At 51.1% G+C, this 123,862-nt stretch overlaps 11 protein-coding genes, 1 long non-coding RNA gene and 5 other non-coding genes across 25 annotated transcripts in view; 12 read left to right on the plus strand and 5 right to left on the minus strand.

The window, feature by feature from the left end:
* Positions 1–18,196: 18,196 nt before the first annotated feature.
* On the minus strand, positions 18,197–28,986 carry RRAGC (Ras related GTP binding C). The gene is made up of 7 exons (XM_069875380.1): positions 28,720–28,986; positions 25,162–25,365; positions 24,259–24,458; positions 23,294–23,408; positions 22,476–22,618; positions 21,039–21,187; positions 18,197–20,166 (listed from the first exon to the last, which is right to left on the minus strand). Exons 1-7 carry the CDS (start codon positions 28,975–28,977, stop codon positions 20,015–20,017), a joined length of 1,221 nt encoding a protein of 406 aa, XP_069731481.1. The 5' UTR covers positions 28,978–28,986; the 3' UTR covers positions 18,197–20,014.
* Positions 28,987–31,215: 2,229 nt separating this feature from the next.
* MYCBP (MYC binding protein) lies at positions 31,216–35,362 on the minus strand. Of its 3 annotated transcripts, none has more exons than XM_069875405.1 (5): positions 35,274–35,362; positions 35,119–35,191; positions 33,350–33,398; positions 32,534–32,663; positions 31,216–31,314 (listed from the first exon to the last, which is right to left on the minus strand). In XM_069875405.1, the coding sequence occupies exons 1-5, from the start codon at positions 35,286–35,288 to the stop codon at positions 31,270–31,272; spliced, it is 312 nt and encodes a 103-aa protein (XP_069731506.1). In that variant the 5' UTR covers positions 35,289–35,362; the 3' UTR covers positions 31,216–31,269. The 3 variants fall into 3 exon arrangements, with proteins under 3 accessions (XP_069731506.1, XP_069731507.1, XP_069731508.1); XM_069875406.1 differs by lacking the exon at positions 35,274–35,362 and adding an exon at positions 33,846–33,977; XM_069875407.1 differs by lacking the exons at positions 35,119–35,191; positions 35,274–35,362 and adding exons at positions 33,846–33,977; positions 34,059–34,370.
* Positions 35,363–36,556: 1,194 nt separating this feature from the next.
* On the minus strand, positions 36,557–38,538 carry GJA9 (gap junction protein alpha 9). The gene is made up of 2 exons (XM_069875365.1): positions 38,295–38,538; positions 36,557–38,134 (listed from the first exon to the last, which is right to left on the minus strand). Exon 2 carries the CDS (start codon positions 38,111–38,113, stop codon positions 36,560–36,562), a length of 1,554 nt encoding a protein of 517 aa, XP_069731466.1. The 5' UTR covers positions 38,114–38,134; positions 38,295–38,538; the 3' UTR covers positions 36,557–36,559.
* Positions 38,539–40,992: 2,454 nt separating this feature from the next.
* Positions 40,993–54,745, plus strand: TRNAU1AP (tRNA selenocysteine 1 associated protein 1). 2 transcript variants are annotated; one of them, XM_069875393.1, is made up of 10 exons: positions 41,006–41,157; positions 44,591–44,667; positions 44,778–44,875; positions 45,595–45,694; positions 46,560–46,612; positions 47,853–47,984; positions 50,017–50,136; positions 51,580–51,742; positions 52,306–52,339; positions 53,302–54,745. In XM_069875393.1, exons 3-10 carry the CDS (start codon positions 44,790–44,792, stop codon positions 53,436–53,438), a joined length of 825 nt encoding a protein of 274 aa, XP_069731494.1. In that variant the 5' UTR covers positions 41,006–41,157; positions 44,591–44,667; positions 44,778–44,789; the 3' UTR covers positions 53,439–54,745. The 2 variants fall into 2 exon arrangements, with proteins under 2 accessions (XP_069731493.1, XP_069731494.1); XM_069875392.1 differs by lacking the exon at positions 44,591–44,667 and having other exon boundaries at positions 40,993–41,157.
* Positions 54,746–55,720: 975 nt separating this feature from the next.
* LOC138730325 (uncharacterized) lies at positions 55,721–61,593 on the plus strand. Of its 2 annotated transcripts, XR_011339006.1 has the most exons (6): positions 55,721–56,051; positions 57,123–58,065; positions 59,343–59,451; positions 60,062–60,120; positions 60,436–60,537; positions 60,916–61,593. It is a non-coding gene; the product is annotated as an uncharacterized lncRNA (long non-coding RNA). The 2 variants fall into 2 exon arrangements; XR_011339007.1 differs by lacking the exons at positions 55,721–56,051; positions 57,123–58,065 and adding an exon at positions 58,802–59,033 and having other exon boundaries at positions 60,916–61,363.
* Positions 59,089–59,233, plus strand: LOC138730429 (small nucleolar RNA SNORA16B/SNORA16A family). The gene has a single exon (XR_011339026.1). It is a non-coding gene; the product is annotated as a small nucleolar RNA SNORA16B/SNORA16A family (small nucleolar RNA).
* LOC138730430 (small nucleolar RNA SNORA44) lies at positions 59,836–59,966 on the plus strand. Its single transcript, XR_011339027.1, has one exon. It is a non-coding gene; the product is annotated as a small nucleolar RNA SNORA44 (small nucleolar RNA).
* LOC138730420 (small nucleolar RNA SNORA61) lies at positions 60,160–60,275 on the plus strand. The gene has a single exon (XR_011339017.1). It is a non-coding gene; the product is annotated as a small nucleolar RNA SNORA61 (small nucleolar RNA).
* LOC138730426 (small nucleolar RNA SNORD99) lies at positions 60,718–60,787 on the plus strand. The gene has a single exon (XR_011339023.1). It is a non-coding gene; the product is annotated as a small nucleolar RNA SNORD99 (small nucleolar RNA).
* Positions 61,594–61,947: 354 nt separating the features above from the next.
* Positions 61,948–64,417, plus strand: LOC138730312 (ras-related protein Rab-42-like). Its single transcript, XM_069875391.1, has 2 exons — positions 61,948–62,830; positions 63,787–64,417. Exons 1-2 carry the CDS (start codon positions 62,364–62,366, stop codon positions 64,193–64,195), a joined length of 876 nt encoding a protein of 291 aa, XP_069731492.1. The 5' UTR covers positions 61,948–62,363; the 3' UTR covers positions 64,196–64,417.
* A 481-nt stretch (positions 64,418–64,898) lies between these two features.
* Positions 64,899–66,268, plus strand: LOC138730316 (ras-related protein Rab-39B-like). The gene is made up of 2 exons (XM_069875397.1): positions 64,899–65,182; positions 65,751–66,268. The coding sequence occupies exons 1-2, from the start codon at positions 64,968–64,970 to the stop codon at positions 66,187–66,189; spliced, it is 654 nt and encodes a 217-aa protein (XP_069731498.1). The 5' UTR covers positions 64,899–64,967; the 3' UTR covers positions 66,190–66,268.
* A 464-nt stretch (positions 66,269–66,732) lies between these two features.
* Positions 66,733–73,188, minus strand: TAF12 (TATA-box binding protein associated factor 12). Its single transcript, XM_069875037.1, has 6 exons — positions 73,123–73,188; positions 69,768–70,019; positions 68,751–68,828; positions 68,203–68,317; positions 67,991–68,079; positions 66,733–67,193 (listed from the first exon to the last, which is right to left on the minus strand). Exons 2-6 carry the CDS (start codon positions 69,933–69,935, stop codon positions 67,158–67,160), a joined length of 486 nt encoding a protein of 161 aa, XP_069731138.1. The 5' UTR covers positions 69,936–70,019; positions 73,123–73,188; the 3' UTR covers positions 66,733–67,157.
* Positions 73,189–73,498: 310 nt separating this feature from the next.
* On the plus strand, positions 73,499–73,625 carry LOC138730424 (U11 spliceosomal RNA). The gene has a single exon (XR_011339021.1). It is a non-coding gene; the product is annotated as a U11 spliceosomal RNA (small nuclear RNA).
* Positions 73,626–73,804: 179 nt separating this feature from the next.
* Positions 73,805–85,041, minus strand: LOC138730297 (discoidin, CUB and LCCL domain-containing protein 1-like). 2 transcript variants are annotated; one of them, XM_069875360.1, is made up of 15 exons: positions 84,901–85,041; positions 82,084–82,305; positions 79,709–79,846; positions 79,216–79,267; positions 78,934–79,006; positions 78,604–78,737; positions 78,421–78,458; positions 78,112–78,306; positions 77,298–77,419; positions 77,055–77,223; positions 76,873–76,965; positions 76,639–76,729; positions 76,434–76,471; positions 76,114–76,236; positions 73,805–75,675 (listed from the first exon to the last, which is right to left on the minus strand). In XM_069875360.1, exons 1-15 carry the CDS (start codon positions 85,010–85,012, stop codon positions 75,341–75,343), a joined length of 1,935 nt encoding a protein of 644 aa, XP_069731461.1. In that variant the 5' UTR covers positions 85,013–85,041; the 3' UTR covers positions 73,805–75,340. The 2 variants fall into 2 exon arrangements, with proteins under 2 accessions (XP_069731461.1, XP_069731462.1); XM_069875361.1 differs by lacking the exon at positions 76,114–76,236.
* Positions 84,002–98,706, plus strand: GMEB1 (glucocorticoid modulatory element binding protein 1). 2 transcript variants are annotated; one of them, XM_069875364.1, is made up of 10 exons: positions 84,002–84,076; positions 87,534–87,682; positions 88,638–88,720; positions 90,638–90,762; positions 92,138–92,241; positions 92,806–92,960; positions 94,110–94,238; positions 94,936–95,073; positions 96,030–96,152; positions 97,264–98,706. In XM_069875364.1, the coding sequence occupies exons 2-10, from the start codon at positions 87,555–87,557 to the stop codon at positions 97,968–97,970; spliced, it is 1,692 nt and encodes a 563-aa protein (XP_069731465.1). In that variant the 5' UTR covers positions 84,002–84,076; positions 87,534–87,554; the 3' UTR covers positions 97,971–98,706. The 2 variants fall into 2 exon arrangements, with proteins under 2 accessions (XP_069731465.1, XP_069731464.1); XM_069875363.1 differs by lacking the exon at positions 84,002–84,076 and adding an exon at positions 85,414–85,438.
* Positions 98,707–100,266: 1,560 nt separating this feature from the next.
* YTHDF2 (YTH N6-methyladenosine RNA binding protein F2) lies at positions 100,267–121,432 on the plus strand. The gene is made up of 5 exons (XM_069875362.1): positions 100,267–100,529; positions 100,721–100,745; positions 101,945–102,024; positions 105,999–107,576; positions 120,487–121,432. Exons 1-5 carry the CDS (start codon positions 100,503–100,505, stop codon positions 120,508–120,510), a joined length of 1,734 nt encoding a protein of 577 aa, XP_069731463.1. The 5' UTR covers positions 100,267–100,502; the 3' UTR covers positions 120,511–121,432.
* A 2,039-nt stretch (positions 121,433–123,471) lies between these two features.
* The window catches only part of LOC138730221 (peptide methionine sulfoxide reductase MsrA 1-like), a 2,626-nt gene continuing 2,235 nt past the window's right edge, over positions 123,472–123,862 (plus strand). Inside the window, exons 1-2 of one of the 3 annotated variants that reach the window (XM_069875179.1) lie at positions 123,472–123,629; positions 123,805–123,862. The exon at positions 123,805–123,862 is cut by the window's right edge and continues 11 nt beyond it. In XM_069875179.1, the coding sequence (XP_069731280.1) occupies positions 123,557–123,629; positions 123,805–123,862 (131 nt within the window). In that variant the 5' untranslated portion in view covers positions 123,472–123,556. Of the gene's footprint in view, positions 123,636–123,804 lie in introns of all 3 variants that reach the window. The other 2 variants (XM_069875181.1, XM_069875182.1) reach the window with 2 other exon arrangements.

The following is a 123,862-nucleotide window of genomic DNA, read 5'->3' on the forward strand; positions in this document are numbered from 1 at the left end:
CCATACATTACCACAGGATCCCACTCTATGGAACACAAGTGAAGAATAGAAGCCGATTTCTGCGAGGGATGGATCTGGCTGCAGAGCTGCGTCCTCATCAGCAGAGCTTAATTCCTGAAATCCCACCTTGAGGAGTCAAGCATAGACACAATACTGTTTAGCATCTCAAGTTCGCAAAGAACGGAATTCCACTAAGCTACTTAAACAGCTTTAAAACTGGCACTTAGCGCCTTGAAGAAATAAGATCAGAAACAGCTGAACCACAGACATGTTTTAGAAACACAAACTATAGTAAAACTCCTCCACTTCTCCAGCTGTCTCAGTTTAAGCTGAGCCATTTCAGATGTTGTTACTGTGATCACCCTCACCACAGGCTTATTTCCACACTACACATGAAATAACTCCTTTGACTTGAGAAAACAAACCCAAGGCACAGACTTCAGAACAACATTAAATGTGCTTTAAAGGGATGAAACCAGAGAAAACACCTTGGAAGGGACGGACCAAACCATCACTCGGCGACTCCCACGCGCCCCAGAACACAGGAGCACTACAGGTCTATTTCTACAGTCATCCTCACCTAACTTGGGACTTTAAAAAAAAAAAAAAACTAGGTTTTAAATTATCTCTAGACATAGTGAGGCAATCTAACACTGCTCTGACTGTAGGAAAACAACCTGATCTGCTTAATTTCAGTTTATACTGGTGTGGGGCTCTTCCTTTTGGGAGGCAACTCAGTATCACAGTAGAAAAGCGACGTATTTCACATTCTGTTGACTGAATGGGTGAGAAATGCACTGGCAAGATAGACACGTCTCCTGAGTACAAAAACACCTGTAATCACAATCAAACAATAAAGTGCTGGTAGCATCTGTTTCCTCACATCCCTGCGAGGCTCACGTGCAGCACTTGAGGCAATCTCAGTATATTGGTCAGAAGGGTTAATGATTCTGCAATGGGAAGTAGAAGAAAGTAACACTCTGAGGGGAAAGGATTCAGCGAAGAAATGTGCATTACTGAGCAACCAAAGAGCAGATTCACAGCAGGCTGCTAACGATGAGACAAGAGATTACAGCTAGACATCTTGCTGGTAAGGACATCAACTCAGAGATAATAAAAGCTGAGGTAGCACAGGCTAGAATGGCCAGGGTAAACAAAAAAAGAAGGGAAAAAAATTATAAAGATGGAAAATGATGCTCTCAGCTGACATTTGTTCTATAAGATTAAATATTTTAAGTTCTGAGCTAAACATAACCAGGGTTGGGAAGGAAGGGGGAGCTTCTTACTAATCATACTGTAGTAGATAAGGGTTTTTCCCCCCCCCCCCCTTAAAACCCATCTCTACAGCAAAGCAGTCCATAAAACTTCAGGGTTTTTAAGGGGTCACGTTCACAGGGCCAGACACGTGTGCGCTGTTATGACTGCTGAACTTATAAAAATGTGTCATTTCGAATTGCGGAGACAAAGTACAACGCGGTGCGATATGTTCGGTTTCCTAATGCCTTAAGAATATTTTGTTCACTGTATAGTTATCACACACTTATTTCTGCAAGGCATGCTGCTTCTTGTACATGTCAGCTGAAACGACAGCAGCCCCGTTCAAAGACAGATGATGAACCTCCCGCTGTGCTGGCAAACAGACACTCAACACGACTTGACTTTCACTGCTAACAGGCACGGACGCTGAACTTGGCAAATGAAGCCTCAGACTCAAAGAACGTGTCCAAAAAGCCCAAAGCTTCAGACTCCCAAGTTGCAGGCTGCCTCTCAGCTCGAGCGAAGCAGCTCGCGGTTGTCCTTGTTCTTTCCAGATCTTTAATTCAAATCGTGAATCAAGGAGAAGATCTGAAACAGGAAAAGACACCACAATCTGACTCCTGACAGTCAAAAATGTAACTTTCTGGAAGGATGAGAGCAACCATTTTCCATACGCTTGCATCTATCCATAAACAAACCCAGCTTATAAATTATTCACCTGTTGAAGATGAGCTCACTTGGTGTTCTGAAGACTTTATATTGCTGCATTCCCCTAAAAACTAAAGCATTTGACTGTGTCAGACAGGTCCAATAAGTTAAGATTTAGATTGAAGCAGAGTAACAGCAAAGCATCAAACCCCTTTGGGATACAGAGAGTCAACGCTTGTGTCTCCTATAATTCCATATATTCCCATTAAGCACTAAGATGAATATTTTAGTTTTACTCCAAATGATAGCTAACTTCCCATTTTTAAGTATTGCTTCGCTATTGCAACAGGTTAGAAAATGAAAAAGCTACATCTCAAAGCTAGTGATAAAACTCAAGCAGTCACTGCAGTAAGAGACAAAGATCAACAGCATTGCTGAAAATAAATCCAAAAAACAGATAAGAAGAAAAACAGAAAATAGTAGGGAAAAAACCTAGAGAAGTTAGGCAAGTTATTTAGTTTGGCCTTTAATTCACTCATATTTTAACCACAAAAGTAGCTTTGTGTTGTTATAAACGTAGACTAGGTTAAGCATCACTGTATAACCAATCCTTCCACACCTGCAGAAATGTCCAAGTTTGATTCTATCAAACCCTTTGCACACACAGAACAACTCCAAAGTCATTTCAGCTTGGCTTCTTTGAAAAAAAATATACTTCAGAACCGTGTCAAGCTAAGCTGCAACTTGACTGACCAACATTTGAACCCTCAAAAGCCCAATGTGACTTTCCAAGTAACTGTGTGTGTCAATCACAAATTTCCTAAGCTTCAGCTTTAAAGAACCACAGAGTAAAACGTTCAGTCAAGAGGAATCAGAACCAGAGAAACCAGGTTACGATGAAAAGAAGCACAGAGGTGGCCTCTTTCAGTATTTGGTTTGTTCGACATTTGATAGTTTGGGGGTTTTTTTGATAGGAATGGTTGGACTCGATGATCCGGTGGGTCTCTTCCAACCTGGTTATTCTATGATTCTATGATTCTATCCAGCTAGACAATCCAAATGGATAGCTACCAAAAACCGTGGACACGGATGCAGAATGAGAATCAGGGACACAGATCTCCTCTAGTTAGTAAATAAAATTTAATTAACAAAGCAAGGCTTCACCTGATAGTTTCACAAACCAGTGCAAAAATAACGTCCTCAAAGTAAAAGAAACAAACCATGGAGAACTATCGAAGCATCCGTGGGTATGTGTCAAAGCAGCAGCTCTATTCTTTTGTGTGGTCTCATATGCCAGACAGAAAAAAGCAGGTGATTATTTATGGATCACAGAAAATCTTTTCATACTAGTGGTAGGGTAAGACCTATTTCCTCCTAAACGGAAATGACTTGGTTATTGAGTGTTCCACAAATATAATTTTATGCAGGGTTTGGCTGAACAGGCTTAAAAGGAAACAAAAACAACAACAAAAGTAGTATTATACTCCTAAATCCTCCCCAATATTGAAGGCTGCTAGTATTACGATATGAAACAATGCTCACAAAAGTTTAATTGCCTTATAGAATTCGGAATAAATTTGGTTTGACTTCATTGTTAAAGCAAGATTTTATATTACAGATCACAGTTACCAGTTTGCTGCGCATGTTATTAAAATCTAGGAACTATAGTTTACGATCTCTGTCAAAAAACACCTAATATTTCTACTACAATATCACAAATCTGAAGGGATCATAGATTAACACAATGGTTGGGTTGGAAGGGACCTCAAAGCCCATCCAGTTCCACCTCCTGCCACGGGCAGGGACACCTCCCTCTGGATCAGGGGCTCCAAGCCCCATCCAGCCTGGCCTTGACCATCTCCAGGGATGGGGCAGCCACCCCTGCTCTGGGCAACCTGGGTCAGGGCCTCCCCACCCTCACAGGAGAACATTTCTGCCTAAGATCTCACCTCAATCTTCAGTTAAAATGCCAAGTCCTTCCAAATATTTTTTTTTCTGCATTTGGAAATATTAATATGGTTAATATTATGGTTGGACTCGATGACCCAAGAGGTCTTCTCCAACCTGGTGATTCTATGAAATATATTTGTTATATGAACACTGAAAATATCAATACACAAACTAATACAGGATTGTGCCCATGGCAGGGGGCTTGGAACTAGATGATCCTTACGGTCCCTTCCAACCCAAACTATTCTACCATTTCTTCTTTGCCACCAGACAAAGACAGATTAATTAGACACCCCGACGCCACGGTGCTGATGCACAGTCAAAGCCCCGTGAACCCATCTCACTCGTACGGATCTCTCCACCACCACTGGAAAAATCCCGCGGTTAAAGAGAATGCCGGCTAGTAATATATTTAAAACCCCACCTGACACGATAAATGAAAGAGAATAAATGTATACAGCCCGCGAAACTTCCAGGGAACGGGGGGAGACTTCAGCACTTCTGCTGACAGTGACTTTGCTGTCAGTGGCTTGTCTCTCTCGGAGGCAGCTGTCAATCACCCACCATCCCTCTCTCCCAGAGGAGTTCATTGTGCCTGCAGACAGTTGTGGAATAACCGCTCCTAGGCGTCAGAGCGGCAGATGGAGTGTATCTGTCAATCATTGTCACTAATTATTAACTTCTGTCACTCACAGCGAGGCAACACATCTCCGCCTGATCCTCTGTGATTTGATCTGCTCCGCCACCTCAGAGACAGGCAGTTCAACCTTTCATTATGTGTCACACACGCGGCGCTCTGCCGGGTCAGCCCTCCCGACTCCCAGCTCCAGCAGGATTCTATTTTAGCCGCGGAACAGCGCAGGGAGAAGCTGGCACGGAGGACATGCTCTGCCTTCAAATGCAGCCGGCACTCGTGTTCGGCAAACAGGCCGCAGCTGGAGGAGCACGGAAACACCGGTCTCCGACGTTTTAAACACGGGAAAGGAGAGGAATCTAAATATAAGCAAAGTAATTCACATTTTCACATGGTAAGCGGCCCCTTGTTATTTACTGAAATGGTAAATATCTTGCCTCAAAGGACTCAGCTGAAAAGAGGCAACTTCTGGAAAGAAGCAACTTCTTTTAATCAAAGAATCACAGAATCACCAGGTTGGAAGAGACCCATCGGATCATCGAGTCCAACCATTCCCATCAAACACTAACCCATGTCCCTCAGCACCTCGTCCACCCGTCCCTTAAACCCCTCCAGGGAAGGGGACTCAACCCCCTCCCTGGGCAGCCTCTGCCAGTGCCCAATGACCCTTTCTGGGAAAAATGTTTTCCTAATGTTCAACCTGAACCTCCCCTGGTGGAGCTTGAGGCCATTCCCTCTCGTCCTGTCCCCTGTCCCTTGGGAGAAGAGCCCAGCTCCCTCCTCTCCACAACCTCCTTTCAGGGAGTTGGAGAGAGCAATGAGGTCTCCCCTCAGCCTCCTCTTCTCCAGGCTAAACCCCCCCAGCTCTCTCAGCCGCTCCTCTTCTTCTCCAGCCCCCTCACCAGCTTCGTTGCTCTTCTCTGGACTCGCTCCAGAGCCTCAACATCCTTCTTGTGGTGAGGGGCCCACAACTGAACTCACGATTCGAGGAGCGGCCTCACCAGTGCCGAGCACAATCATGATTATTGACAAGCTAGTGAGGTTGTGGGGTGATGATAATCCTTGATCAGGAAAGTATCATCCCCTCCTCTTCCAAGGCCTAGGAATCATCATTGGTGTCTTCTGATCGACCTCTTTCGCCTGCACTTTCTATCTTGGAATTATGGGTAATTTTATTAAAATTCTGTGCAACATCACTGGCCACGTTCGCTAAAGGAAAAGGATCAATAACTGAAACCATCGCTTCAGGGAAAGCACATTCTCTTTCTATTTTCAAGTATACACTTGACACCGCTCTAGAAATGCCACTTAGCCAAATCCAATGCAAGGATTGATTAAGAGCCTTAATTATACCATTTATGATCTAAAAGAAATCATAATGCCTTCAGCACTTAGAATTCTGTAAAGTCAAAAGGTATCAGGAGCAAATAATTCCTTAAACCCAAGAAGAAGAAAATTTTCATTATAGACCAGCCTCTGTATATTTACGTGTCTTTGTGTTCTGCGTGTAAATTCATTTAGGAAACCTCGTGAAAAAGGTTTTTGATTTAGGAAGCCTCACGTGAACCCCGGCGTTCTCAAATCTGTAATTAATTTGCTGGTTTGATTATAAAAAACTCTGTTGGATCACTTTGTTAAATTAGCTAATGATTAAGTGCTATTAAAACCACATATTTTCATCCTGTGATCTACCTCAACTTAATAAATCCTAAACTGCTACTAAATCTAAGCCATGTAATAATTACATCCGCAACACCCACATCACCAATTCCCAAGAGCTGAGGTGATCCACTTAAGCAGTGGATTGTCCACAGTCTCTTGGTATTTTCAAGCATTTTCCTCCCCAGAAACCCCAGTTTAGCTCAGTATCGTGCATTTTTGTGAAAGTTAAGGGGCTTAAGAAGGTATAAATGGCTGAAACACAGTATTAGCCTGCCCATTTCCACTGTTCCCTGTCTTCAAGTTTCCTTAAATGTTATTAAATTACAAGTTTTTAAAATTCAAGTTGTTCAGAATTGGTATTTTGCTCTCATCTCAAATTCTATTAACTCCTAGATCGAATATCACTTAGTCTGACCACAGCATCACAACATCCAGCTGCACCACTTCCATCTCCTTTGTTTCAATTCCACAAAAAAAAAACAAGTAACCAATAAAGTTCATATCTTAGAAAGACTCAGGGATAGACCTGAAAATTCTTAGAAGCACACGCATAAGTTTAAACAGTTGTTTCTTCATTCGTTATCTTCCCCATTGAATATTAAATGACTTTTCCACACCAAAGGATACAGATCCCAACCAGCTCCAGGTCAGTATGTCCCTCTCCCAAGGAAAAAAAAAAAAGCAGACAGCAAAAAATTAGATTTAACTGGTCATTTTCAGAAGCTTATGTCAATTTTGATCAATCTATTCAAAATCCTTACCCCTTTCTCTCTCAGAATACTTCTGACTCAACTACTATTTGAGTTCGAAATTGTTAAATAAACGGAATAAAAGGAAAACAGAGCCAAAAAGGGGAAATTGCATGGCAAACCAATATTCCAAAACCTGGGAAGTTTTCCTTTATTTCCTCACCCAGGCCCATCTAAGAGAAAATAAATTTCAGTGCCTTGAAAAATAAGGGCTTCTGCTCATGTACAATTTCCACAGGAAAATAGGAACAAAACCAGACCCCAAGACTTTCCATTTCCTCTTGACCATCCACTGTCATTACAACTCAAGGTACATTTAATTTCCTTTCATAACCTTTGACAACAAGAATCACTAATAATATTTTAGTTGAAGAAACTTTTCTAAAATATTACAATCAAATCAATTGCATTAACACATTTGAACCTCCAAGTTCAACACAGTGGAAAACACAATATTTCTTTATTATATCAGCTGTCTGGTCATATAGAAATCATCTATAGCTAAAACCAAAAGTATTGAGAGCGCTATTTATCCACAGTTAGCAAAAGGGATTATCTGACAGTTGAAAATGAAAACCCGCTAATAAGAATTACAGTGTATTGAAAAGTTTAAACAATGCGATTAAGGAAACTTTTGCAATCATAAGGAGTGTATGCGATTCTATTTCGCCTTGCTAACAAAACCCCTCTGGGATTTCTTATTGCGTTCTACAATAACTAAACTGGAATATTATGTTAAACAAGTCTCACATTCTACCTGTATTTGGAATATATTTAAAATTAAGAGGTAACGTTTTCTCAGCGTATTGCACTTTACTAAAGCATTCATATTTGCACTCAAAATTATTTGCCCAAAGCAATAAGCAGGACAGAAGGAAAGTCAAAAAGCCCTAACTAATGCCTTGGCCATTTAGAGCCTTAAGAGATGCACTGTAAAGACATTTAAGTCATCTTTTATAAAGTTATTTTTAAGAAATGAAACAAAGAATTCTTTAGAAGACCGAGGAGAAAACTCGGTGAGGGAATACAGTGACGAGATGGCAGAAAATAGCACATTTATCAGCCAGTGACAAAGGGAAATAGGCAGCGTAATCCTTCAGGAAACAAACCCTGAAAAGGAAAACTGCAACACAGATAATGATGATGTTGCCTATACCATTCACTTAGTGATTAGAGAATTAAAACCTAAACAAATGAAAAAAAAAAAATCAAATCAAGATGTGTCTGGGAAGAACATGCAAGATAGGAAAGAGTAAAATTTGTCAGTTAGGTTATTTGCTGGGCTCTGTGGTGGTTCGACCCTATCAAATAACACTTCTAGAGTTATAACACAATGGTGCGAATTCATAACAATCATCCAAATCTACGTCTTCATTTTGCTCATATTTTAAACTATATTTAAACCCAGCCATGAGGAGGTCAAACTCAGAGTTACGTGTAACTCCTGAGAGTGCAAGTTTACCCTACACTTTGAATTCATTTCAGCTAGAGGAGGCAAAGCAAAGTCTCAGACACTGCCCATTTATCCTTTCTCTGGTTTAATCACATCTCAACCTACAGTGCTTCACCCCAAAACCATCCCTGGATTCAATACATTTTAATATAATCAATGGAGGAAGCGAGATAAGAGCCATGTGTCGTGAAAACAATCTTCTGAACCCTGGTAATTCACATTTCCATGAAAAACAATTAAGAAGCCCAGAACTATTAACTGCTGTTCCTAGCATCACAAATAAGTTTTATTGGTTTGGTCATGTACCCAGGCATGAAGAACCCCATATTCTCCTCTTAATCTTCAAAAAAAACAGACTATAAAACTCAAAAGAACCATTGGACTCGATGATCCGGTGGGTCTCTTCCAACCTGGCTATTCTATGATTCACCAATAAATTTACAAGTGAGACCTATGAGCCCAGTCCTCAAATGCTTTGCTCAGTTGCCAGTGAGCTCTGAAGGCGACCTGAATTCCTCACGTATCCACGTTTCCATTGGACAAATCCCTGAAGAACTTGACTCCCTGCCTGTCGACACCAGGTATAAGCAAACCTTCCCCTTGCTGAATTCTGCCTGAAAAAAAACCACTGACCTGCCTTGGTTGTTTAACCAAGTCAGGCATCTCAATCCTTAAATCAGAATCTTAAGCCAGTCATTTTCCATTTTCTCCATTTTCAACACCGTGTGTTTTCTCTATATGGTACCACGAAAATCAGATGTTTGAGACTGAAACCCCTGTATCAAAATAAACACATGGGAGGCAACTGTTTCTTGCATCATCATGGAATAAAAGGACAAATTATGATGTGCCATAAAACATAAGAGACGGGAACTACGATGCTGGAGTAACTTTGCTCTTCTCTTCCTCCTAGGTCTCCCAAACTTCCATTTAACATCCAATTTCCATCTCCTTACCAACAGTTGCAGGCACAGATATTGAGCTGAGAACCCACAACACTTAAGAACACAAAGAAAAGTGACTATTATTCCAACTCCAACAAGCTTCTAGATATCCCAAAGTACAACGATATAGAATCACAGAATCAGAGAATAACCAGGTTGGAAGAGACCCACCGGATCATCGAGTCCAACCATTCCTATCAAACACTATATGAGGTGACTAAGGACAAAACCTTTATCGTGACAGAGAAGGAGCTGTGTGGCAGTCATGTTATGCAAAGACTTTGAACCCACTAGCAATAAAAAAGAGCAGAAGCCAGTTTTTAGAATTAGGCTAACAGGGTAATTCCCGTGCCATCGCTATAATGATGGAGAGGAGCACCAGAAGAATATTCGTTCTAGTAATGCCTTTCCCAGGCTAACGGGAAAACATTATTTTAATGTTGAAAATTAACACCCTGCCCTGTCCAAGACACAGAAATACTTTACAAACCAAAACATCAAGAGTTGCAGCCGCTCCAGGACGTTTTCTCATTCCCCAGAGAACGGGAGCTGGTAATAACGATAATAATTTTTATTATCCTAACGACAACAACATTTCATAGCAAATAAGCTTTGGGAAGCGTTGTGCCCTCACAGAAACGCACGGAACCCGATAGTTTTAATGTTTGATTCTGACTCTGTCTGTCAGGAAACAAGCGCGAGCCTTCAGCAGCCGGGGCTGCCTGATTAGTCTCACAGTCGCTCCGTCGCGCCATCAGCTTCGCAGCGGGATGTTCTCCTGCATCACTGCCCCAAGCCTCTAGGCAAAGGATTCTAATAATGAGTCACAGTGCCGTGACTGAGGCCACACTTCTGCTCTGGTGAGCTGCTTGCTGAGAGGGACTGCAGGCTCCCTCATTATCATTTTACAGCTTTTTTTTTTTTCCTCCTCCTCTTCTTTTTTTTTCCCCCATTTGTTCTTTTCTATTCCTTTTCCTTCCTCCAAATGCTTGGTGCATTTCAGCGAGAGCACTTAGTGCTACCACCAGGACAGAAGCCATATGCTCATGTTTAATAACCTTCTGGTGCGAGGTACTCATAAAACTTGAGATAAGCTAGAGTAGTCTAAGAAAGAATAATGTAATATACCATATTCTACCGCATCCCAATAAATAAGATGCAGCCATTCTCCTTCCAACCACCAGGTTTAACTTTTACAATCCATTCAAGACCTTAGAGCGACCTTCCAGCACCTGAAGGGGCTACAAGAAGCTGGGGAGGGACTGTTCACAAAGGTTTGGAGTGATAGGACGAGGTGCAATGGGGATGAACTGGAGAGGGGCAGATTTAGACTAGACATAAGGAAGAATTTCTTCACCATGAGGGTGGGGAGGCCCTAGAACAGGTTGCCCAGAGCAGGGGTGGCTGCCCCATCCCTGGAGGGGTTCAAGGCCAGGCTGGATGGGGCTTGGAGCCCCTGATCCAGTGGGAGGTGTCCCTGCCCATGGCAGGGGTGGGACTGGATGGGCTTTGAGGTCCCTTCCAACCCAAACTATTCTATGATTCTATGATTTTACACGTTTCTCTTCCATTAATGGCATCGCACAGAATTAAAAATAAAAAAGAAAATAAAAAGGTACCTCATTTAGCTCCACCACAGCAGCATAAAAAGATGGTTTTATTCATAGAACCATACAATGGATTGGGTGAGAAGGGACCTTTAAAGGTCATACTCCCCTACCACTATTCTTTTGCACTGTTGGGAAGGCAAATTTCTCTAGAATTTGATACATATTGTTTATGCAAAAATGTAATTATATCATAGTTACATCTTAGACACACACATAGTACTAACCTTCCATTTATTAATTGTCTGGCAACATCCAGCTCAACAAATGCTCTGGGCAACCCAGGTCAGGGCCTCCCCACCCTCACAGGGAAACATTTCTTCCTAAGATCTCATCTCAATCTTCTCCCTTTCAGCTGAAAACCATTCCTCCTCATCCTGTCCCTGCCCTCCCTGATCCAGAGCCCCTCCCCAGCTTTCCTGGAGCTCCTTTTAGCAGCAGAAGCTGCTCTAAGTTCTCTTCAGATGAGAAGAGAGCATTAAGAAAAGCTTAAGCTACCCATCACCTCAAATGAGTAGTGGTTTTGTCTATGAGACAACAGTGCTACGTGCACACTAAATATAACTACAGCACCTCAGACCTCCTCTAATTTTACACGATTGGCGTCCTGCTCTCCCAAGTTTTGGGGCAAAGCAACCTTTTAAATGCTTGCCCAGCAGCAAGGAGGTTGCTCATTGCTTAGTCAGAATTCCAACCTTTACCTTGAGCTCAGCTGAGGTCACAATTCACAAGGAGAACGCGGCAAAGGGCTGGTCCCTTCGAAAAGAGCTCAAAACCCCATGTAGACACCACAACTCTACCAAAGGCTGGTTTGAACAACACCCAGAAGTGATGGGGTTAGGGGAGAAGTCTACATTGTCATCCAAAAGTGCCCAGAAGTAAGGTCATTTAATAAAAGAAAAAGGGCACAGAGAGAAAAAGCAGATTAATATCTGAAAAAGGGGGTGACACAGCACAAAAAAGGGGCGTACAGCATCAAACGGGGCAATAAAGCACCAAAATGGGATAACACAGCAGAAAAATGGGGCAATACAGCATCAAAATGGGCAATGAAGCACCAAAATGGGATGACACAGCAGAAAAATGCAGCAATACAGCACCAAAAGGGGGCAATTCAGCATGAAAAGGGGATAACAGAGCAGAAAAAGGGCAATACAGCACCAAAATTGTACAACACAGCAAAAAAATGAGGCAATACAGCACCAAAAGGGGAACAAGAAAGCAGAAAAGGGGCAATAAAGCACCAAATTGGGATAACGCAGCAGAAAAATGGGGCAACAGAGCACCAAAATGGACAATAAAGAACCAAAATTGCATGACACAGCAGAAAAATGGGGCAATACAGCACCAAAAGGGGGCAATTCAGCACAAAAAGGGGATAACAGAGCAGAAAAATGGGGCAATATAGCACCAAAAGGGGTAATAAAACACAAAAAGGGGATAACAGAGCGGAAAAATGGGGCAATATAGCACCAAAAGGGGGCAATTCAGCACAAAAAGGGGATAACAGAGCAGAAAAGGGGGCAATATAGCACCAAAAGGGGTAATACAGCATGAAAAGGGGATAATGGAGCAGAAAAATGGGGCAATATAGCACCAAAAGGGGTAATACAGCATCAAAAGGGGATAATGGAGCAGAAAAATGAGGTAATACAGCACCAAAAAGGGTAATACAGCACGAAAAGGGGATAACGGAGCAGAAAAATGGGGCAATATAGCACCAAAAGGGGTAATACAGCACAAAAAGGGGATAATGGAGCAGAAAAATGAGGTAATACAGCACCAAAACCGGACAACACAGCAGAAAAACGGGGTAATACACGAAAAGGGACAAAACAGCACCAGGGGAGGGCAATTCGGCATGGAAAGGGGGCAGAAAGCTCAATTCCTACCCGGCCGGTCTCCCCCGCAGCCCGCTCCTGGCGGGAAACCCCCGCACGTGGCGCCCCGGCGCGCGCGCGCGCGCTGCCGAGGGCTCCGCCCCTCATTAGCATACGGCGCGCGCCGGGGCGGCTTTCCCGCCGCGCGCGCCGAAGGTTCTCGACGCGGCGCGTGCGCAGTCGCGGGGTTGGGGGGGGGGGTAGCTGCTGCGTCAGTGTGACTCAGCAGTTTGTGCCTGTCGCAGGTAGACCTGGCAGCCGCCCTGCAGGGTTTGAGGGGGCAGCGCCTCCTCCTGAACAGGGGGGTGAGACTCAAACACACCCTAACTCAGCTCTTACCTGAGGACACCTCAAATGTTTCACCTCATGTGTCGTTCCCTGGGACACAGTGGCCCCTCGGATGGGATCCATCTGGATTTCTGCTCCTCCCAAACATCTCTCTCTGTAAACTGAAGAGATGGATTTGATGGGTGGACGGTTTAGTGGATAAGAAACTGGTTGGATGGTTGTATTCAGAGAATCGTAGTCAACGGCTCGAAGTCATCGGAGGTCTGAGACGAGTGGTGTCCCTCAGGGGTCCGTACTGGGACCAGTGCTGTTTAATATCTTCATCAATGATATAGACGGCGAGATCACGGGCACCCTCAGCAAGTTTGCAGATGACACTGAGCGCAGTGGTGCAGTTGCCACAGTGGAAGGATGAGGTGTCATCCAGAGGGCCCTGGGCAGGCTGGAGAAGTGGGGCTGTGAGAACCTCTGAGGTTCAACAAGGCCAAGGGCAAGGTCCTACACCTGGGTCAGAGCAACCCCTGGGTTCAGTACAGGGATGATGTGGTTGAGAGCAGCCCTGAGGAGAAGGGCTTGGTGGTGCTGGTCAATGAAAAGCTCGATATGAGCCCTCAATGTGCGCTCACAGCCCAGAAACCAACCGTATCCCGGGCTGCATCCAAAGCAGCGTGGCCAGCAGGGCGAGGGAGATGATTCTGCCCCTCTGTTCCTCTCTTGTGAGACCTCACCTGGAGGATTGTGTCCAGTTCGGGAATCCTCAACATAAGAAGGAGATGGAGCTGTTGGAACGGGTCCAGAGGAGGCTACAAAGATGATCCAAGGGCTGGAGCAGCTCCCACGTGAGGACAGGCTGAGAAAGTTGGGGTTGTTCAGCCTGGAGAAGAGAAGGCTCCAAGGAGACCTTATAGAGACCTTCCAGTACCTGAAGGGGCTACAAGAGGAACTGTTCACAAAGGCTTGGAGTGATGGGATGAGGGGCAATGGGGATAAACTAGAGAGGGGCAGGTTTAGAATAAACATAAGGAGGAATTTCTTCACTATAAGAGTGGTGAGGCCCCAGCACAGGTTGTGGCTGCCCCATCCCTGGAGGGGTTCAAGGCCAGGTTGGATGGGGCTTGGAGCAACCAGATCCAGTGGGAGGTGTCCCTGCCCATGGAACTGGATGGGCTTTGACATCCCTTCTGACCCAAACCATTAAGAACCAACCAACCTTGGTTGGAAATATATCTAAATTAGGTAGCCCTGAACATTCTATAAAAACAAATAACTTGATAAAGTCAAATGTCAGCATCATTTTGAGTTTTTCTTAAACTCAGAAAACTCCTATTTGGCTTTTGATGTAAATCAACAGTTTATCCTCATCCTGCTGCTTGAGAAGCTGTGACCTAATTGCACTGGATTCCCTCTGTATTTAACTTTTTATCCCTAAGAGAGCTCTGTGGTGCAATGCTCTGTAAAATTACAGTTAACTTATTCACTAACGGATTCAAGTGTTCTTTAAGACTGATGTGCTGTGAGCCATTACAGGCTAAGCCGAGCTGACAGACTCTATTAAAGCACAGTGCTGTCATGGAAAATGTGATCTTAACACAAGTGCATGTGATGGATACCAATTACTTCGCTCGTTTTCATCAGAAGTCTGCGTGACATCGAAGTTATTATGAATGACTGACGAGATCACGGAACGCTCTACATCATGACTTTCAAACATGATTCATCCTCGATCACGGAGTAAAGATAACTACTTATCTATCACATTATGACCTGTTGGTATGCAGGGGAGGCAGATCAGCCTCGTCACCTCCTAAGCAAAGTTATATCCCACTGTGCTAATTGTCACTGACAGGCACTGGCATCTTTCTTCATGGCAGTAGAAGGATGCTTAATAATCTTAACATCTCCCCTTTAGAAGCATTAACTTATTAGAAAAGAGTCTTTTCCAGAAAGCAATTATTTTAATCAATGCTAAATCATATAAATTATTGCCCCCTAACAATTGTCTTTAAAAGCGATTAACCAGGCAGTTGTTTCTAAACGCCCTAAGATCGGTGCTGCAGTCAAAAGGAGGGCTCTGCTTCTTCAGCGTGTCACTTAGAATAGAATTATAGATTAGTTTGGGTTGGAGGGGACCTTAAACCCCATCCAGTTCCACCCCTACCACGGGCAGGGACACCTCCCACTGGATCAGGGGCTCCAAGCCCCATCCAACCTGCCCTTGGACACCTCCAGGAACGGGGCACCAACAAGTTTCCTGGGCAACATGTTCCAGGGCCAGAATTTCTTCATGCTGAGGGTGGGGAGGCCCTGGCCCAGGTTGCCCAGAGCAGGGGTGGCTGCCCCATCCCTGGAGGTGTTGAAGGCCAGGTTGGATGGGGCTTAAGTACCTCGCAGACATCTAAAAACTGTGACTATTGAAATAAACTTTCTCCCTTAAGCTCCACCAGACGCTCTTTGTGCTCCAGACTCTTTAAAAGAGAACAAGACAGCCATCTAGAGGGGAAGAAACATCAACTCTCTTTAGGTCACAAGGGAACACTGAGTGACCAGTTCACTCATTGCAAGCCAGGGCCACCCTTCCAACCCAAACTACTCTGTAATTCTATCCCCTCGATTTCTGCATGAACCTGAGACATTTCACACCTTCCTTTTGTTTCATATCCAACACGAAGTGCGGGTGACCCACTTACTGCCCCTAGCAAGAAATAATCTTTGAATTAAATCCAAAAGCATTCTTCAAAAGATTCTTTACACCGGTCTTCTAATAATGTCCTGTTCTCTAATTTTGCAACGGTTTCAATGAGCTTTTCGATCATTGGTATAGATATAATAAGCAAAACACCTCCTCCTAACCCCATTATGATGAAAGCTTTAAATTTTATTATTCATTTTTAATGGGAAGAAGTTAAACTCCCTCAGGAACCATAAAAAGTAGGGGTTTGATCTGTCAGCTAATGGAAGGTTGCTAGAGTCATGCCTTCAGCAGTCAGTCTGACAAAGAATAGACTTTGTACTCGCATGACAAGAGACAGAGAGATGTTGCCCATGATTACTTCTAAAAAAATCACTCTCACCGCTCTCGTGGTGAAGAAATTCTTCCTTATGTCTAGTCTAAATCTGTCCCCCTCCAGTTTATCCCCATTGCACCTCGTCCTATCACTCCAAGCCTTTGTGAACAGTCCCTCCCCAGCTTTCTCGTAGCCCCTTCAGGTACTGGAAGGTCTAATTAACCTTTAAATCATCCTAAATGCACTGAAGTGGCATTTCTGTTCATCACTCTTCAGTTCAAAATTGTAACATAACCCCTGCTCCACACAGGGTGATTTTCCAAAAACCGGTACATCGATCTTTGTATGAAATACAACCATGCCTATTGAAAAAAAAAAGGCTGGAGGAGGGGGGAAAACTGCAAATCAAATCCCCTTCCAGGTCAAAGTCTGTCTGGGTGAACTTCAAAGGAGATTTCAAGACCTGAAGAGTGACTGCGGCAGCTCAGAAGGTGGCTCTGAAGAAAAACTGCTATCAGCTTAGGAGCAGGGTTTATCTCGGTCCCAGCTTCTGGCACGTGACACGGGACAGACGCTGGCCTTGAGACACTGGGGATCAGAAGCGTGACACTTGGAGGCTCGCAGAGTTTTTGAAGAGCGAATGTGTTTATGGGGAAGTAAGATTTTTTTTCCTTGCTTTCAATGGGAATCAAAATTATCAGTCACTCAAAACAGGATTATAGGCTTAAATATAAATATTTCCTCTTTGCTTTGCTTCTACAGATTTCAAATGAAGAAGCAGCAGTTTAGCAGAAAGACATTGGAAGGGGGAAGAGGAGGGAAGAGGGCAGGGATGGACACAACATTAGCAATAAAAACTCTTGTTGTGAACACCAAAGTCAGAAGCAAGATGTGGACGGGGGGGGATAGCTTCTCCCGAGGTAAGGAAGAAAATGGAATATTTGAGAACCCATTGCTGCCTAATTTACACATTTGCTACTTTTTAATCGAAGAAACTCCTACCTTAGGATGCAACAGGCTTCAGAAGAAGAGCTCATTCACATCCAGACGATTCTGTTATGAAAGCAAAGGGTGGAGCTTTGGACGTTTGCAGCTACTATAAATAAATATGAAAGCTCTGTTAAAAAGGCTGCGTGAAGAAAAGTTTCTTTCCTGAAGCTGAGCTCTGTTCTTGCATTTGGAACATTATCCGTTTTGCTGTGAAAACAGTTTCCAAAACTCTGGATCTCACAGACACTCCACTCTCCAAGTGCCCCAGCTGCAGCCTCCTGCATTTTCCTAACCTCCTCTTTAAGCACAATTTATTTAATTGGTCCTTTTCCTTCTGAGCGGTCCCTGCCTGCTGCACTTCACTTTCCCCATCAGGTGTCTGAGGGGTAAATTAGGATAATTAGTTCTCAATTACCTAGCTGATTGCTGGGAAAAGTCTTTCATCCTCCACGAGTCCAGCAAACGTGGTCATCCTCCCTGCTACCAAAGACAAATCAGTTGCTCATAAACCTAATTAGCAAGCCTAATTAGTAAAAGTGAAATACCCAGTAGCATTCAATGACTTCAGGAATCCAAAGAACATCAGCAACCACCTCATTCTCACTATCAGTCCAAGAGAGAAAGCAGCAAACCAGTCTTCAGGAGGTTGCGCCAGCCCAGAACCTGTTTTCTCTATAACAGGCTACAAAAAGCCTTCATGGATTTGGTCTGGGTTGATTCACACTGGCCGTGAACGTACGTCTATAAGATTTTGTGCTATGTTGTAAAATCTCAGGTAAAATGGCAAACTGTAATGCGCTGTTGTTTCTGTTGAGGTCTATAAGCCCATGTAGGCTAGCAAATCTTAAAAGCTGTGTATCCTGGCACAGTATTTCTTTAACGTTATGAGCACTGCTGTAAGGGGCAGGGTTGGGTTGGCAGGGACCTAAACCCCATCAGAGGTTCCACACTCTGCCTCATAGCAGAGTGTGGAACTTGATGGGGTTTAAGGTCCCTGCCAACCCAAACCCTTCCCTTACAGCAGTGTATAACGTTTAAAAGAAATACTGTGAGGATAACACAGCTTTTTAAGATTTGCTGCACTACATGGGCCTTCATAGACCCTCCAACAGAAACAACAGCGTTACAGTTTGACCTTTTTTCATTTTATTAGCACAAAATCATGTAAAGTGAAGACAGAGAGGAACGTACACACGTACTCAGAACATGGAAAACTCGTTGCACGAATGGGAATGATTTCTTCCTTCCTATGATCTTGCCAATCGCTTCTCCTCTCACCGTGAGTACCAGAACACCACAACAGAGCTTGCAAGCTACAAACTCCATCTTACAAGCCCACAGCACCTTAAAAACACCCTGCAGTTCCATTACCAAAAAGGAGCTCAGAATTACAGCTGCTAGTGAGAGAAGTGAACTAGAGCACTTGAATTCCTAAGTCCCCTGCTGCCTGTGGTGACTTTTGGAGCAGATCCTTTATGTTTTTAGTATCATACATCTTTAAAACAAAAGGAAAAACATTTACACAGTATGTGCATACACCCTAATGTTAACGCATGTATATTCATTTGTACATAATTGAATGAAAATCCATTCTATAAGCCCAGAAGCAATCCCGTGGTTATTTCTGACCACATAAATAGAGCGGTTGTGGAGATCGCTTACAGTCACGGATCTTCCTGCAGAAAAAATTCGATAGTGGCACTTGTATCATCGGTTGGTCCAGTGGCTTCGCAAAACCTACACACACACAGGGACAGGTAGAAAGAGGCGAGATCTTTACCGGCCAGGAGCTGAGCTTACTGCATAGCAAGGCTGATGGACAGTGTGACATCTGCAGCAATAATACCAATAAATTAGATTAAAATAATTCAGATATACTTCCCCTAGGATGAAAGCCAGCATTCGCAAAATCAGAAATCGCCCCATTCTATTCAGATTGCATGGCAACAAACAAGGTGTTTGCCAGAATCAACGCACTTTCAACAGCCAGTATCATTAGCAGGTTGTGGCACACTGATATTTAATTGCCGTGCAAGGTTAATGCCCTCGGACATTCCCCTAGGAATTGTCTCAATTCTCAGTCAGGAGGGCAGAGTGAAATCCACCACCAAAGTCTTTCTTTCGGCTGGGAATAGCTGAAAGTGGTTGCTTTGTTCCAAGAGGTGGCAGACATTTCACTTTAGCGAGCCATGCGGTTGTTTTGCCAAAAAGAGCAGGGTTTTTTTTTTATTATTTCTGGTTTTACCACTTCCCTTCCATCCGAGGGGGCACACCAAGGAGCGTGGTCTGAAAGCAAAGTATCACGATCTCTTAAAACGAAGCTCCAGGTCAGCTCTCCAAACAAACACGGAATCTCTAGAACAGAGCTCTACCTCGCATCCACGCAACAAGGACAGAATTCATGGGAGTACTCTGAGCACACCGCAACAGCAGGAATTACGTAATGGAATGATTTGTGAGACCAGCCCCACCAAACAAAAAGCCTGAGGTTCACAAGCCAAAATAATAACACCACCTTTTTTTTGGTTTTGCATGACAAAAGAAAAAACGTAAGCAAACGTGGAGATTCTGATATTCTACAGATTGATGAAAAAAACACAGTTGAGCAAGTGACCATTCAGTGTTTCACGCAAAACTCAACTCAATCATTTGTAAGTTGTGACCGGGCAATCAGTCAGAGGCAGGCTGTTAAAATAGGACTCCAAACTGAAAAACCACTGCGTTTGCGATTAAAGCTGGCTTCAAACCGGCATGTCTAACCCCACTGGCCTCAAAGTGTCGTTACAGTAGTTTCGGTTTCCCGCCATGAGTTACGAGCTGCTGTTCCACCGTTAGCGCCACCCTTCTCCTGTGAAACGTATTCAGGCTTTCAGACCTACTCTCCTCTTGTTCCACAAAACTCCGGAGTGAAGAGCTGACAAGTCTATCCAACGTCCTTCGTTTCGCTTTAGACGGCGTTCCTAGGCGTGCCATTGTGAGTCACTGCTTTCATATTTGAGGTGCTGGATTGATGGTTGCAGATTCTGTGGGAGGCGACGCCTACTTCAAAGACTTCATGAATGGCTTTGCGGAAGCAATGAAAATTGTAGTCTATGAGACCTGCCGAGAAGGGGAGGAAGAGGAAAAACTGGACTCAGCTCGGCACGTGGATGTAATCAACAGAGCTTCACAATAAACACAACATGTTTCATTTAGCCAACAGCTTTTTCCTACTTATTTTAGTATTAATTTGGATTCAGAAGGTTTAACAAAGTTTTACTGATGTAAAGTTTTTCTTTTTAAAAAGAAGCCAAGGTAAGCTCTGTCACTGTGAAATACTTGGAAATTAGGACCTATGCTGTCATTTCTATCCAGGAACATGCGAGACCATTTGTACCATCATCTCCTACAGGTTCAGGCAACTACAGAGCTGGCTGGACCTGCAACATATTAAACCCTTTCTTCAAGTTTCTACCACATGCTGTACGAGCTGAGCACTGTTGCTTTCTTTAGTTGTACGTTAACAAAACATCAGTGCAACCCAGTACAGAGAATACAGCTATGCACAACGCAGCACCTGCTGAGGACAACATAACAAATATGACTCTGTTCTACTGATTCCACCATAGCAGATGTAGCAACAGAGGCCACGTGGGCTACACGAGTCAATTTAGCAGGAGGACAGCGATTACAGCAGGTTGGATGGGGCTTGGAGCAACCTGATCCACTGGGAGGTGTCCCTGACCATGGCAGGGGTGGAACTGGATGGGCTTTGAGGTCCCTTCCAACCCAAACCATTCTGTGATTCTATGATGTATGAGAATAAAAACAAGACCTCTTTATATTAGTCCCTAGGAAAGGAAAATTCCTCCCAGAAAAAAATAAACAAATTCAGTTACACAACAATCAAGGTTACTCATAAAATCACATTATTGCTTTATAATTGATAAAAAACATTAGGTAAAAGCTGTTTGATGGGGGGAGGTCCTTACCTTTGCGCTCAAAACTCTCTTCTCTAAGAATGCAAACTAATGCCAAAAACTTTGTTACTTCCTTTAAGTACAGGACCGTTGTGTTATTGAGCTTGATAATCGCCATTGACTCCTTATCGTACGCACTTCCCGTGCCATCTTCCTTTAACCTAAGAAAGAAGGAGTTTTAACCCCAGACATAATCTAGGCATCAACATGGAACTTCAAGGCAAACCCCTGTTAAATGCAGTGAGAATGACTCACACTGAACAGTGAGCAAGCGAGGAACCTGCAAGGCAGGTCTTGGTGCTCTCCTAAGTAAGGTCATCACACCCTAAGCTTCTCAGGAAAGCCAGACCTGAGCAGAGCAGAGACCTTCACTAGATATTGACTACCTCAGACGACCAGTTAGGAGCAACCTATCAGATCCCATTCTTTTGCTACCAGACCAAGAGCTGTGGCTGCTGGGTTGATGCTGTTTTCAGCTGACGTTCTCCCTCGAGGTGGTACAGCACCTACAGCAGAGTCTACCTGCTATAACCAAAGCATCGCTGTCCCTCGCTGTCTCGCTGAGTTTGCGGTGCCACAGTAAGGCACCAAGTGATTGCTTTGGAGATTCCAGTGAATTAACGCAAAGGGTTCCTCAGCGAGGCCGGGGCAGGTGTGGGTTACAGGGAGCAGGACGCTTTTTGGTCTCTAGCTAAACCAGCCCTCTTTCCAAGGAAAGATTAGGATGCTGCTTTCCATCTGCAAGTTAATACTGTTCGTTAAATTACTTTAGAAGCAAAAGATGCATTGCAGGTTACTTCTCAGCACTTGCTCCTGACAGCCCCAAACCAAACACCACCCTGGGTTGACCCCTCAGGATCAGACTGCGCTTCCCAGAATACAACTGCAGTTCTAAGGTGTTACTGCTTCTTCATAGCAACATCATAAACCCGCTGTGAAGTATAAATCAGCTGTAAATTGTGACAAACAGGCACTATGTGCATCTCTAAGAGAAGGCTGACAAGAGCAGAGTGGACCTTGCAGTCCCTGCCCGTGGCAGAGGGGTTGGAACTGGATGATCTTCAAGGTCCCTTCCAACCCAAACCATTCCACGACTCTAGAAGCTTTTCTGTTCAGGTAGCAGCCAGGCTCAAAGCACGGTGACTGTGAATTACACTGACACAGCACGCCGTCAACCCCCGTTATTTGGGGTTATTAACACATCTGCACCCTGCAAGCCAGATGAGGCACAGTGGTGTTTGCATTTCACACGAAACACTTGGCTTTACAGATGTCAAATGGCTGTCTACAGCCACGAGCAGAAGGAAACAAAATGAGTACAAAAGCTCAATCCATTTGGCTTTATTCTCATCACCTGCAGAACCACTGTGCTCAACAGCCCCATCAATAGCATCTTACTTCTCAATTTGTCCTATTTTACTTTTCTTCCTTGGAGTATTCATCACTTACCCATATATACAGGAAACATCTATCACTACATCGATCATGTCACAGCACAGTTCGTAGGACTGCATGTCTACAGGGGAACTGTCTGTTGCGATGTAGATTTTGCTGACTACATCAAAGAGAAAAGCTTTTTCAATGCCTGAATTCTGCAGGAAGAAAAAGAATTAGGATGAATTTCTAAAATAACTCCATGTTTAAAATGTCAAGTAGAATTCACACATTTTTAAACCATTTCCTACTATTAAGAATGTAAACATAATTTAGAGGCTTGAGAAAGAATCAAGATTTAGAGCATACAGTTTATCAATACAATACTCTTGCTGCCACAGTACATCTCAACATCACCTTCTAGCTGACAAAAATAAGGCTAGAAACTCAGAATTTTATTATTTACCAGCTTAATTTCTATTTTTGCACTAGAATCATTCCTTATTGCATCTTCCAAGCTGGTCTGAATACCCAAGTCAGTATCCTGAGGACATCCAGACAATCCTTCTGGCATCAGGGCCATGTTCTCAGCCACAACTTAAGTAAGACCAGCTACTTCAGCCTTGTCTCTAAGGTGAGATTTCACTTGATTTAAACTACACAACAGCCAATTTCTGTGTCACAAACCCTCTAAGAAACACAAACACTACAAGAATAAGGGCAAAAGTCTCACAGACCACATGAAATAGAGTTTAGTTCAAGGCCAAGTTCATATTATGAAAAAAAGGTCTCTTGCCAGTACAGCTGCGTTAGACCACCGAGTGCCGTAACGGACTGATCAGCGTATTGCGCTGGCAGAAAACTTACATATCAACAGTTAGATTAACACTTACTGATATAAAGATATTTAGTAGATTTTCCAGCGTTGGCAGTTGCGGAATGAGCTTCTGTACCACTTTACTGAAGGCTTCAAATATTGAATGGTCATAGATACTGGTCAAATAAAAGCTGATGTAAGGAGGAAGGGAAAAGGAAGAAAAAAGAACAAAGATTCAGGACTGTTTCACAATTGCAACAGAAACGTTAAAGCTACGTTTTCTAACATTCAGGGCTGATGATTTTGTTGGGATGCCTTTATCACAAACACACCCGGCCACCACAACAAGAACCTAATTTTTGAGTGAATGGAGTAAGCATGGAACAGACTTTGCATCCTCAGGACATGGGAGAAGAGAGAGAAGAATTGGAATGTGCTTTCACAACACAGCCTACAGAACGCTCATCACAAAGGCACTAAATACTTGACTAGATTTCTTCAAGTCCTGTTCCTAGCTTTCCACTTTGTTCACGCTAACACTGGCAATGCTTATAGGTGCTATGAGAATCAGAATAGCAGTAAAAACAGAGAAAAGATAATTGGTTTAAAAGGTGTTGGTAGAAGACAACTTAAAAATGAGCCAAATATCAATTTAGGACTAAGACTTCAAACCAAATCAGGCTGAAATGTCAGCACTAGCCAGAACCAGAATGCAGGCAGCTTCCTCTCCCCTGTCCCTCCAGGCCACAAGTACAAATTCAACCCATTGTGCCGAACAAAATGGATGCAGAAGAACCTTGAATTATCAGCAATTTATGAATCAATCAGTTGATTGGAATCTGATCCAGCAACCTGAATTATCTGAATCAGCCTAGTGTCTGAGGCCTGGCCATAAACTCAGGGTGTATTTTATACCAAGAGTTTGGGCAATATTAAGAAACAAGGCCTTACTCTGGTCTCTCCACCACTGCTTCTCAAAGCCATCAGTCTGTGTGCACGTCAGCAACAGTAGAATCACACGTGCCAGAATCATTAACTCACCTAAGGTGCAGTTTCTCAAGCCCAGCATCCGTAAGGTCGTCGTTAGCCCTCTGGTGAATATCTCTCTGCGTTTCTATTTTATGGTCATCCGATAAACCATCAACTTTATGAATAAAAACTTCAAAGTTCATTTCTGGGTTGACCTTGTAGGCTTTCGAAACTGTAATGTGGAGTCTTGTTAGCGCTTCCATGTAGTCATCCTGTAAATCAGTTTTGGCAGGAATGAATGACAAGGCTTTACCTCCATAACTTTTCCGCTCTGCACAAGGACAAAATATTTCAGTGCAAGAACTTCACTTTTGTAACTAAATGGAAGTATGGGAGAAGAGGAAAGGTCTGAGTGTCGGAAATCCAAGCAGCTTAGGTTCCGTCACGTAGATTATGTTGCATTAGCTACACAAGGCTCAGCTTGGAGCCTGCGCTTCGGAGAAATAGGCACCTTTCACTTCAACTCCAGCAAAAGGTGGCAGCGACCTCCAAACTGGTCCTAATAACCAGATAATCTCCCTCAGTGCAATCTCAATGTTTATTAGAAGCTACCAGACACCCAATGGTACTTGAAACTGTGGTGAGCAAGTTGCCATTACTAAACAAACTCCATAGCCAACAGCAGAGGGAAGGAATCATTCAAACCATCTGGCACAGCAGGTTCCCACTATTACTGTGGAACAGGTACGTTTGGAGCACTCCCTCCTTCCCTCTCTCTACTGGAAGCGTACATGCCAGTCACTTCACCAAACTAAAAACCACACACCAAAGGTTAGATTGCCAATGCATCCTTTCATACAGAACAGATGCTTTACGAACTATTCTAAAGATATAAATAATCAGCTTCTCGACCATTCCTCTTGCACACAAAGCAAAAAGAAAACTTCCTTGTGATTCAGAGGGATTTGTATTTACCTGGGCATCAATAACATATATGAGAGCCCCTGTTCCTCTGAAGATCATCTCGTAATCAAACGTTGGATCAAAAAAGTCCATCTGTCCAGGAAAATCCCATATTTGGAAATTCACAAACGAGCTGTTGGAAATATCATCTTTGTAGATCTTGTTGGTGCTTTCTAAGAACAGAGTCTCATTGGGAGACATCTTGTGAAACACCACCTGTTAAAAGAACACAAATAAAGTCTCAATTTTAGCATATTAAAGGCGATGGGTAAAAGTTCTGTAACATCTGTCATTAAAGAGACCTGGTGCAACAATTGCTGTTAGACAAACAACTCCACACCCAGAGCAGTTAATGGATTGCTTGGGGAGGTTCACAGTAGATGTCAGCTGAGATTTTTAAGACCAAAGGAAAAAAAATCAGTTCCTCAAGTCAAACGTTTGAGGAAGCCAGGATCTAAATGAAGTTTTAAAGAGCAGGACGTGGGTATGGAAAAGTAAGAGCTGTTCTGTGGCGCGTTTCAAGAACTAGGAATTCCTCCGAGCTTGCAGCACAGTTATAAAGCATTCTGAAATCAATGTTCTTTCTTTGGAACTTGGCGTTTCCCACAGGGAGCAGGAGAGAATGAGTGAATCCAGTTTAAAGCAGATGAGTCTCTGGCAAACAATGCCATAACTCCCCTTCTCCCTCCTTCCCAAAGCAATGCCTTATATCAGACTGATGTTCTCCATCTGTTTTTCACATTAAGAGGGGAGCCAGGACACAGTTTTGATCAAATTCCATTTCTATCTCCTAGCACCCACCTTCACTCTTACTTGCTTTAAACATCTTCAACAAAGCAGATCAAAAGGCTGCAGAAGCAGCCGATGGGAAGCACACGGGTACTGCTGATGCCAAGCGACTGTGACAGGCAGAGCGGTCAAAGCTAGTAAAATCCTACGAACCTGCCAAGTTTTCTCGGGATGCCCTTTACCATTCCCGAGTGTTCCTTATGCACCTTCAACACCCAATGGCCTCATCAGCTTCCTGGCAGGCTTCCTGCTTTTACCATATTTGAAGAATTTTTTGCTGTCAGCCTGAGCATTCATTCAGACTTCTATGTATTCCTCTGAAATTCCCATTCACATCTGACTTGCCTCAGCCCCTGAGTTTTCAGGATTGGTTTTTCATTCCCTTATGTACCTAACTTTTCCTACAACTTCTCCATAGCAGCACTTGGTGTTATTTCTGAGTTGCAGCAGTTAAGCTGTGCTCTGATGCAGTATTGAGTATCGGGGGGAAAGGCAGGGGGGTTGGAACTGGATGATCTTGAAGGACCCTTCCAACTCAAACCATTCTATGATTCTATGATTTCTGAACCCTCTCCACGCTTTTGGACTGCCCTTTCCTTTGCGTTTGTTGGCTGTTTTTTCTTAAACTTGCAGTTTCTGTCTCAGTTCTCAAGCAGTTACCCTTTCTTGCATCAGTGAGCTGGATTTGTCTGACCTGTTCATTCCCACTGCCTTAAGCTCTGAACAGACTCCCCAGGGAACCATGTGTGTGCGCATGTGGTTGGTTTTTCACAAACCAGAGAACAACCACACTCAGAATTTCACTTCCACCTGAAACATTGGCCTGATTTATATCAATAAAACTTTCCCAGGCCAGCAAACAATAATCCCATACATAGGGTGACTTCCACAACAGCTCCTGACCAAGACACAAGACACCTTACAGGGTACACTGTAACAACACCTGCAAGGGTATCTAATCCAGGAAATGAATGTGGTGGAAAGAGTAACAAACCCAGGATAGTTTCCCTTTTTTATTTGATACTTTGTCTACAAACAGGAATAACTCCTATGCTGCAAGGTCCAACAAGGCTTCTCTGCACAAAGCCCTGACAGAAATCACTGAACAATGCCAAGCTTGAATTGGAACAAAGTTTGAGATCCTGAAGTCCAGAGCTCGAGAACCATCACATTGCTCTTGCAACACCTTCTGATAAAAACAGCACCAACAAACTTCATAACAGGGACAGCAAATACAAAAGTTGCACGGAGGAAGATAGATCATTCTTAGCGCTGCACTTCTGAACTCCACAGCAAAGGAAAGCAGTCAGTTTTGTCTAATTTTTAAGAACCACGAGCGGCTTCACAAAGCTAACAAGAAACCTACAGCACCAAAACCACGTTATTTCCTCCTTGGCCAATGACTCTCATTTGCTTGGTCTAGCACAAAAAAAAAGTGGAGGCAACAGACAGCTGCTTTATCTTTGCTTCTAAAGCAAAGCAGAGCGTGCCTTTCTGCAGAACACAGAAAGGTTTTTCATGCAAAAGCAGAAGTTTCTCTCAAAGGCTCCGGAGGCAGAAGAGCAGCCGCGTCTTCCTCCAGCTGGTTAACCACACCAAACACCTGCACTGCCCACGGGACTTTCACATCCCTAAGGAAACCCCTCGTGGCAAACTTGACACCAGCATCTTCGCTGCTTGTTTCTGAAGCGTGAAAGTGAAGAGGAAGGCTATAACCTGCGCTACGCAGCTTCCCTCTCCAGGGCAACTCTCTGGAGCCCGGTCCGGGAAGTTTTTAGGCAGGAGCTCCCCTTGCTTCCACCTCACCTGCACCGCAGAGCTGAACAACACTGGAATAAGGCAGTTAAGAGGCTGGGGACAAGGAAAGAGCGGGATGCTGAGAGACAGGGAAGGAGCTGGGGACAAGAAGCTGAGCGCTGGAGACAAGGCAGGAGCTGTGGGGGGACAAGGGAAGGAGCCGAGGCACTGGGAGACAAGGAAGGAGCTGGGGGGACAAGGGAAGGGAAGGAACCAGGCGTTGAGGTAAGAAAGGAGCAGGCGGCGGGGAAAGAGCCAGGCACTGGGGGACAGGGAAGGAATCAGGGAGAAGAAACCAGGGTGCTGGGGACAAGGAAGAAGCCGAGGAGAAGGAACTGGGTGCCGGGGGACAGGGAAGGAGCAAGGGAAGGAGCAGGGCACTGTGAGAGAGGGAAGGTGCTGAGGAAAAGGAAAGAGCCAGGGGGACAAGGAGCCGGGTGCTGGGATATAGGGAAGGGACTCAGGGATGAGGGAAGAAGGGGGCTGGAGACGTGGGGAAGGGGACATAGGGAAGGGAAAAGAATGGAAGGGGACATAGGGAAGGGAAAAGAATGGAAGGGGACATAGGGAAGGGAAGGGGACATAGGGAAGGGAAAAGAAGGGGACATAGGGAAGGGAAAAGAAGGGGACATAGGGAAGGGAAAGGAACACAGGGAAGGGAAAGGAACACAGGGAAGGGAAAGGAACACAGGGAAGGGAAAGGAACACAGGGAAGGGAAAGGAACACAGGGAAGGGAAAGGAACACAGGGAAGGGAAAGGAACACAGGGAAGGGAAAGGAACACAGGGAAGGGAAAGGAAAGGAACATAGGGAAGGGAAAGGGAAGGGGACATAGGGAAGGGAAAGGGAAGGGGACATAGGGAAGGGAAAGGGACACAGGGAAGGGAAAGGGACACAGGGGAGGGAAAGGGACACAGGGGAGGGAAGGAACCGGGGCCCGGAGAAGGAGCTGAGAAGGCGCCGGGCCGGGGGAGGAGCCCGCACCTTCTGGATGGAGGACTTGCCGCTGCGCCGCAGCCCCATCAGCAGGATCCGCGGCTTGGAGTCCGCCCCGCCCGCGCCGCCGCCGGGCCCCCCCGCGCCTCCGCCGGGCCCGCCGGGCCCCGGGCCGCCTTCCAGCTCCGCCTCCTCTTCCTCCTCCCCGTAGCCGAAGTCCTTGGGGAAGGAGTCGGAGGCGCCGAAGCTGCCCCCGACCAGCGCCGGCTCCTCGGCCGCGCCCGCCGCGCCGAACTGCAGCGCCATGGCCGCCCGCGCGCCCCGCCCCGCCCCGCCGCCCCGATTGGCTGGCGGCGAGGGGCCCGCGCACGCCATTGGCTGAATCCCGGAGCCGCTCGCTCCCGATTGGCTGGCGGGAGGCGCTGCGCGCGCCCATTGGCCGAGGCTGAGGGAATGGGGCGGGGGGGGAAAGGGCAGGGTGGGACCGGTCAGCAGACGCGGGTCACATGACCGCGCGCGGCACGTGACCGGGGGGGAGGAACTCGAGGAGGCGCGAAAGGGGGGAGGCAGAGCCATGGGGGAGGAGTCAGGGATCACGTGTCCGTGAGGGAGACGCTCCTGGAGGAGCCAGACCCATAGAGGAGCTGTGGCCATGGGAGAGACACGCCATGGAGGAGCCAGACCCATAGAGGAGCTGTCAGGGCCCTTGGAGGAGCTGTGTCCGTGAGAGAGACACTCCATGGAGGAGCCAGACCCATAGAGGAGCTGTCAGGGCCCATGGAGGAGCTGTGTCCGTGAGAGAGACACTTCATGGAGGAGCCAGACCAATAGAGGAGCTGTCAGGGCCCATGGAGGAGCTGTGTCCGTGAGAGAGACACTCCATGGAGGAGCCAGACCCATAGAGGAGCTGTCAGGGCCCTTGGAGGAGCTGTGGCCATGAGAGAGACACTCCATGGAGGAGCCAGATCCATAGGGGAGCCTCAGTGCCCATGGGAGAGCCGTGTCCATGAGGGAGATGCTCCTGGAGGAGCCAGACCCATAGAGGAGCTGTCAGGGCCCTTGCAGGAGCTGCAGCCATGAGAGAGACGCTCCCGGAGGAGCCAGACCCATAGAGGAGCTGTCAGTGCCCTTGGAGGAGCTGTGGCCATGAGAGTGACACTCCGTGGAGGAGCCAGACCCATAGAGGAGCTGTCAGGGCCCTTGGAGGAGCTGTCTCCGTGAGAGAGACACTCCATGGAGGAGCCAGACCCATAGAGGAGCTGTCAGGGCCCGTGGAGGAGCTGTGGCCATGAGAGAGACACTCCATGGAGGAGCCAGATCCATAGGGGAGCCTCAGTGCCCATGGGAGAGCCGTGTCCATGAGGGAGATGCTCCTGGAGGAGCCAGACCCATAGAGGAGCTGTCAGGGCCCTTGGAGGAGCTGCGGCCATGAGAGAGACGCTCCTGGAGGAGCCAGATCCACAGAGGAGCTGTCAGGGCCCAGGGGAGAGCCATGTCCATGAGGGAGCCACTCCATGGAGGAGCCAGATCCATAGAGGAAGTGTCAGTGCCCTTGGAGGAGCTGTGGCCATGAGGGAACCACTCCCTGGAGGAGCTAGATCCACAGAGGAGCCATCAGCATCCATGGGAAAGCATCCATGTGTGTGTCAACATCCATAGAGGAGCCTTCAGCATCCATGGAAGAGCTTCCATAGAGGAGGTGTCAGTGTTCACGGAGGAGCTGTGTCCACAGAGGTGCCATTAGCATCCATGGGAGAGCCGTGTCCACGACGGCCACATCCACAGAAAAGTCATTAGCACCCATGCAAGAGCCACATCCATAGAGGAGCCATCAGCACCCATGGGAGCCACGTCCATGGAAGAGCCACATCCATACAGGAGCTGTCAGCAACTGTGGGAGAGCTGTGGGAGATTTAGGGGAGATCTTAGGGAGAAATGTTTTGCTGCGAGGGTGGGGAGGCCCTGGCCCAGGTTGATCAGGGAAGTTGTGGCTGCCCCATCCCTGGAGGAGTTCAAGGCCAGGCTGGATGGGGCTTGGAGCCCCTGATCCAGTGGGAGGTGTCCCTGCCCACCAGCAGATGCTGCATCTCCACTATTGTGCCATGTCCACTCCTTGATGTAACAGTGTTCTCTCCTTTCATGCTTCTCTGAGCAGGCAGTTACGCTACCAGCTTCACTGCAAGCCTGACCTCAGTGCCAAGTGCCAACTTGGAATGCACCTCGAGGTCTTGCTTTAGTTCACAACTGGGCCATCTGGGTCATGTCCAGTTAAAAGAAAACCAAGAGAGATCAGCAGCTTCTCACAGGACCATTGGCCACAAGGCCAAATTCACTTAGAGGTGACAAGCACAGTTATCTACAAGTCAACCGTAACTATCACCTTGTCTTAAACACAGAAAGCAAGGAGTTGCTTTAAGCTCATCGGCTGCTGCTGCACAAAAACAGCTGCACGCTCATGATACTGTAATTTTTCTTTCTTTATGATGATGGAGGTAACAAAGTAGATGCGCAGAGTTTACACACACACACACACAGAAAAAGGACTGCATTTCTCAGGAAGCCCTTTATTAAGTCAAGGCATTTAAGGAGAAAGTACTGTTATTCCCCACGCTTCTCCTCTTGAGGTTGTTCATACTGAGCCAGCTGTGGATTTAAAGAGAAGAATTGAGTTAGCCGCAATATTTCAGAAACACCCTCTACATGAAGAAATGTAGCAAAATGCTTAGTCTGGAAGTATTCCATTTACTTTGTGCATTTTAATCCCGCATTGATATTCGTGCAAGTCCATTTTAGTCAGGTAACAAAAGAACCTTCACTCAAAATATAAATTTATCATATTGTACCATTGCATACCCATAAACACCAGGACTTTTTAATGCCCTTTCAAGCATACAGGTCTTGCCCTTACTTTTTCTATCTCTTGTTCTAGGTCTCATTAAGTACTTTTCCTCTCAGAGAGCAGCTGATACCGATTAGCACTGTATAAGCTTTGACTGTTTCATTTAATCATGTTTCAGTGAAATCATTCTCAGAGCAACAGTGCCCAAGCTAACATTTCCTGCAATCAATCTGGCTTTCATTCTGCTTTTTGGAGCATGGGGCCCTGAAGTATGATATTCCCTTTTCAAGTTATTCCCAAAGAACCATATGAAGGTGTTTAATTTAAGTAAAGATAAGCTCAAGCTTCAAAACCAGTAAGCATTAGGGCTGAATCTCTGAAATATGCCAATGTGGTTTCCTCATTTATGATTCTTCCTGTCTTCTGCAGATTGTAGAGTAGGTTAAAAATAAACAAATACACACAAAAATTAAAATACCCACATGTTTCTTGTAGCGACACTAAGCTACAGCAAGCACCATGCCACTAACAAGAACCACTAAAGCAGCTATTGGTCAGTTTGGTAGATTCTACCACAAAAGTTGCCCACAGCACAATCTGAAGTCATTTTCCTTTCCACAAAAGGCCTAAATATTGACTTTGTGATCCCTGCTCCCCCTGAATACCTGACATTCTGACCAATAAATGTAAGGAAAAGAACAGATCTTCACAGATGAATGCAACAGAGGAACACCACCTATGTGGACTCGACTCAAATTACCAACAAATGTACAGTCAAGCAGGTTTAGCAAGACTATTCTAAGCAATAAAATATAAGAAGCATCCCATAAAAAAAAAAAAAAAAAAAAAAGTCTTCACTGCAGTGAATTCTATCAACATTCCTCAGCCACGAGGTGAAAGAATGCAACACTTATCAGTTAGTTTACTGGAAGTAAGTTAGTTACAAGCATTCTTCTTGTCATGCAATTTGGACTCCTGAGGAACACTATGTAGTCTTGGTTTATATTTAGACTTATATTTTACCTTCATTTTCAGGGTTTTATTTTCTTCCAGCACAGCTTCATATTTTTCTTTCATCTCTGCCACTTCCAAGCGAAGTGCCTCTATTTCTGGATTCTCAGGAGCTGAAGCTCCCAGATGATGCTTCAGGAAGCTGATATTTATATGTTAAGCATTTCTTCAGTTCAATAGCATATATGCAGTTTAGTTTTAACATTTGAACTTAAGTTAGTGCTTTTTTGGTGACTCAAATTGCTTTAAACCCCTTAAGATTACTACTTTCTTTTTATCCTACAGGATGAATTTAAAAATATAAGAAAGCTTTTCAAGTTTTAAGGTATGGTACTTAAAAAAAAAAAAAAAAAAAACAAGAAAGAAAACATCAGTGCACATAGCACAAATTTTCATGTTTTACTACGTTCTCCTCTTCTTTTCCTCTTCTAAATGCAGAAGAGTTACCAAAAAAAAAAATCAAAAGCAATAGCCAAAAAGGGAGATGCTTAAAAACAAGAAGCAAGACATTTTATTTTAATACAAGAGGGGAAAGGAAATAAAGGAAAGTGTGAAGAAGCTGACTTGAGAAGCTACTCGAATCTAACTCTGTAATAACCTATAACTTAACCCCATAACTGCTGGCACACTGGTACGCTCAACTCTCTTACATCCTGTCAGACTTTATTAGTTTGTGAGAATGTGATTATTACCTAAAACATATCCATAAAAGCCACGTTCTCAATGCAAATCTTCTAAGTGAGCCTTTCCAGCTCAGCTACGAGTCAGGAGCAGCGCTGCTGTTGGTGTGAAACCTCCACAAACCACTCCCAAGGATAAAAAGGATACTCCAGTGCACTACTTGGTTTCTCTGGTTCTTCATATAAGGCTACCAACACTGCAAATGGAAAATATTCAACAATTGCAAGATGTTCATGCAACTCCAAGCTTTCAAAAGATGCATCAACAGCCTGAAGGCATACAAGCTGTATGCCACATTTGTGGTGCATTTTGCTGTTTAACAAGATTTTCAAGGTCTGTTCTACAGGAGGGAACAGAGCAACCCACCCACTAACAGCCAGGCAGAAGCTTTGTTATCTCCTAACCACACTCTCTAGCTATTCTAGCACGGAACACAAAACACTGGGAGAATTTTTACCTATTCCACATGCAACCCTAGTATTGGCTTTCATCAGCAAAGTTGAAATTCTAACTATTTTGAGAGCCTCCCTTCATAAACCACTACTACTGCTTTAGTGGCATCTTTGAGCTGCAGGACACCAGCACCACTTCCCTAACATTCAGCATAAAAGCAAAGCTCCATCAAATACCTACAGGTACAAACCTAAATGGCTGCCAACAGCACAGGTGACACCGATCATGAGGTTCAACAAGGCCCAGTGCAATGACCCACACCTGGGTCGGGGTAATCCCTGGTTTCAGTACAGGCTGGGGGATGATGTGATTGAGAGCAGCCCTGCAGAGAAGGATTTCAGGTGCTGATTGATGAGAAGCTCAACATGAGCTGGCAACGTGCGCTTACAGCCCAGAAACCAACCGTGTCCTGGGCTGCATCCAAAGCAGCGTGGGCAGCAGGGTGAGAAAGGGGATTCTGCCCCTCTATTCCTCCCTTGTGAGACCTCATCTGGAGTGTTGTGTCCAGTTCTGGAATCCTCAGCATAAAAAGGATATGGAGCCGTTGGAACGGGTCAAGAGGAGGCTGAAAAGATGATTCAAGGGCTGGAGCACCTCCCGTATGAGGACAGGATGAGAGAGTTGGAGTTGTTCAGCCTGGAGAAGAGAAGGCTCCAAGGAGACCTTACAGCGACCTTCCAGTACCTGAAGAGGCTACAAGAAAGCTAGAGAGGGGCTGTTCACAAAGGCTTGGGGTGACAGGATGAGGGGGAATGGGGATAAACTGGAGAGGGGCAGATTTAGACTAGACATGAGGAAGAATTTCTTCACCATGAGAGTGCAGAGGCCCTGGAATAGGTTGCCCAGAGCAGTGGTGGCAGTCACCACTGCTCTGGGCAACGCTGGTTTCCTTACCCTCACAGGAAAACATTTCTTCCTAAGATCTCCATCTCCCCTCTTTCAGCTGAGAACCCACCCCCTTCTTCCTCTCCCTGCCCTCCCTGATCAAGAGCCCCTACTCAGCTTTCCTGGAGCCCCTTTCACTCCTGGAAACTGCTCCAAGGTCTCCCCAAACCCTTTTTTTCTCCAGGCTGAACAACCCCAGCTCTCAGCAGGCTCTGGGCTGCATCCCCTGCTCACCCTGAGCACCCCGGTTCTGCCCCAGTGGAGGGGAGGGAGTGACCAGAGGGGGGGAAATGGAATACTGGGGGGCAGGCATCTCCCTGGGGAGGGAGATGGAAGGGAAACGAGGTGAAGGGGGAGGAAGGAGGAGGAGGAGGGAGACGGAGGGGGAAGAAGGAGGAGGAGGAGGAGGGGGACGGAGGGGGAGAGGAGGAGCAGGAGGGAGACGGAGGGGGAGAGGAGGAGGAGGAGGGAGACGGAGGGGGAAAAGGAGGAAGAGGAGGAGGAGGAGGAGGGAGACTAGGGACAGCCCGAGAAGGGTAGGGGGGAAACAGAACCGCTCTAGGCGGCCTCATCCTTACCCTTGGTGAGCGTGTCCAGCACCCCCGAGCGCTCCAGGTAGCGTCGGAACTGCTCCCGCTTGGAGTCGGCGCCCTGCGGGAGGAGCCCCGGTGAGAGCCCGGCGCCGGGACACCCCCCGCAGCCACAGCCACCCCCCCGGCCCCTCTCGCCATACCTTGTAGTGCGCCATCCCCGCTCCGCCCCGCGCCTGCGCCGGCACCGCCGCCCCGGGAACAGGCCCCGGAGGGGGGAGGCGGCGGTGTGGGGAGCTACTAACACGCTGTGTTAGAGGCCGTTCCCTCTCGTCCTGTCCCCTGTCCTTTGGGAGAAGAGTCCAGCTCCCTCCTCTCCACAACCTCCTCTCAGGGAGTTGGAGAGAGCAATGAGGTCTCCCCTCAGCCTCCTCTTCTCCAGGCTAAACACCCCCAGCTCTCTCAGCCGCTCCTCTTGTTCTCCAGCCCCCTCACCAGCTTCATCGCTCAACAAAGCTGCAGTTAGAAAGAGTGGGAAAAAATGTGACTATATCCAATTAAATCAGAGAACAAGGACTGGTGCAATGATAAGAGGGAGAAGAACCAGCTAGGAATAGATTGTGGTGTATTAACAGGCACGGACTCCGCTTTCATTTCAAGCGAAGACCAAGCTGATTGTTACAAGCCCAGGTGGCCAAGAAGGCCAATGGCATCTTGGCTTGGATCAGAAACGGCGTGGCCAGCAGGGCCAGGGAGGTTCTTCTCCCTCTGGACTCGGCCCTGGAGAGACCGCTCCTCGAATCCTGGGGTCAGTTCTGGGCCCCTCCCCACAAGAAGGATGTTGAGGCTCTGGAGCGAGTCCAGAGAAGAGCAACGGAGCTGGGGAAGGGGCTGGAGAACAGGCCTTGTGGAGAGCGGTATGGTGTCTCCAACCAACCGAAGTGCAAATGTCATATCCCACAGGTGAGCATCTAAATGCTAATTTTCTCTGATTCAGACAGTGGGAGCAGAATGCATCAAATACCAGGCTTTTTATTACAGAGGCATAAAATACAAAACAGCCATTAGTACAGTTATTGTCCACAGAACCTTACACACCAAAAAAAAAGTAAGAATTTAAGCCACAGCAGCAGGTATTAAGTCAGCTAAATCAAGTTATACATTTATATACATCCCAGTACTTTACACAACATCCAGTTTTACAGTATAAGCAGAATTACGCTGGCCTGTATTTATGATGCACACAGAGGTGAGAAGAGTAGCTGCTGGAGAAACTCTGAGTGAAGAGTTTTAATAGGACGAGATGCCATCGAGAGGGACTTGGGGCTGTGAGAACCTTTTGAGGTTCAACAAGATCAAGTGCAAGGTCCTACACCTGGGTCAGAGCAATCCCCGGTTTCAATCCAGGATGGGGGATGATGTGATTAAGAGCAGCCCTGAGGAGAAGGATTTGGGGTGCTGGGTGGTGAGAAGCTCGACATAATCCCCTCTATATTTGTAGATCGGTGGGGGCACGCCTGCTGCTGGCACTACTCGACAGCGAAAGCCGCCTCGACAGAGAGGAAGGCTTCGGACTGTCGCAGCTCCTGCTGTGTTTGGATTCTGAGCTCACCTCCTCTGTAGAGTCCGGAGAGTCCAGTTGGCTGGAATTTTTTGTGTCAGCAATGTAAGGAGATTGGGCTTTGTTTGCATTGAAACTGCTTTGTCTTCTGCTGCTGTTCTTTGAGAGAGAGTTTGCTGAAGCTCCTCCACTCTCGCCCATTGCCGAGCAGTTCCAAGATGAGCTGACGCCCTGTTGCCTCCTGACGCTGCTCACGGGGCAGGTTGGACAGGGCTGAAGGGAAGTTTGAGATGGCATTTCAGCAAAGCTCAAGCATGTGCTTGAAGCCATATCCACGTTCTGAGTGCCAATAAGGGAAAGTTTCCTTTCAGCATCTTTCTGAGCATCGTGCGCTGCAGTCCCACGCTCACCCAGCAACTCTTCGTTATTATTTGTGCTAGTATCTTGATTGTCTAACACATTTGTAGCTGGCCTCTTCTTGGATGATTTATTTTCCTGGATGCGATGGGTGTAATTGCTGCTGCTTTCTGTACGGTTGTTTTGCACAGGCTGGAACAAGGGGGGAGCATTTGGAACCGGGTAGATGGCAGCGTCCGTTTGCTTTTCCATTAAGAAGTTATAACCGCTAAGCGCAGAAGGAAGAGTTTTTTGAGGGGTGGTGGGTATTCCCAAAGAGGAGTGCGGTATCACGGAGTACTTCTTAGGTTTGTTTGCATAGAAATTGTCAGGGTCATCCTTGGTTTTCTTCTGCCCGCAGAGTCCTATTTTAATTTTCCGGAATCCTAGGTGGATAATTTCTAGGATATTTAAAAGCAGCGATACAGTCGCTATGGATTGCATGAATAATATGAACACTGTCTTCTCTGTTGGTCTAGATACAAAGCAGTCAACTGTGTTCGGACACGGATCTCTCCGGCATTTGTAAAGGGGATCGAGATGAAAACCGTAAAGAAGATACTGCCCGATCATAAACCCGACTTCCACTGCAGACCTTGTGAAAATGTGTATCACGTAAGTGCAGAGCAAAGAGCCTCGCAGGGGTGCTTTGTTCAGCTTTCGTTGATCCAATTGCCGGAGTTCTCTCTCCAGCCTTTTCCGGTTTTCAGTCATTTCCAACTCTGTGTTTTCGAGTTCCACTCTTACCTGAGCTTTCTTTTTTTGCCTCTCTTTTTCCAAGGCTCTTAGTCTGTATAAGGCATGACCCATGTACACCAGGGAAGGGGAAGACACAAATATCACTTGCAGCACCCAGTATCTTATGAGAGAGATGGGGAAAGCCTCATCGTAGCACACGTTTCTGCAGCCAGGTTGCTCGGTATTGCATATAAATTCCGATTGTTCATCATTCCAAACATCCTCAGTTGCCACTCCGAGGACAAGCATCCGAAATATGAAGAGGATGGTTAGCCAAATCTTTCCAATAATAGTGGAATGAATGTGGACCTCCTCTAAAATGCCTCCGAGGAAATTCCAGTCTCCCATGGTTATTCTGCCATCTTAACACTAAAATGTAGGAGAGAAAAATAAAGTAGCAAGCATTTTTAAAGCTGCAGGACTTAATGCATTCAGAAGAAAATTACACTGGGAATACCCATTGTGACCTTGGCTACATGACCCAGGTAAATTAATATAAAATAAACACCAAATTAAAAATAAAACATACCTTTCTTTACAAAATTGTGTAAAATTCAGGATCGACGGTGTCCAATACAAAGTTTCAAGCCCCGCCATCTTCTGCCTGCGTGAGCAAATTTCACATTCTAACCAGTTTATTTTGCTACAGGAGCAAGTGATGGAGCACAAGCTATGCACATTGAATTTATATTTGCTAGGGATGAAGGGAGGAGCAAATCAATTGGTTTTTCAGTCTGCTACCGCTCCAAGCGTAATTGAACACTGCCTGGTGAAAAAAATCTCATTAAAAAGGGCTAGGAATAAAAAAACCTGCAGCTCTGATTTCCTTCAGATTCTCTTCTCTTTTGCTTCTCCAGCACCTTCCAAGTTTTAAGAATGATCTCACCCTCAACAAATGGAATGAACTAAACTTTCATGACTAAATTTTAGTTTATACATTTCAGGGCCAGCAAACCCTCAGCTTGCCTATGTGAAATCAAAGAAAGGAAATCCTTCCGATTATCATCCCTGTCCATTTCTGCAGACAGTTTGCTCTTCTGAAATGGCTTAGTACCACTCTTCTGATGGAAAACCCCAGTGGAAGGACTTCTGACCCCTCCAAACTTGCTCTGTCTTCATAGAGAGTGTCTGTCCTCACATTTCCACCTCTCTTTTACTCTCTATATGCCATCTTTCTTGGCATGTGGCTTCTTTAAAGCATCCTTGGACACCACTTTTCCCATCTGTGCAATTCAGTATTTCTTTTTAAGAGCAAGTCGTCATCACTCCAGCCTAAAGTGTCAGAAAGAGTAAAAATGTCAGTCATTCTTCTTGATAGTGACGCTTGTATAGCCTGTAAAAACAGAACAAGGGACACTAGTTCCCTTTTCATCATAGAATCACAAAAACACAGACTGGTTTGGGTTGGGAGGGACCTCAAAGCCCATCGAGTTGCACCCCTGCCATGGGCAGGGACACCTCCCATGGGATCAGGAGCTCCAAGCCCCATCCAATCTGGTCTTGAACACCTCCAGGGATAAAATTCCTTCCTCTGCTGGGAACTCTAAAGACCTAATCATTATCTTTTAATTTTAGAACTGAGGAGCAGTCAATAGGTCACGTCCGATTTCATAGTTAAATGAGAGCTTGACTGGAAGTATTCGATCATTTTGGCAAGCACTCAGTCTGCAGCCCTTTCTATTAAGGACTTTGAACAGGTTTCCAAACATTTTCCTGTTATTTGTGAAGAAACTTCTGTGTCATTTAAGTGGCCCATGGATTCCACCCCATCCTGCGAAGATGCTGAAGAGTTATAGATGGGCAGAATCCTCTCCCTCACCCTGCTGCCCACGCTGCTTTGGATGCAGCTCAGGACACGGTTGGTTTCTGGGCTGTGAGTGCACGTTGATGGCTCATGTCGAGCTTCTCATCACTCAGCACCCCAAGCCCTTCTCCTCAGGGTTGCTCTCAGTCACATCATCCCCCACCCTGTACTGAAACCGGGGATTGCCCCGACCCAGGTGTAGGACCTCGCCCTTGGCCTTGTTGAACATCTATTTTTTCTTAGCTCAGGGTCAACCCCACAGAAATCATTCAGTGGTGGGTGTATTCCCTGAAGATCAAGACCTTTTCGTTCCTCCTCATCAATAATGTGCACTCTATGTGTACAATTGATTTTTCTTTTCTACTATATTTGTCTGACCCACAACCGTCGGCGAGATCACTGGAGGCACAAACACCAGCGATGCGTCCCGCAGCCTTCCAGGGTAACGCGGACTCACTGCAATCATTTTCTTTCAGTAGAGAAGTTAGGATTGTAAATGATAAGGAGCAATACTGCGAAATTTGGAGAGCTGGACTACTCAATATTGGTTTTAGGACCAACAAATACATGTACTGAAAGGGGCTCCAGGAAAGCTGAGGAGGGGCTCTGGATCAGGAGGTGCAGGGATAGGACAAGGGGAATGGCTTTCAGCTGCAAGAGGGGAGACTGACATGAGATCTTAGGGAGAAATGTTTTGCTGTGAGGGTGGGGAGGCCCTGGCCCAGGTTGCCCAGAGCAGGGGTGGCTGCCCCGTCGCTGGAGGTGTTCAAGGCCAGGTTGGATGGGGCTTGGAGCCCCTGATCCAGTGGGAGGTGTCCTGCATGGCCTCACCTGGGCTTGACCTGCCTTCTTGTCCTGGCTTGCGTTATCCATCTGTCCGTCCATCCATCCATGCAGTGGTTGGTCTGTGTGTGTGTCCGTCCGTCCATCCATCCATCCTTCCATCCATCCATCCATGCAGTGGTTGGTCTGTGTGTGTGTCCGTCCGTCCGTCCATCCATCCATCCATCCATCCAGTGGTTGGTCCAGTTGTCCGTCCGTCCATCCATCCATCCATCCATCCATCCATCCATCCATCCATCCATCCATCCATCGGTTGGTCCAGTCGTCCGTCCGTCCGTCCGTCCGTCTATCCATCCATCCATCCATCCATCCATCCATCCCTCCCTCCCTCCATCCCTCAGCCCCCTCCTCGTGGCGCTTCCCTCCTCCCGCCGCCAGGGGCCGCTCTGCCCTCCTCCCGCCGCCAGGGGCCGCTCTGCCCTCCTCCCGCCGCCAGGGGCCGCTCTGCCCTCCTCCCGCCGCCAGGGGCCGCTCTGCCCTCCTCCCGCCGCCAGGGGCCGCTCTGCCCTCCTCCCGCCGCCAGGGGCCGCTCTGCCCTCCTCCCGCCGCCAGGGGCCGCTCTGCCCCGCCGCTGCCGGCCGCTCTGCCCCCGCCGGGCCCGCGGAGGCGGCGGGAGCGCGGGCCGGGCCGGGCCGGGCCGGGCGGGAGGCGGCGGGGCCGAGCCGGGAGGGCAGAGCCGCGGCCCCGCTGCGCCCGCCCCGCGGCCTGAGGGAGCAGCATGGCCGCCAGCCTCTGGATGGGGGACGTGAGTGTCCGGCCGGGACCGCGCGGGGCGGCGGGGGGCGGCGGGGGGGAGGGGGCACTGACCGACGGACGGGCACCCTGACAGACAGACACCCGCACCCTGACGCACTGGCACCCTCACCCAGACAGACACCTTCACACTCGCTAACAGGCACCCTCACATACGGATACCTGTGCCCTGACTGACAGACGGACAGGCACCCTCACCCTGACTGATAGACAGACACCCTCACCCTGACTGACAGACGGACACTCTCACCCTGACACCCTCACCCTGACTGACAGACAGACACTCTCACCCTGACACCCTCACCCTGACTGACAGACACCCTCACCGTGACTGACAGACAGACACTCTCACCCTGACACCCTCACCCTGACTGACAGACACCCTCACCCTGACTGACAGACGGACACTCTCACCCTGACACCCTCACCCTGACTGACAGACAGACACTCTCACCCTGACACCCTCACCCTGACTGACAGACACCCTCACCCTGACTGACAGACAGACACTCTCACCCTGACACCCTCACCCTGACTGACAGACACCCTCACCCTGACTGACAGACGGACACCCTCACCCTGACACCCTCACCCTGACAGACAGACGGACACTCTCACCCTGACACCCTCACCCTGACTGACAGACAGACACTCTCACCCTGACACCCTCACCCTGACAGACAGATGGACAGACACCCTCACCCTGACACCCTCACCCTGACTGACAGACGGACATCCTCACCCTGACACCCTCACCCTGACTGACAGACGGACAGACACCTTCACCCTGACACCCTCACCCTGACACCCTCACCGTGACTGATGGACAGACACCCTCACCCAGACAGACACCTTCATACTCCCTAGCAGACACCCTCACACACGGATACCCGCACCCTGACTGACAGACAGACACCCTTACCCAGACAGACACCTTCACACTCAGGACCAGGAACCCTCACACACGGATACCCATGCCCTGACTGACTGACACCCTGGCTGACAGACAGATGGACACCCTGACCCTGACACCCTCACCCTGACACCCTCACCCTGACAGACAGAGACGCTGACTGACAGACACTCTCACCCTGACTGACAAATGGACACCCTCCCCCTGACTGACAGACAGACACCCTCACCCTGGTTGACTGACGGACACCCTCACCCTGACTGACTGACAGACACCCTCACCCTGACTGACACTTTCATACTCACTAACAGACACCCTCATACACCCTGACTGACTGACTGACACCCTGACTGACTGACTGACAGGTGGACACCCTTGCCATGACTGACTGACTGACAGACACCTTCACCCTGACCCCCTGACTGGCAGACACCTTCACCCTGACCCCCTGACTGACAGGCACCTTCACCCTGAGTGACAGGCACCTCTCCCTGACACCCCCCCACAGCCGCTCACAGACTCTGACACACGCATGAACTCCTGAGCTGACTGACACTCACCCCCCTTTCGCTGCACCCTGACTGACAGGCACACTCACGCAGGCTGTCACACACGCTCACGCAGGTGACACTTACACACCCCGACACACCCACACGCGCTCAGAGATGCTACCCCTGCCTGGCAGGCCTGGCTTTGTGTAGTTTCGCACTCACAGCAAGACACACACGTCCCCCCCCAGGCACTGATGTGCTCTCACACTCCCGTGCTTGTGCTCTGCTAGGCACTTACACACTTACTCACAAGCCTGTATGCTTGCATGCTTCTAGGATTTTTACACTGGCTTCTATGCTTTCCTGCTTGTAGGCATTTACACGCTCAGGGTCATACGCTCTAAGGCACTTGCACACGCTCACACTCATTCTGCTCAGCTCACGCGCTTCTGCTCGCACTTGTAGGCACTTAAGCCTTCTCGCACTCTCCCTCCCTGCCTGCCCCACACGTGCGCGCTCACACACTTGTAAGGATTTACGCTTTTCCACGTGCACTTACACACCCCAGTGTTTCCCTCATTCCCGCCTGCGTGTGTGCCTGGCTCGCACTCACGGGTCCCTCTTCACGCCTGCCACACGCACGCTGAGGGCACTCAGGCTGAGACCTGCACGGTGTCCCTGTCTGCCGTTCACACGCGCTGCGTACACCCTCCTACGCCTGCCCCGTGTGCTGCACCGCTCGCTGCTGCTCCCACACGCTTCCCTCCTCCCTCCTGTATGCGTACTCGCATCCAGCGTGGTGCTGTGCTTTGCTCCCTACGCCTGCGTGAATGTGCTCGTGTTGGACTGTTGTCTCCGCTGTCTGCTGTTTCTACACACTCACTTATATGATCCCACTATCTTTGTCTCCTCGTGTTCACCCGCACGCCGGTACAGACCCACACGGGCACTTACACCAGGGGATCCTGATTTCCGCATTGCCTGCTCCTCGCACGCACATTTTCTGCAGCCTCTTCCTTACAGCAGCATGTTGCATACCCCTGCTTGCACACGCGCGTGCACCCTGCCCTCCTCCTCGGCCTCTCTCGCGTGCACGTAAACACAACTGGCGCATCCCTGTGGATCCTGCTGGCCGCTTCTCTCTTACACACGCTCACACACACCAGGCCGCACACACACGAGGGATTCTTCCACCGCCTGCTACTCGTGCAGGCAGACTCTGCTGTCTCTTTTCCCCACACAAAGGGTTATTTGCCCTCTCTCCATCATAAGACCATCTTTCTCAGTCACCTTTCACAAGCAGCCTGGTGCTCTCTTAAACGCACACGTACCTATCCTTGCAGCAGTCGCCCGTTGCCGTTGTGAGCCTGGCTTCCCCAAAGACACCTCGCAGGATCACGCGCTGCGTGGCCTGTGTGTACAGAGCAGTGCTGCCTCCTGCTTCTGGCGCCTGGAGCGGGGTCGTTTCTGCTTTCCCTCAGCCCTCTGCAGGGCTTCTGCCACCTCTCACGCGTGCAGTGTGGTCACTCGCTGTCAGATACACACAGACACTCAGATACACACAGACACTCCACGCTGTCACACGCACACACACAAGTGACGAAGCTACCTGGTTCCCGACAGACACACGGACACACTTGAGGGCTGCCGGCTGGACATTCCCCAGTGCCACCCTCTCACCTCTGACACGAACGCGGTACAAAGCTCAGACCTGCTGCGGGGATGGGATGAGAGGTTTCCCCTCCAGGTGATACCCTGCGTATCCCCGCGGTGATGCGAGGTCGACACGGCTCCACACGCCCCTTCCCGTGCTCCGTGGGGGCTGTGTTACCTGACGCATGCCGCCCACCTGTCGTAGCACCCCGGGCTCAGACAGAGAAGGAGCCTGCTGACTCCTTATCCCCTGCTCCGTGTAGTAAACGCTCAAGTTTGTTGCTGTATGTTTCTCAGTGGCTTTTGTCCTTCTGTGAAAGCTCCCTGTTCTCTGAAATTCATGCTGTCTCTTGGGTTCCACTTTGCAGACTGTTGAGCCTGGTTCATGCATGCCTGCTGGTTTTGAGTGGCATCGACCCTCTTAAATGAGTCTTCTTTTTGAAGTGTAAGGGTAAAATACTTCTCAATAATGTTTTAACTGCTTAGGGTGACATTGACACATAAATTCTCCTTTTTGTAGTTGCTTTGGACTGACTTGTTTTTTTGCTTTTTTAGCTGGAGCCATATATGGATGAAAACTTTGTTTCAAGAGCCTTCGCCACCATGGGAGAGCTTGTACTGAGTGTAAAAATCATTCGAAACAGGTTGACGGGGTAACTGTTTATGCTTGTTCTCAGTCTGCGTTTGGATTGAACCGTTTGCCCTCTGCCTGGCATTGCTGTGGCCTTGTCCGTATCAAAGTGATTTTCCCTTTGAGCTTTTCACCATTGCTGCCAACAATATGGGTGTATTGATGATAGCAATGGAGAGGAGAATTGCTGGCCCTTCAACCTCCCCATCGACAAAGCAAGGTTTGACCCCCTCCTGCTGTGTTTCAGCACTCTGAAAGAGTGGAATACGTATGCCAGACAGTCAGGCTGAGAATTACACCGTCTGGGCTGGAGGCTCCAGTACCCGGCCCGCATTAATCCTTGTGCTGGTGCAGCCACACGGTGCTGGCAGAGGTGGGAAGGAGCCTTATGAGGACCCTTTGCGTTCGTTTGGAGTAAAACAAGCAACTGCACAGAATATGATAGTTTCATGTTTCAGTTTTTAGTGGGAAAATGTATGTAGTAGGAGGTAAACTAATTGTCAAACTTTCTGTGTGCTTCTGTTGACATGACTTACTGGTAAGTAGGGGCTGTCACGTTACTTGACATTGAAGATTACTTTGCTGGCTTCGTTTTGGTAGCTAAAGTTTATACTTTGAAAAAGATATTGTTGTAAATGTTGTGACTGTAGCGAATTTCCCGCCAGTTATCTAAAAATGTAATATTCCTCCTCAAATGTGTTTTAAATCTGAAATCTTTCTCTCTCCTGTGTCTGTGTTCAGAATTCCAGCAGGCTATTGCTTTGTAGAATTTGCAGATCTAGCTACTGCAGAGAAATGTTTACACAAAATCAATGGAAAACCGCTTCCTGGTGCTACACCGGTAAGTGAATGAGATCAGCCAGTTGGGAAGCAAGACTGGGAATGAAGAGACAGTGTGTGATCTGTATTTTGGATGATTACAGGCAAATTCATAGTTAGCAAATGGGGATTCTTCTTTAAAATTCGATTAATGAACATAAAACTGTTAATTTCCTTGCTCAGAATAGAATCACAGAATGAACCAACAGACGTCTCGGGTACCTAAAAGCTAGGTAGTTCGGGAGAAGAAGAGGAATAGTCCTAGAGGCTAATTTTAGGATGTTGACTCGACTGTGTGGTAGATTAAAATGGGACGCTGACACAGCTGTCCGTTGTACCCACAGAAGTTGGCTGCAGTAGCTAGGATGAGTGGTTCGTAAGGCAGCTCTAGAATCGCCTCATTTTGGATCTTACGAAATGAACATGTCATCAGGGATTGATTCTGTTTTCCCGTGTGGCAGATTCTGCTCTGCCCGTACTCTTGCAAATCACAAATGTCCGACAGTCTGTGCTGTCATTTCATTTTTAGACCTTAAAATTGGAAGTCATTTAATAATTGTGGTTACTATCTCAGTTTTCCTGTCTTTCTTAAAGATACAAAAGTGTGATGTAAGTGCGGTTCAACTCTCTTTCACCGGCTTTATAAACTGCTGATGTAGAGATGGGCCAGACCTCTTGGTGCAGGTTCTTTGCTGATTTTCATTATTGTGGTACTGAAGTCAGATAAAAATCTAGTTCTTGATACCTCAACTGGCTGGCCTGACGGCATTGAACATCTCTCATCATTCAGAAAGTTGTATAAATTAAGCTTATTGTATTTTTTTCCTGATTGGTTGGATTCACGTGAGGACATTTGAATGTATGGATTCATTTTTGCCTTGTTTCAGGCAAAGCGATTTAAATTGAATTATGCAACGTATGGAAAACAGCCCGATAACAGGTAAACACTCAATATTCGAATATTAGTTTTGCCTGCCTAATGTCTCTTAATCAATTGCCTTGCAAACAAGATTCAAAATATGCAAAACCACAATTTCATCATTGACGGGTGAGACGTACAGCTAGAAAATTTGGATAGGAGAGCACTCCCAGGATGCATGTAATTAGAATTTGTACCATTTTGCCCAGGAGTGCCAGATAACTAAACCCTGTAATTAACGTAGACTCCATGAAGCTGTCTTGGCACACGCTGGAGATATTTATGATGCTGTAACACGTCAGCACTTTCTGTGTATCTAAGGATGCATCCCTTTGCAATACTGCATAAGGCCATGAACGTGTTCAGCACCTAAAGATCAATGAGGTGGTTTATCCCTGGCTGGAGCCCCACAACGGGTGGGAAAGAGAAGGAGGGGTGCTCTCAATTCCCTCTGGGAGCCCACCTTTCACTGCTGACATCAGGAGACAGACTCCTGAAGCTGGGTGGTGTGAGCACCTTTCATAACGCCAGCCCAGAAACGCTTACACAGTGGAAGGGATAATAGCACAGGAGTGTTCGGGCAGGAGTGTACGAGAGCGCGAGCAATGCGGTCCCGCAGTTTATTAGGGCAGGGTTAGTCATATCTCAGCAACTGGAGTTTTATTTAAATTATTATTGATCTTTTTTTAAAAAAACACGGCTTTTTAGATCAGAATCCAGGTGTGGCAGATGGGGACGAGAGCGAGATGTACATTTGGTAACTAATTAATCTGTTTACTCTACAAGTAGAGCTGGATAATGTAGCCTTTCCAATTCCAACAGTGTGTCTTTAGCAGAGGGAGGATAACTCACACTGCCTGTCAGTTCTGTGCTTTGTCTTTTGTGTAACACAGCAGATTGGTCAGGAGCACCTTTTAAGGTGTTTAAACTTTCTATTATCGAAGGATCTAATTTGTATATTATAATTTAAGATCAATATGTTAGAAATCCAGAGATGTCCTGTGAGAACTTAAAAATGAAATTACCTCTAAACAAAAAGCAATGCTAAGTAGATTGCTTGTGCTACTTGGATTAACTTGGAAAAGCAGTGTCAATAAAAATTTGAGTCACCTAAGCAGCTTAGCTGACAAATTATCCATTAAATATCCTTTAATACCATTTTTCTCTGAAGCCAAATGTTGAGGTTAAATGTTAGCTGTCACTCAGTGTACCTCTTGTTTTATTTGACTGTACTTACCAGGTTTTCTTTTGATTTCTTTAGTCCAGAATATTCACTTTTTGTGGGAGACCTGACCCCTGATGTGGATGATGGGATGTTATATGAATTTTTTGTTAAAGTTTATCCATCCTGTAGAGGTGGAAAAGTTGTTTTGGACCAGGCAGGAGTGTCCAAGTAAGTAATCTCTTATTCGTTCTTTTCTTTAACTTCACGTGCAGCAACAGGAAAGATATAATGAAAGATATAATGCAGCAAGGGAGACAGAATAGATTTTAGCTTAGCTTAGATTTTAGTTAGCTAAAAATACATTGGGTTTGTATATTCAGTGTAGAGTATGCTTGGGGTTTGGTGGTCACCACAGCATATTATCACTCTGCTGTCAGTGTGATGCACTTAAAACACTCTCACTGGCTTTTCAGATGCAGTTGTGCTTTTACCACCTTGAGGCTACTGAGTATATATTGCTGTGAAAGCTTTACAGGCTTGTGTTTCAAATAGGGCAGGGCAAGCAAAGCTATGATTCATTGGCAAGTACTTGGTATCTGCCTTGTTCGTCTCTGCTGGAAACGTCTCACCAAAATCAGATCTCGAAAAGTCAGGTGTCTTAACATTATCAAAACATTTTCTAAATAACAGAAAGTGGAACTGTATTTTCCTAGAAGAGGGACCAGTTGGTGAGTATCTTTGTCTTCAAAACAGAACATGATTTCAATGAAACACAATATTCTGATCTAATATCTCTGAGAGAATGTTGTGATGAGACTTAGAAAATGGCTGTAGATCTCCCTTCTTTCTCACAGAATGTCTCTCAGTCTTAGATGTGTTGGTTTGAGGTCTTGGATGTGTTGGTTTGGTTTCGCTCTGGAGGTCTTATGCACTCTGGTCCCATCTGAAAGCTGAAGGAGTCTTCATAGCAGTTTAGAAACTTACACACTTTTCTATGTAAAGACCTCAAATTGCCTTAAACTGTCTTAAAAGTTGATTTAGTATGCCGCAGTCCTTTTGCAGAGGGCAAATTAAGCAGAATGTGGACCCGTGTAGAGTTTTTCTCTTGATTAATTGTTCATTTTAAATATAGATAAGCCCAAGCTTTGATTTGGTCTTTGCGAGGAGTGCACATACGCGCATCCTTACGAGTGTAAAAATGTGTTTAGACTTGTGTGTACAGTGTGGACCCACTAGGACTACCAGGTGATGCCGCTTTCAAAATAGTTTTACCTGGTATTTAGAGTTCCCACAGAACAGATAACACACTGTAAATATACACCCTTGTTTACAGCTCATTCTTTTCCTCACGTAGACAAGCCCTTTCCCTCCCAAACTCCTTCCTTCCCCTAGATGGATTCCTCTTTCCCTCCCACACCTAAGTCTTTGATCTTTCTGCTGCGTGAAGCAGCCCATCCCGCCTTGGGATCCTGGCACTGCCCTTTTGGATGCTGTTGCGTTGCTGCTGACTCACGGCAGCATCAGAATCCCACGCAAAGGACCTTTGGGGTTGAAGGGGACTTAATATTTCCGGTCTGGCTGCCATGCGGCGCTGCAGCGAGGGATTGCAGCGGAGCTGAGGGGCTGCTGGCCATGAGCTTTCGCTGTCAGAGCAAGTTCTAGCCACTTGACATTACGAGCGCGTTTTCAGGCCCACTCTTGGAAACGCTGATGGGGCCATGGGGTGCTTAGGAGTGACCGAAAGCCCATTTGAATATTCTCCTGTTGAAAAAAGGGCTTGATTGGGAAGCGCATCTCAGTGGATGCTGCAGAAAAGCAATATTTTCTTTCACAGTGGGGCACTTTTAGACAGAAACAATGCCCGTGTCTTGCCAATCCTGTGCTGACTTGCAAGTCGTTACATTATCTCTATCCTGCCAGTATAGATCTGAGGCTTTGCTGCTGCCTGTTCATGTACCTTGACACATCCCATGCCAGCTCTCTTCTAGTTCCCCAGCACCCACTGGCTCAAGAATTGCTTTTTTGGAGCCATAGAAAGTGCTGCCGAAGCCTGGACCCACGGCTTCAAGCATTTTGCAAAAGCAACTGGAAGGTGGAATCATTTCATAGAACAATAGAATCATCTCTACTAAAAGCAGGGGCCGCCCTAGCGAAAGCGTTTTCATTTGCTGTGGTTTTCAAACCCAATTTTGACCTCACTGTGAATATTTTTTAAAAGTGGCGTGGATTTTTTTACGTGAGCTATTCTGTGTCTTTGCAGAGGTTACGGGTTCGTGAAATTCACGGATGAACTGGAACAGAAAAGAGCGCTGACGGAGTGTCAGGGAGCTGTGGGGTTGGGCTCTAAACCTGTTCGCTTGAGTGTGGCTATACCAAAAGCGTGAGTATAAGAGCAGCCGGGTGTTTGTGTAAGAGCAGCGTGAAGTGAAATCCGGGCTATTTTTAAATGCCTTTTAGCGGTTTGGGTACATTTCTTGGATGCTTCCATCACAAAGTGGAGGGATACACAAAAATATATATTTAAGTAGCTGGAGTATCAGGAATTCAAAACCGTTAAATCAACGTTAAATCAAGACTAAGCATTTCACACTGTCCGTAATTGCATCCTGTATTAAATACACATACATGTGCACACGGTGTATTTAAAGATGATTATTTTTAAAGTATATGTTCCTTTGCATTGAACTGAAATAGTCTAAATCTGCTTATTGATTTCTGAGTAGCAAAACTTAATTACCTTGCTATTTCTATTACAATGTCTGCTAAATATAAGTCTTCTGGGGCAGGGATTAACTGTTTTTTCTGTGTTTGTTCAGAACCTGATACAATGAGATCCTGGTCTGACTTGGGGCTCGTAGCACTAGGGTAATACGAATAATAGTAATTGCTCCCTATTTGAATAATATTTAGATTTTCAGTGACCTCAGAAGTCTTGGGAGGATAAGGAAGAGAAAAGCAGACAAAGGGGGTGTATCGTGGTGAGAAGATTGCTGTTCCCCTCTTCCTACTTCTCACTAATTTCATCGTTAGACATAGCTTTATGTGTGACATATTTTCATTTTCAAATTTGTCATCTCATTATTTCAATTCTTGATAATCAGGTGGGTTTCCCGCTTCCTGGGGAATGCTGCCACACTAGGGCAAGGAATGGGGATTTTAGTTAGCTCACAGGCTATTTAAGTTTATTTTTTTAATTACCTGTAGTCGTTTTTACTTCATGAGCACAACCATGTACACTGAAGAACCACCCAGTTGAGAGAGCATGGGGACAAACATCGTTGCTTGGGTTTTTATACCATGGAGGCAGAAGGGAGAGGGTTTTATCCATTCTTACTAAAGAAAACCTCAGTTCTTTTGCAAGGCTGTAAGTCTTTAACTCTTCCTGTAAAGTGAGACTCGATACGTTGTCTCAGGAAGCTGCAGAGTACTGTACTTCATCCTATTTATCGGGAGATAAAGGGACCCAAGAATCTGGATCCTGGTTCAGGATTGTTCTAAACTGAGGCTCATAGTCCTGAACTTTTCCCTTCTCAAAGCCAGGAAGCTATACTAAATTACTCATAAAGAATGAAAGCAATGTTTATTAATGAAGATTAATATGAATAGGGGAAAAGGCAATAAATTTAAACCACTTATTTCTTTCTACAAATGTATACAAATGATAAATACTGCCACAGTAGTAGTGATTATATTTTAAAGACTGGAATTTGCATGGTAGACTAAGCCTTGCCTCTGTGCCACGTTGTATCTTAAGCTATTTCACTGCTTTTTATCATAATTATTCTGCATTATTTGCAACTTATCCCTGCTTTATTTTTTTAAGTAATCGTGTGAAATCAATGGAGTACAATCAGATGTACAACTACAACTATAACCAATATTACCAACAATATCACAACTACTACGCGCAGTGGGGCTACGACCACAACACAGGCAGTTACAGCTACAGCTACCCTCAGTACGGCTACACGCAGAGCACAATGCAGGTAGGACAGCGCGATGGGCTCACTCTTCGATCATCTCTCTGCACAGAAACACAACACAGCTTACAAAACTGTGATAGGCATATTTTATCTTCAAGCTCTGAGGTCTTACTGTACCTACCTGATGAGGAAGGAAAACTGTTTAGCAGAGCCTGGTGCGTGATACTGCCTTGTGTGCAGGATCCTGCTAGGATCAGAGGGGTAAAAAGGTCTGGAGGGCACAGAGTCTCTTAGTACAGTTGATGTGGTAGAAGGTTTCTCCAGACACGTGCAGTCGGACAGACTGTGCTGTGGGTGCCTTCTGGCGTCCTTCGTAAACCTTGGTTTAGAGAGTAAAACAGATCAGAACAGCTGTCTGCTGTGCCACAGGAGTCTGAAGAACTACAGCGTCTGGGATATTCCTCATGGAGTCCGTTGGGTGTAGAACATGGGGCTTAGCTGTGAAGAATTCTGTTGTCATCAGTCGGATAGAAAAGTCAGTATGTGACAGCAGTAATCAACAGATGATGTTCATAAAAGAAAAGATAAATATCTGCTGTCCTAAAGTGTTTTTTTTTCCCTTGTAGACATATGAAGAAGTCGGGGAGGACGCATTAGAAGGTACGTTTCTTGAATTCGTTATTGAAGTTGTCTGTTCTGGAATGTTGTCAGTCTTGGTACCATGACTAATTCCCGGGGAGCTGTTCCAGTGCTCCACCACCTTCTGGTTGAAGAATCTTCTCCTAATATTCAGCCTAACCCTGGCACATCTTCCTGCTATTCCCTGCCGTTACAAATAACGTAATTTCAGTGTGTCCTTCCTTTTCCCTAACTCTGCTCTCCTGTGATGTGTTACAACACAATGTAGCTAAACCCAAACATCTTTACAAGCATTTTATTCCTGATGTGTGTTGTAGTTTTTCCACTCAGCCGGCCGGCTGCTCTGTGCTCCGATAGCTGCTTCCTCTCCTCTGTGTAGCTGATACCCTCAGCTCTAGGTCGCGGGTGGTGTCGGGTGAGCTGTGCACGCAACAAGTGGTTTGAGGAATACAATGAGTTGATTTTTGTGAAACATTAAACAGTACCAGCTGGTTGCTATCCAGCTCCAAAATCCTTTACAAATGTCTCTCCTAACTGTAAAACAGGGGACGTATTCGTATGTAATTCATGGGGTGGTGCTGGCACTGCTTTGGTTGCTTAACTGTGAAATGCTTTGAGATGTTCGTGGCTTTGGCAGACGAACATCTCCCTCTCGTCCTGTCCCCTGCCCCTTGGGAGAAGAGCCCAGCTCCCTCCTCTCCACAACCTCCTTTCAGGTAGTTGGAGAGAGCAATGAGGTCTCCCCTCAGCCTCCTCTTCTCCAGGCTAAACACCCGCAGCTCTCTCAGCCGTTCTTCATAAGGCCTTTCTCATTGGAGAAAGACTTACTAGGGCTGATGTAGTCAGGTTCATGGATTGGGGAAGTGCTGTGAATGTTTCGTGTCCCCCCACATCTGTTTTAATAAAATTATGTTTACAGGGTGTGGGTTTTCCTAACACATTCAGCTTGTGACCTGTTTCTCTGTCCCTCTTTCCTCCTTTAGATCCGACGCCTCAGTTGGACGTCCAGGAAGCAAATAAACAGTTCATGGAACAGAGTGAAGAGCTCTATGATGCCTTGATGGACTGTCATTGGCAGCCTTTGGACACTGTCTCGTCAGAGATTCCAGCCGTGTTATAGCCTCGTTGCTGAGGCACTGTGTCCGTGCGACAAGCCCGCCAGTGCGCTCCGGACTGTTCTGCTGCACCCGGATCCAGCAGCAGGGGAGGTGGCCCTTTCTCCACCCAGGTCTGCTGCTTGAACTAGAGGAGGACTGTGGCCTTTCCTGTACAGAATGAGTATCGTAGAAGCATCATGGTAACTTTTATTCATGGTGAAAGTTTTACGACAGTTTTATTCCTTTTGTCTTGAAATTAACTCTTACTACTTCGTGGGAATTGTAATTTATAAACTTTCAACGAGATGGCACAGGGGAAAGACTCTACTCCAACGTACAATAAAAAAGTTGGTCTTTTAAGTAAAATTACCCTTTGCATTTTGGTTCCTGCCCATCTTTCTTTTTTGCTGCCCATTTACCTGTCTTCAGTCATTTGATCCAACTCTCATAAATGTGTCCTTTTAAAAAAAATCAGTGTTGGATACCACTAAAATGTCTCAGGGGCTTTCTAGTGACTGGGTGAGGCTGCTGTAACCAGAGCACAGGAAAGAACCATGTAGCCGAAAGCTTAAGTACAGCCTAACATAAACCGTCATTTTGAGCTAAGCAAGTGTATAGCTCACTGTTCTTGAGCAATCTATGATTCTATGATCATAGATTCTACAGTTCTACGATCATAAGAGCATTTTGGAGCGTAAAGAAAGACAGGAGTGTTATAAAACTGCTACAGACCGATGCTTTCTGCCTGGTGGTCTCTTGCACGCGTGGCTTGCCTCTCCACCTGCATATGAGGAAACAGTTCCCCATCAGTCAAGCGGTTTCAAACACTTCTACTTGTTTAAATGTTATTTTGTGTACCATGCCTTTTTTTCCCATTGTGGACACACCTTGATGTCGCATTCAGATGTTAGGGTTTCATAGCGTCTTCCACTGTCCTGTCAGAGGGACTACGGTGAAACTGAAGATCTTGCAACCCAAACGGGTCAGAGCAATCTAATCGATATATTGTGCAACAAATTGTTGCTAACCTGGAAAGCGGTTTTCTACTGGATGTTGTATAAGCAATATATTTAAGCTAATATTATGTTGCGTGAGAGGTGAAAGTAAAAATAATAGCACTTATGTACGTGTTATAAAGCCCTTTTCAGGCTTTTGTGCCTTAAACTCTTGGAGACAGAGGAACAGATAAACTACCTGTAATAAATGTCTATCTGAGAACGAGTTTGATAACTGAAATCGCTGCTGCAGAGCATTTCGTTGCCTCCCTGCCCATGTTGATGCAGAGATTTGCCACAAAATTTAAATACTTTCATAAAGCCTACTTCTACTATGCCTTTGTTTGTGTCCATAATTATGATATATTTGTCAGTCTGTGGTCTTTTATCAACATGCTGTGAATAAGAGGGGGCTGGTGATGTGTATTGGAGTTAGCCTGTATCTGAACAAGCGGAACTAGAGGGCTGCTGGCCCCCTGTGTTCTCATCTGCTGTGGATTTTTCCCTCCTGCTGTGCATCTGACTGTGCTGTGGGCTCTGAACAGTGTTCTAAAGTCCAGTCACTCTGAATTGACGGAAGCAAATGTTCCCTGTGTGTGCTGCTGGAGTTCCAGAGGCAGCGGAGAGGTGGGAGAGAGCAGAGTGCAGGCTTTGCTGATGCAGCTGGGCTGCACATGCAGACAATGCCACTCTTCTTGAGAAGTGCCTCTTCCATAATGGTGATTCGGAGGTGATGTACAGAAGTTTTTCTTTATGTTCTGCCGTTAAACACTTTCTAGACTGTTCTGTCGCTGGGCTACAACAGTGCTACCCTGTGTTTCACTCTCCTCGTTTTGACCTGCCTTTCCCTATCGCCCCAGATTTTAGCTTTTGTAATGAATCCTCCTAATTTCCTACAGGAGGTGGCTTGCAGCCACACTCACTTTATCCATACAAATTTATGCTGCCCTGCTGTCCTCTGTAACGTTTCCTAACGTGTGGATAAGCCGAATCCATTTGAGTCTGTCTCTAAAGGACAGTGGGACGGCTTATCACAGAGCAGCACCCTCACAGACAGTAACTGTGTGGCAGAATAATTTTCCTCTTTGCTTTAGTTTTTGTGGTGGAAAGGACGTCAGTATCGATTAGTCTGATCCATTAGAACCTAGGAGAGCTTTGCACGCATGGACTCTTGAAGCCTGTCGTGGAAAAGAGTTTGGGAGCACGGAGACTGGCAAAGATTGCCCACTGGAGCCTGCCTGCTGGTGCTGCAGAGCTTAAAATAGCTCCTGTATTTCCTTTGGGGAGAGAGGTGGGCCACGTTCCCTGGATGTGTGAGCCAGCCTTCCAGGCTTGGCTGTGAGGATCCTGGCTGCTGTTCTGTTGAGCTGTTAATCTCGCTGCACTTGTCTTTTGTGTATCATTTATTCATCTTCATGTTTGTTTCCAGCTCCTGGCCGCTATTGCAGCACATGAAGCACTGAGGAGACTTTAATTTGGAGCTACAAAAGAGCCGCGCACCTGAATTTGCTGGGCGTGTGTTTCGGAATCCAACTTAAACAAAGTGTGGGGTTTTGTTTCTCCTGGATGGCTGCAGGAAAAGCCCTGATTAATTCCCATTAGCGTAACACAAGATGAAAGACAAGGACTCTGCGTAGTAAGGTAAATCTTGCTTTTATCTTTATGTGCTAAAGGCAAGAGATCCGAGGCAGATGATGTCACATCTGGCTGCGATTATGTAAACCCTTGGAATTGGCATCAAAATCCACGGCTGAGGTGATAAATAGTTCTGCCTTTCAGCACGCAACATCCAGTAGTAATTACAAAAACAACTCAAATCTTCTTACTGTGCTACTTGGCGATGATGTGATGAGCCAATTTGGGATACTCTAAATTGCAGGGACACGGGGATTACCGTTGGAATTACATGGAGTGACAAATATTTAGCCAGCTGCAGAGCTGGAAAGACGTGGGCGTTAACTGAAGTTGGGCACAAAGTGGTGGTTTCCAAAGTGTAAGCTGCAAGGCTGCGGGGTGGCCCGTTGCCATTAACATGTGTTTAATTAAGAGCTTGTCAGTAAGCGGCCAGGGTGGCCTGTGAGGATTCTGCTCAGCTTCTAATGGGATGAGGAGCCTGAAACCATTTCTTTATCCAATATGGGTCTGCACAGCATCATGTGTGGGTTGAGGGGTTTGCTGGGGGCTGGCAACGATGTTTTCTGTGTGTCTGCCTGGAGAAAATTCCTGTTACTTGGACCAGTGTCAGGAGAGAGGTTCCCACCCCGCACACCAAGCAGTACGGAGCGCCCTTAGGTATTTCTCGGAAACTCTTTTGAGGATCAGAGGTGTTTGACTCTGATCTTTGTGCACTCACTTTCTCATGACTGCCTTGCTAATCCCCAGCTTCAGCCAAACAAGATCGGAGAGGAATTTTTACCTTCCAGCCTTGCTATCTCCCAGTGCATCTTGTGAAGTGCACTGGATACACCAGCTTCTGGATTTAACCTGGGATTTACTTAGACATGAAATTAATTCCGTGGCAGGATGGGGTATGAATTTGAAATGCAATAGCTACGATAGATAATGCAGTTAAGGTGATAGAGGTGGAGAGCTGGACACAGCCAGTGCTTGGCTAGTCCCCTCAGCACATAGGATCCCTGAGGAGCTGCAGGCACAGCAATCCACCTGGATCACTCATTCATACTTGTTTTTCCTTCCTGTTACTCTTTGCAGAGCACTTCCCTGTGGGTTGTCTGCTCCCACCTGTCCAGCAGTGGGAATTGCAGGCTCTTCCATCGTTTGTTCTGGATCCTGCGCTACAGAAGAGACTGGCGTGAGGCTCCCAGCCATTCCAGGAGGTTTTATCAGGGCATCACTGACCTTGTGGCCAAGCACCACAGACATTCAGTGGGATTGTCTCTGCTCTGTCTTCTCTCCATCCACCTTCGCATCATGGGCCAAGGTCTGCTGCGCATCGTTGCTTTTTAATATTGCTCTTTGGGGATTCTCCCTGTTCTGTGTTTGGAAGATTCTCTTCCCAAAAACTTGATGTTTACCAAGGTTGGGGAAATTTTAAGTGTGGGTTATTTTTGTTATGCCGACCTCCAAGTTTCTGTCCTGCTTTTGTATTCGACGGGGAGATTTCTAGATCGACTTTGCACGAGTCGCTGTGCCAAGGAGCATTCAGGCTGCCTGGGGAATGTCTGGGCAGCTCCAGGATCCATGCAGGAGGTGGTGGACAGGACCAGCTGCCTGCAGCCCATCCCCACCCGCTTTGACAAGGGCTGTTTTTAGAAAAGCTTGGTCACGCAAGGTTTGGGGCTCGTTTCCAGATGGACTTCTGCTTTAAATAGTTGCCAGGCTTATTTTGTTGGTAACCTGGCACATTTGTGGTGGGGTTACCGGCTTGAAAGGGTGATTCCTGAGCACCATGAATTTTTCCATCTGTGAATCTTGCACAGAACGATTTAAAAACTGTTGTTCTCCCTCTCTCCAGGGCCAGGATGCAGGCATGATGTTTAAGATCCCGCTTCTCAACCTGATCTCTCATGGTGGCTGTGGCTTCAGCATTGGTATCTGAAGAAGTTTCAGCAGTTGCTTTCAAGCAAGTGGCAGCTCCTTTTGTTTTTAAATCCTTCCCACTGGTTATGGATCCTGAGCCAGGAATCTGACAGAGGTATTGCTTTCTCAGATAAGACTTTTGTTTCCAAGAAACTTTCTTCCTATTCCCTGAGGGTAGTGTTATAAATTCCTGTCATGCTGACACAAATCTCCTTAATATCCATTCTCACAGTAGGGTGTTCCCTTTGCCTTCCAAAAGCGAGGAAGGAATTGGAAAATCGTGGCTACTGCCTTCACCTTTCAGCAGAGCAACCGCACCTTGCGGGGAGGAGGGGAGAGAAATTATCTTTGCGAGGGGTGTGGGAGCGCAGCTCACCCCTCAGTGGAAGGGCAGGGGGTGCAGATTGTGGCGTTGTTTCCTGGGGGTGGGATTTCCCCTGCTTTCATAGAATCATAGAATAACCAGGTTGGAAGAGACCCACCGGATCATCGAGTCCAACCATTCCCATCAATCACTAACCCACGTCCCTCAGCGCCTCATCCACCCGTCCCTTAAACCCCTCCAGGGAAGGGGACTCAACCCCCTCCCTGGGCAGCCTCTGCCATTGCCCAATGACCATTTCTGTGAAATATTTTGTTCCTACTGTCCAGCCTGCAGCTGTTTCCCTGCAGGGAGGAGAGGGGCCCGTTTGGCCTTTGGGGATTGGGGTGGCATGGCGGCTGCAGGGCTGAGAACTACAACTCCCAGAAGGCACCGCGGCGGGGCCCTGCGCGGGCAGCCAATCAGCGCCCGCGCTTCCGCCCTATAAAAGCGCCGCGCGCGCATCTCCCCGCCTCTCTCGGTGATGGCGGCTGAGGGGGGGGGCGTGCGGGCCGCCTGCGCGGAGAATCCGCCGCCATCCTCCCTCCCACGCGTCTCTCCTGCCGCTCGGACCCGCCGTATCGGAGCCCCGCGAGCCTCGCTCCGCGCTGGCCGCGCCTCGGGGCGCTGCGATGGGGCGTGAAGGGCGGCGCCGCCGCCGAAGGGCCTGTCCCCTCGCCGCTCCGGGCCCGGCGCGGCCGTGAGGGAGACTCCGAGGGCGGGTGAGTGGGTGATGAAACCCTCCCGGGAGTGGCGGCTGCGGGCCGGGGAGAGCCCAGCTGGCCCTATCGAAGCTGCGTCTGTCTCGGTAATGTGGCAGATGCAGTCAAAAAGGAGCCGAGAGCACAAGGGTTTTCCTCGACGGTCGCCGCTCAGTTTGAGCCTCAGTAACTGTCCGGCAACATTCCAGGAAAATACATGGCCCGGGGGGGGAATCTCCTACCCTAAGTGCCTGCTTTGGGGCCCAAAGTGGGGCGTATTGCTGGGTATCGCAGCTTTTTTGTGCCTTTAACGTACTTTTCCTTTCTTAGAAGCTACCTGAAGCTCAAGACTGCTCTTCCCCAGCGGCATCCTGGCGTGGGAGGTGATCCTGATATGCGGGATGGCTGAGGACCCTTTTGGCTTAGCCACGTTGGGCAGGTGAGATGTGCTGTTAAGGCTCTGGAGTCTCCCCTTGCGCTGTGAGCTTGGTTGCCCTCATGGCCTCCGTGGTCCGGAGCAGCCGTCAGCGTTTCCTGGCTACCTCCGAGCAGATCCTGGCTGCATGGTGCTGGTTCCCAGGGCTGTGGATCCTCCACGGGGCTCATGCGTGGGGTTAGGCCACACGACAAGGATTTCCCGCTGGTGGGGCCCCTTGTTTGTGTCCCTCAAGTCATTAAGAACTGCAGAATCCCTTTATTTGTTGCTCTGTCAAGGTCATGTGTGGAATAAGGGGATTTTCATAGTGGCAGAACTAGGAATGCAGTCTGATCCAAAGCCAGCAGATCACCCTCCTCCTGCTTTGGCTGTCGCTCAGTGGCAGCTTGGCATGTTTATCCAAGAGCTGTGGCTCCTTGCAATAGCTACAGGTCTCCAACAACATGCGAGAGCAACGGGAAGGTCTTTGACTGCTGGGCTGCTTTTGCCTGTTGCTGTCACTCGCCCCTCCTATATATATTTCCAGGAATTAGGGTGGTTCCTGGGTGGGATGTGTCGGTGATGAGTCCCCAGCCTGCTGCTGACACTGAGGGCATGTTGCGCTGTCTTCCAGGGTTGTTTGATGTTTTGGAGCTCCCCGAGCCGATGAGCTGCCTGCCCAATAGACCCGAGGTGAGAATATAACCGCCCTCAGTGGAGTGACAGAGTCTATCCCTCCAAATCCCTTTCCCATTGGATCTGAATACCGATCTGGTGGTCGAAAAAGGAGGAAAAGTAAAACTTCGACTGGTCAGGGCCTCTGCTGGTGCAGTCCAGCTCTGAGAGGGGCCGGTTAGAAAACATCTCTGTTGCTCCTTTGGGAAGGATGGGGTGGGAATGAAATCTTCTGGTCCAGGTAAATGCCTGGCCGGTGGGATTGATGGTCAGGTTCCTAATGCACCATAGTCCATCGGCTTTGGGTTCTTACTGTGGCTTTCCTTTTCTTAGGAATTTCTTCCTGGAAAAGTCAGAGATGCTGAGCTGCTCCTGATGAAGGGATTCGGTTTGCTTTTCTTTGTGCCTGGATCGTGGGGAAAGCTGTGACACGGAGTGAGTGAGTGTCCTCCCTGGGTGGTGGGTCGGAGCAGGATCCCACCAGGCCTGGTGAGCAGGGCAGTTGGAGCTGATTTTGCCTGGACTGGAAGTGGCCAGTCCATAAATGAGATAGGAATGATTGATTCGTTAGGAAGGCTTTTAATTGGGCAGAGGGCTGGTGAGGTCACAGCACAGCCTGGTCCGTGATGACTCTTTCTTGGGAGACAGCTGGATGAATCCTGCGGATATGGGGCTGAGGCCAGGCCTGAAAGAGCCAGAATGGGTGCAGGGGGAGGGAACAACTGGGAATTCCTTAAAGCAGGTGCAATCTGAAGCTATGCCGAGTCAAACTGTTCTTCATTCAAGCTGGGTTATTTTTTATCCCCTCTCCAGGCCTAAGGAAGGCACAGAGCTGTGATGCGCTGGTTCCTGACGGATTCCGTGCTGCAGTGCAAGATTTGGTTCTCTTCCAGCCCTCCTGCAGAACTGGGAGCTCTGCACGGCCGGATCCTGGCTCCTTCCTGAGCCATGAGCTCTCCCCTGGGTGGGAACAGTCTCTCCGTGCTCAAGCTCCCACTTGGCACGGAAGAATTATCTCAGGAGAAAGCCTTGGAGGGTGGAACTGGATATAAAATTCTGTTGAGGGTGAATAAACGCAGTGTCTGGGAATTCCGCACTTACATGTGTTTGGGATGTGCTGCTGGGGGAGACCAAATTGGGAGTAGCCGATTCCCCTGGGGTCAGTGACCCCTCGAGGGCATTTGTTGGCTCTCTGGGGGCTGGATCTCCAGGCAGCTTGTTCTCTCCTGGAAATCTGTCTGTGATGGGTTTGCTTTCTATGCGAGTTGGTGCTCATAGCGTTGAGTTCCTACCCGAGGGACCTGGTGGGAAAGGTCTTTGTGCACCAGAGCTTCCTCAAGCCGAGCTGGGCTCAGTTTTCCTTTCCTCCAGGTGGCAGAGCTCGTGCTGCGCCTTCCCTGGGAGGATCGGGAGGCTGCCTAGGAAGTCACAGCTCTGTGGAATGGTTCCTCCCAGCACAAAGGTGGCTCAGCACAGGCAGCTTTTATGGAGCCTGGTGACTGGGGTTGCCTATTTTCTCCTAGTTCGGGGAGAACAGTTTGGGGTTGAGACCAGCCCCTGTGCTGCTAAATCTGTCTCCACGCCAGGCCAGACAATGGCAAAGGTGACCCAGCTTGTTCCCAAAAAGCACTTTTGTCGGGAGAAGGCAGAGTTGGGGCCCTTCACCCTTTTCCCTTCTCCCTTTGGTGACTCTGGAGTGAGTCCAGAGAAGAGCAACAAAGCTGGTGAAGGGGCTGGAGAACAAGAGGAGCGGCTGAGAGAGCTGGGGGTGTTTAGCCTGGAGAAGAGGAGGCTGAAGGGAGACCTCATTGCTCTCTACAACTACCTGAGAGGACGTTGTGGAGAGGAGGGAGCTGGGCTCTTCTCCCAAGGGATAGGGGACAGGACGAGAGGGAATGGCCTCAAGCTCCACCAGGGGAGGGTCAGGCTGGACATTAGGATGAAATTTTTCACAGAAAGGGTCATTGAGCAGTGGCAGAGGCTGCCCAGGGAGGGGGTTGAGTCCCCTTCCCTGGAGGGGTTTAAGGGACGGGTGGACGAGGTGCTAAGGGCTGTGGTTTAGTGTTTGATAGGAATGGTTGGACTCGATGATCCGGTGAGTCTCTTCCAACCTGGTGATTCTATGATTCAATAGCTCTTTCCCCACCCCGAGCTCATCCCTCCTGGCTCTCCCAGGGTTTTGGCTTCCCAGCAGCGTTTGGACCCCAAGCGTCTGTCTGTCCCCGCCTCTGTCACCCAATCCGGGCGGTGGGACAGAGCTGATGCCAAACAACATCCTGGGGCCAGGAGGACAAGGACGCAGCTTCTCCCTCCTCCTCCGCCCTGGGACGCTTTGTTTGTCTGTCCAGGTGACTGCGAGGCCTGAACCGTCCCCGTGTCCCCAGGGAAGGTGCTGCGGGGTGGGGACGAGGGTGGAGGCACATGGCCAGGATCCAGCCAGCTCCAGAGTGGTGAATCGGACGCCGGCAATGGGGACGGAGAGGGAACCATCGTGGGAACCATCGCAGGACCCCGACGCGCTGGGACACTACCAATTCCGCATCATCGTGCTGGGGGACGCGGCGGTGGGGAAATCCTCGCTGCTGCGCTGCTTCGCGGAGGGTCCGGTGGGGGTGGCCGCCCCTGGCCCCACCGTTGGCGTGGAATTCTACAGCCGCACCGTCCCGCTGCCGCCCACCGGCAAGGCCAAGCTGCAGCTGTGGGACACGGCCGGCCAGGAGAGGTTCAGGTGAGGTGGGCGTGGGGACCCCAGCGCCCAGCTGAAGCGTCCCTTGCACCCCAGGGTGGGGGTAAAATCCCTGCCTGGGCGTGTGGGGCCACGCGGTGATGGATGCTGGGACAGGGACGCGTCGAGGGCGGGTGGAACCTTGTGCTGAGCTTGCAGCAAAGCCAGAGGTGGGTTTTAGGGGGGCAGCCAAGGAGCAAGGCCGGTTCCCAGCTCTGGGGTGCTGGTTCCAGGGTGCTGGTGGGCTGGGTGATCTCCTTCCTGATCGAGTCACGCTGGATCCAGAGCTTTGGGAGCGTGAACGAGGCTCAAACGGGGCGTGAAGGGCTGGGTGCTCTGCCCCCATTGCTCAGAGCCTCACCCCAGGATGAGGCTGGGGGTGCCCCATGCCTGCTCCTCCACACCCACTCCACCCCAAACTAGGGAGGAGGAGGGTCCCCGAAATCCCTATAGAACCCCTCAGGCTGGGGGCAGGTGCTGAGCAGGAAAAGGGGGTGCAAATCATAGAATCATCGAATCACCAGGTTCTCATGCACCCGTCCCTTAAACCCCTCCAGGGAAGGTGACTCAACCCCCTCCCTGGGCAGCCTCTGCCACTGCCCAATGACCCTTTCTGTGAAAAATTTTTTCCTAATGTCCAGCCTGAACCTCCCCTGGTGGAGCTTGAGGCCATTCCCTCTCGTCCTGTCCCCTGTCCCTTGGGAGAAGAGCCCAGCTCCCTCCTCTCCACAACCTCCTTTCAGGGAGTTGGAGAGAGCAATGAGGTCTCCCCTCAGCCTCCTCTTCTCCAGGCTAAACACCCCCAGCTCTCTCAGCCGCTCCTCGTAAGGCCTGTTCTCCACCCCCTTGGTCCAGGCCTATCTCCTCATCCTTCTCCCAAACATCCAGCTGAGACCTGAAATCCCCTAAACCGCATTGTGGGGAAGTGGGAGCCCCCTAACTTTTCCTTCTGTGCCCAGGTCCATCACCAGATCCTTCTACCGGAGCGCGGCGGGGGTGCTGCTGGTCTTCGACCTCACCAACCGCGCGTCCTTCGAGCACGTCCCCGACTGGTACCATGAAGCTGCCGGCGACCGGCCTCCGGCCTTCGTCCTGGTGGGTCACAAGTGCGACCTGGCAGCCGAGCGAGCCGTGTCGGCAGAGGAGGCCGGGCACCTGGCGGCCACGCTGGGCATGGCCTTCGTGGAGACCTCGACTCATGGCAACCTCAACGTGGAGTTGGCTTTCCAGACGCTGGCGAGGGGCATCCAGCAGGCGCTGGGCCGCGGGGAGGTCACCCCTCCCCGTGGTGGCATCAGGCTCATCCCCAGCCAGAGCCACCGGCCGCGCCCAGCACGAGGGAAGCCCCGAGGACGCTGCCAGTGTTGATGGGGACTGGGGAGACCTTCCACCCATGGAGATGTTTCTCCATCCCTTGAGGCTGGGGGTGATGGGTTTCTCTCAAGCCTGAATTTGAGGGCTCTGAAAAAAATCATCATTTTCCTTCAGGAATGGTTTTAATAAACCTTTTCCATGCTCAGTAAAGGTTGTGCTGAGCACCTGGGAGGGACGCGCTGCCGGGTTCAACCCGTGGCATGGAGGATGCTCTGCTTTGGGGTTATCATATCATAGAATCACAGAATCACCAGGTTGGAAGAGACCCACCGGATCATCGAGTCCAACCATTCCCATCAATCACTAACCCATGTCCCTCAGCACCTCGTCCACCCGTCCCTTAAACCCCTCCAGGGAAGGTGACTCAACCCCCTCCCTGGGCAGCCTCGGACACTGCCCAATGACCCTTTCCAGGAAATTTTTTTTCCTAATGTCCAGCCTGACCCTCCCCTGGTGGAGCTTGAGGCCATTCCCTCTCGTCCTGTCCCCTGTCCCTTGGGAGAAGAGCCCAGCTCCCTCCTCTCCACAACCTCCTTTCAGGGAGTTGGAGAGAGCAATGAGGTCTCCCCTCAGCCTCCTCTTCTCCAGGCTGAGCACCCCCAGCTCTCTCAGCCGCTCCCCTTGGGAAAACAGGACCAGGCATCTCTGAGGGCTTCCAGCTGGATGGAGCAGAGAGAAAAGGGAGGTGGGAACGCCTCCTGGGTGGAGGAGCGGAGGCACCCGTCGTACCTGCCCGTACACGCGCCGGCAGCCGTTGGAGGTGCGGATGGAGCCGCGGTGGCAGTTCCAGTTCCGGGTGATCATGCTGGGGGACTCGACGGTGGGCAAGTCCTCGCTGCTGCGACGTTACACCGAGGGCGTCTTCTTGGACGCCGTCAACCAGACGGTGGGAGTGGATTTCTACGTCCAGTTCGTGGAGCTGGAGCCGGGGCTGAGGGTGAAGCTGCAGTTCTGGGACACGGCCGGGCAGGAGCGATTCAGGTGGGTCTGGGAGCAGCGAGGGAGTCAGGTACCCCCTGGGTTTGGGATGCTGGGGGGATGGGAGCCCAGGGCCAGGGAGGTCCTGGAGATGTTTCCATCAGTTCCACCAGGGGTGAGGAATCACGGTGGCAGGCGGCAGGGGCCCAGATGGTCCAAGTCCCCAGGGAAAACAGCCCTTTGGGATCCTTGTGAGCCCTCTCTCCAGCTCCAAGGGGGTTATGAGATACCTCAAGCACCTCTCTGCCCCACCAGGCTGGGGGAAAGAAGCTGGGAGCCCTCTGGGAGTTGGACAAAGCAGCTTCCCCAGCTCAGCTCCCCGGAGCCCTCTCACCCCACCACCAGGGCTGCTGGGAACGGGATAGCGCGGGGGGACATGGCTGCAGGGGACAGGAGAGCTCCAGGATGAGCTTGGGAGCTGTGGCTGCAAGGAAGGGAAGAGCTTTGATGACCATGCAGCGACAGAGCCACCTGGACCACTGGCTGATGCATCCAAAGGGACGATTCTCCAAGGTGCCGGTCACAGGAGGCGTCCCAGGGGCTGCTCACCTCGCTTCTCTCCGTGTCCCAGGTCCGTGACTCGCTCCTACTACCGCAACTCAGCGGGGGCCATGCTGCTCTTCGACCTCACCAACCGCTCGTCCTTCGAGAGCGTCCGGCAGTGGCACCAGGAGGTGACCGACACCATCCAGCCCTTCCGCATGGTCTTCTTGCTGGTGGGACACAAGAGCGACCTGGGAGGGCAGCGGCGGGTGGGCAGGAAGGAGGCTGAGAAGCTGGCGGCCTCGCTGGGGGCTCAGTACATCGAGACCTCGGCCAAGGACGCCAGCAACGTGGTGCAAGCGTTCCAGATGTTGACCTTGGCCATCTACCAGGCACTGCAGACGGGGCGGTTGGCTCCCACCGAGGCCTGGGACGGGGTGAAGAGCAGCGTCCCGCTGCCCCTGCTGCTCAAGGCTGGGGGGCCGGGGAAGGAAGAGGAGAAGAAGAAGAAGAGATGCTCGTGCTAGAGGTGGAGCTGGGGCGCGCTCGGCTCTGCAGGAGGGGAGGCAGGGACGGAGCAGCAAGGGACTGCAAGGGAGCATTAAACACCCGCTGCTCAGCCCTCGGTCTGCGGTGTTTTCCTGGGGAAGGGTGGAATTCCCTGGCAGGATGGGACAGAGGTGAGTGTCACCCCCCCCGTTGAATTTTCCTCTCCCTGATCTCCTCTCCACAAGGCTGTCCCCGGCCCCTAGAGAGGATGCGTGTCCTCTCTGCTCGGTGAGGTCTCATGCGAGATCAGACTTGGGCTGAAACCCCTTCTGGTGCCTGGACACGCTCCCCAGGGCTGAATGTCCAAGCAACGGGGAAACCGCTCGCCCTGGGCTGGATACAAGGCAGGTGAGGCACCTGCCCAGCCCTGGGAGCCGAGTTTTTCCACTCCCTTCAACCCCCAGGACAGATCAGCCCCAACTACAACAGCACCACAGGCAGAAAGCAGGCAAGGGGCAGGTTATCCTCTGCACTTGCAACCCCTCAGCACCATGTTTGAAGAGCACAAGGCTGTGCCATGCTTTTAGCTTAATAATTTCTTTATTCATGTAAAACAAATGCAAGTATTTATATAAACACTGACATTACAAAGTACTGGAGCAGGTAGGGGCAGGAAGGAGGAAACAAAAACCTCTACAGATGCTTCTAATACTGTCCCACACAAGATCAAACGCTCTGTCCCTCGGGATAATCACGGATACGATAAACCACTTCCAAGTCACAAATAAAAGTCTTTGTTTTGAGATACGTTGTGCTCTGAGGGAGATGAGGAAAGGGGCGTAGAATGTTTTTGGCAGATCTCCTCATACAGTCAGATATTGCTGCACCGTTAATAAAAAATATATGCTTCTCTGTAAAGCATTAAAAAAAATATCCCATGGATGGCATCGCGGAGAGGCAGATACCCCAAAACGCACCGGCGTCTTCTCCTGGCTCTTCCCAGGGGCTATTTCTTGGTTGTTTTGCGAATCAGTGCCATTCTCTGTAAGAAGAAAGAGAAAAACGTGGGAAGCCAAACACCTCCGGCAAGGCAAACTGCAAAACAAGCCGCAGCCGAGCAAGAACAAGGTCTCCCGGGTTCTCCGGGAACACCGCCTGACTTGTTTCCACACAGGTCTTTCAAGTCTGTTTGAATCTTAATGGGGTCTCAGGCTGGAGCCAGAAGAAAAGGAAGAGCCTGCTCCTCTCCTGGCCACCCGGGGCTGGTGAGGAAAACACTGAGGGGCGATAGGATTAACACCACCCAGGATCAAACCCCACTTCGAGGTCTCCTCTGTGCTCAGCAGCTTCAGGAGGGCAGATACAATATCACCCACAGCCCTGGGAGCTTGAGCCACAGCACATCAGAGCCCTGTGCCTCACCTGGAACACCCAGAGTGGCTCAAAGGGCTACACCAACATTGACCCCCCAAGGCTGGGAATGGATTTTCCAGCAAAGCAGAGGAGCTGGCAGCATTTTCAGTCCCTCCTGCACAAAGAGGCAGCTGACATGGCCCCATCTGCAGCGCTGGGAAGGTTTTTAGCCTTTCCAAGCTGGGCTGCCCCTCAGCCAGCGAGCACTGCCGATTTCCTTAAGGCACAGCCAGTGCTGCACCAGATAGAGGAGTCGGAGCAACCTCCATCCTCTCTGCACCAAACAGAAAGGAGACTCTGGAAGTTATTTTAAGTCCAAAACACTTGGAAGAGGCTACAAATTCATGTCGTGCCAGGAATCAAAGACCATCCTCCCCATATCATGCTTCTACCACGCGATTCTTTGTGCTCCTGAGGGCTCCTGACCTGTTTGTGAGCTTCTGTAGTGCAGGCTTTTTTGTAGGGCCTGATTTCTTCAGAACCAAAGCCCGGGATCCACATGTTCCACTGACGCTCTGGAAGAGAAGAGTGCAGGTCATCTGGTTCTGCCCCAACCACCTACCACGAGAGCGGCCTCAGCATCATGAACCAGCAGCCGCCGGGAGCTCAGCTCTCAGGTGAAGGGAAAAACCACTCACCGAGATGTAACTGGACGTCTTTCACCTCCAGGGTGTTTGACTTGCGATGCCGCGCGAGCTGGCAGGCGGCCGTCACCACGCTCTCTATGAAATCGTCAGCGATCTGCAACAGCATCTGCAGCAGAACAAGGACAATCACCAAAACGCAGCTGAAATTAGGCAGAGAGGATGAAAACAAAGCAGCAGAAGCTGGTGCTGCAAAGGTGTTTGCTAGAATTGCTGTTCTAAACCCCCTCTCAACACTGAGATACAGAGACACCGATGACTGAAGGCCACAGCGAACATAAGAATAGGGCAGCGTGATGTGAACCAACCCTCCCTGGAGGGATGGTTGAACCTCACCTTCCCTGGAGGGGTTTAAGGGTCGGGTGGATGAGGTGCTGAGGGACATGGGTTAGTGATTGGTGGGAATGGTTGGACTCGATGATCCGGTGGGTCTCTTCCAACCTGGTGATTCTGTGATTCCCTCCCTTGGGAAAAAGGCCCCTGCTCTGCAACAAATCCCAGACAAGCTCTTTCTGCAGCCCCTGTCGCGGGCTGGTACCTACTTCTTCCACATCTTCATCCAGCTGCTCATTTGGATCCACCTCGCGCACCAGGTCCTGCAATTTCTTCTTGGTTAAAACCTGTGCGTGCGGGAGAAGAGGAAGGATTCACTGCCCAGGCAGCACAGCCACAGGGCTCCCCCACTGCCCTGAGGCACACGCGTTGACACAGCGTTATCAGTTCAGGAATGGCAGTGATAAGAAAGATCAGGTGTTAAGGAGTTGTTTTCAAGCAGCAGTGGTTGCTCTGCACACAAAGGGGAGGGCAGGAGGCCAGGATAAATAAGTTTCCTGCACTAAACTGGCACTAAAAGGCTGCTGGCTGAAGCAGGGCTGCTGGCAGGAGGGGACAAAGACAAAAGGAGAAGTTTTAAGAGACAGACAGCAAATACAAACAATGTGTCAGTGACTATATTTGTGCACAGAGCACACAGGAAGCGTTTCCACGGCTCTAGTGCTTATCAGCTTTAGTGTTTCCAATGGAAAACAGAGATACGCAAGTACGGGGTTGTTCTAGGGCAGAAGCCAGGACCCTTGCAGCAGGAATCTTAAGTTTCATAGGGTACGAATGCATGTTAGCCCACGGATCTGCCAGCCTGGAGAGGTGGCTGAGCAGCACCAGCAGAAGTTTTTGCCCTTCCTGGTACCCTTACACCAAGGGTGGAACATGCTGTGTGTGTGTCTGAGCACTCAGACACTTCCCAGCGGAGCCGGCAAGTTCGCAGCTCCCAGCAGAGACGTCCAAAGACCCCAGAGAGGTGCAGGCTACAAACCTGAACTTCCATTTCTCCCATCTAAACTACATTTTAAAAAGAATTTCCCAATATACATTTTCCTGAGACTGAAAGAAAACCCATCAGAGGGAAAGGAATACACGAAGACGTTTGCTCAGCACTGGAAACTGCTCAAAGGTCTCCCCGCAGCCTTCTCTTCTCCAGGCTGAACAACCCCAACTCTCTCAGCCTGGCCTCGAACGGGATGTGCTCCAGCCCTCGGATCATCTCCACAGCCCTAAATTACCTGGTTGCCTTCGGGACTGAGCCGCCCTCCCGTGCTGGGTGTCCCGGGCATCTTGGCCACGGTGGTGCTGTTGGCCATGGAGCTCTGCGGCGGAGTGCTGGCTGGTTCCGGCTTTATTGAGGAGAAGTTGGAGAGGTTGATCAAGGTAGATGGGCCAAACTGGTTCATAATCTGTTGGGCTTTAGCTTTTAGATCATAAAGCTTATCTAAGTCTTGCTTCTTCTTGGGGTTGTGGGGACCCAAACCAATCAGCTGGAAAGGAAACGGAAGACACAGTTAAACAGAAGGAATTCAACGAGGCAATTCTGTCTTTGTCCAGAGTAAAACGTGGTATCCTAGCGGCACCCAGAGGTTTGTAGAATCATAAAATCATAGAATAACCAGGTTGGAAGAGACCCACCGGATCATCGAGTCCAACCATTCCCATCAATCACTAACCCATGTCCCTCAGCACCTCGTCCACCCGTCCCTTAAACCCCTCCAGGGAAGGTGAATCAACCTCTGTAGATGATAAAGTCTCTCTACACACAGCAAGAAGGGAGGAGCAGTGTTTAGAAGAGAAAACATTCCCTAGAATATGAGGTTTACCAGGAGAAGCAGAGCATCTGCAGGCTCCAAAGCAGCACTGACCCCCTGCTTGTTCCGAACCCTGTGTGTGACCTCCCCACGCCCTCTCCAAACACATCTCACGGGGACCACAAACAGCGCTGAGGAAGAGATCAGCCAGAGAAGATTTAACTAAAGGACGTGGCAGTGTTTGAGCCTCCATCTCCCTCGTTTCTGGCAACGCCGCGCTCCAGGCCTGACCAACAACGATCTCATGATGACAGCGGAGGGTTCGGAGGCACAAGGATGGGCGCGGTGATAAAGAAACCCGCGTGCACATCACCTGCTCCTCCCACAGTGGGGCCCGACAGCCCCAGCAATGCTAGCCAGGCTGTTAATGGTGAACCACAAGTGGTTTGTAGCAGCTTAACAGGTTACTTGGATCTTCCAAGCTCGCCCTCCAGTGCCTGAAGGTATTGGCTACCAAGCTAACACACAGACCGGCAACTCCAACATCACACGACTGGAAGGCTCCAAACCCCACGCTCGGCGAAGCGGAGCTCTCTCTGCACTACACCGCGAAAAGAAGCTTGTCCAAACCCTTCGCCTGCCTCCCCACAGCCGCTGTGGGCAGTGGCAACGGCACAAATGGGCATTTAATGAAGAGTTTGATGTCAAAGCCCCGTGCCCAGTGGCTGCAGAAGCTGCTGATCGGCCCAGGGACAGGATCAGCAGCTGTGGGGAGCACAAGGCTTGCTTACGTCCAGAGGGAAGGAGTGTGTTTAAACAGCTTCGCAGCGCTGGCATCCAAAGCGATGAATGCAGCGCCTGCTACTCAAGCTACACACAAGATTTGTGAGTTCAGGTTAATTCAGACCAAGACACAAACCAGAAATCACGCAGGAGGGCTCGGAAGTGGCTGCTTTAGTGCTTCACTCCACAGCACACGCATGCACGGCTGCCCCTACGGACACAGAGCCCTCTTAGGAGAGGTTCTAACCCCAAGACAGCTTCTGCAACTCCAGGAATACCAGATATTTTCCGTATCACCCTTTCTATCGTAAGAGCACGAGAGGAAGCGCTGTCCTCACCACATCACGGGAGGTTTTCTCTGTTGGAGCTGCCGGCAGGAACAGGTCTGGGGCCTGCAATTAGCACCCCTGCCCTGCTGTAACTCGTTAGCAGCATTACAGCTGTAATCAAAGTCACCATTAGAGCTAAATGATTCCCTAGAGAGCTTGAAGCTTTTCTACTTCTTTAAATACCTCACCAAGTGGTTAAGGAGCTTCACAAAGGCCTGGCTGGTCCCAGTGCCTTGGAGAGAGCGCAGAAAGCACCTGGGTTTGGCTTCAATTATTATTAATTACTATAATTATAAATGTGAGACAGGGTCCCCTTTGCTATAGGAGGGAGTATTAATTAATCAGATGCCTCAGTGAGCAGGGAAGGAACGTGGAGGCCTCTTTGCTCAGTGTGTTTATGGGATGCTAAAGGAATTCACACCAGCGAGGAGGGAAGGAACAAGGATGCCTCTTCTCCCTCAGGTAGGTGAAAGGGATGCTGAAGGAACGCCCTGGCTAACTAGGAAGGAACAAGGAGGTCTCTTCCTCCCTCTGGGTGGGTTTATAGGATGTGGAAAGCCTTCCCCACTTAGCAGGGAAGGAACACGGAGGCCTCTTCCCCTTCTTCAGCGGGTTTATGGGATGCTGGAGGAATTTGCTGGCTAATAGGGAAGGAATGAGGAAGCATCCTCTTGTCCCTGGGTGAGTTTATAGGATGCTAAAGGCATTCCCTGGCTAAGAGGGAAGGGACAAGAAGACCTTTTCTCCCCCCAAGGTGGGTTTATGGGATGCTGAAGGACGTCCCCAGCTAATGGGGAAAAAACAAGGACACCTCTTCTCCCCCCCCAGGTGGGTTTATGGGATGCTGAAGGATATTCCCTGTTAACAGGGAAAGCACAAGGACACCTCTCCCCGAGTGGGTTTATGGGATGGTGAAGGATGTCCCCAGCTACTGAGGCAAGCTTCTTCTCCTCCCTGGGTGGGTTTATGGGATGCAGAAGACATCCGCAGCTAATCAGGAAGGCACAAGGATGCCTCTTCTCCCCCCGAGGTGGGTTTATAGGATGCTGAAGGATGTCCCCAGCTAACAGAGGAAGCACTAGGCTGCCTCTTCTCTCCCCGGGTGGGTTTATGGGATGCTGAAGGATGCCCCCAGCTACTGAGGCAAGCTTCTTCTCCTCCCTGGGTGGATTTATGGGATGCTGAAGGATGCCCCCAGCTAACAGAGGAAGCACCAGGATGCCTCTTCTCTCCCCGGGTGGGTTTATGGGATGCTGAAGCAACTCCCTTGCTAACGGGGAAGGTGCAGGGATGTCTCTTCTTCCCCCGGTGGCATTATAAGATGCCCAGGGGCGATTCCAACCTCCCACCCTCCTCGGTGCCGCTTCCAGCTTCGCGTGTCACCCCCGAAGCGCCGACCCCCGGTTTCTGGGGAGGCGGCAGCTCCACACACGCAGCTCCCCAAGCTTTTCTTGCAGCCCCGGTCCCCGGCCCGAACGGGCCCTCCCCGCCCCGAACCCTCCCTCGGGATGAGCCGGGCCCACCGACAACCCCCTCCCCGGGCCCGCGGGATTCGCCCCTCGGGCACCGGAGCCGCACACGGGCGGGGTCAGACACCGGCTGCGGGCCCCGGGAGCGCGGGGCAGGGGCCTCCGCTCTGTTTTCGGGATGCGGAGGCCCGTTCGAAGCAGCCAGAGCCCCTCAGGCCGGGACCGGGGGCCGATCTACCCCCTCCGCGCCGCCCGTACCTCCCCATGACCCGGCGCTCCCTCCGCCGCGCGCCCCGAGCGCTTCCGGGGCCCCGCCCCCCCGCCGCCGGAAGTGCTCCCGCCGCCGGAAGTGCCGCCTCCGCTCAGCCAACCGGGAGCGAGCTCTCCCGCGCGCGCGCGCTCGAGTCTCCCTTCCCGGCGTGCCCCGCGCGATTTGCATCTCGGGCGGGTCGCTCGGTTTGGGCGAAAATGAGGTATTTTGGGGGAGAAAGCCAGGTAAAACGGGAGAAGGCGTGGCTAAAACGGTGGGGGAAAGGAGAAAGAAATGAGAATGGCGTCGCGCGAAGAGAGGCCTCGCCGTGATATAGAAGGCACTCGAGCGCTTTCCGTATGCGGCGGGGCGAGGCGGAGCCTTAAAAAGGGCTTCTGCCGTGCGTGGCACGGGGGGGCTTCGGCCGCCCTCGCGGAATCGACATCAAGAGATTTCGGAAGCACAATTTTTGTGGGAGGGGTCGCTGGTAACCGCTTGTTCCGGCGCCCCGGGTGGTGTGAACGGCAGAGGAGATAAGGGGTGGTAGTTGGGGTGTCTTTAGAGACTTGGAGAGGAGAGAGCTCAGGGAGACCTCAGAGTACCATCCAGCAGTGAAAAGGGGATCCAGGAAAGCTGGGGAGGTGCTCTGGCTCAGGGAGAGGATAAAAGCGAACTGTTTTGCGATAGGGGTTTTGTACCAATGGTTTATTCTCTTCATAGAAACGTTTGGAGTTGGAAGGGACCTCAAAACCAATCCTAGTCCCACCCCTGCTATGGGCAGGGACACCTCCCGCTGGATCAGGGGCTCCAAGCCCCATCCAACCTGGCCTTGATCCCCTCCAGGGATGGGGCAGCCACCACTGCTCTGGGTAACCTGAGCCGGGGCCTCCCTGCTCTCAGAGTGAAGAAAATCATAGAATCACCAGGTTGGAAGAGACCCACCAGATCATCAAGTCCAACCATTCCCATCAATCACTAAACCATGTCCCTCAGCGCCTCATCCACCCGTCCCTTAAACCCCTCCAGGGAAGGTGAATCAACCACCTCCCTGGGCAGCCTCTGCCACTGCCCAATGACCTTTTCCATGAAAAATTTTTTCCTAATATTCAGCTTAAACCTCCCCTGGTGGAGCTTGAGGCCATTCCCTCTCGTCCTGTCCCCTGTCCCTTGGGAGAAGAGCCCAGCTCCCTCCTCTCCACAACCTCCTCTCAGGGAGTTGGAGAGAGCAATGAGGTCTCCCCTCAGCCTCCTCTTCTCCAGGCTAAACACCCCCAGCTCTCTCAGCTGCTCCTTGTAAGACTTGTTCTCCAGCCCCTTCCTCCTTATACGTGGCCTAAATCTGCCCCTCTCCAGTTTATAACCATTACCCCTCGTCCTATCACCACAAGCTTTCTTGTAGCCCCTTCAGGCACTGGAAGCTGCTCTAAGGTCTCCCCAGCACCTTCTCTTCTTCAGGCTGAACAACCCCAACTCTCTCAGCCTGTCCTCGTACAGGAGGTGCTCCAGCCCTCAGATCATCTTTGTAGCCTCCTCTGCGCTTCTATCGATTCACATGGGAAGAGCGAGAACAAGAAACCAGCTCGGACTCCTCTCTCCATCCATCAAACTCCTCCTCAACATGAGCAGGAGCACCGCAGCCCTGCTGAAGCCCAAAACATTACACCGGTGACTAGAATGACGCACACAATCGCTGACATCAAGCGTTAACACCCCCACAGCACTGCGAGCGCAGTGGGACTGGGTGGCTTTAAGGTCCCTTCCAACCCTAACCATTCCATAGTTGTCGGATGACTGATGACTCCACGCTTTAAGAGATCCCACAGAGATCCAGTGGACGGAACTGAATTAAAAACCTGCATGGTGACAGATGCTCCAATAACGTTCCCTTGGGAGTATTCACAATATTTCCTTGGGAATGCTCTTCCCTGTGCCCTCTCGCCCTGCAGCTCGATGTGGTTGGGTGACTTCAGACCAGGTGGTGTCTCCATCAATGCATTTAACACTCTGGTCAGAACCATGTACCCTCGTTAAGCGAGGCAGGAAATATATATACATATATATATATATTTAAATAGGATTGTTCTTAGGAAATCCCCCTGGACCTCAGGGAAGGCTTGCAGATTTCCCCCTAGGAGCATGGAGGAGGCTCACAAAGTCCACCTGGAGCCCAGGGGAGGCTCATGGGGTCCCCCCAGCGCCCAGGGAAGGTTCGCAGGGTCCCCCTCCTCACAAGGCCTCGTGATAGACGTGTGAGAGGGAACATTCCCTGCTCAGCTCCAGCCTGCCGGGCCGCAGGGCGGGTGCATCGTACCGTGAGGAGCCGGGGAGCCCGGCCACACCGCAGGGGCTCTGGCGGGCACCGGTGGGCTCAGGCTCACCGAACGGCGTGGCGTACTCGGGCTCGGGCAGCAGCGGCTCGGCGTAGTCGTGGTGTTTTCCTGGCACGTCGTAGTGGCTCACAACCAGCGGCAACGCATAGCCCTCGTCCGGGAGCGGCTTGAAGGTGGAAGGGCCCGGCTGGCTGCCGGGGCTCACCTGCACCAGGTCTGGCTCCGCGTACTCTGCAATGGGAGCGAGATGGGGACGGGGGCAGGGCGCTCTTCCAGATGTCGGGGGTGCTGGGTGGAAAATAGGGCACATCTGGACAGCCAGGGCTAGGAAAAGCTGGGCAGGTGCCTGCTGACACCGAGCTGGGGTGGGACATCACCCCCTGGGATGGGCACATCCCTCTGCCACGGCACAGAGTGGGGCTCCTGGTGCCTGCTGGCCTGGTACCCACGCCTGGGTTTGGGGTGGAATAATAATAAATAGGAAATAATAATTAAAAAGCCTTGCCAGGGTCTCCCTTTTGCCCAGGACTGTGATGCAGGGCAGGGGTCAGAGCAGAGAGGTGCTGGGAGGGGGAATGGGCACCCCATGGTGTCCCCAGGGTGCAGTGGGAGAGAAAAGGCTCCAGCTCTGGACTAAAGGACTTGTTTGTGCCCTGTTATCCCTGTTACCTGGTGACTGGGTCAGGCTGAGGTCCCCTGGCGTGGCTGCCACGGGGAAGGAAGCCAGCATGGAGCCGGGGGACGACAGGCTTTGCAGGGAACACACCTGGCTTGCATCCAGATTGGGGTACCCTGAGCAGAGAGCAGAACCCTTAGTTGTCACACACCACCCCACCTCTGTCTCCTTGGGGACAGGCAGCACTGTGACTGGGGACAAACCGGTGCCCTGGGGCTGGGACAGCTTGAGGCTTAGTGAAACCAGCTGCACCCCTCTTGAATTTGGCCCCAAGGTGCAGCGGGTCCCCGGGGAGAGGTTGGGGAGCCTTTACCTTTTGTGATCCCACAGTTCAGCTGCGCCGCTGGCTTCCTGGCAAGGGGAGAGTGAGATGGGGTGAGGGGTCCTGGCCACCCCTGCCCACCTTGCACCTGATCCCCAGTGAGCAGCACCCAGAGCTGCCCAGAGGCACCGTGCCCTTTTTGGGGGGGATGCTGGGTGCCCCGGGGATGAAGGAGGAGGGCAGGATGGGGACCCACCTCTTCCTGCGGCAGAGGAAAGCCAGCAGCAAGAGGCTGGAGCAGAGAAGCACAAAGCCACCGATGAGCAGCATCACCAGCAGTGTGGAGCCTGGGGAGGGAGGGCAGCGTCAGCCCCCGGGTGCCCCATCCACCCCTCTGCACCCATGGGTGCCAGGAGCCCGCCCGAGAAGGAAAATCCACGTGTTGTCAGAGGACTGAGCGGGTCCATCGGTGCCTGGATGCTGCACCCACCTGCCCTCTCCGGTTCCAAGGCGACACCGGGGATGGGCGTGCGGCCGGGCGAGCGGCTGGTGGGGACGGGAACCTCCTTGGGGACGCTGGGCACTGCAGGGCAGAGCAGGGACCATCAGTGTAGGGCCACAGGGAGATGGAGATGCTGGGGGGCAGCTGGGGTGGAGGCAGAGGGGCTTCACCGTAGGGCTGGGGCGTGCGGACCCGTGCCGACTGGCAGCCCACCAGGGCCACCTTCAAGGCCACGCGCTGGTGCCAGCTCCGGGGCAGGACGCGGATGTAGCGGGCGACGATGGGGGGGATGAAGGCGTTGGAGACCTCCCCGTGGCTGTCAATGTTTCCCTCAAAGATCTGCCAGAGAGGGTGAAGAGGGTGCCAGTGGCTACATGGCTGTGGGTGGGGGTCTGCAGGCCCCCAGTGCCCACCTTGTCCTCCTGGCCACCGCTGCCTCTGTAGGGTCTCCAGTTCTTCCCGTCGCGGCTGAAGGACACCCGATAGGACGTCACGTAATAGTCGTGCTGCTCGGAGGAGCCCTTGGTGATGATGCCTGTTGGTGCAGGAGAGGTGGGGGGCCAGGAAAGGGCTTGAGGGGCTGCCCTGCACCCCACCTGCACTGGGATGTGCCCCAGCGCATCTCCCAGCTGGAATCTCTGGGATCCCTGGGTTGCTGCTAGGAAGGGGGGACAGGACACGTCACCCCCCAGGGACTCCCTCGTGCCCTGGGAGAGCGTTTGGGTGGCAGATTAGAGTGTCGGACCCCCCACTCTGCCCCCAGGAGCCGATAACCTCCGGCCCCGGCTGCCAGCCCTGCATTCCTCCCTCCTCCAGTCTCCGGCTGGACAATGTCCCTATTTTCCTCCGCGCAGTCGGCAGCCACTGCCGCACAAAGCCCCCGCTTTCGGCAGGCTCCAGCTGAACAAAAGGCGTTTGCTGGCACCCGATGCGAGAGCACAATATTAACTTGTTCGGCACAGAAATGGTTGCGTATCGGGGGAATAGAGACAGTGGGGACAAAATTGGGATTGGGGGACAGCCAGCATGGTGGTTGGTGCTGTCTACATCCCAGTTTGTACCAGTATAACCATGGCACAAGTCGCTCCAGTCCCTCCTGGGAGTTACGGGGGGGTTGCAGCCGCTCTGGGCAGGTTTTAGGGGGTCAGTGAGGCTGGTGTCATCACAGGGAGGACAGTGCTCAAGGTGGCCTGGGGACAGGGATGGGGTCTGCTGGCTGGCACTCACCTGTGATTTTCCTGCGGGTGCCCAGGTCCAGCTCCAGCCAGGCAGCCTCAGAGCCGGGTTCGGCTGCCCAGGAATGGCCAGCGGTGCCCAGTGCTGCCCGTTCAGCCACCCAGGCTCTGTCCTGGCCCAGTGCATCCACCTCGTGCCACCAGGACGAGGTGTTGAAGGTGGCCACGTCCAGCACATCGCTGCAGGCTGGCAACAGAGACAGCAGGCTGGGAGCCCAGGACCCTTGCCTGGGCACGGGGTGGCAATGGGTTCGGCAGCCAAAATCATGGCTTCATTTCAGGGGAAACGGGGAAAAAATACCTTTGTGGAATATGAGCCGCTTCTCAGAGAGGGATCCCCTGCAGGGAGGAAAGCGAGGGGAGCATCAGCCCCCAGGCAGACAAACCCTAGGGTCTCTGAAATCGAGGGGTGGCAGGTCCCCGGTGTCAGCGTGGATGGGTCCCAGGGCTGGGGGTAGGGTCCCCAGCGCCCCGTCTCACCCACCTTTTGGAGTGGAGCCCGTTGGCGAAGGCCGACTCGTAAAGCGTGATCCCCTTCTCCCGTGACAGGGTGACCTGCCCGCCCAGCTCGTCCGCGATCGCCCCGGCGTGCACGGCTGCCTTGCACAGCACCGAGGTCTGCGGGGAGCAGGGGAGGAGGTGAGATCAGCCCCGCCAGGGGGGTGCTGGACACCCCACGGGCCCCCCATGTGAGGTCCACTGGGGGGTGACAAGCAGTAGCCACACGTGCTGGGGCGTCTCCTCAGCGGGTGCACCCGTGGGTGTCAAACCAAGCAGCGAGGCCCCCCTGGGGCGAGCCAGGCTCTGCACTTACGTCCCGGTAGCCCTGCGTGGGGTTGCCCCAGATGTCCCCGTCGATATCCTTGCAGCCCGCGGGGCAGTACACGCTGAAACACACAGTGAGGGGGGGCTCAGGGCTCGCTCCTGTCCAAATCCCCTCTGTGCACCCCCTTTGCTCCCCATCCCGCCATGGCTGCGCCCCAAGAACTGCAGGGTGAGCGCAGACCGAGCAACTGCCAGAGGGATGGGGACAAAACCGGGGCTGATGGGGACCAGCACACCAAAGCAGGGACCCCTCGGCACCCCGGCTGCTCACCTGATGTGCTCCTGGGTGTAATGCGTGCCTCGAACCAGGCAGGAGATGAGGTCTGCAAGGCAGGGACACCCCATGGTGAGGGAGCCCCATCTGCTCCACAGCACCCACCTCTGTCCCAGGGCACCCCATTCTCATTCCCTTCCCAACTGAATCCTGCTCCATGTCTCGGTTTTGCTCCCCATGTCTACAGGGACGATGGCCCCTCGGTCCTTGTTGTTGTTGGCCTCATGCTACCATCCACACCACCTGCGGCTCTGCTTGCTATTGGGGTCCCAGCTGATCCGGGGGTCCAGGGTGCTGGGGGAGGATCCCGGCTGGTTGGGTGGCCTGGGGGTCTCCCACGTTGTGCCCCCAGCCAGGGAGAACATGGATCTTCAAGGAGCTTGGGGTGATGGGACCCCACTCTGGGGTAAACAAGGAGCCCCCTCTACCCGTGGCCGAGACACAGCTTGAGGGGGGTGTCTCTGTATCCCTGGGGGATGCTCCCCTCTACCTGGGTGCTGTGAGGTGGCGTAGGAGAGGAGGAGGCCTCGTCCGGAGCGATGGCTTGTGCTGTTGAACAGGACGGTCACGGTGCTGGAGTTTGTCACCAGGAGCGGGGTGGCGGGGCCGGCGTTCCTGCAGTAGGGCCCTGCCGGCAGGGATGGGGCCGTGGAGGGGTCCGGGGCTCCCTGAGGAGCCCAGGCTCAGGGTGGTCCCAACCCTGGGGTGGTCTCATGCCAGGATGGTTCCATGCCCTGGGTGGACCCCTGCCAAGGTGGCCCCGTTCCCAGAGCAGCCCCATCCATGCCACTGGGGGGGACATGGGGCACAGCCCCACCGTGTCCCCACTGCCCCCCAGAAGCAGCACCAGGGGCAGCAGCTGTTGGGACAGAACTCAGAGCTGGACCAGGCTCCCAGGGCACCCCAAGATGTCCCCACTTCTCCGAGTGGGGCAAGGACCCCCACCACTCCCCAGAAATGCTTCCCCCCCAGGGTCTCTTCATTCCCCCACAGCTGGGACAGTGCAAGTTGCCACCAGCTCGGATCAGACCCCAAAACGGGGGCTGCATTCCCATCCCATCCTCATCTCCCCCAGTGTGGCTGAAGCGCTCTCCTAAATCCGCACCGCTGTTTAATCCAAATTAATTTGCATTCTCCATCTCCCCGATTAAAACTTCGGCTTAGCAGGCAGATGGGTTTCTTGGGGACATCCCTGGTCCCAGCCAGTGACAAGAGGTGGCCTCAATCCTCGGAGCACCATCACACACTCTCACCCTCCAGCATCACGTCCATCACTGGGGCTTTGGGGTGCCCAGAGATGCTTTGAGCAAATGTCATTGTTGCCCTGAGGACAACGTGTGTCCCCACGGTGCTGGCAGTGACAACCCCTCCCCATCAGGGCCATGTCGTGCCTCAGTTTCCCCAACCCTCACCCTGCCTGGGTTAACCGAGAGGCTGAGTTTGGGGTACGTGGGGCACGTGTGTGCGCGGGGGCGTCCCAGAGTTGCAGATGTGACAGGATGAGGGCTCGGCATGGTACGCAAATGCCACGTGTATGAGATGCAGATGACACATGTGCATAGATTTCCCCTCTCCTGCCAGATGCCAGCGCTGCCCTGGGCAGATGCTGCCGCGTCTGGCACGGTGCCTGCCCAGCTGGCGGCTCCGGAAACCCCTTGGGTGCTGGGGACCCCTCGGCCAAAGGCTGCCACCACCCACAGGGGCCCAGCACGTCCCCAGGCAGGATCAGGCCAGGCGCCAGACACCGGCTCTGAGTCAGCGGAAGGGAGCCCGCAGCCCCTGCCTGCTCCAACCGCTTCCCGAAAAACATCTGGGACTCCTCAAGAGCCCGCGTCAACCACGGGACCCCGGCCTGGCCCCGCGTCACCCCCGCCTGCTGGCACGCACGGCCCCGGTGACGGCACCCAGAGGGGCTGTGGGAGCCCGGCTGCCTCCACCAGCTCCCCAGGAGCAGCATTTGGGGGTCTCCCCTTTCCTGTGCCGCTCCAGGGCCCCCCAGCCTGCGCCAAGCAACTTTGGGGTCCTGGGAGATAGGGACAAGCGCATCCCCGAGGCCACAGCAGAGGGGCTGGGGAGTAGGGACCTCGCGTGCTGTCAGCACTCTGGGCACAAGCCCAGAAAGGGTGAAAGCCCTGGAGAACAGGGAAATATCCCAGGGGCAGTGGCTTCTTTCCACCCCACGCTTCCCGCTAAGTCCCCTGCCCCTCACTGCGCCTCGGGGCTGCTCCATTCCACTACCCACCAACATCCCAGCCATGATGCTTCCTCTCCCTCCCTAAACGTCTCCCCCCAGCACCTGCCACACTCCTGGTGCTGTCAAAACCCTCCAAGACCACTAAATCTCCTTGTGAAAATCCTGGAAGCATTTGGGCAGTGGCTGGGTGGATAAATTAATTAATCGGTGGATGTACCTGATCCCAGCTGGGTGCCCTCTGCTCGGGCACCTCCATCCTCAGACATCCCCATCTTCAAATATCCCTCTCCTTGGAGATTCCCTTCCTCAAATACTCCCCATCCTTTCATATTCCCTTCCTTGGTTATTCCCCTCCTTAGACATCCTCCTCCTCGAGTATCCCCATCCTCGGATCTCCCCCTCCTCAAGTACCCTCATCCTTAGATATCCCCATTCTTGGAGGTCCTGAAGAGCGGGAGATCCATCCTTGGATACCCCCATCCTCGGATATACCCCATCCTCAGATACTCCTGTCCTTGGCTACCCACCTTCCCCATGAGGAAATCACCTAAAAAGCTGGATTTTCACGCTCTTCTCCTTATCCAAGGACTTTACACAAACCAACACCCCCCCCCGGCCAACCCTCACCCCCTCGGCGGGCACTGCCTCAGTTTCCCCAGGACCCTTCTTACCGTAGGCGGTGCCGGCCTCGGGGTCGGCGAGCAGCAGGGAGCTGTGGGCACAGTGCTCCGAGGGCTCCAGGTCCACGTCTCCAAAAGCCAGGAGGAGGGAGGTGCCCGGGGGGGCCCGCAGGTGCCAGCGGCAGGCGGTGTGGTTGGGATAGGTGCCTGGATAATTCTTGGAGCTCAGGGTGCCGCTGTGGAGCGTCAGCAGCGTGTGGCCGCAGCCGTCCCCTGCGGAGAGAAGGAGGGGGCTCAGCCAGGGTGGTCCCTGCCTCAGTTTCCCCACTTGGCACAGCCCCCAGCACACTTGTAGCTCATTCAAATGTTTTCTTTGTTCGAAACATTCCCTTTTTTTTGTGGCTTTTCTGGCTTCTTCCCCTGTTGGGGACAGTCTCAGAGGGGGAGGGAGAGACAAAGCTGCCTCAGTTTCCCCACAACCACCCGGCACAGACATGCACCTCCAGCTTCTCTCCATGGAACCTGATTTTGGGGGCTCGGAAAGGATACAAAGAGGAAATCTCCTCTCCACCCCAGGGCTGTACAGCACCGAGCAGCCCCCGGATCCCCTCCCCGGGTGCAGCCTGGACCTTGAGAATGACCTTGGGCAGCTGCATCCCCATCGCCTCCTCCCCAGGGCGATGCCAGCACCCGCCACAAAAGGGGCTTTTCTCCACGCTCGCCGCCCCCGGGCACGAGGGAATATCCTGGAAACGAGTTGAAAGCGCCCGTTTCGGTGGAATTCTGGAGGAGCCAGGAAAGATTGGGGCACAGGGAAGAGCAGGGACAAGGGGAAAGCACCGCTGAGCCCCTCTACGTGAGCTGGGGGGTCCATCGTTCATCCCCCCTGCATCCCCAAAAAGCTGCTGCTCCTGCCAGGCATCTTCCTGGCTCAGGCAGAAGGAAAAGCGATGCTGGGCAAGGCTCGGCCCCTGCCTTGGCTGCCCTCGCTGTCGCCGGGAGACGGCACAAAGCAGCAGCGGGGAAAAATCCTGCAGGGATAAAAAAAGGGGGGGCCGGAGGTGGAAGATGCCAGCTCCCCCCCACAAAGCCCACTCCTACCCAGTCTGCAGAAAGGGCTGGCGGCCAGACCAGGGGCGTTTATCCCATAAACACACCCTGGCAGGGATGCGGGACTGGGTGAAATCCTGGATTTCCACCCTCCATGACGGGCAGACGCATCCGTTATGGCAAAGCTGGGAAGAATCAGGCTCTCCAGAGCTGTCGATGGGGCATGGGGCGCAGGCAGGATGGGGGACACGGCCCAGGAGAGCCCAGGGCTGCTGGGAAAGTGGCTCCTAGAGTGGCTGATGTGCCAGAGGAAAGAAATTGGGGGTATTTTGGAGCAGTTCCCAGCAAGGAAGGTCGCAGCCATCGGGTTCTGCATGGAAAAGCCTCTCTGCTCGGCCGTGTGCCTGACCTGAGGGTCCTGGAGAGACCCCCTAGCTCCAATCCCACACCAGGGGGGCAGGGAAAAAACAATCCTAGGAAAGAAAAACCTTGATAAAAGCATCTCAAGTGAGGCTGGCACGTGCCCGAATGCCAGAGATAAGCTGGGAGCTGTAGACGCACTCAGGGATTTGGCTCTGAGGATGCTAACGCTGAAGGCATGAGAACCGCCCCCCCCACCCCCCCCCAAAAAAAATCCCCCATAATTGCAAAAAACTGGGAAAAGTTGATTTCCACCGGATGAGACCATCCCTGCCAGGGAATTGTTTGCTCTCTCACAGGATGCAGGAAAGACAACAGGGCGACGCTCCGGGAAAAGGCCGACGGGCTCCCGTCTCCGTCACATCGTTGGCCCCGGGAGAGTTCCCCGCGCCCACCAACAGGTTTGGGATCCGGTGAAAACGCCGTACAGGATGTTTCTCAAATCACACATGGGAATGTGGCACAGCCCTGTCCTCCCCCCAAGCCCATCTTGGCCCGTGCCTCAGTTTCCCCTCGCTGGGAACAAGGCTCTGGATGCGTTATCCCCGTCTCCTTGCTCTTGACTGAGTTAAGGGTGAGTGGGGCCAAGGAAAATCGCGTCTTGGGAATGAGGTTTGGCTCCAAGTTCCCTCCTCGGAGCCTCCCCGGCCCCCAGTGGGTGCAAATCCCCGCGGAGCGATGCTGCCAAGCCCGCTCCCTGTAAGCTCCAGTGACCCTCGCAGCCCCGGGAATGAGGGATTCCCAGGGAAAGCCCTTCTGGCAGGAGGGAGCGACACCGGGAACCGGCACCGGGAGCAGCGGGGGAGCGGGGCAGGGGCTGCGGGAGCCCGTCCTGCTCCGATCCCGTCCCGGATCGATCCCGGGGAGCCCGTCCTGCTCCGATCCCGTCCCGGATCGATCCCGGGACAGAATCAGTGGGGACCGATCCAGGATCGGTACCAGGGAGCCCGTCCTGCTCCGGTCCCATCCCGGATCGATCCCAGGGAGCCCGTCCTGCTCCGATCCCGGGACAGAAACAGTGGGGACGATCCGGGATCGGTACCGGGGAGCCCGTCCTGGTCTCATCTTGGAGCGAACATAGCGGGGATCGATCCCGGGGAGCCCATCCTACTCCGATCCCATCCCGGGAAGCCTGTCCTGGTCTCCTCTTGGAGCGACCGCAGCAGGGACCGATCCCGACTCGATCCCGGGGAGCCCGTCCTGCTCCAATCCTGCCCCGGGAAAACCGTCCAGCTCCTGTCCCATCCCGGATCGGTCCCGGGGAGCCCGTTCTGGTCCGGTCCCGCTGTAAAGAGGACCTACGCAGCCCATCCCGGGCTGGCAGGGGAGCCCCGGGGGGGGGGGGTCCCGTCGGGAACGGGACTCCCGGTGCGGGGGTCCCCCTTAGCCCGCACTCACCGTCCTGTCCGCCGGCCGGGCGCGGCCCCAGCGGCCCGAGCAGGAGGCAGCGGCGGAGCAGGAGCAGGGCCACGGCCAGCGCCCCCCGCGCCGCCCCGCCGCCTCCCCGCATCCTCCCGCTCCCGCCGCGCCGCCGGCGCCGCCGCCACCGGCCCCCGCGCCCGCCCCCCCGCCGTCCCATTGGCCGCCGCCGCCCGGCCCCGCGACCCCATTGGTCGCTCCCGCTGTCAATCACGCGGCACCGCGCGCTCTCATTGGCCGGCCTCGCTGTCAATCACACTCTGACCCCGCCCCCTCTGCCCCCCCCCCGCTCTCCGCCGCCAGGGGGCAGCACACCCCGCCCCGCCGGCCTCTTTAAGGCAGGCGGCGACCGGAAGTGCTGGCGGCCGAGGCCGCGGCGCCCGCTGCGCATGCTCAATGCTGCCCGGCCCGTTTCCCCCCCCACCCCCCCAACCCCACTCCGCCCTCCCTCCCTCCCTTTCTCCTCTCTCCCCCCTCCCCCTTTCTCTCAGCCCCCGGACGCGGCCGCTCGCTGACGGTAAGGGCCGCGCGGCGCCGCGCTACGGGAGCCGGGAGGGGCCGTGCGGCGGGGCGGGGCGGGGGCGCTGCCGTACGTGCCGCCGTCGCGCGCGCGCCGCGGGGGGGGGGGGGGGGGAGGAGGGAGGAGGAGGGGGGGGGGGGGCTGCGCCGCTGCGTCCGCCCGCGCCGGGGTTGGGGGGGGGAGAGAGAGAGGGGAGGGGGGAGGAGAGGCCACGCCCATTCCCTTGAGGCCACGCCCACTCCCCGGGGAGCCCCGCCCCCTGCGCGGGGTGGGGGCACCGCGCTCCTGCCGTGACCCCTATGGGGGGGGGACACCCCTGAGCTCTGACCCCTATGGGGGGGTGGCACCATCCATCCTGCTCTGATCCCTTATGGGGCGACGTACTGAGCCCTGACCCCTATGGGGGGACACACCATCCATCCTGACCTGACCCCTAAGTGTGGGGTCCTGAGCCCTGACCCCTATCGGGGGACACACACCATCCATCCTTCCCCCGACCCCTATGGGGGGGCCTGGAACTCTAACCCCTATGGGGAGGGCATCGCACTCCTGCTGTGATCCTATGAGGGGGGGCACAATGAGTTCTGACCCCTATGGGGGGGTCCTGAGGTTTGACCCCTATGGGGGGGGGCCCAGAACTCTGACTCCTGGCAGGGGGGCACCATCCGTCCTGCCCTGACCCCTATGGGGGGGATTGGTGCTGAGCTCTGACCCCTATGGCGGGGGGGGGACCATGCATCCTGCCCTGACCCCTATGGGGGACACACACTGAGCTCTGACCCCTGGAGGGGGGCTCCACACCTCCAGTCCTGACCCCTACGTAGGGGGTGGTTAAAACCCTCCTTGGAGTTCCCTTAGCGCCTCAGATGCCTCATCAGAGGCAAGGTGAGAAGGATTTTGGGTGCTGATGGACGAGCAGCTCAACAAAAGCCAACAAAGTGCTCTCGCAGCCGAGAAAGCAACTGTGTCCTGGGCTGCGGCCAGAGCTGTGGGACCAGCGGGGCGAGTGAGGGGATTCTGACCCTCTGCTCTGCTCTGGTGAGTGCTCATCTGGAGCCCTGCGTCCAGTTCTGGAGTCCTCAGCACAGGGAGGACATGGAGCTGTTGGAGCCAGTCCAGAGGAGGCCACGGAGATAATACGAGGGCTGGAGAACCTCCTGTACGAGGACAGGCTGGAAGAGTTGAGGTTGGTCAGCCTGGAGAAGAGAAGGCTGCAGGGAGACCCTAGAGCAGGTTCCAGTGCTGAAAGGGGCTCCAGGAAAGCTGGGGAGGGGCTCTGGATCAGGGAGGGCAGGGAGAGGATGTGGGGAGCAGTTTAAAGATGAAAAAGTGGAGATTGAGATGTTGGGAAGAAATGTTTTGCTGTGAGGATGGGGAAGCCCTGGAACAGATTGCCCAGAGCAGTGGTGGCTGCCCCATCCCTGGAGGGGTTCAAGGCCAGTTGGATGGGGCTTGGAGCCCCTGATCCTGTGGGAGGTGTCCATGGCAGCAGGTGGAACCGGATGGGCTTTGAGGTCTCTTCCAACCCAAACCATTCCATGATTCTCTTTTGTGACATAAGCTCTTCTAGAAGCTTTGAAGCCCCGAGAAGGTGATCCCGACCTATGGGTGAAGGTGGTTTTGTTGCTGCTGTGGGGCTGGAGTTCAGTCCCCACTGTGTCCACACCAGGATCAGACCAGGTTGAGCTCCCTGGTACCGAATGGGAGGGGTCCCCGCGGTTTCCACACCAGTATCTGACTAAGAAGAGCTCCTGGGTACCAATCCGGGACGGAGTCCCTGCTGTCTGCACACCCCAGGTCATGGATGGGATGCTTTTGCGCGCAGGGCTGATCTCCAGCCCCACAGCAGCCCCAGCCCCATCTTTATCCTCCTTATCGCTTTTATGTCATCGTTCCCAGCTATCGTGATCAACAGGGGAGGAGAAATCCCGCACGCTGACAGGCGTTTGCCATCTCTGGTGGTGAATTTAAAATGCCTGGGCCCCTCTTTGGAGCCGGAGCGTTGCTCTGCCGGCTTTTCCTGCGGCTGGACTGTGTTTTCCAGCCTCCTGCCCTCCCGTCTGCCTGCACACCTCTGCCTTTCCCTCCGCAGCCCCGCGGCTTCATGTGAGAGATGGCGAATGCCGAAGTCAGCGTCCCTGTGGGTGATGTGGTGGTTGTACCAAGTGACGGAAATGAAGGGGAGAATCCGGAGGATACCAAAACCCAAGTGATTTTGCAGCTGCAGCCGGTGCAGCAAGGGTGAGTCGGATGGGTCCGGTGCGTCCGGGAGGTGGAATTGATGGGGAGGGGGATTCCTCGAGGGTTTTTGGGGTTTGGGGACCGAGCGTGGCTGCCTTTTCCAGGTCTGCGTCGGTTTTGTATCACGCACGCTAGAGAGAAAAATACAATGAGAACAAAAAAGCTTTTGTGCTCGGCCTCCGAGGAGGGGAATTATCCTGCGGGGACGTGTCCTTGTGATGCTGTCTCTGTGGCAGTGGGCGAGGTGCTGCTGGCCACGCATCCTCCTGGCTGCCCTCATCCTTTTCCAGCCCCAGGGTGGGATTTTACCACCGTGCGGCTGCTGTGCGTGGTGATCTGTGCCCTTATCCACATCCACGCGTTTCTCCGTGCCAGCTTTCCCCTAAAATCCTCCTCTAAAACACACTGAAGCTGGGATGTTGGAGGAAATTTATGGTACCCCAGACAAACAGCTGCCACCGGGCACTTTGTCTTAACTCTGGATTGATCAGGGTGTAAATCTAGGAGCTCATTCGATAATATTCGCTGAGCGGGGCAGCCGTAGGCCTGACAGCGACTGTTCCCTGCGCGATGGCCCGTGCTGCAGCGTCTCACGGGGCTGGAAGGGAAATCCTGGGGCTCTGAGCTGTGCTTCCTGTGGTCGTGGGGAAGCGCCTGGATCAGAAACCGGAGGAGAAGGCAGAGGCAAGCGCAGTGCAGAGCCGCTTCGGTGCCGCTGGCAGCGTGGAGGGTGCGATGACAGGACTGGGAACGCCTCTGCATGATTCAGTCCTTGGGATTATTACCGGATTTTATATGTGTCAAAAAATGCCTGTGATTGACATGGGATCAAGCAGAATCCACATCCCTCCAGGACAGGCAAGAAAGAAAGGAAGCGAATTTTTAACCCCGTGCTGTGAATCTTAATTTCCCGTGATTGATGTAGTTTATTTACGGATGGCTGCTTTCGCAACAGGATTTACCAGGAGGGCTCCGAGGCCAGCGCTGCCGTAGTGGCCGTCGAAACCCACACCATCCACAAGCTAGAAGAAGGGATCGGTGAGTTCCTGCTCAGCATGGGCAGAATCCCCTCCTCTGCAGGGCTGGTGCCGCGGAGCTGGTGTCTTCGATTCGCGGGGCTTCCCTCTGGCTCTGCCCCTGCAGATGCTGTTCCCCAGGCGTGGATGTGAGTGCAGGGTCTGGGCATGCTCTTATTCCAGAGTCTGCTGTTACTGCTTGGTCTCAAAGTCCTGGAACTGAGATCCTGGCTGTCCTCCAGTGCATGGTAAGAGCTCCCACGGGGTCACAAGCAGTGTCCCCAGGGCTCAGTGTTGGGGCCAGCTCTGTTTAATATCTTTATCGATGATAAAGACCTGGATGATGGGATCGGGTGCTCCCTCAGTCAGTTTGCAGATGACACCAAGCTGGGTAGGAGTGTGGACCTGCTGGAGGGGAGGAAGGCTCTGCAGAGGGACCTGGCCAGGCTGGATCGATGGGCCAAGGCCAACGGGATGGGGGTCAACAAGGCTCAGCACCAGGTCCTGCATTTGAACCACAACAACCTCAGCCTTGGGGAAGAGCGGCTGGAAAGCTGTGTGGTGGAAAAAGACCTGGAGATGCTGGTCGGCAGCAGCTGAACGTGAGCCAGGAATGTGCTCAGGTGGCCAAGAAGGCCAACAGCATCCTGGCTTTGATGAGCCACGGGGTGGCCAGCGGGAGCAGGGCAGGGATTGTCCCTCCAAACTCAGCACTGGTGAGGCTGCACCGTGAATTCTGGGTTCAGTTTTGGGCTCCTCAGTACAAGAAAGACTTTGAGAGGCTGGAGCGTGTTTGGAGAAGGGAATGGAGCTGGGGAAGGGGCTGGAGAACAGGAGATCTGGAAGCAGCTGAGGGCCCTGGGGCTGTTTAGCCTGGAGAAGAGGAGGCTGAGGGGAGAGCTCATCGCTCTCTGCAGCTCCCAGAAAGGAGGTTGTGGTGAGGGGGGTGCTGGGCTCTTCTCCCAACTAACAAGAGGCAGGACTAGAGGAAACGGCCTCAAGTTGCAACAGGGGGGGTTTAGATTGGGCATCAGGAAAATCTTCTTCACAGAAAGGGTTGTCAAGCCCTGGCAGAGGCTGCCCAGGGAAGTAGTGGAGTCACCATCCTTGGAGGTATTTAAAAGCCATGGAGATGTGATAACTGGGGACACGGTGTAGAGGTGGCGTTGGCAGTGTGAGGTTCATGGCTGGACTCGAGGATCTTAAAGGTCTTTTCCAGCCTAACCAGTTCCATGAATCTGTGATTCTGCCCACGGGAGCCGGGTTTTCATCCCAGTCTTGCTGTGTGACACCAGCAGGCAGGAATGATGGTTGTGATGATGGTGGTTGTGTCTGCACTGGCTGAAGCATCAGAGACTGATTGCTGGTTATTTGCTGACCAGGCAGCCTGACAGTTTGGGTTTGAGGTTCACAAGAACGGAGCAGGTTGGCTCTGCGTGCTTCCTGCTGTCCTTGGGAGAACGTCCTCAGCTCCTGTCGTTAGGAGCTGTCACTGGATCTCAATTAGCGTTCTGCTTCTTGTGTGGGTGTGGGTCTGTTGGCAGCATTAGCAGAAAGTCGGCCCGTGAGGAGAATACATTATCAGCAAACATCTGATATCACTGCTCAAGAGGTAGCAGAGCTCCAAGAAATCTGAGAGATATCTGTGCTTCAAATTTTAAAGCGTTTTATTTCCACAGCGTTTATTCTCACTAACCCATTCCCCCCCTTACAGACGTGATGGCTTTCTGCTATCAATTTCTCCTGGTAGATGAGCTTCATCTGAGTGTTGCTGTATTAAAAAGCAGATGCCAGACACTGTTAGAGCCAGTAATTGGAGAAGACTAAGATAGATCTGATCCTGAACTGGGAACGGCCCCTTCTTTTGGTTTCAGCCTCCACCTTGTGGAGTTTGAGCTTCTTGAGTGGAAAGTTTCATTTTCACCCCTTCCTCCCTCAGACCCCAGCACCATTGAAACGAACGAGGAGATCGAGATCGCCTATCCCATCACCTGTGGGGAGAGCAAAGCCATCCTGCTCTGGAAGAAGTTCGTCTGTCCGGGAATTAATGTCAAGTGTGTAAAGGTAAGAGTGTTTTTGCAGCAGATTCCTTCTCTGTTCTCAAGGTCTCGCACTTGATCCACAGGACTTTCTTCCTTTTTCTGTTTCATCAGACCCCTGTTCTGCAGCCGTGCATCTTTGCCTTCGCGGTGTGTTGGATTATTAGCGCTGAAACTGGTTTTAGCACAGGCAGCAGCGAGGGAGGGGTGGGTCAAGGTGTGAAGCCCTATCACCCACCTTATATTTCAGCGCTGCTCTTGATGACCGTTCAAAGCAGAGTCATGTCTGGCACTTGATGAGGGACTGAAGGCAAGCAGGGTGTGCACACTGAGCTCTGCTAGAGCTTTCTTCCTTTTCTCTTTCCCTTGGTGTCCTGATACTCTGCTCCTGTCACTGCCTCGGTGAGTGGGTTGTGTTGAGAAGAGAAGCCCTGCTGGTACCTTTTTCCACTTGAGAGTGTGCTGTTCTAACAGCTGATGCGCTGAGGCTGGGTCCCCGCGTGCTGCTGCGGCGAGAGTGCTCTCGCTGACCCTCAACAGGAATTCTTTAAGTCACTGGAGCAGGACAGAACAGATGTCCAAGCGAATACCTGTGTCAGCAAGATGTCGTTCAGCTGTTTGGTGTAACAGGAGTCTCTGAAGATGACGGGACGTGTTCCCAGAAGGAGCTAATTTGGCTTATGCCTCATATGAAAGCCCTCAGGGTTCTTGGCTAGAGCTGGGTGGTTTGAATGCCGATGGCTGGCAGGTCGTCTCTGCAGAGATATTCATTCTGGAGTTACAAGCATCACTGTGCCGAGGGGATCAAGGCTGGTAGGAATGGCCTCGAGTTGCACCACGGGAGGTTTAGATTGGAAATTGCAAAAAAAATTCTTTACTGAAAGAGGGGTGAGACACTGGCAGAGGCTGCCTAGGGTAGTGGAGGAATCTCCACCCCTGGAGGTGTTCAAAAAACATGTGGCCATGCATTTTGGGACATGGTTTAGTATCACAGAATCATAGAATAGCTTGGGTTGGAAGAGACTTTTAAAGATTATCTAGTTCCAACCCCCTTGCCATGGGCAGGGACACCTCCCACAGGATCAGGCTGCATGAGCTCCATCCAGCCTGGCCTTGGACACCTCCAGGGATGGAGCAGCCACAACCTCTCTGGGCAGCATGTTCTAGTGCCTCCCCACCCTCATGGTGGTGATAGGGCTGATGGTTGGGCTGGATGAGCTTAGAGGTCTTTTCCAACCATAATGATTCTACTGTTCTATGAATCTGAGAGGCAGCTCCTCGTTCTGGGTAGAAGTGTGGGCTCAGACAAGCTGTGGGCTGGCTGTGTGGGATGTCCCAAGCCAGTCTTTTGAAGCGATGTTACCCTGCATTTGCTGAGCCTTGGTTTATCTCGTTGGCAGTTCAATGACCAACTGATCAGCCCGAAGCATTTTGTTCACCTGGCTGGGAAGTCTACCCTGAAGGACTGGAAGAGAGCCATTCGCCTTGGAGGAATCATGCTGAGGTATTTGACTTGCCTACCACTGTGTCCAGCTTCAGGATGCCAAGCAGGCCTTTTGTCTGCTTTGCAGTCCCCAGGAGACCTCGTGGAAGCTCACGAGATCCTGGCCGTGTGGTCAGAGGGGCAGGATTCCACATCCTGTACAAACGGGGAAGCTGGTACTTGGTGGGGGTGGAACAGGGCTGGAGCTGTGAGCCTGGGGATGGCTTCTGTGTTTTACTGTCAAGGTGAGGCCCAGGTTGCTCAGAAGACGCCGTGGTTGCCCCATCCCTGGAGGGGTTCAAGGCCAGGTTGGATGGGGCTTGGAGCAACCAGATCCAGTGAGAGGTTGGAACCCATGGCAGAGGGTTGGAACTGGATGGGCTTTGAGATCCCTTCCAATCCAGACCATTCTATGATTCTACCATCTGCCACTTGCCCTGCAGGAGAGTTTTTATGTGCAGAGTGGTGCTGGGTCTCCCTTTTCCCACCCTTCCTGTGGCCGTAGCATTTCTCCATGGAGCACACCCTTTTGTCTCCATGGTGAGATTTGTGTTCAGCCTGGTTCTCTCCCCGCTCCCTGCACAGGAAAATGATGGACTCGGGGCAAATTGACTTCTACCAGCATGACAAAGTTTGCACCAACACTTGTCGAAGCACCAAATTCGATCTCCTGATCAGCAGCGCCAGAGCACCGGTGCCGGGGCAGCAGAGCGTGGTGCAGACTCCTACGTCGGCCGATGGTAGGAAACCACTTGGCGATGTTGTACGAGTTTCCCTCTGATGCTCCTCTCCCTGCCTGGACTGATCAATTCAGGTTGACTCACCGCACACACACACACTTTACACCTTCTCTCCGGGCATAGCAGGGCAGTCCCAGCACGCAGGATATTACCCTGGTTTCTGGGAAGGAAAATCCTTCTTGTGTCTGCTTGGAGAGGTCTTGGCAGCATCTATCAGGGAGCACAACTCCGCGGTAACGGGAGGGCTGGGAAGCAGCCAGTGTTCTGTAGTGACTGAAGAGAGGGAGCCAGGGGAGGCTCACCTTGACGGGATCCCTGTTCTGGGGTCACCGTGTGAGCAAGCGGAGCTCCTACAGCATTTTCTTGTGTCTTTCCTATGTGAGAGTCTATTACAAAGGCATGAGAAGGGCTGATACTCAGGAACTAGGTGTGCTGACCTCTGGAGCAGCCCGCTCCCCATCACCTGAGCATCCATAAAGGGATGTGATGGCTGGATGTGATTTGATTGTCATCCCAGCTGCAAATTCTCAGTGAGTTTCAGAGCAGAAAGCGATCTCCTTGCTGAGGATAAGGGAGAAGACTATTCCCAACTGTACCCCATCGTGCAGCTGGGCAGGTTACAGTTCTTTAACTGGGTGCGGTGGCAGGGTTGTCCGTAGGCTAAGGAGCATGTCCCGGAAAGCACCGTGGCCACATGGCTTAGTCCCAGATGTGATCCAGAAAGTTAGGATTGAGTCAGATCCGTTCCCCTTCTGCAAACCAGCTTGAACCCCGATGCTGTCATTTCCTGAAAGATTAGGACATCTCTAGGGCTCAAGGGCTCCTTGTTGATGATGCAAGTGGAGAAAGGTGGTTGGGCTGAGGCTTGTTTATTCCCTTCTTTATTCTGATCCTTTTCTGCCCCTTTTATACCAGGACTGCAGTTTGCTTTGTGGGGTTTTCCCTCCAGAAGCCCTAGAGACCTTCCCAAACACAGTTGCAATGAGAAGCAGCGGTATTTGCTTTTAGCTAATTCGGTTGAAAGAAGGCAGGCACAAACAACCTGACCGCGCGAGACAAAAAGAGCCTGAGAGGGGCGAGGGAGGTGGAAGGCAAAGCAGGGATTCAGGGCTGGTGTTGCAAAGAGAGCTGACATTGCCTCTCTGGCAGGGAGCATCACCCAGATCGCGCTGTCGGAGGAGAGCATGGAGGAGGGGATTGAGTGGAACTCGGCTCTGACGGCTGCTGTCACCATGGCCACTGAGGAAGGCATGAAAAAGGACACAGAGGAGATCTCAGGTAAGCTCAGGCTGCTTGTTGGCTGTTTTCTTCCCCTCTCTTTGCCTGTTACATTCTGAAGACTGAAATCCTGAAAATAAGGAGAGTTTAGGCCATGACAGAGATGTCCCCCGACCCCTTGGCTGTCCCAGCATTTCCTTGGCATGCAGGGTCCCTGCCAAACAGGGGACACCATCCCTGGCTTGAGGCTGGTGGATGATCCTCCAGATCAGTTGCTATCGGTTACAGCGAGCGGCTTGGTTTTGTTCATTATAAAGATGGAAATATCTGCCAGCCTGGAGCCAGATCGAAACCGTCAGTGAGCAGTGTCTTGTCGGTAACCCCTGTTCAAACCCTGTCAGCTCTCTTGGCTGTGTCCTGTGGCTGCAGTGCCTTCCCTTCCCCCTCAGGATCAGTGCGAAAGCTTAGACAGAATTTCCTCAAACAAAGATTTCAAGCTCTGCATCTTGCAAAGATGAACAGGAGAAGTGAAGTGTAGCGTTGGAAGTCACAGTGTTGCTTGAAAACACGTTACTGATTTGCTGCCTGGATCTGTTTTGCTTCTTTGGGCTTTTTTTCCATGTCATATCCACCCCAATGGCCAAATTAGAAGTCATCTTGCAAAGTTGCCCATGCCTGAAGAGTTTAAGGGATCCTCGTGGGGAAAAACACCATGTGGTCGTACGCGTTGACTTCTTTTTCTCTCTCCTTGTGCCAGAGGACACACTGATGTTCTGGAAAGGAATAGCTGATGTGGGGCTGATGGAAGAGGTTGTGTGCAACATCCAGAAGGAGATAGAAGAAGTCCTACGAGGTGTCCAGCAGAGGTTGGGTCAGTCTCCCTTCCAGATGACAGGTAGGTTGGCAGAAAACCTGTTTTGGGGCCTGAACCAGGTGAAGGAAGTGACCTGGGTTAAAAATAACTCCCCTCCTCTGAGTTATTTTTGACTCCAATCAGTTCCGTAATCCATTCAGCACGTGCCCTGTGTGAGCACAGGGTTTGAGAGCAACTCGTTGATCACAGGTTGGAAGGGACCTCAAAGCCCATCTAGTTCCACCCCTGCTGTGGGCAGGGACACCTCCCACTGGATCAGGGGCTCCAAGCCCCATCCAACCTCACCTTGAACCCCTCCAGGGATGGGGCAGCCACGGGTTCTTCTGAGCAACCAGGGCCAGGGCCTCCCCACCCTCACAGCAGAACATTTCTTCCTAAGATCTCATCTCTATCTCCCCTCTTTCCTTTAAACCGTTCCCTCTTTTCCTGGCGCTACCAGCCCTTCTTAAAGGTCCCTCTTGATGCTCTTCCTGCGAGAACATCCAAGTACATCCACAAACTTCGTTCTACCCAGGATATTTATTTTCTAATTTAGCTTTGGGTTGGCGGATCTTTGCGTCTGGTAGGTGGCAGCTTTTGGAAGCTGGAAGTGATTGAAGTCAGTGGACTATAATAGAAATTTTGCACAGCTTTCAGTGAAGCTGGCATGTTAATGACACTGTCAGCAGCATGGGGTGATGATTTGTAGGTGGAGAGCTCGTTTGTATCTCTCTGATTGCAAATTATGCTTTCATTTGCAGCATTTTTGAGCTGACACATCTCCGTTTCATTTTCTTTATCATGTGAATGGGATTATTCAGTCCTTGGATGTCAGAAGGAGGAGGGAGCTGGGTCTGCCCGTGTCAGACAGGCCTTGTGGAAATACAGAGTTGTACAAAAAGCAGCAGAAGATGTTTGGGGTTGTATGAGCACCTTTTGAGGACCTGAGTGTCCCACATGTGGGACTGGGCTCTCATTCCTGCGTCCTCTCCTTGCAGATGCTGCCGTCTTGAACAATGTCGCGCACACATTTGGCCTCATGGACACCGTCAAGAAGGTTCTGGACAACAGGAAGAACCAGACAGAGCAAGGAGAGGAACAGTTTCTTTACACGCTGGCAGGTAGGAAGGCTTCTCACCCTCTTGGGAATTGATGTGACCTCCCTTGGACATCACCCCTTATATGATGGAGTGGGATGGGTGGATGAGGCGCTGAGGGACATGGTTTAGTGTTTGATGGGAATGGTTGGACTCGATGATCTGGTGGGTCTTTTCCAACCTGGTGATTCTATGATTCAATATCTGGGTTATTGCTCAATAGTTACTGCCCCAAAACAAACGCTCCCCACTGCCTCTCTGTCCTAGAGCCTGAGTGGTTAAAAAATCGGTGCTGCAGGTTCAGGGCTGCAGAGCAGTTGTCTGAGCTGCAGGCAGCACCGTGCTCTGCCCGAGCAACTAAACTTCTCCGTCTACGCTGTGCTGAGTTGTCTTGGCATGGAGCTATCAGGTGTCTTACACGGCTTCCCCTGAGCTCAAGCCAATAACCTGACCTGGATTCTCCTGAGCCGCTTGCTGAATGTGTCTCACTCCTCACCGTGTCCTGCAGGACCTGTTCTTATCTGGGATGTCCCAGTCCCCTACTGCCCTGGGTAAGGGAGATCGCTGTGCTACTTCTGACTTGCAGTGTTGGCACAGACAAGGTCTGGGGGGATGTTCTGATCCCTGCCCCCAGTCCAGGTGTTTGGCTCTGGAGAGGGGACCCAGCCAAGCTCGGGAAGCAGTTCCTACCCTCTGGAGGTGTTGTTCACTCTCTCTTCTGGGTGGGTCTAGCTTGGGGAGCAGAAATGCTCATCTTCTCCTCAGCAGGAAGAGAACGGAGAAGGGCAGTTGGTACAGAGCATTGCCTGCTCCTTATCCAGGTGCTTACAAAGCCAGCTGAGCAGGTGCAGGACATTGGGTCTTTGTGGAGCAGGCAAATCCAACTTTTTCATTCAACGGAGGTTGATATGGAGTGAAATTCAATAATCATAGAATCAAAGAGTAGTTTGGGTTGGAAGGGACCTTAAGGATCGTCTAGTTCCATGGATAAATGATCCTGCTGGACATGGCGCTTAGGACACCCCGTGTCCCAAACCTTGGGTGCAGCGGTTGGTTGTGGAGCTGGGAACTCCCCGGCAGCTCCTGAACCGCTCCGACTCTAGCCCAACACACTGCTTGGCCCTTCTCTTTGCAGACCTGGAGCGGCAGCTGGAAGAGCAGAAGAAACTCGCCAAGGACCAGAAGGCGAAATCCCAGACCATCCAGAATGTGGTGCTGATGCCTGTCAGCGCTCCCAAGCCCCCCAAGAGACCCCGCCTGCAGCGCCCAGCCTCCGCCACCGTCCTCAGCCCCTCCACCCCCATCCAGCAGCCGCAATTCACCGTCATCTCGCCCATCGCTATCGCGCCCGTCGGACAACAGTTCTCTGTGGGCAACATCCCGGTGGCAACCATCAGCCAAGGCTCCAGCCCGGTGACTGTTCATACCTTGCCATCCGGCTCCCAGCTTTTCCGATACGCCACGGTGGTTTCCTCGTCCAAGACCGGCTCCTCCGACACCGTCACCCTCCACCCGTCCTCCAGCCTGGCGCTGCTGAGCTCGGCGGCGATGCAGGACAGCGGGGCCTTGGCCAACGTCGCCGCCGTGGTCAACCCCGTGGAACTGGTGGCCATGGAATCCGGCCTCACGTCCACCATCCAAGCCGTGGAAGGCACCTCGGACGACGGGCAAACCATCATAGAGATCGACCCAGCGCCGGATCCCGAAGCGGATACGGATGAGTCGGAAGGCAAAGCCGTCATCCTGGAGACAGAGCTGAGGACTGAGGAGAAAGTGGTGGGGGATGTGGAGGACCATCAGCACCAGGTCCATAACGTGGAGATTGTGGTCTTGGAGGACTAGTGGGGAAGGCAAGCATCCGTTTGGGGAAGAGTTGGGGATTTATTTTATTTTGGGCTTTTTTGTTAAGCGTCTTTTCCAGCCACCCTCTTTGTTTCCGTGGATCTTTTCATTGTCCTGTATATTATATATATATATATATGAATTTTTTTTTAAAAAAAAAACAGCTGGAAAAACACGCGAGACCTGGAAAAGTCTCCGTGGAGCACTGAACAATCCTGCCTGTCTGCAGGGTGAAGGAGAGCCTGGATCTCTGCCGGGAGGAACCGGATAAGGGCGCTGAGAGCACACGGTGCTCCTGCCCCAATCATTTTGTTTCAGAGAGACAATAACCAGTGGCTGGAGCGTTGATGTGACTGCAGGAAGGGGTGATGGCCTTGGGGTGGAACCGGTACCTCATTTGTATTTTTATTTTACCCCAGGGAAGGGATTTCTGTTGGACTCTATCACCTCAACTGAGATGTTTTTGTTACTGCTCTTGCTTTGGGGAAGACGACAGTACCGCTGGGTTTACTGTCTGTGTTCTCCCTCTCCTCCTCCACACAGATTGGGTTTATATCTATGTTTTTGGGTTTTTTTATTTGTTTGCTCCTTCCCTTGTGCACAGTTCCCAGCTGTGAAGCCCTGGGATCTCCTCTGGGACAGAGTATCCCAATCCCACCTCTTCCCATGGCACTTTTTCCCCATCCCTCTCCCCGCCTGGCCAGGTTTGGTGCTGCAAACGCCGCTTGGAGACTCCGAGATGCCCCAAAAATATCAACTCAAGCTGAAAGCCACGACCTCCCCCTTCACTGCCCAGCGCTGCAGGGACTTTTCGGGATGTACAAAGCATGTTGTGCTCTTGCTTTCCTGGAGAGCTGAACTCCGGATCGGAGCAGCTCCTGTTTACACTGTGTGCTGGGGCTGCTCCGTGCTTGTCGCTACTCGTTTGGTGGTTTTATTTTTGTATTTTTCTTCTTTCTTCCTATAATCTCTTGGCAGGGTTAGAACCGGCACGTTGATGAAATAACGTGTGCCTCGCTCTTTTCCCTCTTTCCCTCTTTTTTTTTTTTAATCCCAGTGGCCGAGGTCCCTTTGGGCTCTGCCGCTGTGGGAGGATGGAAGGGGAAAGCGCCGGGCACGGAGGTTTCGGGGGAGCTGGGAGGGAGGGGGCTGCTTGGCTGGGAATATTAAGCAAAACAACAGCAAAGGAAAAACACACCTGGGAGGGCGGGAGGGAGGGAAGGAAGATGTGTTCTGCTATTTTTTTGCATTAAAAGGAAAAAATCCAACTACGCGGGAGTGGTTTATTCGTGGGCAGGTGAGAGGTGACAGCTCCATCACTGAAAAGGTGACACAGGAGGGCAGGGATCCCTCTCCCACAGCTTGGGGGGGCTCGCTTCTTCTTGGAGCCCCTCCCCAGAGGGAAAGTTCTGCCTGTGTTCCAGCTTTCCAGCAAGGGTGGAAGCCGGAGAGGGGGGAGCTCGCAGCAAGCTGCACCTGCCCTGCACAGGGCTTGGGGAGCAGTGGACGCCAGAACCCACGGATTTTGGATCAGGGATGCTGGGATCCTGTAGATTTAGATCAAGAATCCTGGGACCCTATGGATTTCGGGTCAGGGATGCTGAGACCCGTAGATTTTGGACCAGGGATGCTGGGACCCCATGGATTTAGGTCAGGGATCCTGAGAACTTATGGATTTTTGGATCAAGGATCCTGGGACCCCATGGATATTTGGACCAGGGATGTTGAGACCCCATGGATTTTGGATCAGGGATGCTGGGAGACGATCCCTTGGCTTTGGATCGGGGATCCCCAGCCCTCCGTGCCCTGCGCCCTTTGCTCCGTGTCCCCGTATGGGCAGCCCCTTGACTGGGGCGCAATGGGATCCTTGTGCAGATCCCCCCTCCTTGCTCCAGCTCTTCCCTGCACCCCCCCTGCCTGCTTCACCCCCCTCTTAGCTGGGAAAGGGGCAGGATCTGGGCTCACATCCCCTCCCAGCCCCTGGGAAACCCATGATCTTGGGGTCCTGCCCAGGGAGGGGGTTGAGTCCCCTTCCCTGGAGGGGTTTAAGGGACGGGTGGACGAGGCGCTGAGGGACGTGGGTTAGTGATTGATGGGAATGGTTGGACTCGATGATCCTGTGGGTCTTTTCCAACCTGGTGATTCTGTGATTCCATGATTTAGGGCATGGCAGTGCCTGGCCCTTTAAGAGGCCCCCCCAATCCCTCCTGCGCTCCTGCGCCCGGCCGAGCGGGGGCGCTGCTCCCTCCCGCTCCTCCTCCTGCCCAGCATGCACCGCGCCCCCCCCCTTCCACCTCCCTCCTGCTTATTTCCCCTCCCCTCGGGCCCCCCTCCCACCGCCATTGTGCCTCGCGTGGGCGCGAGGCGGCGGGCCCGGGCCATAGAGGCGGGCCGGAAGGAGAGGCGAGGGGGGGTGGCTAGAGCGTCGCCCCAGCCAAGCAGCAGCCGCGGGCGAGTCGGAGTCCGCCAGGCAGCCGCGCCGCGCCCGCGCCCCGCACAAAGCCGCCGCCCCGCCCCGCCCGCCGCCGAGCCATGTCGGCCAGCAGCCTCCTGGAGCAGGTAGGAGCACCCCCCCCACCCCCTACCTCCCGCACGCCGTCCCCCGCTTCCCCTTCTGGCGGTGCCCGGGCCGGGCCGCAAGGCGAGGCCGCGGGTTGGGGCCTAGCGGGGCTGAGGCCTCGCCCCCGCCTCGGGGCCCGCCCCGCGCCCCTCTGACTCACCGCTCTGCCTCTCTCCCCATGCCGCGCCAGAGACCCAAGGGCCAAGGCAACAAAGGTGAGAGACCGGGAATGGGGGGGGACTTGGGAATGGGGGGGCTAAGAACTGGGGGGGGGGATGCTGGGGAAGGATGGGGCCAAGAATGATGGGGAGACCTGGAAAGGGGGGAGGAATCCCGGGAAAGGATGAGGCCAAGAAAGGTGGAGAGTCCCAGGAAAGGAAGGGGCTAGGAAAGGTGGGGAACTTCGGAAAGGATGGGGTCAAGAATTGGAGGGGGGATCCTGGGAAAGGATGGGGCCAAGAAAGGTGGGGGAGGTTGGGAAAGGAGGGGGCCGGGAAAGGTGGGGAACTTGGGAAAAGATGGGGCCAAGAATCGGAGTGGGGGATCCCGGGGAAAGGGGAGGGATTCCGGGAAAGGATGGGGCCAGGAAAGGTGGAGGATCCCAGAAAAGGTGAGGGATTCTGGGAAAGGATGGGGTCAAGAATGGAGAGGAGACCGGGAAAGGAAACGGTCAGGAAAGGTGGGGAACTTGGGAAAGGATGGGGCCAAGAACAGGGGGGATCCTGGGAAAGGATGGGGTCCAGAATGGGGGGGAACCCTGGGAAATGGAAACCCTGGGAAAATATGGGCTCAAGAAAAGATGGGGATCCCGGGAAAGGATGGGGTCAAAAAATATGAGGATCCTGGGGAAGGAGGGTGAGAAGAAAAGGGGAGGAAATGAAGGAAGTTGGGGATCTTAGGAAAAGATGGGGCCAAGAAGGGGGGGCATCTGGGGTAAGGACGGGGCTGAGAAAGATGGGTGGACAGGGAAAAGGGGAAATCCTGGGAGAGGATGGGGCCAAGAAAGGGAGGGGACCTGGGAAAGTTGGGGATCTTGGGAGAGGGTCAGGAAAGGGAAGAGGTGGGAAAGGAGGAGATCCCACTAGGGGAGGAACAGGATGGGAATGGGGGGGACCTGGCAGCAGGGATGGGGAGTATCGCCACCAGAATTCCCTGGGCCTGTCCTCGTGTCCATGAGCCTTCACGGGATGGAGGGAAAACAAACGGGTGTCTGTGAAAGCCCTCGTTGCTCTGGGGCTGGGGGAAGTTGACAGGGAAAAGGTGTTGGTGTGGCAGAAAGGTGTTTTTCCCCTCTCTAAGAACTGGGGGTGATGTGTTATAACCAGCAGGGGGTGGTTCTGCTGTAACCTTAAAGATGGGAAGTGTTGGAATTCACCGGCAGAGCCCTTTCTGAAACTCTGCATCTCTTCCTCAGTGCAAAACGGATCCGTACATCAGAAAGATGGGTTAAACGACGATGACTTTGAGCCCTACCTGAGTCCCCAGGCCCGGCCGGTGAGTATGAATCCCTTCTGGGAGCCTGGTGACTTCCCGCTGCTCACTAGCGGAGGCGAGTTCCGCATCCTTGTCTTCCCGCATCTCCTGCTTCCTGCAGCTCGATGGGTGCCAGCTTTCTTACAGCAACACGCTGTTCTATACGTGCCTTTCTCCAGGCACAAAACACTCAATGCCATTAGGCTGCGGTGGATGAGGTATCGAGGTTTTAGCAGCTTTTTTGGAGCTGTAAGGGCTTCCTGCAGTTGGGGCTCAGCTCACTTTTTTTTTTTCAGCGTAACTGCCTTGAAGTCGCTAGTTCTGCTCTTTCAGTTTTACTGTTACGGCCTCGTTTCCTTACTGGTTTCTGGTTCTTTGCGCTGGCTGAGGAGACGTGCTATGCCACATTGTGAAATCCTTCTGCAGGATCCTATTGGTGTTCTTATCATGCCACCAAGTGGACTGGAAACACGTGTCATGGGGTTTACTCTGTTTTTTCACCCCCAAACCCCCCCCAGAACGTACACGTGATAAAGGCTGCTTAGTAGAGGTTGAGCTGGAGAGCTTGTGACCAGCTCCTGGAAGTCAGTCTGCCAAATACTTTTCCTCTTCACTTTCTATTTAAGATTAGCTCCACTGTTAACTGTTTTTTGTTTGTTTTCCTTAATGAGTGGTAGGAGGGTGACACGTAACAGATGGAGAGCAGCTGATTAGATGGTACGAGTAAGCATTACAGATAAACACCTGTAGCAGCACTGGAGCAGTTAGTTTATTCTCTTGGCTTCTATTCTCTCTCCAGTTGTGATTAGTAAAAAGAAGCTGTTCTGTTTTTCCTTTTTTTGTGTGTTTTTTGATCACTTTTACCAGTCTGTGTGTGGCTTTTTTTCATATATAATGGTGCTGCATGGGTTCTTTTGGATCACAAGAGTGGGTTTCTGTCTTGGTTAAATCTTCAACAAGTCTTTTCCTGCTTTGTGCTAAAGTGATGAAGCCAAATATTCTTTAAGCTGTTCCATAATCTTAAGGATTCAAGCCATCCATTAAGATAACTGCCTGCATTCAGCTCCCTGAAAAGCTACAAGCCTGAATTCCACCTGTGTAAGGCGAGAGAGTATGATTATGTTCTCAAGTCTTAAATGAAATGAGCTGTTTTCCTAGTAGCTCTCATTGTGGGGTTCTTCTGTCCCAGAAACTACCATCACCAGTTTCCAGCCTCCTTCTGAACGCGGATGTTTACTCCAAACCATATTTTTATTTAAATCTCCTAAAGAGAATGGTGATTGCTGTATTAGGGGCAACGTGATATTTTGCCCTACTTTGCATGTTTGATGAAGAACCTCTGAATGTTTTGTTTCTTTTTGTGTGTGTCAGTGGTAAAAATACCCTTTAAAATCAGGAAATGAGGTGGAGCAGAGCCACTGCTCTAGAAATTCAGCAGGAGTGAGGTAAAACTGCTGTCTGAACTTTGAATGAAACCTTAGGGTGACTTTATCTCAAGTTTCTCACCGTGCCATGTTGCTTGTCAGCTGTGATCTGTATTCTGATGCTTTGTAGAACAGAAAACCAAACCCCGGGGCTCAATTTGGAGAGGCCTGTGGTTCTGCTGAGCCAACTGGCCAGGCTCAAAAGCACAAAGGTATGAAAGCATGCACGGCTTTTCTGCAGATGGGAAAGGGAGCTGCAGATACGAGTCTGAAAAAGGAATTAAAATGCAGCCCACTAGTTTCTGAAAGAGCTTCACGAGCTCTGCAGGCAAGTAGGAGGTTACCAAGTTGCAAAGTTTCGTGGCTCCTCATTCAGGTGCTGAGATCTCAGCTGTCGCCATTACTACCTTGTCAGCCTGGTAAGTGAGCTTACTCTGTATTTTAAAGCTCAGATGCATAGTGATTCCTCAGCAGTGTAAAAAACAGAAGCTCAACAGCAGCAGTGAGTACGCTGAAACCTTGGTTTTAGGCTTGGGGTGAAGAGGAAGGGTGAATTTGAGGAAATAACTGCAAAAAGGCTTGGTCATTGGAGAGAATTAAAAGCAGCTGAAGTTTTATTTGCATGCTAGCTGGTAACGGCATCAGTTGTGTGAGTGCAGGGTAGCAGAGTGCGGTGCTGTGGGAGCAGAGCTCTGGGTGTTGGGGTAGAGGGCTTGTATTCAGCCTGTTAAATACATTCCGTGCTGCTCCTCAAAGTTAGTGGATACTCTAGCCTACTACAGACTGTTAAAATATCTTGTGGTCCTCTCCACACCGTGTAACAGCACATCAGAAAAGGGTTTGGGGTGAAAAGAGGATGGATTTTAATCTGACAGTGGTGTGAGAAGCCTACAGAGAGGTAACGGTTTGGATCTGGGCTGCCACTTTTATGTTCTGTAAAACCTAATTTATAGGAGAGTGTGTTGTTACTCTTAAAATTGAGGGGGTTGTCTTTAGAAGAGACTTTGTTTCAAAATAATAGGGGTTGTCTTGAAGTTCCGTTTTTCGCCTTATAGATCATGTCAGCATTGGTGCTTCTGAACAGGCTGGGCCCTAGGGATTGTTTATTGGCTTGAGCTTAGCAGGATGGAGTTCCTTGAGTGGTGGAGCTGCACCTGCGATAAGAGTTAGCTTTGTTATTAACTTGCTTTTGGGACCCCTTCTTGGTGGAAACAGGCTGGAGAGGCTGTCCCTGGGTTTTTGTGTGTTCACACCATGCAGAACCACTGGAAGCTTTTCTGTGTTGCATCCAATGGAATGAATCTGCACCCTTAACACTATTTTCAGTGATCTCTGTTAACTAAGGCTGGGTTGACCCCAAACCTCTTGCTTCCCTGTTACCTCAATGGAAGGTGGAGAGGCAAATGAGCTCTTCCTAGAGGGTGCCAGAGCCATCTGGAGAGCCTCCATGGGCTCCAGCATGGCATTAAGTCCTCCGGGAGCTGCGCTTGGCACAAGAAAACGTGATTCAATGAAAAATGGAGTAGAGCCTGCTGCAAGCCAAGCTTTTAAAGAGGACCAGAACCTCCCTTTCATCCACGTGTGCAGGAGGCTGGCTGCACACAGGTCAAATTACCGGGCAATCACATCCATTAGCCCAGGTTTAACCGCTCCCTGGAGGGGGCACGGGTCTGAATGCAAAAGGACAGATGTTTTTCATGTAAGCAAATCCTGGTGGTGGCTGAGAGTTCCCTAATTGTAAAATTAGGCACTTGCTTTTGTAACCTAAAGGCTACTTGGGTGTTAAAAGGGAAACCAACTCATGGAGCAGCTTTTTTCCATCTCTGAAGCCTTCTTGCTTGTGCTGCTGCTGTCACATGCCATAAAAGGCTCCTATTGAAACCATATTGATTACTTCCCATTTCCAGGTATTTTTTAGTATGTGCCTGCAGCACCGGAGCAGCTTGTGTTTTCAGGATGAGGCTTTAAATCCATGTTCGTTTGCACGTTCTTGGGATATTTTGAGCTCTGAAATGTTAAATTGTAGGCATGAAGCTATTTTCATTGGTAATAAGCTTGAAGGGAGGGACTCGGGAAGGCAATTGGGGACATTCATGATTTTGGCAGCACGCTTCCACCATCTTTTTTTACTCCATATTCTACTTCTCTCAAGTCCTTTCCCCAAATTACCCCTCAAAGAGCAAAATTAAGACAGATGGATACGTTACCCAGGCAAGAAAAGCTCTCTTTGGTAGTAGCTACAAGAAGGAGATGATAATGCTGGGATGCTGGATAAGGTATGGTTTTTATGGCCAGAGCTGGGGCTTGGGGTGGCCTGGTGTCTAATCCCACATCAGGAACACGGCACAGGGAGCTTGCTAAACCTTTGTGTTTAATCTTTCTGGCAGCGGAACAGTTTTTGGAGTGCTCCTAACAAAGGAAGTGTTTCAAGGCTGGGCCTGTTTGCCTGCCCAGCCCTAAGGTGGGGAGGGGTGGGGCACGGGAAGCTTGAGGTGGCTTTGATTCCTCCTTCCTTGGAATCTGTTCCGCTCGTTCTAACTATTCAGTGCTTATTTTTGTTCACGTTTTCAGAACAATGCCTACACTGCGATGTCCGATTCCTACCTACCCAACTACTACAGTCCCTCCATCGGATTCTCCTACTCCTTGGGCGAAGCCGCCTGGTCCACAGGAGGAGACCCCCCCATGCCCTACCTGACCTCTTACGGACAGCTCAGCAACGGGGAGCCCCATTTCCTCCCAGACGCCATGTTCGGGCAGCCGGGGGCCCTGGGCAGCACTCCATTTCTCGGGCAGCATGGCTTTAACTTCTTTCCAAGCGGGATTGACTTTTCAGCTTGGGGGAATAACAGTTCTCAGGGACAATCCACTCAAAGCTCTGGCTACAGCAGCAATTACGCTTATGCCCCCAGCTCGCTGGGCGGAGCCATGATCGATGGGCAGTCGGCCTTCGCTAACGAGACTCTCAACAAGGCCCCTGGCATGAACACCATTGACCAAGGGATGGCAGCTCTGAAACTGGGCAGCACGGATGTCGCAAGCAGCGTGCCGAAAGTTGTTGGTTCGGCTGTTGGTAGCGGATCCATTACCAGTAATATTGTGGCATCTAACAGCTTGCCTCCAGCTACCATCGCTCCTCCGAAGCCGACCTCCTGGGCTGACATCGCTAGCAAACCGGCTAAGCAGCAGCCCAAGCTGAAGACCAAGAATGGCATTGCAGGTTCAAGTCTTCCGCCGCCTCCCATAAAACATAACATGGATATTGGAACTTGGGATAACAAAGGGCCGGTGGCGAAAGCCCCGGCGCAGGCCTTAGTTCCGAATATGGGCCAGCAGCCGGCCCAGGTGTCCCCGCAGCCCGTGGGCCAGCAGATCAATACCAGCCCGCCGGTGGCCCAGGCCTCCAGCGGGCAGCAGCCCCAACCGCTGCCGCCACCGCCGGCCCAGCTGCCTGTGCCGCAGCCCGCGGCTCAGCCCACCCGCTGGGTTGCCCCTCGCAATCGCGGCAGCGGGTTTGGGCAAAACGGAGTGGATGGTAACGGAGTGGGACAGTCTCAGGCCAGTTCTGGTTCTGCTCCTTCGGAGCCGCACCCGGTCTTGGAGAAGTTGAGATCTATCAACAACTACAACCCCAAGGATTTTGACTGGAACCCAAAACACGGCCGGGTTTTCATCATTAAGAGTTACTCTGAGGACGATATCCACCGTTCCATTAAATATAACATCTGGTGCAGTACAGAGCACGGCAACAAGAGACTGGATGCCGCCTATCGCTCCATGAACGGGAAGGGCCCCGTTTACTTACTGTTCAGTGTCAACGGTAGCGGTCACTTCTGTGGAGTCGCAGAAATGAAATCTGCTGTGGACTATAACACGTGTGCGGGTGTGTGGTCCCAGGACAAGTGGAAGGGACGTTTTGATGTCAGGTGGATTTTTGTGAAGGACGTTCCTAACAGCCAGCTCCGGCACATCCGCCTAGAGAACAACGAGAATAAACCAGTGACCAACTCCAGGGACACTCAGGAGGTGCCTCTGGAAAAGGCTAAGCAGGTGTTGAAAATCATTGCCACCTACAAGCACACCACCTCCATCTTCGATGACTTCTCACACTATGAGAAACGCCAAGAGGAGGAGGAAAATGTTAAAAAGGTAACGTGTCCGTCTGTCTGGGCCGAGTCCTGTGGGGCAGGAGATTGAGGAGGCTGCCTCGTGCTGGACTAAGTCCAGGGCTGGGCAGTGTGGGCTCCTGAGTGAGCTCTGTGGGCATCAGGCCGCTGCTTGGCTAGTGACGTCCTCACATGTGGAACCAGCTTTGGGTGGGAAAGGGCGCAGAGGAGGCTCACCCAGGCCCTGCCTCCAGTCGGCTGCCCTTGGGCTGGCTCTAACCCTGCCTTCCCTCAGGGCTGTGCTCTAAACAAGATTGATTCCTGGGCCATTGTCAGCTCCTGGGTTGGAACAGGATAAAGCAGGAGATGAGTGGGAGCTTGGGAAGTTGTTAGGAAACAGAGCTGCGTCTTTGAACCGCTGCCTAATCCACCTCCTGCCCCAGGCAGGGTCAGTGTGACAGATGTTTCCCACCACTTGTTAAACCTTCAGGAACGGCGGTTCCTGTTCCTCCACAGGCAATCTATTCCTACGCTTAATTATCCTTCCTGTTAGAAGGCTTTGTCTAGTGCCCACCCTAAATCTCCGCAGTGTGGATCTGAGGACTGGGTTGTTCCGTTCCCCTGGGCAGCAAGGGCTGCTGGAGGGCCTGTTCCTCGTGTGAGCACTGCCTGGCAGCGTGGCACCTGAGCTGCACTCCAAGCCTGCTGTCATTTTGATATCGTTAACGGAAGAATCGCTAATTGAAAGTTCTGCCCAACCTCTGTGAGGGAACACAGTGACTAGTGGGCCTGGAATCTCACTTGGGTGCAGCTGTGCTGGTCACCCGTGGCCGACCTTCCCCACAATGGGAGTCTTGCTCCCGTTTGATCAAAACAGTAATTACAAATTAGCGTTAGCACAACTTCCTGGTAGCTTGCCAAGCTTTCTGGTGATCTCTTTAGTTTCAGCGGTGGAGAATTTTTCCATCCAGAAATTGCAGAATTGAATCAGGAGCTGCAATTGCTCCCTGTGACTGGGGCTTTAAATTTGTTATATATTTCACTTTGAGCGTTGTCTGTATCGATAGCATTAGAAAGGGTCGTGATTTCAAACTGGTTCCCTAGCACTTCCAGTGCTTGCAGAAGCTCTGGAAGGGAGGAATGTTTTGCAAGGTGTGGAGGTGGAAACTATTTGTGTGAGAACCTGAATATTGTGTGACTTTGCATCCTAAAATTGTTCTGCTTCCTGCCTTGAAGTGGGATATTTTTCTTTTCCTAACTGAGGGTTTGGATGCAATTGAAAGTCTCATCTGTGTGGAATATCTTAGGAAGTGGGGCTTAAGGAGCAGGAGTTTGCAGTGGGAGAGGGACAGACCTCAGCACAGTGGGAGAGCACCAGGGAGAGGAGGAATGTTGCTGGAGGGTGGGTGGGGGAGGGATGGATGGATGAGAAGAGTTAATGCTGGGTCGGTGTAAGCAGGTGGCAAGGAATAGGAAGAGCAGCAGAGGGGGAAAGGCTGGGGGCAAGGCAAGGGACCGATGGTCTCTTCTGGGAAGCTGCTGTGTTTGCAGGTTGTTTGTGATATCTGAAAATCAGTAAGATAGTAAAAATGGGGCTTAGCAGTTTTCTTAAAACTGGAAACCATCTTTGTTCATCTTTCCAGTTGCATTTTAAAGTCTCCTCCCCTGTTTTCTCCCAGTTTTGGGGCTGTGCTAGCCTCTGAGGAGCAGAAATGGCAACCGATGGATACTCGGGGGTGCCCAGTCCTATCTCTGAACGATGTCAGAGCTGATCCAGAGCGATGCCCCAGTGCAGAAGCAGTTGGTTAGGAAAACACTTATTCTTTGGAAGGGAACTTAGTCATTTGTGCCTGGAATCCAGAGGCAAGGAGGGAGGTTTGTAGGTACACAGTTGGTGTTTGCTTTTTACCATCATCTCGCCCTTTGTTGCCTGCTCAGGGTCCCTGCCCTGTGATATCCGGCACGGAGGAAGTGACTTGGTCTTTCAGCAACAGTTTGTCCTCCTCGCTCGCTGACGCGGCCTTGACTGAGGTTTCTATAAACTGCTCTTTCATGGCTTCATTGAGAAGCAGTCGGTTTTGCTCAAGAAGGGTTTTTCCCCCCCCCGGGAGTGATGACGATGATTACCCTGGGACTGTAGGTGGCAAAAAAGCCCAAGCCACGCTCTGTCTGTCTTGAAGCAGTTCAGGTAATCACTTGTGTTAAAAAATAGATCAGAAACTGGAGCTGAGGTGCTGGAAAGCTGAAGTGCTGCTCTGACAGCAGCCAGCAACGCGGCTCCCTGCCAAGCTGCTGTTGTGTTGGGGAAATGTCGTTGCTACCAGCCCTTTGTCTCTGCCACCAGGCTTTGGATGGCAGCGATATGTTCTGCATTCCTGTTCCTTGAAGCTTAAATGTCTCAAGGCTTGGCTTGGTTTGAGCTTCTAGCAAGCTGCAGTCGTTTCCCTCAGCTTCCAGTGTGCCTGAATCTGTCTGATGTGCAGATTGATTCCTGCTTGCTGCCCAAGCAGAAGGACAAGTGCTTGTGAGAGTCTGGGAACTGTTGAATGTTCTTTTATACTTCTTATTGGTAGAGCTGCTTCTTCAGGATTCCTTAGAATAGTTTCAAGAAATCATATGGAAAATGCTTTGCTTGGTGTCAGTGCTATTTGTGGCTCAGGCTTGGGAACGCTGGAATCGTGCTCTTGCATGTCCCTTTCTGCTGCCTGTGCCCATCCTGCCCTCAGACTCATCTCCACTTCTTCCAAGAGTCTCACATTTCCCTACTAATCCAGTTTTTATAAGGTTTGTATGTTCTCTTGACCAAAAATGATGAAGCTGACTCCCGCCTGCTGTTGAGCAGCGCACGCTGTTTCTCTCAGTTGATTTCTAGGCCTTTTAAATCCTCTCTGTGTGTGTCTGTGCCCATGTATTTGCCAGTAATAAGGGAAACAGAAACCGCGCTGCTCGTCTGGGTGGTTTGGTGCTGGCAGTTTGACAGGAGTGCCCTGTTCTCATGACATCTTTGAGCCAGCACTACAAAGCACTTGGGGCGTTCTCACATATTTTTGATTGTGTTCTAGCTTTGTTTAAAGGCAGGAGCAAATTGGAAAGGGAAGCTTAGGTCTCGCTGGTGCTTTAATCCTTGCTGTCTGCTGCAAGGCAGAGACTTTGGTTCCTCATCTGTAAAACGGGAGCGGCTGGGAGCCGTTTCCCTGCAGGTACAGTGGAAGTGAGTGGTGGAAGGGGATTTGGAGCTGTTCTGAGGAGGTTCTGCACCTCTTGCAGGTACAGCCTTGAGTGGAGGAGTTGATTTCACCTCCTGTTCTTGCAGACTTTATCCCAACATGCTTGTTGCCGACTTAGTGTGGGCTGTCCAGGTTATCACCACCTTGCCTGGGGATTTCGGCTCCCAGGTGCAGGATACTCTGAGCTGATCATTCTTATAATAATTGCATTCATTGTGAACATACTAATGACTACAAATGAATGTCGTAAATTAATAAGAAGACTTTGTTCTTCCTTCAGCAGCTGGGTTGAAGTTGCATGTGTGTGGCTGGCTGCTTCCCTGGAGAGAACACGAGGGGTTTCATGTGCGAGCAGGGAGCGTGTAAGGTGTCAGAGCAGTGGCTGCTGCTTTTTTTCATTCTCAAAAGTTCTGGGTGAGTTGCTGACATGAGGTTAATGGCTCCTGACACAGGCACTGTGTTTCAGGTTACTTTAATAAAGTACGTTTCCTTAGAAGCTAAGTATTTGCCAGCTGTTTGTTCTGTGAGAGCACCAGGGTATGGTCCTGCTCTGTTCCCTGGATTTTCTGTCCGGTGCAGCAGTGCAGAGGGTCACAAGATGTTGCTGGAAGATGATGAGGATCCCAAGGGAGTAGTTAAAGCACATTGATTTGTGAGCCCTGTATGTATGCAATGCATCCAAAATAGCTTTGTGCACAGTGTTCCTTACTTGTTCTTAAGGAATATTTAATTCTCTAACAGTTTGCTGTCTCGAAGAAGCCGCTTTCTTCTCTTCTGTCTCCTGTAAAGTGCTATGTGACAGGTATTCATTTAGGAAGCTTGTTCTGTGCTCTGCAATGGCTTTTGCCACAATTGTTGGAGCCCTCTTGTTCTCCTGGATGTTCTTGTTTGTACCTGATGGTAATTGCACTGTCTTATGGCTTTGTCAGTTAATAAACCAGTTCCGTAACGATGCAAAACACTGGGCGCTTGCCGATTGAAGCAGTGCTGTCCTGCTTTTGCTGTCAAGTTCCCCGGCACAGTCTCCGTTAGCGAGGTTCATCGTCATCCCACTGGTGGCAGGGATAGAGCAGATTGTTGCGCCTTCCAGGGACCGACTGCCCCGTGTGAGGCTTTCTAATTGTGTGTAAGTCGTGTCACGGTGCATCTGAGCAGTGAATAATGCAGTGTCTGGGTTTTATAAGCTGTTCTTCAGCAAGAACATGGAAATTAAGACTGCATTTCTGGTTCTGTCTTGTTAGAACTTTTTTATTAAAGGGACAGTGCAAAAGGGTTCCTTTTTTTTTTTGTGGTGAACTGCAGAGGTTTTTCTTGTCGTGTCATACAAGTGTGGAAGATTAGATAAAACCTACCTAAAGCTCTGTTTTGAGTTTCTAGTCTTTAGGAGAAAAGAAACCACACTGGTTTAGTTTCCTTCCCTGTGTGTACACGGGGAAGGCTCTGCTCTCTTGGCTGTTATTTGTCTTTTGCCATCTCCTATAAAGTGACTTGAGAGACTTTCCCATCATCATCTGTGAATCTTCAGAGGTTATGGAGACCTGGTCATCCTGCAGCAAACCAGCCTGACCAGGGGTTCAGCCAACTTGAATGCTGTGTCCATGGTACATTTAAAGGGGTAAAAAAAGGATAAAATATAGCAGTATTCAGTTTTTTTGTGGTCCTTTTCCAGTGGGAATAAAATGTGGGGCATGCAAAGGGCTGCGGGGAGTGGAACGTTGGCTCTTTCACTTCAGCTTGTGAATTCAGCTCTTCATGGTTGACAGAAGTACGCAAATAGATCTCCTGTTGTCCTTTCATAATGTGGAATATTGTGTGTTTTTCCTGTAGCGTGAAGTATTTCTTCTGCCTTATTCGGGTTGGAGGCAGCATTGTAGCCTCAAACACAAGAACAACTGCAGTGAGTCAGACCATAAGCCTCTCTAGTCCAGTGCTGCATCCCATGTGGCTGCGAGGTCTTCAGAGTCAACAGATGCCTAGAGAGATGCTGCTCGAGCGTCCTCGTTCTCTTTTTCCAAGTAAAAAGCTCTGTGTGCAGCTAACTGTAACACAGTCAAGAGAAAATGCAGTACAAGCACATCTTTGTCCATCTCTGAAGGTTTTCCTTGCCTTTAAAAATCTGCAGCTCAGGAATTTATGTGACCCAGGGGGATATGTCTGTCTTTAAGGGCTCGTGGTTTATTTTCTTGCCCAAGATGTTGATGCATTCCTTGAGCATCCTCAGGATCCTGCAGCAGCAAGTTCCTTAGCTTCATTACGTGTTGTGTAAAGCAAGATATCCTTTGGATTTGCTTCGAGTCTGCCTGGTGTGATGCTCCCCAGCTCTTGTGCTGGAAGAGGTGTTGAGCAGTTGATTTCAGCATGTGCTCTGCTATTGCAATTGTCTCTCCCAGGCTTGAGAGCTGGAGCGTGTTGGCTCTGCAGGTGGAAACCCTCCTGCCCTTTTTTTTTTAATCCCTGCTGCTCTTCTCTGAGCCTTCTCCTCTCTTCTGTGGAGATGGAGAGGAGCAGACCTGCACACTGCTCAGGCCAAGGGTGCAGCCTGGAGTATAGAGAAGTGTAATGATGTGTTCTGAAGGGTGTTTGATGTTCTTCATGGTGGGCGCTTTCCTAGAGCTGCAGATCATTGTGCTGTACTCGTGTTTCCAACTGAGCAGTTTGGAGCCTGTCATCTTGGAGTCAGGACAGTGCTTTTTATCCACGTGCGTCGCTGCATTTACCTATACCAGGTGGACCAAACTCGCTGCTATATTCAGATGCTGCTTCTCACCAAGTCCTCCATTTCTTTGCAGACAGCTGCTATTTATTACCCTAAATAGCTTTGTATCAGTGAACTCGGTCACATTATGATTTGCTCCTTTCTGTAGATCTTGTATGTATATATGGAGCCACAAATTCCAGTGAAGCTCCACTGGTTTCTTCTACACAAGATCTTTCAGCCCTTGGCACTGTGCTTGCGCGGTGTGATGGGACAGCACAGAGGCATCGTTAGCCCTGCAGTAGCAAGGATTTTGGGACGCTAAAGCAGGGTCCCTCCTTTTCTAGAGAATCGTGTGGCACTGGTGGTCAGGTGCCAGTACTGATGGTGTGAGCTGTGGTTTAAGTAATGAAACACATTTCACGTAAACTCAAGTGAGAAGGAACTCCAGTGTGTTATCTGGTGCAGATAACTCCGGTGCCATGCTTGGAGTGAGTCTCTGGTAAAGGCAATTTAACACTCTTTTCTTAAACTTCCACATTATTCGCGTTACTTTTCTCCATGCTATTAAGTTTCCTGACTTCCCTGCTTTGTTAGGATTTCAGTGTGGATGGAAGGGTCAAAGCCAAGTGCCGTGCTCCATCATGGGGGGATGGAGCTGCCCAAACGGGAACCGTTGGTGTGCTTAAAGCGGCAAACTGCAAAAAGAGACGTGGCAAACCTCATCCCTTGTAGTGACAGGGAGGAGTAAAGACTCCCTGCTGTAAGACAAAGAGGATTTTATTTTCCATCCTAATGACTTGAAAGAACTTATGCCATTGTTATTTCTCTTGTGCTCCAAAGCCAGCCAGTCCAGTTCCAACCCTCGCTGGGAGCCCAGTCATCCTAGCATAGAAAGGCACTGGGAGTCCTCCCAGGCTGCTCCGCGTTGCTTTTCGCTCTAAATATTCATCTATATTCCTTCTGTTTCCTGCAGGAGTTTTGCCCTGTGGGACGAGGCTCTCTGTGGGAGGGTAATTTATAATGGTTTTGGGAATTGGGCCACATTATTCATGCAATCAATGTGATGTTTAAGCACACAGAGGCTTGTTCTTTGCAATTGGTTGCATCAGTTTTAAAGCTGCCTTGAAAGATGCTAGGCAACAGCCGTGCCTGCCCCAATCAAGGACCACCTCGCTTGTATAAAACCCATGGCAGAGGGAATGGCCTTCCACTGTCTGTGTCCTTAGCAGCCTTGAGCTGCTTGTTTGGACAGGGAAATTCAGTAATGCGTGTGGGCACCACGGTGTTTGTTCCCTGATGGGAAGGCGTGTTTTGGCTTACAGCTCTACCTGAAGCATTGTGTCTTGCTGTTCCTTATTTATTCTCCGTGACTTCATCTCCTCCTGATGAAACAGCAAGGTGATGGGCGTGCAGCAACGCTGCAACACGCTCGGGTTTCGAGAGGAGACCAGAGCTTCCGAACTGCCTGGCTGTGTGTGTGCAGCGTGACAGTGGGGGACACCGGAGCTTCATGTCACCCTCTGGATTCCAGGGGCAAAGCGAGACTCCCAGGGGCCGAGCAGGCACGGCTGTAGCCCTGCTTGGCTCCTGTCGCTTCAGCGATGCCACTTTGTCTGCTTTTGGGATCTGTGGATACGTGGGTTTGCTCTGTTAGGTTTTGATCTTGAAAACAAAAGCCAAAGAGCCACTTTGATTTGCATGTCTCTTGTCTTCATTCTTGGTGGTGAGCTCTGTTACGGGAGAAGGATGAAAATGTCTGACTGTAACCAGATCACAGTATCCGATTTTTATCCCTTTGCCTTGGTGAGGCAGACTAGGATGTGGCTTTTCTCTGTAACTGATGACTTTCTGATGCTGACAACAGGAGAACCTCCGGTTTGGTGTGTAGATCAGTTAGGACTGGAGATTGTTCATGGAGAACATGAAGTGCTGCCTTGTCCATCGTTTGTGCTGCCTGTGTCTGTGCCTTGAGCTGATCCCTCTGGGAAGTCTGTGCTGGACACCTCTGAGGCAACAAAGACATGGGTGCATGGAGGACCCTGGGTGTTGTTTGCTAGGATTGCATCCAATATGCAGTGGATGATGATGTTGGGAGGAGAATTCAGATGGCAAAACACAGCATCATTGCAGCAGGTGCCGTAGGCTGGGCCAGGCTGCTGAATGTCCGATGAGCAAGAGTTGCCTGTGTGTGTCTTCAGGCCAGCGTGTGGTTGCTGAGTGTCTTGGCCCTTTGGGGAATGATGCTGGGCTAGAGTAGTCCACAGTGGTGGTGAAGTGTTCTCTCCGTTGTGGGCGCTTACTGAGCAAGCGATGGTTTTGCTTGTACAGCCTTCTCGGTTTGACGCGGAGCCTGTTTCCTGGCCTGCCTGGTGTCTTCAGGCTGCTGCACTCGGCTTCAGGTCAGATGGGTCCGAGTAAACTGGTTTCATAGAATCAAGGAATGGTTCGGAAAGGACCTCAGAGCCCACCCAGTTCTGCTCCCCCTGCCCTGGGCAGGGACACCTCCCACTGGATCAGGGGCTCCAAGCCCCATCCAACCTGGCCTTGAACCCCTCCAGGGATGAGGCAGCCACCCCTGCTCTGGGCAACCTGGGCCAGGGCCTCCCCAGCCTCACAGCAGAATATTTCTTCCTAAGATCTCATCTCAATCTCCCCTCTTTCAGCTGAAAACTGTTCTGTCTCATCCTATCCCTGCCCTCCCTGATCCACAGCCCCTCCCCAGCTTTCCCGGAGCCCCTTTAAGTACTGGAAGCTACTCTAAGCTCTCCCCAGAGCCTTTTCTTCTCTAGGCTGAACAGCTCTCAGTCATGTGTGCTGCACAGCTGAGAGCTCTCCTCCTGGTTTTCTCCAGGCCTTCCCTGTGAGTGTTGTCTTCTATTTCCCAACCTGTAGTGAGGCAGTGACACCCTTCCCCCTGCTGGAGGAGTGCTGAGGTTGAACCTTGGTTGTTAATCAAGGTTAGAGCCTCTGAGCAAACGTGCAGCATTATCATCTGTTGTCATCGTTCCTCTACAAACTCTTGAGCTCCCCACAGTGTGACGAGATAACGTAATCTCTCATCCATCGGCCTTCTCCACCGGCTCCGATAGCTGCTGTTATCAGGACTCTGCTTGTGACACTGCTGCGATGGCTGAAATGGGAGGATTGGAGCGGGCTCCTGCTTACACACGCTCTCCCCGTCTGAGCTTAGTGTCTCTGAGCGCCGCCAGCCCAGGGTTGCGCTCGCAGTGCTGTGGGGGTGTTAACGCTTGATGTCAGCGATTGTGTGCGTCATTCTAGTCACCGGTGTAACGTTTTGGGCTTCAGCAGGGCTGCGGTGCTCCTGCTCATGTTGAGGAGGAGTTTGATGGATGGAGAGAGGAGTCCGAGCTGGTTTCTTGTTCTCACTCTTCCCATGTGAATCAATAAGGCGTGGCCCAGGTCTAAGAGAAGTGCAGCCAAAGAAAATAAACCACTGGGATGGAATCCCTTTGCCCTGCAGGGAATGTAGGTGGAGCAGAGCCCAGCCGGTGTGTGCAGGCGCTGCTCTGCCTTCTCCTTGGCTGTCCCCTGCTGGGTGGGCTGTGGGTTGCACCATCCCTGTGATTGTGGGACAGGATGATCCAGGAAGGATGAGCGTTCGCATGCAACATCTGTGAGCTGCTGCTGTGATGAGAGTGCTCACCTGTAACCCAAGGGCCAAGCTGCGTTCATGGGATCTGCTGCAGTTGGGCTGGTAAATTTGATGGTGTAAAAAATCCTTCGGGCTCTGGCTACCTGCCTTTCCCAGGAGGAGATGCAAGAGCCTGGCTGTGAATCTCCTGGAGAAGAGCAAGAAGAGCAGTATTGGAATCAGTGGAGAGCTATTTGTTCCCTGGTAGCCGTGCCCTTGGCCGGGTAGAGCTCCTGGCTGGCTGTCCCTGCGTCTCCCTGTCTCAGTCAGCCCTCGCGAGCCCACAGCAAGGCAGAATTGGATGTCACACTGCATTTTTCCATAGCAGACTCCTTAGGCCGCTGTTTGCAATGCCTGTGGAGGAGAGCAATGGGACATCTGCTCCAGCCTCTCTTTTGGAGGTGGTGCCTTCTGTTCTGGCTCACGGGGATTCTGAGGAGGGGTCACTTCTGCACCCAGGCTCCTGCTTCTTGCTCCTCATTGTCTACGTGCTGGCTTTGGGAGCAGCTTCACCTTTGCAGCAGGGAGGAGAAGTCGCTAATCGGGATCCATCTGCTCAGCGAACGGGGCGATGCTCTCAGCAGGACTCTCTGGACTCTCCGCCACCGGCTGCAGCCGACCCAGGACACTTGGCTCAGCTGCTAACGAAGAAGGGGACAGCTGAACCTGGCAGCCAGCTTATCGCGTGCCTGCCTTCGGGAAGACGGAAGCTCAGGCAGTTGCAGCTCCTTCCCGAAGGAATGCGTCGTGTTGCCATCGGTCCTTGCTGAACACAAGGTGCTGGTTGCTGTGCCAGGAACAGGGCTTGGCACCTTCCTTGCCATTTGCGGCTTTCCCTGCAGCGCTTGTTCTGCTTCATGTTCAAGCCTGGCTCTGCTTCCCACCATCACAGGTTTTTTTCCTGTTGTGTAGTGGTGGTTTTCAGTGACAAATAGTACCTGCAGCAGAGTGGCACAGACTTACTGGAGGAGAGGAGAATTATATCGACTTCTGTGGGGCAAATATTCTTGAAGAGAAGGTGTCTTTGTCTAATCCCTCTCCCAGAAGGCAAACTGCATGATGTTGCACAGGGTTTTGTTGTCCAGCTCATGCAGAGGAGTTGGAGCTGAAGCCTCCTTGGACCACTGTTTGGAGCTGGATGTGAGGCCTCCCTTTTTGGGATGCTTTCTCAGAATAATGGTTATCCATGCTGTTAGCCTGGAATCGGAGCTTCTCACAGACAAGCAGTCCCTGGATTTACCACTGATGGCTGAGGGTGTTTCTTCAAGCAACCTGTGTGTTCTGGCAGAGGTTGCACCCTCCCTGTGCCTGCGAGCTGCTGAGGGGCCTCTGCTCACCAGATCAGCTTGGGGGAAGGGGAGAGGGGCAGAGCAGGGGATTCACAGGGAAGCATCTTGGTCTGAGACAACCAGGTATCAGTTTCAGAGCCCTAACAGCGTCCCTTCTCTCCAAGTGAACACAAGGGAGAGCCAGGGTTTTCTTGCTCTGCCAGCGGGCACCTCCTGTAGGTGCCGCTTTGTGGTGGAGACGGGTTTGGCTTCACTTGAGACTGGCTGAGATGGTGATTAACTCACTCCACTGCTGAGCCTGGGAGCTGGAGCCAAAACCCCATTGTGCCTTTCGCACGAGAGGCTGTGGGGCCTTGCCTATGCTCAGAGAAGATGCAGTTAAGAGGGAGGGAGGAGCGTCAGCCAAGAGCCCTTTAGCTGTTGACAGGTTTTATTTTTGAGCTGGTGTCATATGGTCTGGGAAGAGCACTTTGAATGTGGGTTGGGCAGCATCCCTTAACCCTTTGGGATAGTCCTGACCCGCTCCTGCGCAAAGCTTCCCTGTTAAACCCAGACAAAACCCAGGAGAGATTGGTGTGTGGTGCTGCCTGTTCAGCTTGGTGCAAATGTTTGTCTGGGCAGTGTGTTCCTTCTCTGCTGGAAGAGAGAGGTAGGTGAATGCCAAGGGATGGCAGCAGTCAGTGAGAAATCATTGCTAACCTATTGGTTTTGAGTGAGATGCTGTCAGAAGGCTTCAGAGTTACCGGAAACGTGTTTTGCTGGTGTCAGTGGGCTATTTCAGCCCCTGTAGACTGAGGCAAAGGTCAGTACTCCTTAGGTTTGAGCTGCAGGTGGCTCTGGTGCTCACAGTGAGCTCAGGTGAAGCTGCAGGTCTGTGCAGCACCCAGGGAGCTGGGCTGTCTTGCTCCTGTGGGTGGGCTTTGATGTCTGTTCTTGCTTCCCTTTTCTTCTCTCTACTGCAGGGACGCTCTCTGACCCCTGCCAGCACTCCTAGTTCTGCTCTCAGAGCTTGGCTTTGCCCCAGGGCTGCTTCCCAGCCTGGAGCTGGCTGGGATGTCACGGGTGCTGTGGTCCCTGCCCAGAAGAATCATAGAATAGTTTGGATTGGAAGGGACCTTAAAGATTATCCAGTTCCACACCCCGTGCCATGGGTGGGGACACCTCTCACTGGATCAGGAGCTCCAAGCCCCATCCAACCTGGCCTTGAACACCTCCAGGGATGGGGCAGCCACAACTTCCTTGGGCAACCTGTTCCAGTGTCTCACCCCTCTCATGGTGAAGAAATTCTTCCTTATGTCTAGTCTAAATCTGCCTCTCTCCAGTTTATCCCCATTGCCCCTCATCCTATCACCCCAAGCCTTTGTAAACAGCCCCTCCCCAGCTTTCTTGTAGCTCCTCCAGGTACTGGAAGCTGCTCTAACGTCTCCTGGGAGCCTTCTCTTCTCCAGGCTGAACAACCCCAACTCTCTCAGCCTGTTCTCGCATGGGAGGTTCTCCAGCCCTCGGATCATCTTTGTAGCCTCCTCTGCCAGGAGCTTTGTCACCCCTAATCCCAACCCTCATTGCCTGCAGCCGCAAACTTCACCTGTCACCCAGACTTGCTTGTTTCCCCTTTTTTCCACCAATTCTTCCTTAGTGTTTTTTTTTTTCATAGCTTTTAATTTTTTCCTGTTTCTCTATGCTGTTAAACCTCTAGCCTGGTGATGTCTGTCCTGGGGAGAGCCTGTAACTCCCCTGAAAGGTGCTGCTGTGGGAAAGAGAGAGGAGGTGCTGAGGGACTTGGTTTAGTATTTGATAGGAATGGTTGGACTCGATGATCCGATGGGTCTTTTCCAACCTGGTGATTCTATGATTCTATGAAAGGGAGCAGAGCTGTGCTGTCAACAGCCCTCGTTAGGGGGAAATGTGATGAGCTGGTGGATCCAGGCAGTGGAACAGATCATGTGAGCTGTACGCTGCTGCAGAACCTCCCCTGCCAACAGAAACCTCCTCGTGTGGGACATGTGGAGCCACGTGTCGACAGGCTGATGTGTAAAAGCTGTGAAGGAAATCGTTCCCTGCTAACCCACTGTGCTCTTCTTTTCCAGGAACGTCAAGGCCGTGTCAAGTAAAAGGCCATTCCTCCCACAGAGACTGCAGCAGAGATCGCATCCTGGCTGTCCTTCAGAGAAAGAAAGAAGGAGCAAAAAATATCCTGGAGAGAATTAGGACTTTTTTTTTTTCTTAATTTCATTGACTTCAAAAAGACTCTTGACAAACTTGCAGTTTAAAAAAAAAAAAAGTATTGGAATTTCACGAGACATAGGACTTAAAAAAACAAAAACAAAAAAAAATTCCCTTCTAGGTAGAGTATAGGTAAAAACTGTTCCCTTTCTTTTGGCTTTGGTTGTGATTTCAGAGCATACGCTTTGTTTTTTGTCTTTTTACTATGTTTTTTTGGATTTTAAAGTCCGTAAGTGGCATATGCCTTTTTTTTCTCTAATTTTTAAACCCTGCCGCTTCCCTCCCTTCCGCCCCCTTGCGCCTCCTTCCCCTGGTTTTGACATTTGCACTTGGAACACCCGAGTTGTAACATCCACCACGGAAAGTGGAGGACCCTTTTCTTTTTCTTTCCCCCATCCTGACCTGGAAGAGGAGGAATTCTACGAGGCATTTGGGCTTTTGCCCTAAGAAGAGTTGAAGAGAAATTGTCCACAAGGTTGTGTCTTGAAGGTGGTTCATTTTTTCTCTGACCCTTTGTTACTCAAAAGTCAAGTACTAGGAGTCCTAAGAAACGTTCTGTTCTTGTGCATTATACGGATTTACTGATTAAGTCTGGATTAATTTGAAAGCTGAGAACAGTGGTAAAAAAAGAAAAACTTGTTTTGTTTACAGGAAAATGAATTTTGGACAAAAAAAAAAAAAGAAATATTGTAAAATGTGTAGTGAATATGTTTCTTCAGTTTCTTGTTAAGCCAATGAGGAATGGGCGTTGCCTTTCTTTTCACCATTAATCACTTCTCAATAATAAACGTGAGATCCTGTTGAGCATCACTGTTGTCTGCCCCTCCCTCTGCAGCACTGCCCGCTCTCTCACGCTCCTCGTCCTTTCCCCTCTGCACAGAGGGATTAATACCTTAAATTAACGATTGAAGCGAGGTGCTGCGGTCCATCTCCAGGCATCCTCAGCTCCATCCTGGCTCATTCCCAGCATGCTGGGATTGATTTTGCTCTGTGGCATTGGCAGAGCCCCTGCTTGCCCTCCCCAGGGTGAGACAAGCAGTGTTTCTTTGCTTTTTTTTTTTTTTTTTCTCCATGTTTCAAGGGATTATCCAGCTGCTTCCACGTGGGTGTGAAACGCAGGCACCCACTTGCATCCCACATCATCTCCCTCGAGGTCAAGGAATCAAAAATCCAGGTTTTTCTACTTCTGGCAGTTCAGAGGGAATAAAAAATCCACAAAGGAATCTGCTGCCTGAGCAGTAGCGTTGCTTTAATGGTTGTCGTCCAGGAGATCTGTGTTTTAATGAAATTATCTCAATTAGTGAATCGCATGGAGAAACACCTTGGAGCACAGGGCTCCGCTTTCCTCACCCCGAGTGGCACATCGGGCTGGTGAGTGCTGCTTTCCCCGTGCCCTGATCCCACACGGTGCCGAGCAGCAACTACTTGCTCCCAAAAGTCCGCTGGGTTTTTAATCTGGACTCATTCTCTCTTCTAAAAAGCAAACAAACACACACGCCCCAGCTCCAAACATCTTGGGCCATGTCGGGTGAGGACCTGGGGGTGGTTTGGGTGGGTGTCTGGGGCCATTTACATTTTATTGACATATTTAACTTGTTTTCTCCCTAAGAATTTCTGTCCTTTTAATTCTTGGATGACTTTGGCCTCTGAGCTGCCCCAAACTCAGATTCCTTGCTGTGTTGTCAGAGGGAGCGCAAAGCCCCTGCTGTTTGCTGAGCAGGAGGAAATAATGGCAGAAAGCTCGACGTGATTAAAGGTTCAAATTAAACAATTTGTCTTTTGAGAGAATCTTAATTGAGTCATAAATGAAAAGCCGGTGGGAGGGTTGTTTTGCCATGCCTGGCAGGTGTTTGCTTGCTCAGTTTTGGTCAGACCCAGCCTGCTCCCACTTCCGAGTCTTCAGCAACGTGGGAGGAAGAAGAAGATGCGCTGTGAAAGCCCCAGTGCTTCAGAGGTACCTGCAGTTATTCTAACATATGAAAACCGATTATCTACAGGTCCTGTCTGTCTGCTCTAACCTGGGGTGGCCCCGTGCCAATGCCACCAGCTGCTTCTGCTTAAATTCCCCCTTGTTTAGAGCCAAAATACTAATTTTCTTCTTTTTTCCTCCCTTCTTCTAAGGTAAAACAGGTGAATTGCTGGGACGTGACACTTCTGATGCTTGTATTTTCTGCAGGGTTTGTTCTGCAGCGCCTTCAACCCTGACATCGTTCCTACGTAAACCCACGGAGATGGGACAGGGTGAGAGGGGAGGAAAGGATAGGATGGAAAAGATGGGGTAGGATGAGAGAGGAACGAGTGGATGTGGTGGGATGGGATCTGGGGGGACAGAGGGATCTACTGAAGGTCCACAGGGACCGAGACGCCACCTGCCAAAGGTGGTTCCTGGAGAATTGCTGGTTATGGGGGGGCTTCTTTTCAAGGTAGACTCAGGCTGAGGTTAAACCCAGTGGGTTTGGGGATGGTTCTTCATGGGGGCAGCGGGTTTGGGGATGATTCTTCACAGTGCGGGTGGGAGGTCCTCATGCACCCCACAACCCAAGGGTGCAGGCAGTGTGGTTCTCCGAGAGGGGTGTCCAGATCAGGCTCTGCCCTGCCCTGGTGAGGATCCTTTGGGCATCGCTGGGTGGAGATGACGGGCTGGGACCCCCACCCCAAAACCTCCTCAACCCCATGTGCTGCCTGGGGACCAGAATGGCTGTGGGGGTCTGGAACCACGGGGCTGGGAGGGACCTTGTCCAGATTGGATCTATCTCAGAGTGACCTTGGGCACCTGGTGAGCGTTAACGATTGACGGAGTGGCTGGAGGCACCAGGACTCTGCTCATCCCGTGCTCTCCATCCCTGGTCGGGGTCCGTCACCCCGTCCTGCCCCAGGTGGACCGAGCACCCTGTCCCCACGGCTCTGGGACAAAGACCCCATCTCTGGGGGGCCATGCTGGGTGCTGGTGAGCTCCCCAGCCCCACCGAGGCTCTGCCAGGCAGAACTCAGAGGATGCCGGTGTCTGGTACCAGTATGGGCACTGGGGACAGGGAGGGGTGGCACCTGCAGACCCCCCCAGCACCCTTGTTAGCACTCAGGTTTTTGGGTTTTTTATTTTGGGGGGAGATACTTTGGGGTAGAGACAGCTGTGGGATGGGATGGGATGGGATGGGGGTCCTGACCCCGTGCCTCCCCTGCAGCCACCCACGCCGTCAACGGGAACCCCACGCTCCCACCCTTCCCCGCGGAGATGCAGAC

Source organism: Phaenicophaeus curvirostris, chromosome 23 (assembly GCF_032191515.1).
Source record: "Phaenicophaeus curvirostris isolate KB17595 chromosome 23, BPBGC_Pcur_1.0, whole genome shotgun sequence".
Classification (NCBI taxonomy): Eukaryota; Metazoa; Chordata; class Aves; order Cuculiformes; family Cuculidae; genus Phaenicophaeus; species Phaenicophaeus curvirostris.

Bases quoted from the DNA above. Each gene is read 5' to 3' on its own strand.
- RRAGC (XM_069875380.1), bottom strand. From the start codon at position 28,977: ATGGCGCTGCAGTTCGGCGCGGCGGGCGCGGCCGAGGAGCCGGCGCTG. The intron at 24,459-25,161 runs GTAAATACAAAT...ACTGATTTACAG, and splicing joins TATATGTTATTGATGCCCAG to GATGACTACATGGAAGCGCT. The intron at 21,188-22,475 runs GTAAGTGATGAA...CTTCTTTCTTAG, and splicing joins GATGTTTCCTGTATATATGG to GTTAAAGGAAGATGGCACGG.
- MYCBP (XM_069875405.1), bottom strand. The intron at 32,664-33,349 runs GTATCCTTTTTA...TATAAATATCAG, and splicing joins AAACCAAGTAGTGCACTGGA to CTTCCTGAAGCATCATCTGG. The intron at 31,315-32,533 runs GTAAAATATAAG...TTAAATCCACAG, and splicing joins ATAAAACCCTGAAAATGAAG to CTGGCTCAGTATGAACAACC.
- GJA9 (XM_069875365.1), bottom strand. From the start codon at position 38,113: ATGGGAGACTGGAATTTCCTCGGAGGCATTTTAGAGGAGGTCCACATT.
- TRNAU1AP (XM_069875392.1), top strand. From the start codon at position 41,131: ATGGCCGCCAGCCTCTGGATGGGGGAC. The intron at 50,137-51,579 runs GTGAGTATAAGA...TATTTTTTTAAG, and splicing joins AGTGTGGCTATACCAAAAGC to TAATCGTGTGAAATCAATGG. The intron at 52,340-53,301 runs GTACGTTTCTTG...TTCCTCCTTTAG, and splicing joins CGGGGAGGACGCATTAGAAG to ATCCGACGCCTCAGTTGGAC.
- LOC138730312 (XM_069875391.1), top strand. From the start codon at position 62,364: ATGCCAAACAACATCCTGGGGCCAGGAGGACAAGGACGCAGCTTCTCC. The intron at 62,831-63,786 runs GTGAGGTGGGCG...TTCTGTGCCCAG, and splicing joins GCCGGCCAGGAGAGGTTCAG to GTCCATCACCAGATCCTTCT.
- LOC138730316 (XM_069875397.1), top strand. From the start codon at position 64,968: ATGGAGCCGCGGTGGCAGTTCCAGTTCCGGGTGATCATGCTGGGGGAC. The intron at 65,183-65,750 runs GTGGGTCTGGGA...TCCGTGTCCCAG, and splicing joins GCCGGGCAGGAGCGATTCAG to GTCCGTGACTCGCTCCTACT.
- TAF12 (XM_069875037.1), bottom strand. From the start codon at position 69,935: ATGAACCAGTTTGGCCCATCTACCTTGATCAACCTCTCCAACTTCTCC. The intron at 68,829-69,767 runs GTAATTTAGGGC...CCGCACGCACAG, and splicing joins TCAGTCCCGAAGGCAACCAG to GTTTTAACCAAGAAGAAATT. The intron at 68,318-68,750 runs GTAGGTACCAGC...GTTCTGCTGCAG, and splicing joins TGGATGAAGATGTGGAAGAA to ATGCTGTTGCAGATCGCTGA.
- LOC138730297 (XM_069875360.1), bottom strand. From the start codon at position 85,012: ATGCGGGGAGGCGGCGGGGCGGCGCGGGGGGCGCTGGCCGTGGCCCTG. The intron at 78,307-78,420 runs GTATTTTTTCCC...CTCTGTTGCCAG, and splicing joins GCGGCTCATATTCCACAAAG to CCTGCAGCGATGTGCTGGAC. The intron at 76,472-76,638 runs GTGGGTCCCCAT...TCCCCTTGCCAG, and splicing joins TTCCTCTGCCGCAGGAAGAG to GAAGCCAGCGGCGCAGCTGA.
- GMEB1 (XM_069875364.1), top strand. From the start codon at position 87,555: ATGGCGAATGCCGAAGTCAGCGTCCCTGTGGGTGATGTGGTGGTTGTA. The intron at 87,683-88,637 runs GTGAGTCGGATG...CTTTCGCAACAG, and splicing joins CTGCAGCCGGTGCAGCAAGG to GATTTACCAGGAGGGCTCCG. The intron at 94,239-94,935 runs GTAAGCTCAGGC...TCCTTGTGCCAG, and splicing joins GGACACAGAGGAGATCTCAG to AGGACACACTGATGTTCTGG.
- YTHDF2 (XM_069875362.1), top strand. From the start codon at position 100,503: ATGTCGGCCAGCAGCCTCCTGGAGCAG. The intron at 100,746-101,944 runs GTGAGAGACCGG...TCTCTTCCTCAG, and splicing joins CAAGGGCCAAGGCAACAAAG to TGCAAAACGGATCCGTACAT. The intron at 102,025-105,998 runs GTGAGTATGAAT...TCACGTTTTCAG, and splicing joins TGAGTCCCCAGGCCCGGCCG to AACAATGCCTACACTGCGAT.